General features: G+C 38.2%; 1 protein-coding gene across 1 annotated transcript; it reads right to left on the reverse strand.

Moving 5' to 3' along the window:
- Positions 1-19595: 19595 nt before the first annotated feature.
- OPRM1 (opioid receptor mu 1) lies at positions 19596-58238 on the reverse strand. The gene is made up of 4 exons (XM_065931084.1): positions 57768-58238; positions 24649-25001; positions 23278-23798; positions 19596-19640 (listed from the first exon to the last, which is right to left on the reverse strand). The coding sequence occupies exons 1-4, from the start codon at positions 58058-58060 to the stop codon at positions 19596-19598; spliced, it is 1212 nt and encodes a 403-aa protein (XP_065787156.1). The 5' UTR covers positions 58061-58238.
- Positions 58239-144179: the final 85941 nt, after the last annotated feature.

Genomic DNA, 144179 nt, shown 5'->3' on the forward strand with positions numbered 1-144179 from the left:
TTGTTTCTAAATGAGAAACCAGCCAGTTAGAAAGCAATTAGCAAGATCGCTTCAAGATCTTTAGGATCAATAAGAAAAGTAACCAAATTGGTCTCCCAGTTTCCTACTGATTGGTATGTAATTGATTATGATCAGATTTAGTGTGCTCCTGGACAAAGAAGGATTTCATAATAAAAGTGAAAAAGGAGTCATGTAATCAGGGTGAACACCTTCCACCCCCGGTAGTAAATGGATTGAGTTTATTAAAATAAACAAAATCATTGGTCAGTTTTTCACATCAACCCGTTATTTCACTGTTGTTATTTTGCCCTGGTCCATTCAGAAGTTATATGATTGGTTTGCAGACAAGCAAGTGGATCCACATGCCAGGTTCTCCTATTTGCAATATTGAGTTTATAAATCTTGAAAATACAGTCATTTGAACCTAATTTATATAGATGCAGTCCCTCGCATGGAAAGTACCCAGCTGGTAGGAGGTCTATTGGTTTTCTCCATTCCCTTGAGAAATAAGGGCCATGAATTTCCATAAAGCAAATGAGTTTTGAATTAATGCAGCAGTGATCAGTAGCAGCTTCCCACTGAGTCAGAGGGCCAGGTGAGCCTGGGAGCAGATGGGAACAAATTGTCTCAGCCAGAGAGAGTAGCAGAAAGACTTTGTTAGTTTTTCTGAATGGACCCCTGTGGAGGCTGGAGCAGAAATCAGGCTTCCCACTTGCAGAGATGCAGCTGGAGAATCATCTGATGGGTTTCCTGTGCTAGACAGGATATAGGAGATTGAATTCTGATCAGTTCTAAAATCAAAGTGATGTAGGAGAGGGGGCTGTTGTCTGGCTAAAGAATGAATGTAGGTGGCCCCACCAGGATGTGGAACTATCCGCAAAAGTGTGCCTTGGTTTTACACTTTATTCCAGTGATGCTAAACTCCTCCACTGGTCATTACAAAGAGAAACCATTCAATAGGAAGAATAGAGGCACATGAATTTGCGTGGTGACAAACATTCCAAAGAGACCCGAAAAATCTTCAACAGCAGCAACAAAAACGCACACATCATCTAGCCAACCAGCCAGCAAATAAAAACATCTGCAAGGGTCAACAAATGAGGAATAGGCATTCTGAAACACCTAACTGACCCTTTTGTTTCAAACTCACATTTTAAATGGGAACTCTTATCTTTTGGAAGTCTTTAGTTATCAGAAAGCTTAGACAATAATATGCACATGGTCAAGGCATCAGAGCAAAAGACACGTGTTAGATTTCCTGCACATGACTGTAGGGTGAAGAGCAAAGCATATTTGATTCATGACATAGCTTTGAATGATAGCAAATCATTAAAAAGTGTGATCATGAAGATGTACAGGCGAGAGCCAAATTTAGTTACTGAGAAAACCATCCCCTTTTATGAGATGTACTTATATACTTATAACCAAAGTGTTAAGAACCATTATTGCAAAACAAAAACTGAAGAGGACACACCATCTGAAAAACATAAACATATTCACACTTCCATTGAAAAATTGGAGGCTGCTTTGATGCATATTGGGCAGTTTTTACACTAACATAGGGCTGTTTGTGCTATTGCCACAAGTGCAGAGTTTTTCCTGAAACACTACTTGCACTCAAATGTGGTCGTAATAGGTCTTGCTTCTAGTCTGATGGATCCCATAGACCCTTTGAATAGATTGCTACCAGCTCTATAAAATATCTGAGTACTTTTTAGAGATAATCTCTTTGCATAAGGGTACTACTGTGGAAATTCCCCGGTGGTCCAGTGGTTAGAACTCAGTGCTTTGACTCCCAAGGTCTTGGGTTTGATCTCTGGTTGGGGAACTAAGATCCTGCAGGCTGTGCAGCATGGCCAAAAGAAAGACATGTGTCAATTTTCTAGATTCCACATATACGCGTTAATGTATGATCTTTGCTTTTCTCTTTCTGACTTACTTCACTCTGTATAATAAGCTCTAGGTTCATCTACCTCATTAGAACGGACTGACATTCATTGCATTCCTTTTTATGGCTGAGTAACATCCCATTGTATATATGTATCACATCTTGTTTATCTGAAAAAGAGGGGGTGTGTGTATACATATAGCCGATTCATTTTGCTGTACTCTAGAAACTAAAGCATTTTAAAGCAACTATACTCCAATAAAAATTAATTTAAAAAAAAGGATAACAATGCCAACTACTTTCTTTGAGGGGCAGTGAAGTGTTATGCTAATTCATTTTAGTGATTATGGTAAAAATGAATAAACTCTCTCCTTCCTGCCTTACCCCATATTGATTCTTCTTGATTCTTAACTCACTTATTCCAAATAAGTAATAAAGCCTTCCCACTGTCTCACACACAATAGCACATTTTAGGAATGTCTTAATCTACAGCTATAGAGTTTTATTTTGTCTTTACGTATCTGAGAAGCTCTTGGATGTGAATGGAAAGAGACTTGCTAAGTTTCTGGAATTTGGGAGAGAAGAAAGGAGATAATGCCTTGTACTACATACGACTGTAGAATTATTTTTTCTAGGCTTGGGCTCTGGAACATGGCGGATCTTAGAACTCTAAGCATTAGCATCCAGATGACTTTTCTATGAAATGCAAGCCTGAATTTCTCTCAAAGTTCAGAGGAAACAGTAACTCTTCCAGTTTCTCTCTAACTTTGTAGAGTTTAAGTGAAATTTCAAGTGCTGACTTCAGTGGAATTCTCTTTTGCTACAAGCTGATAGATAATGCAAAGTGAGTTGAAAAGTACCTTATCAAATTTCTATTAAATGTGTGATGGGGGAAATCCACAAAATTTTTTCTTTTCTCTGAATATGTGCCCAGGGTCTAGAATCATTTTCATGTCAGTCAAGAGATGCTGTCGAAGACTGATAGATTTAATTCAATGATTTCTGAACTCAAAATTCCTTTAAAATGCATATGCAGCTGTTCAAGGTTACTTGAAAAGTAACAGGATTCTTGTTGTTACAGGATTCATTTTCAATCACCTGCAAGCCACTTTTTGTAATCTTAATATTTTAGTGTTGATGGTCCTTATGTTTATAACCCAAGGACCCATGACACAATAGTATTGGTTGAACTAAGCTGAACTTGACTTCTTTCAGAATCACCATAGTGTTAAATAATAAGAGCTTGGATATTTGCCATACCCTGTAGCACACTAAACTTTGGGCATTTGGTTTTGCTTAATTTTGAACAGTGAGTAATGTATATACTCCCTAAAATTTTTAGTATTTTGGTCTCAGTGGAAAATAATGACTGCAGGTTGAAATTATTTTTAATTAAATTCTATTGGCTCCTGGTTGAATGTCCCAAAGTTAAGCTTTTTAATTAACTTGTCACTTTAGGCCCAAGGTCCTAATGACAATGGTCTTAAATATAATCTGGATGCTGAGTTCCATGATTATGAATCCTAAAGCATCTCACACCAGGGGACAAAAACAGTCGTTATGCATTGATGAAGGTTCATGTTTGTTCTCACCCTCTCCCTAACCCAAGCAATATGGTTCATGAGAAAAGAATTATGTTGAGAACCTAGACAATAATTTTGTTGCTTCTATAAGGGCAATAAGGGTTCTCCAAGACACCCCTTTCCTGTTGGTGTATATTCTATGAAAAGGATAGTGTTTTTACTAATGTCTAACCTCTGGAATTGCACGGAACAGGGGCATGTGTGACATGTAAAGAGGCCAAGATGCTGAGAATGGCACGCCCTATTCTCATTTTGCTCTGGTTAGAATGCTCTAAAGTTTGGAAAACCCCAAGGGATAGCATCAGCTTCTGCAGTATTCATGTCTGAAGCTGGAAGGGTCACTTGTGAGCCATCTCATCTTGGTAATTACCAGTAGACAGAGCATACGTCTGTATAAATGGATTATCTCCATTACATGAGAGATGCAGCACATATCTTTTCACTTCCATGCATCTTGAACAAAATAGTCCAACGTTTATCAAGAAGATTTTCTTTTAACTTTTGAACATATAAATACACTTGAGTTAAGGACTTTGGATACTTTGGGGGATCTTTGTGATAACTATGATCAGAGAGATTCTTTTCAGAGGTACTTTCTTTGTATCTTAGTTATATTTCCCTAATAGATTTTGAATCTGTGCTTCTGAAGTTCAACCTTTGCCTGGATCCTGAGACATAAAGTGTTGGCTGTGATAATGCTGGAAATTGAACTCTGTTAGCATCATTTTTTTTGGGGGGGGTTAATATTAAATAAGCTAAGTGTGCTTTTTTCAATAATGAAATTTGCAAGTGAATGATATCAGTTTTAGCAAGACCCGTCTCATTATTTAAGAAAATGAATATCCTGTCACCAACTCAAAGATTTTTTTTAGATGAATTTATTTTAAAACTGCCAACTGTCTATTTCAATGTTGAGAAGTATTTCAAGTGGCCAGGTTAAGAGTCCCATTCTTCTGATGGCACAGTTGAGATGTCATTCCATTACAGTAAATTCTGCTTGAGATACTTCTTGCCTTCTCAAAAGAGGTCCCTCTCAGGGTTCTGTGCCAAGGGTGATTAGAGGTGATTTCCAACAAATTCACCAAGTTACTCTAGCTCTTTTTTTTTTTTTTTCATTGATAGTGTTCATGTATAATATTCACTACACATAGGAAGCATTTGCTATGCAGTAGGTCAAGTTTTTTATAAACATTATCTGACTTGATCCTGAACACAACTCAATAAGGGTACTATTATATGCCCTACTTTTTAAGAGAAGGCTAAAGTAAAAAAGCTGAAGTCTCTTACTCAAAGCCACAAAGCCAAAAAAGTCACAGTGTGTTTTCAGACATGGCTGTAGATGAAATAGAATCCCAGACTTTTAGCCTCTCCGCTAGACCCAGTAAAAGTTTAACATCATTAGGTTGTTAGGGTGGATCTAGAATATCACAACAAAAGTTTAAAACAGATTGTGATCAGATCCCCTTCCGAGGACCCCATCCATCCAGCAGGGAGATTGGCAGTAAAGTCCTGATAACTCACTTTTGCTCCAGCCGAGTCTCATCTGCCTCTTTCTTCCTCTCTAGTGATAGGGAGAGAAGGCAGGAGCAACATAACAGTGAAGGCAGAGACCAAAGAGGAAAGACAGGTAACTACTGGTGAGAAATTCCACAGCAAGAAGTCAGACAAAGAAGCCAAACTTCCGCTTCACATTTAGAGTCTGCATTACTAGAATGCCAACCTAGGAAGACATTTCGTCCATAAGGACAGAGTGAAATACAAGAATAAAAGAAGGAACAAAGCAGAACATTACATTTTCTCTATCTTCAAATTTTATAAGAAGCTTTAGCTCATCCAGCTGGGTCTGGGCTGTTATTTCTCTCTTTGCAAAGGTAGTTCTAGCAAATTTATGATAAAAAAGAGCAGATACATGCACGTGTGCAACTGATTCACTTTGCCGTACCCCTGAAACTAACATTGTAAACCAACTGTAATGCCAATAAAAATGTTTTTAAAAAGGAACAGAAGAAATGTTTCCTTTAAAATAAAAAAAATGGTTTTGAATAAAACATATAAGAAGCCACTAATGTACTGTTTACTTTAGAATGTCTTAACTAAGAGCTGGTCATTAGACAGGAATAATGAATACTGAGAAACAGTCATGAGCAGAAAGTAGTGTCATGACATCCCTTGAGAAAACCCCTGTTATTATGGCCCATTAATAACAAGAACTTTCCTCCCCAATACACCAATATTTCATTCTCCCTTATTGGGGGTGTTTCATTTGAATTATCACTTTTACTTGTGGAAGCTCTAGTAGTGTGTATATGTGTATAATGTACAAACAACAAATGCATTTATTCACCACTCTAAAACTTTTTAAGGCCCTAATTTTAGTTATTTTGACCTGAAAATCTAAAAAATAAAAAAATAATACATATCCATACTGGGACATTATATTTGAGACATGGAGATGATTAGAGGCAAATAGAAGATTTCTTAGAAGGAAACACTAAAACACTCATCTTGTATCTTTTTTTTTTTTTTCTCATCCAAAAGATTCATGAGCCATATCCACATATGGCCACATAACTAGAGTCAATAGGATCTGAAACAGTAAATTCATTTAGTCCGATCTGTGACAGCTGTCTTTCTTAAACATTGCCCTTGGATAGCTGATGTGTATTTGTGCCTTGTTAGAGTGAAGAATGAAGACAAGTTGTAAGGTTGAGACTATTGGCAGACCGTGGATTCAGGAATATTCTTACAAGGGAAGTTGGCACCCCGTTTTCTGCTGTGTCTTCACAGAGAATTATGATGTATTTGATTCATTTAATCAATGCAGACAACAGTTCAAAGTGGAGAGCTTTTTGGCATAGACCATCTAACTCGATTGTCTGTATAGATCAAATAAAATGGGTGGGCTGCCAAACCTCTAACTGTATTTCTTGCCAAAGAAAACCTGTTAAAGAGAAGAATTGTCTTAGAGAAACTACTTAGAAGACTGACATTTTACAAAAGAAATCTTGACATTTAGCAAAGATCAAAAAGACCAGCATATTGGTGATGACATTATAGAAACATAATCTTCAGGAAAATATTCTTGGGTCATTGTTAATATATCATGTCCAAGGAACTACACAGAAGTGAAAAGTAGATCACCCATTTTTCTCCACGGTCCTTTGAGTCTTTCAAGTTTGAGATTAAGCTTACTGGACCCATATTTTCTTAAAGACTTTAAATTGTTCTGAAAACCAACAAAAAACTGCTGTCATTTTATCGTGTTGATTCAAAAGGTGTAAGCATTCTGAGAAGAGTTTAAAAAAAAGAGAGGAAGTATGATGTAACGAGAGCATTTAGTAAGAAGAAATTATGAGAAATAAAGAGTCCATTTTAGGGCTTGACTTCCTGTGAGGATAAAGTGATGAAATGAAGGTGGAAACTATATTTTAACTCTGAAGATAATTTTGAGGTTAACACCAGAGGATAAAAATGGGACAATTAATTCTCTTACAGACACGAAAAGTCTTGGATGTTCACATAAGGTGCTTTGATCAGAGGTAGCATTTAAATTACATTACTATGATGAATTTAACAAGTGATGGTTTTCCTTTGATGAGGCTGTAAATATTTGCTTGAAAACAGAATATTACGTACAGTGGGGCCATCTTCCATGATGACGTTAATGCACATACCACAGCAGGGTTCGGTCCTGTGGGGCATCTTCCTCGCGATTACGTACACAGAAACTCAGGGTGGTTCAGTTCTTTCCTCCCTAATGCCTGATTTAGCTTGGATGTCCCTCTCATGTGCAGAGCGGAGGGGCCAGGGAGGAAAGAGTTTTGATGACTTAGGGTAGGAACAGGCACCTTCCCAGGAAACCAGAGCTTTCCACGTGTTCTCGCAGTGACCTGCTTCCACATAGATGGTGGCATCTAAGCTCAAGTGAGGGTCTGAATGGTATGAGACCCAGTTAGGGTAACGGAGTGGTTTCTGCTTCCAGATTTTCTAGCTGAAAGAAGAGAAAGTGCAAAGACAGTGAATATTTCAGGTTGAGTTGCAGTATACAGTTATTGGACATCTTCTGTGTCAGAAAATACATTGAAAATCTTCATGTATACTTCCATCTGCAACTCTCAGAGTTTTTCCTAAATATCAAGGCATTATTTAATCTTTTGGGTCTTTAATACACTGATGAATAAGAATTATACACTAGTCATAAAGGAGACATGATATGATGGCTTCATGAAAAAAAAATAGTTTAACCCAAATTCTGTTTCCCTCTGTCCTTGAGCCTCTTCCCTCCTTATCTTCAAATTATTCATGATTTGATCAAAATTTCAAAAGAAAAGCCACACCTCTCTTTGTAGTACCTTTTACATTCTTTCTTTCTAGATGAAGAACTATTATTGTTCACCGAACTCACTAAATCAGTGGATTTTTTTTCCCCCTGAAGCCACTGATTTGCAGTTCAGAGATATTCCTCCCCCCCACTACCCCCACCATAAACCTAGCATATCTGCTGAACGCTAAACCGGACATTTATTCACACACAAAAATGTGGCTTGATATTTTCTAGTAAGGGAGGAGGATCACAGGCATGAAGCGAGTTTTACGATGAACAAATAGTTGTTGCTGTCATACTGGTTGCTTTCATTGAGAAAAAAAGGAGTTGTTTGTATAGTAAGTGGAAAGAGATGAGATTTTTTTCCCTTAAACTTTATTTTGGTAACTTCCACACTTCAGGAAAAGTACAAGAATTAGACTGGTATTAATACAAAGAACATTTGTGCCCCTTTTACCCAGATTCACCTACTGTTACCATTGTACCCCATTTGCTTTACCACTTGCTTCCTCTTCTTTTTTTTGCCTCCTTCAACAGACAAACAGACATACAGACAGACACATACACAGATGGACACACCATTTGATGCTAAAATTTGATCCCTAAATATTTCATGATGCATCTCCTAGGAGTAAGGAAAAGAGAGTTCACTCTGGGATCGCTGTGGGAGAAGCGGAGTCTGCCATGACCCCTGGACGCTCCTGTTCATGCTTGCTGATGGTAGGACTTAACTGATCTCAGACCCAGAACCATTTCTGCAGTGGTAGCATAGGTGATTAAGTAGGTCGAGGTGACCAAGGCGTTTATCACTGTGTGACTGCTTGCTCCTAAGAGGCTGTTTTATTGCTAATTACCAAAGGGACTGGGACGTTAGCTCTGGTTCCTCAACTGGGACCCAATCCACTGTGTGTGCAGCCACCATCTGATCCCATCGCATCACCCTTCGCAATAGCTAAAGTTTCTACTGTTCACTGTGCTGTGACCACCTAGGTATTTTTATCTACTTTTGGCACCTATGGACCTGTGGCGAGACAAGCTGCTTACTTGCTCTGTCATCTTCTCCTTTGGGGTCTTGTTACTTCTTGCCCTCTTCTAAGAGGCTGAGGTTCTTCCCCAACTGGTACAAGAAGCAGTTTGTCAAGATGGATGCTGAGTTTTTGAAGGAGAAAAGACAACGGCTCATGGAAGAGACCTGAGGATGTGAAGAAACTCCTCGGGAGCTGGTGGCAAATGTTCTGGCCCACGTGGTGCAGACAGAGGGTGTCAACGCTCCACCCCGTCCTCTGTTATTTTTCCTGTTTAGTCACTGCGATGTGTCTGACTCTTTTGTGACCCTGTGGACTGTAGACCCCAGGCTCTTCTGTCCATGGGATTTCCCAGGCAAGAATACTGGAGTGGGTTGCTATTCCTTTCTCCAGGGGGGTTTCCTGATTGCAGGAATTGGACTTGAGTGTCCTGTATGGGCAGGCAGATTCTTTACCACTGAACCGCCAGAGCCACCCTGCCCTTCTGTTGATAAACAGGAGCTGAGTGGATGGATGGTGGCTGAGCGGTGAGGGGTGAACTCTAACCAGATGCCCAAGTGGTGCCATGGCTACCATTCGGCCTCCTGTGGAGCAGGGGACTAGGAGAGCACTCTGAGCCCCCCTAGGGAGGAAAGTACAGCTACACGCAGTCTTAAGTCACAGGTAGAAACATCTAGAGGACAGTAAGTCCCTATATTGGGCACCAACCTAAAGACCCTTAATGAGAGGGAAAGGAAGCAAGACCAGGAGCATTTTGATCAACAGACAGAGCAACTTGTAGACCCATGAGGGTCTACAAAGGAGTGAGGAAAGTTATGTTCTTAGACAGTGAATGAAGCACCTAGGCTGTCAAAATCTTGAATGGACTATGACTCAAAAGTGGATTCTGGAGGCAGTAAAGAAAATATTCCTTGCACTATGACTCTCTATTATCATAAATGTAGCCCAGCACTTAATTGCGCTGCCCAGCTATTGGAGATGATATGTGCCTTATCTATGCATGCATTTTGTTGTCTGCAAGTTAATCAGATAACCTGTCAAATCTGGCAGAATACCTAAGCAGCAGGTGACACTCTGGGGCTTTTCTGAACAGATTTCTGTAAGAGGAGGCAGCCTCCGTGAGGAGTGTCCCTTGGCACCTTCCTGGGACCATCATTATCCACTTCAGCTGGGGAAGGAATAGCTCAGGCTTTGGAGCTACTGGGAGGGGAAAATGATTAATTCTCTCTTTGTCTCTAAATTCCAGGCTGCAGCCTGGCAAAGCAATCACATGGTCCACTGGACAGGGAGCAGCTCTGATAGCTAAATTGACCTCCTGCAGGGTTTATCACCCTAGTCTATGTGCTGTGAGATCAGAGGAACTCGTGTGGGTTTGGCTGGTCTTGAGTTACTTTATGATGCCTAATGTTATTAAAGGCAGCTCTTAAATGTGATAATCTTGTACATGTACAAACACACACAGATAGATGCAGCCATAGAGTCATAACTAGCTGACCTGCTTAGTTGCTAAGATATCTCTCTTGAAAACTTGCAACTCCCTGACATTTTCAAAGACCAGGCTTCTTTCCTGACTGTAATCACAGTGCTGTTATAAATTCAGTAAATTTAACATTTGACATAGATACAATATTTTAACCTACCATCAGCTTTCCATTTTTTAAAAGAACTCCTTAAACTGTTACTTTTTCCAGAAAGTCAACCAGCAAATCCCCTTGAGCTATTTTTTAGCCTACTTTGAAAAATAAAGTTTCCAAAAGCTTTTAGGTTCAAACTGAAGCTTATTTGAGGCACTTTTAATCTCTAGTGATACAAAGATTGGTACGTGCTTCCTATCCCTGGAAGGAATTTAAGAGACTGCCTTTTCCCATTTTATTAATCTCTGGGAGGAAATAGAGGTCTTGAGAGGTGAAGTGACAGGCCCAAGAATATTGCTGGAGGGAAGCCTGTTTAATATTTTTATTTTTACTCTTGGTAGCGCTCTCTTCCACTTTTATTTTCTCTTTCCCAGCCTTGATGTCACCCAAAGTTGCAGTTGAAGCCAGTACCAGACTTGGGGTATTTCTGAAGCTGATCAATGTTTCAGTCAGTCATAGATTTCAAAATCCCATTCATTACAGAATCCATAAAAACAGAGCCACCCACCCACAAGAAAACTTTGCAAGTGAATGACTCACTGGCAAAGGTTTCCATTTATGTAAGTAGTAGAGAACTCACCCCCTCTTCCAAGTTTCATTGCTAGAATCAGACACTTTGGAATGTAGAGTGTAACAAGGGGTCATGCTTTAGTAAGGGGGAGTTCAAGGAGAGGTGGAATAATCTGATATATCAAAGGTTGCTGTTTAACTGCTAAGTCAAGTCCGACTTTTTGCAACCCCTTGGACTGTAACCCGACAGGTTCTTCTGTCCATGGGCTTTCCCAGGCAAGTGTAGTGGAATGCGTTGCCATTTCCTTCTCCAGGGGATCTTCCTGACCCAGGATCAAACCTGTATCTCTTGCATTGGCAGGCTGATTCTTTACCACTGAGCCATTAATCCGGACTCAAATATGCCATTTGCTTCTTTCTGCTTTTAATATGAATTTTTGTTCAATATAATAAATTCTTTTGCAAAAGGAAGCTTTGGTGATTACCTCTTTTGTTGATCACTAGGAGTAGCTAGTCTCAAGAGCCTGAATGGGGGCAGTTAATCAAGACCAGAAATGAGTTGATTCATTGGCTAGCAAAAAAAGGTAGGAAAGTCCTGTTTGAGAGGAGGTCCCCTAGGCAGCCAGTAGCACGAGATGCCAGAGCCACACAGCTAGCGCGAGAACCAGGTTTTTTGGTTTCTGATCTTGTATTGTTTCACAAGAAAGATTGTAATTATTTAAACTTTGGTATGGTTTTCACAGTTAAATATAGATCACTCTTAAAAGAAACCTGTTTTCTAGTGGGACCTTGCTGCATAGTGCAGAGAGCTCTGCTGATTCTCTGTGAAGGCCTACATGGGTGGGGTGGGATGGGGGTGGGAAGGAGGTCCAAGGAGGCGATAAATGCATAGGCTTAGCTGATTCTGTTCATTGGTCAGCAGGAACTAATACAACATTGTAAAGCAATTATACTCCAATAAAAAAGAAACACATTTTCCTCAAAGATGTTTCATTCAAAACAAAAGAATATGTCAATTATAAGGCTTCTTACTAGCAAGGTGTAGTTTAAAGTACTGAAAACATATCCCAAAGCAATGTAGATTTCTTCCCACTTTAGGATGGTAACCAGAAAGCAGCAAACTTCAAAATGAAACAAAACAAAAGTGAAGACCCAAGCAAAAGACAATCTGTTCTATTTTCAGAGGTATAAAGTTTCATTATCTTGTTTGTATTTAGACCGTATGTTTTGAATGAGAGAGAGAATAAGAGATCGATAATCAATTTTAGAATCCTGGTTAATGCCTAGAATTATGAGACCTTGTCATTCATTATAGTAAAACGAATTTGAAACAGATTTGTGCCTAACTGGAACTAATGATCTATGGTGGGTTTTTTGAAGTGCTTAGGGAAACCATTCTGTGATTTGTTAAAGAGAAAAACAAGTATCATATATTAATACATATATGTGGAATCTAGAATCATGGTACAGATGAACCTATTTGCTGGGCAGCAATAGAGATGCAGACACAGAAAACAGACATATGAACACAGGGAGGAAAGGGGAGGTTGGGACGAATTGGGAGTTTAGGACTGAGATATATACACTACTGTGATTAAAATAGATAGCTACACGCTAGCAAAGTTATGCTTAAAATTCACCAAGTCGGGCTTCAACAGTACGTGAACTGTGAATTTCCAGATGTTCAAACTGGTTTTAGAAAAGGCAGAAGAACCAGAAATCAAATTGTCAACATCTGCTGGATCATTGAAAAAGCAAGAGAGTTCCAGAAAAACACCTACTTCTGCTTTACCGACTATGCCAAAGCCTTTGACTGTGTGGATCACAACAAACTGTGGAAAATTCTGAAAGAGATGGGAATACCAGACCACCTGTCCTGCCTCTTGAGAAATCTGTAACCAGGTCAGGAAGCAACAGTTAGAACAGGACATGGAACAACAAATAGGAAAAGGAGTATGTCAAGGCTGTATATTGTCATCCTGCTTATTTAACTTATATGCAGAGTACATCATGAGAAACGCTGGGATGGATGAAGCATAAGCTGGAATCAAAATTGCTGGGAGAAATATCAATATCCTCAGATATGCAGATGACACCACTGTTATGGCAGAAAGCAAAGACCTAAACAGCCTCTTGATGAAAGTGAAAGCAGAGAGTGAAAAAGTTGGCTTAAAAGGTCAACATTCAGAAAACTAAGATCATGGCATCTGGTCCCATCACTTCATAGCAAATAGATGGGGAAACAATGGAAACAGTGACAGACTTTACTTTTTTGGGCTCCAAAATCACTGCAGGTGGTGACTGCAGCCATGAAATTAAAAGACGCTTGCTCCTTGAAAGAAGAGTTATGACCAACCTAGACAGCATTTTAGAAAGCAGACATATTACTTTGCCAACAAAGGTCTGTATAGTCAAAGCTATGGTTTTTCCAGTAGTCATGTATGGATGTGAGAGTTGGACTATAAAGAAAGCTGAGTGCTGAAGAATTGATGCTTTTGAACCGTGGTGTTGGAGAAGATTCTTGAGAATCCCTTGGACTGCAAGGAGATCCAGCCAGTCCATCGTAAAGGAAATCAGTCCTGAATATTCATTGGAAGGACTGATGTTGAAGCTGAAATTCCAATCCTTTGGACACCTGATTCGATGAACTAACTCATTGGAAGAGACCCTGATGCTGGGGAAGATTGAAGGCAGGAGGAGAAAGGGATGACATAGGATGAGATGGTTGGATGGCATCACTGACTCGATGGACATGAGTTTGAGTAAACTCCAGGAGTTGGTGATGGACAGGGAGGCCTGATGTGCTGCAGTCCATGGGGTTGCAGAGTAGGACACAACTGAATGACTGAACTGAACTGAACTGAACTGAGTGGGAATCTGCTCTATATAGCACAGGGCGTTTAGCTTGGTGATCTGTGACAACATAGATGGGTGGGATGGGGAGTGGGTGGGAGGGGGGTCCAAGAGAGAAGGGGTCTGGGTGCATGTATAATTAATTCATTTTTTTGTACAGCAGAACCTAACACAGCATTATAATGGAAATATATCTTTGTTGGTCTCTCTGTCGTGTCCGACTCTGCGACTCCACAGACTGCAGCCCACCAGGCTTCTCTGTCCAGGCAAGAATACTGGAGTGGATTGCCATTCCCTTCTCCAGAGGACGTTCCTGACCCAGAGGTTGAACCCTGGTCTCCTGCATTGCAGGCTGATTCTTTACTCTTTGAGCTATAGGGAAGTCCCAGAATTTAAGTACCCCATGGACTATACAGTCCATCGTATTCCCCAGGCCAGAATACTGGAGTGGGTAGCCTATTCCTTCTCCAGCAGATCTTCCAGACCCAGGAATTGAACTGGGGTCTCCTGCATTGCAGGAGGATTCTTTACCAGCTGAGCTACCAGGAAAGCTCAATTAAAAAAAAACCAAAACAACTGAGACTGTATTCAGATAAGTTTGAAAAGTTTAGCTTAAAAACAAGATGAGAGTACATATACAGAACTAAATGCAACACACACACTTATACATAAACACACAATAGGGCTTTTCAGAGCCTTTAAAATGCTAATCCACACTATCAGTCCCCATGACATGTATAAGATATGCAACATTTCTGAATATTCGCCTAAAACCTATTTTCTCATAGACCACATATTAGCATTTCACTGTAATAGTTTTCTGTAAGAACTCAGTGGAACTTGTAAAAACTAAAAAGCTTATGAAAGAGCCATTTGTTCTGATTCCCAAAGTATCAAATCTTAACACTTGAATTTTTGTAGCATCCTGTTTTATGCATGCAAAATATGATGTTTGGACTTTTAAGAATGCCAGTGGTAAGGGAATCCTTGTGTCTCTAGGCTTAGAAAATTAGAGATTCCCATTCAGTTCAGTTCAGCTGTTCAGTCGTGTCCGACTCTTTGCAACCCCATGCACTGCAGCATGCCAGGCCTCCCTGTCCATCACCAACTCCCAGAGTTTACTCAAACTCATGTCCATTGAGTCGGTGATGCCATCCCACCATCTCATTCTCTGTCATTCCCTTAACCTCCTGCCTTCAATCTTCCCCGGCAGCAGGGTCTTTTCAAATGAGATCCCCATTACTGAATTTCTAATTCTCTATGCTAGTCATTAAACATCATTTGACTGCTTACTTTTACACACAGATACAAAAATACACTATGAGTACATCTAAACAAACCTATATAAAGCTCTTATGGCATTCAAACTGTCAGTATATAAATGCTATAATCTAGTTCTCAAAGCCACCACTGAGTGAAGGGGAAAACAGACTGGGAGGAGAGTAGAGTATATTAATTAAGAGGTTTATAATATCAAATTCAACTGGATTCATTCCTCAGTCACTACTTTTTACCTATGACCTTGGGCATGTTAATTCCTTAAACATTGATTTCCTCAACTGTAGAAATAACCCACACCTTATATGATTAAATAAGATACACTGGATACAAAGTGGTTAATAAATATTATTTCTAACAGTCTTATTTTAGATAAGCCTAAATTTATCCAAATGCAAATATTGTAATTCTGTTCCCTTCTTTTCTATTTTTAGCCATTTTAAACTGAAGTTAATTTACAATTTTGTGTTAGTTTCAAGTGTATCGCAAAATGTTTCAGTTATATAGGCACACACACATATTTCTTTTCCAGATTCTTTTCCATTATAGCTTATTACAGGATATTGAATATGGTTCCCTGTGCTGTATAATAGATCTTGTTATTTATCTATTTTATTTATAGTAGTGGATATGTGTTACTCCCAAACTCCTAATTTGTCTCCTGCCTCCTGCTATCCGCTTTGATAACGATACATTTGTTTTCTCTGTCTGGGAACCTGTTCCAGTTTTGTGAATACGTTCCCTTGTGGCTCAGCTGGTAATGAATCTGCCTGCAATGCAGGAAACCTGGGTTCGATCCTTGGGTTGGGAAGATCCCCTGCAGAAGGGAAAAGCTACCCACCCAGTGTTCTGGCCTGAAGAATTCCATGGACTGTATAGTCCATGGGGTCGTAAAGAGTTGGACACAACTGAGCAACTTTCACTTTCATTTGTATCATTTTTATGTAAGTGGTACATATGCTATTTGCCTTTCTCTTACTGACTTATCTCACTTAGTGTGGTCATCTCTAGGTCCATTCATGTTGTTGCAAATGGTGTTAATTTAATTCTTTTTTTGGTGACTGAGTGATATTCCACTGTATATATATACCACATCCTTATCCATTCATTTCTTAATGTACATTTAGATTACTTCCATGTTTTATGTTACTATAGATAGTGCTGCAATAAACACTGGAGTGCATGTATATCTCGAATTAGAGTTTTGTCTGGATATGTGCCCAGGAGTGGGGTTGCAGGATCATATGACAACTCTACTCTTAGTTTTTTAAAGGAAGCTCATACTGTTCTCCATAGTGGCTGTACCAGTTCACATTCTCACCAACAGTGTAGGAGGAGGGTTCCTTTTTGTCCATGCCTTCCCCAGCATTTATTGCTTGCAGACTTTGATGATCATTCTGATTTATGTGAAATAATACCTCATTGTAGTTTTACTTTGCAGTTTTCTGAATAATTAGTGATGTCGAGCATCTTTCCGTGTGCCTGTTGGCCATCTGTATATCTTCTTTGGAGAAATCTCTTTTCAGGTCAGTTATTACTAATAGCCAAATATTTTGTGGGAATAAATACATTTCCAAGTAAGCAATATTTTCTTTTCTCAGACTGTAGTCAATTTACAGAAACATAGCTGTTTCTTCTGCTACTTATGAAAGGGGGTATTCATTTTAAACATAGATGTACTTTAGTACTACATATGCATAGAGGCACAACTATATCATGCACATGTATGCTCTCTCTCTCTCTCTCACACACACACTCATAACTGGAACTGTTTTCCTTTTAAGTCAAAGAATGGCAAGTATAACCACTTTGACCCCATTCAAAAAATATGCATTAATGTAGTCAAGTGCGGTAATTTTGCAAGCTATTCTCATTTGGGGGCTTTTGTCATGGAATTGAAATACTTTTCCATCTTAAATTGGCTCTCCACAGATGTCTTGTAAAAAAAATTGAGAGCTGACTTTTGAGAATGATGTAGTTGATCTGACAAATTAGGCTTATGCTTTTAGTTTAGCTAGGGATAATACAGTTTTATAGTTAATATGAATGCAAAGTAAGTAGTTTCTTGACCTGCTACTTTGATTAAGATGTCAAGAAACTGCTTTAAAAATAGTAACCCAAGGGTTTAGGAATGGGCTCGCCATATCGATGAGGAGTTAACAGGAAGTGACATAATGTTAGCTTTACCATTGGTGTGTTACTTTCTCCTCTAAGACTCACTGATTGATATATTAGAAAGTTAAGGCTTTGTCAAAGGATACCTATATTATTTTGTTAAGCACAAGGTTCGTTTGGTGAAAAACATTGTGTCAGTCATCTTGACTGAACGGTTTACTCAAGTTAGACACACCAGTAACTGTGATAGTGTTTGGATGAAGTCATATTTTAATTCAGAGTTTTCAGTATAGTGTTTTATTCAACATTCAGATTTTTGGACCCTACCCTGACTCAGTGAACCAGGCTTTCTTCGAGTTCTCCGAAAGTTATTCTGGAGCTCATAGTAAAACTTGAAATCTTCTGCCTGAGGCCATACCCTAATATCTGAGTGCACAATGGTGTTTTGTGGGATAACAGAGGAAAGTTTTGGATTCGTATTTGAATTCTATCTAAAAAGAAATGATACAAACAGACTTATTTACAGAACAGGAAAACACTCTCAGAGAATGAACTTATGGCTGCTGAGGGGAAGGATGAAAGGAAGCGATAGTTAGGGAGTTTGGGATAGACATGTACACATTGCTATATTTAAAATGGATAACCAACAAGGACCTATTGTATAACACAGGGAACTCTGCTCAGGGTTGTGGAGCAGGCGGGATGGGAGGGGAGTTTGGGGGATAATGGATAAATGTATATGTATGGCTGAGTCCCTTTGCTGTCCACCTGAAACTTTCACAACATTGATAATACTCCAATACAAAATAAAAGTTTAGAAAATATTAGAATTCTACATGTCTGTCTGAGTTGTACCTCTTACTGATGGTTTGATATTGTATAATTATTAACCACCTTGAACATTTATTTTTTTCATGTTTACCCATTAGGGTTATTATTAGAAGCTGATATGATAAAACTACTTTTTAATTTGCATGCTATCATATGAGTAAGATACCATTATTATTAATATTATAGTTATAGTTAATATAAACTCTGAATATTAATAATAATCCAGTAGATATAATAGAATTCTCTTTTAAAATATAGTGTTATGCATTAAAAATCAATCTCTTGTCAAAACAAAAATGCATTTGAGAATGTGATTAGAGTGGAAACCACACAGGAAGGCAGGTCAGTAGTGGCTGATGTCTCAGGTCTGAGCTGGACCTGGACAGATTTGAGCAAATGAGGAAGTATTTTGAAGTCAAGTAGAATCCAATGAGGACAATAACAGGGTGATACATATACAAAGAAATTAAACTGCACTGACAGCAAATGGAAAATGAATACCTTTACCTAAGTCTACCTAACAAAGATTTAGTAAATATAAAGACATCAAGTTGAACATAAATCACACATTATGCTGGAGTAGTAGGTTGGACCTTGGAATGCACAAAAAAATATGAGCTCCCCCCCCCCCCCCCCCGCAATGAGCCAGGGCATGACCTCTTTAGGGCACTGAGTCTGGTTCTTGATTTCTTCATCACTAGCATTTATTTAAAATTAGAAGACAAGCATAAATGTAAGAAAATTTTTGAAAGGTGTAACTGGATTAGAGGACTAAGGGCTGGAGAGAAAAAAGTGAAGAATCCCTCCAGTGAATATTTTTCTCTTATCGAAGGGTAAGTATGAAATAAGTCAAGATGTCACACGATCCTTTAGCTTGTCAATCAGTTAAAAGAAAAGGATGATTCTGGCCCCTTCCATATCTCCTAAAATACCAAGAGCCTTCCAAGATCTTTCATGTATTCAGATACTGGAGGCACAAGGAAGAGTGAGGCAGATGTGGTTTGTCCTCTCAGGAAGCTGTGACTTGCCTGTCCCAGGCAGCATGAGCTACTGTAGATGGTGATCAAATGTGGCTACAATGACTTCTGTCTCTACATCCGCATCCCTTTGCAATGTGACTGCAGCTCTGAACATCAACAGGTGGAGTCTGTTTCCCATCCTTTGAATCTAGAACCTGTGATCACCATGGGAACATGCCTGGGCTAACATGAATGACAGAAGATGCGGATCCATGAGGAGCCAGCCATTCTCACTATGGCCACTAGATCAGCTGGCTGACAGCCCAACTGACTGGGGAGAACTGTCTATCTTAGCCCAGCCCATATCACTGATCAATAGAATTGTAAACTAAGTAAATGGCTTCTTTCAGCCAATAAATTTTGGAATGACTTGCTATGCAGCCAGAACTGACCAAGTTGCCCTTACCTATCTATATGACTCAAAGTTTATTCTGGGCACAGAATATATATTCAATAGGTATATTGAATTACCTTAATAACTTTCACCTCTCCACTTGACTTTGTGTTGCGTGGACATGGTCTTAGTATACAGTTGTCAGAATACAGACACCCTGGGAAGGTTTGATATTGGATCTCTGATCTGCAGAATACGAAGTTGACTAATGTGCTTGAAATGTGACGTAGATAGAATAACACATTTCTTGGAGAAAATACAGACAGAGTCAGGACATAAATATCTACAATGGTATAGATTTAAAACAGGCTGTTAAAATGTTAATATGAATCCAGCTAGCTTTGTCTTATAACATGATGGCTCATGAGTTAAAAGAAAAAAGAAAGAACAAAACCTGCCTGTCAGATACTGCATTTGTAAACTAATCAGCTATGTCCTATGTATTCTATGTGCTCAGTTGCTCAGTTGTGGCCAATTCTCCATGGCCTCATGGACTGTAGCCTGACAGGTTCCTCTGTCCATGGGATTTTCCAGGCAAGAATACTGGAGTGGATTGCCATTTCCTCCTCTAGGGGATCTTCCCGGCCAAGGGATCGAACCCATGTCTCCTGTGTCTCCTTTGGCAGGCAGATTCTGTACCACTAACCCCACATAGACACAGCCATAAAGTCTCCAATTTTTTCCTCAAATAGTTTTACCATTTTGATACATTATTGAAGGGATCATCAAAGGCTCATATATTGTTCTAGATGTATGTGGGCAGCTGCCTTGATTCTAATGATGACACATCAGTGGAGATTAGTGAAAGGGATCTTTGATTTATCTTAATTTTCAGATATGTCAGTATGTCTTTTCCCCTTTCCCCAGCAGCGGCTCTTCTCTGTCCAACTCTCCCAGCTGGGCATTTTGGGAAAGCAGCCAGCTCCAGGGCTAATGTGTTTCTGCTGTTATCTGACACTGATGCTGCTTCATAGAGGCAGCAATGAAGATAAGCCCTAATTGGATGTATTTTTAAGGCAAACCTTTTAGTTACTCAGAACAGAGCTCTCCTAATTAGCTTCCTTTTTCCTCTCTCTGGCTGTGCAAGGACCACACTGATGTGGAAACGCAGGATTTGGAGGGGGCTCAAGCACAGTGGCCAGACAGCTGGAGGACATTCATGATGAATTCAGGAAAAACTCTCCACCAGACAGGCTGGGAGCTGTATTGCCAGGAGTGCAAGGCAAGTGAAGGATGCTCAGAGGATCAAATGTGACAAGCAGCCCCGGCAGTAGTCCAGGGTATAAGGCCAACACCCACACTCCAAAGGAGAGGGAAGGAATGAGCCGGTGCTTAAGAAGAAAGAACAAATCCTTTGTAATGTCCATCGTCTTGCTCCAATGGAAATATATTTCTCCAATGTAAAATATTTGAACCATAGTTTAGGACTGAGAGTTTGAAGTTGCATTTGTTAATGTATTATCTTCACCTTAGAGAAAAACTTACTTAAATGCCTACCCTCTTGAAGTTATTCACAAGATTTCCATAGCCACTGAGAAGGAGCACTGATTAGCAAAAGAAACAGGCTTAGAGGTCTTGATGATGAAGGGAAAAAAAAAAGGAGCAGAGTAGGAAAACATTTCTTTCTGGCTTTCCTTTCGGAAATGGAATTAGAAATGAGACATAATAAGTTAATCATTTCCCTTTGGTTGGAATTGGGTCTGCCATCATTACCTCATGCTCCCTAGGGCTTGCCAGTTCCTGGGTTCATGAGCGTGATTTAATATCGAGGGTATGAGGATTAATGCCCCTATGGGCCATATTGCGTTAGTCCTGTGGTCAATTAGAAGGGTGAGCTGGGTTGGGTTGGGTTGGGTGGCGGTAGTGGGAGAAGAAAATGCAGAGACGAAGCAGCTGCATCTTGAGGGAGTCAGGCTCTCCTTCTGGCCCCTTGATTTGACTTCCGGGTGTTTTTTATGAAGCCATCTGTTCCCACGGCTGCTCCCTGATCCTAGAAACTTTATCTAAGCTTTTGACATGAGGATTTGCTTTCATAGGGAGTTTGAATTTGAGCTCTGTATTATAAAATTACATACGCTGTGATCTGGGGGATGCTGGCATCATTATTTGGAAATTTACTTGCTTACATTAATAAGTAAGTGACTGATTTACTTAACAGGTTAGAGGCCAAATTTTCGAAGCCGGAGGCTGAACAGGCACTAGTAGCTTCGAGACAGACGTTTTTCTCTTTTCTCTTTTTTTGATTTCTTGTGTGATTATACTGCTGTGTGTAAATCTGGCCTCTTCCATGCAGTACCCATCTGTACTCTTTTATGTGTAGGGATACATCTTCCAGGAAATAGTCAGTCCTCATGACATTGACCTCAAGGGGCTTGTTGACTGGGCTTCCCAGGTGGGTTGGCGGTAAAGAATCCACCTACCAATGCAGGAGACACGGGTTTGATCCCTGGGTCAGAGGGATCCCCTGGAGGAGGAAATGGAAAACTCACTCCAATATTCTTGCCTGGGAAATCCCAGGGACAGAGGAGCTTGGTGGGCTACAGTCTGTTATAAGACTAATTTAGTTTATAACTAATTTTTTATAATTAAATTTTCATATTAGTTTATAACTAATTTTTATAACTAATGCTGTTATAAAGCTAACTTGGTTCTAAGAAGTAGTAGGTTTGAGTTCAGGTATGAAAATTTACAAGTCAATGACTTAACAAAGGTGGCCATTTGACTTCCTTTTCTCCTTTTCTGTGACCCTGGGAACATCGGCCCCCATTACCACAGTGGGCAAAATGCTGACGCTTTCTCTGCAACCACAGAACCAGAGCAGGACTGGCTTTAGGGAAGTGACAGGGACTTTGCTTGGGGGCAGAGGTAGATGCCACGGAAGCACTGCGGCAGAGCTAGTGGTCACTTAATTCTACACCCCCAGCTAAATTTCCCAGCCTTCCTTGCCCTCGCTTAGGGCTTTGGGACCAGTTTGGGCCAAAGGGCTGTAGATGAAAGTCAAATGTGCTACGTCAAGGTTAAGGCAGTTAAGAGTCTGTGCGCCTTCCCCTTTCTCTCTCTCTGTCTACTCATCCCCACGCTGATCTTTGTTGTCGTCACGTTAGTCGCTTCAGTCATGTCTGACTCTTTGTGACCCCATGGACTATAGCCCGCCAGACTCTCCTGTCTGGATTTTCCAGGCAAGCATACTGGAGTGGTTGCCATTTCCTTCTCCAGGGGATCTTTCCAACCCAGGGATCAAACCCGGGTCTCCTGCATTGCAGACAGACTCTTTACTGTCTGAGTCACCAGAGAAGCCCATCAATTATAAAGCCCATCTCTTCCTGGTGGAATATCCATGAGCTGAAGGAAGGCAGTGTGTCCTCCGCTGGCCTCTGTATTCTAGTGAACAAGAAATAAAACCATTGTATTCAGCTAAAAAAAGAAGTGACAGGGATGTTGGAATGATATGCATGAAACACCTAACATTAGGAAAGATCAGAATTCTAGATTAGGATCTCTCCTTCAATGTGCTGAAGTCATTAATCTTGCATAGACGAAAAGGCTGCGGTGACACAGACTTCTAGCAGATTTATGGATTTCTAATTGGAATGTCTCTATATCTAAATGATTATGTGCAAAATACATAGAGCTCGGTTTATATAATGAAGTGTCCCTTGGCCACAATGATCATAATTTTCTCCTCTCCTCCCTCCCTCCTTGTACTGACCTCAACCCCCGGGTTACTGGTCCACTTCTAATGGATTCTAATGTTGGACTTTAAAAAGCTCTGTAATTTTTATGTCATCCCCGGTAGGTACACCCAGTCCTAAAAGCTGCATACCTGATGGTTAGTCCTATCCACCGTGTTGGCTGTGGAGGGGTGGTCTCTGGTGTTCTGACGAATTCGAGTGGAGTTTTGCTGCTCAATGGTGGAGGAAGTTGGGATACAGAACTCTCTGAAGCATCGTTTGAAGTTTTCATCCAGAAATGCATAAAGCACGGGGTTCAGGCAGCTGTTGGTATAACCTAGAGCAATGCAGAAGTGCCAGGAAACGGTCTGGAAAGTAGTTTCTGGGATTGTGATCAAGGCTTTAATGATGACGTAGATGTGAATGGGTGTCCAGCAGACAATGAACACAGCCACAACCACCAGCACCATCCTGGTGATTCTTCGCAGGTTCCTGTCCTTTTCTTTGGAGCCAGAGAGCATGCGGACACTCTTGAGGCGTAAGATCATCAGCCCATAACACACTGTAATGATGAGGATAGGCATGATGAAGGCAAAGATGAAAACACAGATTTTCAGCAGGTTTTCCCAGTACCACGCTGGGTGAGAGAATGTTAGTGTACAGTCTATGGAACCTAGAGAAAAAGAATTATAAGGAAGAATTAGCAGCAACATTTAATGCTATCATCAGGTGTTAATATTGCCATTTTGCTTTCAAATTTATAGCCTTGACCTGAGCTAACTTGTGGCTATTGATACACAAATCCGGGAAAGAAGATTTAAAGAATTCATGGGAAAAAGTTCAAATCTCTGTTGATTTTTCCAAGTATGTCATTTGGTTGTTCACTTTGATGATGCTATATATCTCTCGCCGTGAGCTCGATTCCCTAAGTTGACGTAAAAATACATCACTGCCAGACTCTATAGGAGTTTCCAGCTACTGGGTGCCTTCCCCACTCTTTTTTTTTTCTTTCTTTTTTGGCTGCCTGAGGGGCTTGTGCGATCTTAGTTTCCCTACCTAGGGTACCACAGTGAAAGTGCCAAGTCCTAAGCAATGGACCACCAGGAAGTTCCCTTAACTCTACTTTTTGATGGGCAGCTTATCATTCTGAAACGAGGTCTAAAAAGATACACTTGTCATGTAGGCAGTCACCTGACATTTTCAAATGAGCCTCCACTTAGTGTTCTTTGGGTCTAAGCTCTAATTCCTCTTTAAAGATCTGTGTTCTTATGCTGCCATTGTTTGGATGAAGTAAGTGAAGAGGAATCAGGAATGAATAGATTTTTGTTTATATTCTCTCTAAAATGTTCACTGGACTTAAAATTTTAGGGAAAAACTCCTACTTCAAAATATTGGAAAGTATTTCATGAGAAAGAATCATGAAAACTACAGTTTGCAGCACACTGGCTGCAAACTTGGCTCGTGACATCACCAACATATTTATCTGTATACTCGCCAGCCCCCAGGCCCACAGCATCACTCACCTTGCCGGTACTTTGTCGTTGCCATGAACATGACAGGCAGACCAATGGCTGAAGAGAGGATCCAGTTGCAGATGTTGATGATCTTGGCATTACGGGGGGTGCGGAAGTCCAGGGCCTTGACAGGATGGCAGACTGCGATGTAGCGATCCACGCTCATGGTGCAGAGGGTGAATATGCTGGTGAACATGTTGTAGTAGTCGATGGAGATCACAATCTTGCACAGGATGGTTCCAAACGGCCATGTTCCCATCAGGTAGTTGACGCTCTGGAAAGGCAGTGTACTGGTTGCTAGGGCGTCTGCCAGAGCAAGGTTGAAAATATAGATGTTGGTGGCAGTCTTCATCTTGGTGTACCTAGCAGATGAGGGAAAAGCAGTGGCAGAGTCAGAAAAAACCCCATCAGTGTGAAATGCAATGAAGTTTTCAGTAAAATAAAAATTGAAAACTAAAAGACAGAAACCAAACAACCCTCCCCAAACCAAAGCAAAAACAATTGCAAGGGTTAGTGGAAAGCATTTTAGATTAGATACAAAGGAACTCTTTCAGAGTACTAGATTGGCCATTTATAATCGTGTGCCTATGGGCTAAGTATACCATTTCTGTACTTATCCGTTTTGTTATCTGTAAAATGGTTATAAGAATAGCTGCCATACTGATTTGTTGGTCTTTTTTTAAAAAAATGTGCCAGGCACTGTGGTAAGTTTAATAGACTCAGGGAGCACTCAGTCAAGTATCCACACACAGGATAATAACACATTTAATTCTAAATAAGTAAGAGAAAATTTCAGATATACAGCTAAAACTGTGGAGCAATGTAATTGTGCAAGAGTGTATATATATGTGGGCTTGCCATGTGGCTCAGTGGTAAAGAATCTGCCTGCCAATGCAGGAGACATGGGTTTGATCTCTGGGTCGGGGAGATCCCCTGGAGAAGGACCTGACCATCAATCCAGTGTTCTTGCTTGCAGAATTCCATGGAAGAGGAGCCTGGTGGGCTACAGTCCATGGAGTCGGATATGACTTAGCGACTGAACAACAAAATAACCGTAGAAGTGTCATTACTGCCAGAAACACTACCCATTTTCAGATTTGGGGGCTTTTGATTTGCTTGAGAAGTTTCAAAGGATGCAAAAGGGAAAAGGTAGAGAAAGTCATTGAACTTGAGGAGGTAAACCAATTTGGCTGTAGCGTGCTTGTGTGCTAATTCACTTTAGTCATGTCTGACTCTTTGTGACCCCGTGGACTGTAGCCCGCCAGGCTTCTCTGTCTATGGGATTCTACAGGCAAGATTAATGGAGGGAGTTGCCATTTCCTTCTCCAGGGGATCTTCCCAACCCAAATCTTCTGAAGTAAAAAAACGAAAATGAAATAAAAGATATGACTTTTAAGACATTTGAGTAATTGACCTTGATGCTCAAGAAGTTTTAAGCTTTTTGATGTTGTTTATTAGCAGAAAATTCCCCCTCAAAGCAGAAAGAAAACAAAAATAAGCCAACCTCCCAAAACGTTGCTAGCTATACCATAGCACACTCAAATGCATCCGTCACCATCTCAGTCAGTAGACGTACATTCCACAGCTTATCTTTAGTAAAATGTTTTATGTTAAATAATCAGTTTCTTTACTGTCTGTTTATGACTCATCATATTTGTAACCTTTTCTTCAGGCTCATCTTAGCCCTACATGCTTATTAATGTATGATTATTTCAGTTAAAAAAGCTTTTCCTCCTCTAGAATGAGATGTTTTGTGAAACAAAATTAGCATAGGGTCTCACATCATTAAAGGAAAAGTGAATTATTTATCTATAAAAGTTATTTCACTTGGCATCTTATGGGAACAATGATGTTTAACTTTCTCCATTTATTCAGAAGCTCCTTCCTCTAAGATAGACAGTATTCTTATCTCAGTTACTCACACTTTGAATCACAGCAATGTATAAAAAGGGGTTCAGCCATTTCCAAAATATGGGAAAGAATAATAGAAGACTACATGTCTGAGAATTCCAATGGCTTCCAGTATAGCTTCAGAGGCTTCAATCTAAAGTGGTAATCTGATCAGAAAAGGGGTCATGCTGTCCTGCACACATGAGCTTTTCATTTTGTTCTGTTTTATGTGGTGGTATGAACATTGCCCCTGGAAAGTGACATGAGTGATTAGACTCACACAGCAAGCTATAGGAGTGTATACGCCAGAGTTAGCAAGCATGCCAAAGAAGGGAGCCGAAGGGAGGGTCACCTTTGCTGTTGTTTACATGGGTGGGTCTGAGTCGAACTCCTGGATGTCAACACACAATCCTTCACCCATCCTTTGGGCCTTTTGCTTCTGACTGAGTTAGATGAAGTTGGTGGCAAAGTGGACAAAACAAACTGGGAGGGATAGGTGACATATTCCCAGAGTGTCTCCCCTGGATTACAGGGCCTTCCTGACATTGATCGTTCCTGCTATAGTCACTGAATTGGGTCTTTTCCTCTGGGTAGTGGGCCAAGCTATTTTTTCCTTCCTAGTTATTCTACAGAAAATTTTCCTAGTATGTATTTTTGAAATTTTGTTCTAAGTGATCGAGTAGCTTATTTGCAACATGAATCCAAAGGAATTGCCATACAACTATTTAAAAATATATGCTCTCAGAACCTTCAATGATTGATCCAGTGGAGTGATTTTTATGGAGCTTTCAGGTGATATATTAGCGAAAGGGCATCAGGAAACCCATTTCATGGGCAGCTCACATATTCTCCTGTGCCCCATACATATCTTTTGTTTGTAAATGCCCTTCCTTGTTTGTGGCTACAATTCCTATTTATTCTCAAACCCGTTCTTCAAACTATTTCCCCCCGTTACCAAAACCTCATTGAATTTTGACCCACATGTGCTAAATGAAGCTACCCTGAGTTAACTACTTTTGCAATGAGATAGGCTTTGTAAACCTTTTGTTATTCTATTGTGTTTTTGAGTTAATTCTTGAGTGCTGATGATCCTGTCTTTGTCCAGAAACAAAAAAGACCAAGGATGCATGAAAAAAAGATGAACTTCTCTGGTGGTTCAGTGGTCAAGAATCCATCTGCCAGTGCAGGAGACAGAAGAGATGCAGGTTCCATCTCTGGGTTTGGAAAATCCCCTGAAGGAGGAAATGGCAACCATTCCAGTATACTTGCCTGTATAATCTCATGGACAGAAGAGCCTGGTGGGCTACAGTCCCTGGGATCATAAAGGGTTGCAAAGAATCAGACACTATGAGCATACACCTACCCCCACCCACATTGCAGAATCCGTCTTGTCAGTTTCGTATAGCATCACGTGCTTCACACGGCTCTCTACCGATTGTAGAGGTTCACAACAGAACCAACTGGGATGTACAGGATGTTTTTACTTTTTGGGGGGCTGATTTTCTGCCCTTTGATGTTTTTGACAAATGGAGCGTTTCTTTTCTTATACTGTTTATTTGTGAAGAAAAAAGCTATTTAACTCTGTGAGGATTCAATGAGCCCCTTTTCTATGTTCACCATTGTGCTTGGATACTTTTTCACATCTGTCATGACTTTTATATCCACTTACATCATTGACTCGATGGACATGGGTTTGGGTGGACTCCGGGAGTTGGTGATGGACAGGGAGGCCTGGCGTGCTGCGGTTCATGGGGTCACAAAGAGTCGGACACGACTGAGCGACTGAACTGAACTGAACCCTCACATAGAAAAATTCAGTTTTAATGGAGAAAAAAACCTTAGAGTGTCATCTTTTTATACTCATGATTAATTGCATAAATCCAATGAAATAAAGTCACTTGTCCTACATTTCAAGTTATTATTTAGAAGAAGAAAGTAGACATATTGAGTAACCACCTGAATCTCTCTTCTATTATCTAGACCATTCTGTTGTCTCAGGCAAATATGTGTGTGTGTGTGTGTGTGTGTGTAAGAGAGAGAGAGAGAAAGGTTGAAAACAACCAAAACCTATGATACACTCTCATCAGGCATTAACACAGAAAGAGATCGTATATTAGTTTATTATTTTCTGTTAAGTTCTCCACTAGCTTAGTGGAGAAAACAGGAGATTTCTCACTTTACTATAAAATATTCTAAAACATTTCATTTACATTTATTTCAAGTGGTCTTATGTGGTCAGTGAACAAATTTCCAATGAGTTTATATTAGCAAAAGGAGACAGGAATATTCTCAGATTTTGGAGCCCTGCAGGCAGAAAAATGACTATTGTTTGCTAATTCACCTCAGAAAAGAAGCCCAAGCTAGGTTTACAGGAAATTAAACAAAGACACACTGCCTCTTTCTGCCCCTGTATCACGAGAGAGTAGCAACCATGGGTCTTTTTGATTGAGTGGTGCTCTCTCTTCATCTACACCTACTTTTTTTTGCTGTTGTTCTCTGTATTTCTACTTTCTTCTTATTCCATGATCCATTACAATTCAAGGAAAAAATAGCCTTCAGATGGAACAGGGACAAAAATCTGCTTTCTTCAGGCAATGTATGTAGTTTATAAATAGAAAATGTGAAACAAATAACTGATCATGTTTTTATTTTTGCATTTGGTGCTAGAAAAAATCAGAGTAAAATGTGTGGCTCCTTTTAATAATTGCATAGAATTCTTAAGGCACTAGAATCTAATATATTTCTATTGTACTCTGGCTAATCTCATCATTTCATTCTCTTTTGGCTTCCAATTTGCCTGTTTTCTTTTTCATTTCTTTTATTTTATTGCATGCATTTTAAAAGGCTCTTCAAATCCTCTTGTTGGAATTGGAAACTGCGGTGGAGGATTGGGAGAGAACAGGGAGACACATCAGTGCAGAGGAAAGAAAATGAAAGCAGAGACTTCCATTATGGCCAAGAGACTCTGTTTAATAATTTTTTGCATTATGCCCTTTGAAACTGCTTATTTCCTGCTTTTTTTGTTTTTGATTTCTGAAAATTTTACTCTAGCACATTTATCTCATCAAAAGTTTATATGAAAAAACATGTTTTTCCTTGATTCCCGTATTCTGTGATAGATAACATTGATGTATTATAGAAAAATATTATGATGTTAAATCCTCTGATGTGCGTAAACCATTGTCATTGAATGAAATATTCTTATCTGTGACTTTAGGTTTTTATTTCCTGAAGTATTGATTTTATCTCTTTAGACCAAATTACTTGAAAAACAGTATTAGAACATCTACCTCAGCTTTTGCTTCATAGATAACAATGTTTTATTTTTATTCTAAAAGACTAATTTTTAAAATTTAGAAATACTTTAGCTTTCACATTTGAGAGTGCTAAGAGAAAAGGAAATTCTCTTATTTTAGAATCTGAAAGTTTTGGATATAAAAATTATCAAATGTGTTACCACTAATATCAAATTATGATATATCCCTAGGCATTTCTTTAATATTGAAGGAACAACAAAGAAAACTTCAAAGTATAATAAAACAATTATATCAATGTCAATATTAGAAAATTGCTTTTTGAAGAAGCTCAAGCATGTGCTGTAGATCATACATTTTTAGAGAGTGTGGACTATCAGTAGAATTATTATCTACTGCACTGAGTGTAACAAACATAAAATTTCTTGTGATGATATTGTGCATATAACCACTCAATGCAAGTATAATATGAAAGACAGCATGAACAGAAACATTTAAAACCATAATAGATTATCCATTCAGCATAGAATCCAGCACAAGACGGGCACCAGTAAATGAAGCTGAATACAGGAAAAGGGCTTAGGTTACTTTATTTTTTTATGGTAAGATGAAACAAATTTTTTACAGGAACCAATGGCTTTTGAAGTAAAAGTGACCATGGAATAATTTCTTTTGCCTTGCCATTCGGTTGTCAAATTGAGAACTTTGGTCACAGAAAGTCATGGAACGACGAGAAGTGAGGTCTGAGAGAGGCTTTGAGGATCACATCGTTCGGTCACCTTCTTTTATGGTGGAAGAAACTAAATATAGAGAGATGTACAAATGTTTGAGACCTTTTCTCTGCCCTGCCCTAGGCTCCATTTAAAACTGAAATTACCTTCTGTGCAGTAACTGCATTGCGTGCCTTGTGTATTTCTGGATGTGCATTGCTCATATACTCAGCCACCATGCAGTTAAAGCAAGGTAGGCACGCAAAGGTTTTTAATCTTCTTTTCAAAGATGCCCATGCTGGGAGTACACTGGGAATTTTGAGATATTTTCTCATTATATTGAATGTGGTAGCAGAACCATATTTTTTAAGGAGAACCAAGTTTGCTCCTTTTCCTTTTTTTACTCTCTTACAATCCATGATTTAAACCTATCAATTCCATGTAGTTGACTTACAACCTCTCTCTCAAGATCCATCACTACATTTCCAGGTTTTTTTCGGGACATCTGTAATCTGCTCTAGGCTTCTCAAGTGCAATGATTCTCAAAGTGTGCTTATTCTTTCTTACACACCACAAACACCTTGACCATCACCATCATCACAATCAGTAATAGCAAAATAACCAATGACATCATTGAAGAAGATGTAACGAATGGTGAGTTGAGATAATTAGAAAGGGAAAAGCTAATTATATTTTTAGAAATAGAGAGTAAAGGAGGAAGGGTGAAATAGAACTCCCAAATTACAGCATGCAAGAATGGATAGAGAGTAATATCATTATTTAACAGAGAAGGAGAAGAAGAAAAGGAGATTTGGTTTTGATAAAGAGTTCAATTTTGAGTGTATTATATTGTGTAGCAAAAGAAACATAACTATTATACCTGAATATATGTTTGCAGCTCAGCTGGGAAATTTATTTATAAGTCATCAAGTTCTAGATGGTATTTCCAATCATGCAAGTGGATGAAATTGCCTTTCTGTATGATGAAAAATGTGAAGAATGTTGAAGGCAGAGAACAAGTTTCATAAAAGGCCAGAAAAGAAGAGAGGGAGAGAAGGAGAGAGGATATGAAGAGGTTATATAATGATACAATACTTCAGGATGTGAATGAGAAAGAAATGAATTTTTAAAATGTCAGAGCCAGACGAGATCGGGCGCGTTCAGGGTGGTATGGCCGTAAGGATGGCTGCTATCCAAAAGTCTGCAAGCAATAAATGCTGGAGAGGGTGTGGAGAAAAGGGAACCCTCTTACACTTTGGTGGGAATGCAAACTAGTACAGCCACTATGGAAAGCAGTGTGGAGATTTCTATATGACCCAGAAATACCACTTCTGGGCATACACACTGAGGAATCCAGATCTGAAAGAGACACGTGCACCCCAATGTTCATCGCAGCACTGTTTATAATAGCCAGGACATGGAAGCAACCTAGATGCCCATCAGCAGATGAATGGATAAGGAAGCTGTGGCACATATACACCATGGAATATTACTCAGCCATTAAAAAGAATTCATTTGAATCAGTTCTAATGAGATGGATGAAACTGGAGCCCATTATACAGAGTGAAGTAAGCCAGAAAGATAAAGAACATTACAGCATACTAACACATGTATACGGAATTTAGAAAGATGGTAACGATAACCCTATATGCAAAACAGAAAAAGAGACACAGAAGTACAGAACAGACTTTTGAACTCTGTGGGAGAACGTGAGGGTGGGATGTTTTGAAAGAACAGCATGTATATTATCTATGGTGAAACAGACCACCAGCCCAGGTGGGATGCATGAGTCAAGTGCTCGGGCCTGGTGGGCTGGGAGGACCCAGAGGAGTCGGGTGGGGAGGGAGGTGGGAGGGGGGATCGGGATGGGGAATACATGTAACTCTATGGCTGATTCATATCAATGTATGACAAAACCCACTGAAAAATAAAAAATAAAAAGTTAAAAAAAAAATAAATAAATAAAATGTCAGAGCCAGAAGCTAGTCTGTGGAAGAGTCTTCTAATCAGAGGACACACTTTTGTAAATGAGGGATTTGATTTTTTATGAATATCCAACAAAATGGCTCTTTTCTATTATTATTATATTCGATCATATAACATAAAATGCATTTATTCATAGACTATAATATTGATGTCAATTGTTTGAAATAGAATTTATCAGAATTCTTGCTTCTGAAAGAACATGTTTGTAGCAGTACCACAGCTACAAGTATGTCTATATGTGAACCCATATATTTTATATATTCTAATATATTAAATCACATTTATACCTAATTTCCTTATAAATCTTATAGCTCATATAAGAAAGAAATTTGATAGAAATTTCCACAAATTTAACAGTATTAAAAATTACAATTTCAATATAAACTTGTAGAATGGGAAGACATTTTTATATAGTCTTAATAAAAATAAATTTTGATCAACGAAGCTAGAGAAAAATTAAATTATTTTTCTACTTTCCTATAGAAAGTGATAAGGCAAAATTGTTGTCAAAAGGCTTTAAAATATCTACCAATCTGTGAATGATATATAATGTGTCATTATCATTTTAATTAAAATTTTAATGATTACTCTATAGGTTGAAAATAATTTAATGTATTCCTTGATGAGTTATATTGCCTTTTGTATTAATTTGTTTTTACTTTTTGCCCATTTTTGGATCATGTTTTAGTTAGCAATTAAAATGGATACTGTAAATATTTCTTCTCAGGCTGCTAGTGTTTAATTTTATTCATCATGGTTTTGTGTTTCTTAAAACTGTCAAATTTAATTCCTTTATGGTGTGTGTATGTATGTGTTTTGAATCTATTTTTCAAAGACTTTTCTTATTATGTGGTTGCTGAAACATTTTTGAAATTTCCTTTTAATAATTTAGAAATATAGATTTTCTTCAGAATGTATTTTTGATTTTTTAAAAAAATGTGGTGCTTGCATATTGTAAAAATAAAAAATATAGGAAAACACAAAGGAAAAAAAATGGAATGCTATAATCCAGAGATATAATTTTGGCTAATGTCCTTCTAAATTTCTTCTTATACACGAGAAGAGTAACATTCATTTATACCGGCTACTGGCTTGGCATTGCACTAAGCAAATTTATAACATTGAGGGGAGAGGCACTTTATTGTCCCCATTTTACAGATGAGCAAACTAAGCCTCAGAGATCGGATACTTTACTCAAAGTTATAAAGCCCGTAAGTGATAGAACTGGAGTTACCCTGGGTCTGTTCACTCATCCATGCTGCCTCCCTCTAACACACAGAGGAATCCCTCAGGTAGAATTTGAGTCCTGCAGCTCTTCCAAGCCCAGCACATAGGAGACACTAAAAAATGCTTATTTTTATTTGGTTATCTAAAAAACGTATTTGATCCATATCAAAAAACCAGCTGAACAGAACTTTATCCTTGGGATGAAAAATGACAATTCCTCTTCTCCCATCACATTTCTATTGTTCATGTGTTCATTTTCAGCATTTGTAACTTGCCTCTGAATTTATAATTTGAGAGTAAAGTCATCAGTAGCCCTTAGCACTACTGATCTCTCTGTTTCATCATTTACTCTTTTCAAAAGGAGTAACTTACCCAGTTTATGTGTTTAGGATAAAGAGTTGGTTATGTACAGCTCTGCCACTTTTCCTATCTCTTTCTGAAATTCAGCTGCTAAAAGGGAACATGTTACATTCCACTGATCCAGGCTCCAAATTGTAAAGGGGCTGGTCCCCACATGGGGAGGTTGCCAGTGGGCCAGGCCTGCGGGATACTGTATTTCATTCTGGGTTTATACTTAAGAAGCCATTATTATTGCATAACTACGTCACATCAGCTAAGTATTTTTCAGTAATAGAGTTGACTTTTTTCTTTGCTGATTCATCTTGTACTATCTCTCAGTTGGTTCAAACAGCAGAGAAAATAGGAGTGACATTTAATAGGACTGTTTAAACATTCATATTGCCTACCGGGAACTTATCTATAATTTTCAAAAATTGATTTCATTGATTTATTGATTTTTAACTTGTATTCTTTAAAAAAAAAAGAAGAAAGATTTCTGAAAGGTGTTCTGGAGTAGAGGGGCCAAAAGTAAAATCTTGTGCCTGTTCTCAGTCATCTTAAAAATGAAAGATTATTTTGTATTGAGTATTTAATACAGGCAAATCTTGTAATATTTATGAACTTGAGAATACATTTCAACCTTTTGCAAAGCTTGCACATGAAATCTTCGTGCTATGTGATATATGTGTGGATTTTATTATGATTACCTGTATTGTTGTTTTTCTGTAAGTTTGTGGAGTATAGCAAACAGACTCAATCTGTATTCTGCAATGTGTCTGTCTGAACGACAGGATCAATTTCCCTGACCCTAAAGCCCACATCTATACAATTTCTTTAAATTTGAAATTCCCGTTTATCTCATGTTTTTAAAGTATTCCCCACTCCATGAGAACAAATCAAAAATAAATTATACCTCCCCAGCCCATATCATCTTATCATTCCCTCACTGATCACCATTTTTCCCCCTCTTCAACTGCAGAAGGAAAAGAGTGGATGACATGTGAAAGTAGTGAGACTGAATGATAGAAAGAAAAGAAGCCACCGACAGCTTTCAGGAAGCAAGTCTAGTTACTGACACCTGGGTTGTGATATTTCTTTGTGGAACACAATTCTATAGAATATCAACCTCAGAGGAGACCTCTTCTTGATTGATTGTGATGCAATAAGACAAAAACAGGTGGATCCTGTAATCATGCCTGGTAAGAGATAAAACCAAAATCACCCAGAACCATAAAAAAGGCAGACATCTCCCTTTCCTGGTTAGCATTAATTGACAATTGCTTATTAGTCAGTGATAACTCTAGCCCTACTCTGTTAATTCTGCCTCCTATATTAAAAAAATCTTTGATGCCCATGTATCAAACTCCTCTTGCTCTGAGACAGCATCTTATCTAGACAGAGCTCTGCTTTCTTGAATCCTCTTCTAAATCACCAAACAAAAATTAAAATCCCTGTGATTTTGCTGCAGCAAAACTAATAAGTCTAATATCATTTGCCTCTAGGTATATTCCCAGGGGCTTTTGGCTGGTAAGCATTGATAGTCGAGTGTGCTAGCATCAGGAGGGATCAGCAGCAGCAGGCCAGCAGCAGTCAGCAATTGGGGGAAGTCTTAGGAATCTTCCAGTGACGTCCATGGATGGGCTACAGGGCATGGTAGCTACAACAGCTGCCTGCACCCTTGCGATCTTGGCAAATATATTTACCCAGTGTCTTCTGTAGCAGGCAGAATCCATTCCTGGTGGACCTAGGGGCTTTGAAAGCTTACATTGGATACTATCTCACCTTTTTTTTCAGTGTTCCTCCCCTCTCTCAGAGCCTACGATCATGCCCTGCTTCCTTAGCTGCATCCTCAGGGTGCTCCAGGTTAAGTCCTCTCACCTGTGATGCATTGCATCTCTACAAGGACTGTTCAATGTGCCCAAGTAGGTCTAGATGTGCCCAAAGCAAAGACCTACTTGCCCAATTGTAGTCATCTGGTTTATATTTATCAGGTTTATTTTCAATATCTTTCAGAGATATTTTGAACTTTAAAATGATTTATCATTTAAATCATTCCCTGGGGCTTCCCTGGAGGACAAGTGGTTAAGACTTTGCCTTGCAATGCATGATCCTTGATTGGGGACCTAAGATCCCACATTTCTTAAGGTCAAAAATTCAAAACGTAGAACAGAAGCAATACATAACAAATTCAATGAAGACTTTAAAAATGGTCCACTCAGGAAAAAAAAAAGTAAAATGACTATCTGATGTTCTTTTAATTAAAATCTTAAGTGTTAGGAGCTTAAGAAACAAAAATCTTACCTTTCAAGGTAAGACTATAGTTTTGTGGCAATTCTCCAGTCATACCAATTGTTTACTTAATCTTAAGAGCAAGGCCAACCCTATTTAAACACTGCATCTACACAAGAGCGAGTAACTAAAACTACCTTGATTTTGTTAATTTTCCCCAAAATTGACTTCTTAATCACGTTAGGAGTAAGACACTCCAGCATAGCATAGAAGAAAGAATATTGGATTTGGAAGTAGGATACACAGGTCTGAGGGGCTTCCCAGGTAGCTTAGCTGGTAAAGAATCCACCTGCAATGCAGGAGACCCTGGTTCAACTCCTGGGCCAGGAAGATCCCCTGGAGAAAGGATGGGCTACCCACTCCAGTATTCTTGGGCTTTCCTGGAGGCTCAGATGGTAAAGAATCTGCCTGCAGTGTGGGAGACCTGGGTTTGATCCCTGGGTTGGGAAGATCTCCTGGAGGAGGGCTTGGCAACCCACTCCAGTATTCTTGCCTGGAGAATCCCATGGGTGGAGGAGCCTGGAGGGCTGCAGTCCACGGGATCGCAAAAAGTCAGACACGACTGAATGACTAAATACAGCACAGCAGACAGGTCTGAGCACCATGTCCTGTGATCTGGGGGAAGAGCTGAGCTTCAGTTCTCACAACTGTAAAAAGATGATAATATCACCACTAAAAATTACCATTCAAACAAATTAAATTATGATGGTTTCAGGTGTTATTTTTTGAGTATTATAATTATAGGTGGTATTTACTGAATGATTACTCTGGGTTAGGTATTTCTGTAAGCAGTTAACTTGAATTTTCTTAATCTTTGTAACAGATGTATAAGGTGCACATTATCACTTTTTTTGTCGATGAATAAACCAACTTTTGTGAAAGTTAAATAACTCTCAGGAATAACTGTGGCAGAGGCAGATTTAAATCCATATCTGTTACAGTTTGTGCTCTTTGTTATATTACACTGCACAGTATGTACCATGTGATATAAGCTTTCTATGTGAGAAATAATAACTTTTATAAAGTACAGTAAGTCTTACAAACACTTATATATACCTTTGTGTAAATTGATGCTCACAAAACTCTTACTAGTACCTAAAACAACTATGATTATTACCTTTACTTTTTAAAATGAAATTTCTTTTTAAAAAATGTTAATTTAATTGTATCTTTTAAAAAAACTTTGGCCACACCGTGTGGCATGTGGAATCCTAGTCCCCTGACCAGGGATCAGATCCAGGCCCCCTGCGTTGGAAGTGTGGAGTCCTAACCACTGGACCGCCAGGGAAGTCCTTATCCTTGTTTTAAAGGGAACTGAACTTTAGAACAGTTGTCAAGGACAAAAAAAGGCTTGACATCATACACTTGAAATATTTGGGTGCTTGTTGCTATGCAAGTAAAATGCCTGGATGGTTTGAATTTTTTTTACTGGGAGTGTGAGTATGTGTCCTGTAGATAGAACCCTTCATTGCATTTAATATTAGCACAACATGTTGGAGAGAATTATACATTAGAATACTGTGTAGGAAGTTGAAATAAGAACGTTCTCATTGCTCCTGAGTTTTGCACCAGAGATTTAATTAAGATCCGTGAAGACTCAATTTAAAATTCCATTTGTCAGAACTGTTGATGAGCATTCCCTGTTTATCCCCTTTAATGTGTTATAGCACCTGCTGATATCTAAATATTTTGGCATTCAATTAATTTCTGCAACAGTAACTGTCCAGAATCTTTTAGGACCAATTGAAGGAAATATGAAGGTAATGCAATTAGTGCCTGGAGATCTTGGTTTATGTAAAATAGTGTATTTATAATAACTGTTTTCCACCCAAGAAGTATATAATCCTTTATAATTTAACTATCATGCTGACCTGGGATTTTTATAGGAAACAAAAAACAATGTGCTGAGATCTTTTAGAAAGTATTTTCAGGCAGAGAGATTTTTGGTATTTTTCCTTCCCCTATGGAGATTTCAACAGTACTTGTTAGCAGAAAATATGATTCATGAATAGACTAGTTATTTGGCAAAGCAAATAAGCCCCATTAATTTTTAAAATTTGAAAATTTAGGCTTGTGGTGCAACAAGGGCTATTAAATCAATATAGAATTATCTTTCAACTTGGACTAAAATCACTTGGCACTAACATTTTTAGTCACAGATTAATGTATTTTAATATAGGGAAACTGCAAACATGATCTTGAATTATCTTTGATGAAAAAGCTCTTTAATGCAATATTTTATCACTTTTCAGGATTATCTATTACTTTTGAAATTTTCTCCTTTTATTTATTTTCTGTAGTTTTCCTTATACTGTTGTAAATCCATTTTTTTTTTTAGAATCTGAGAAATAAAGAAAGTAAAATACAAATCACGTTTAATAGGTAAAGACATACTTTGGTGACATTTCATGTTTAACACTATTATGATCAAAGTTATATATTTCACATTTCTTCTAGCTTAATACTTATATTGGACTTTATGTATGAAATAGAATATCAAGCATTATAGCGTGTTTTTAATTTTCATAACTACATTTATATTTTCAAAATAGCTTTTTTTCATCATAAAACCCTCTAAGTTTCAACATCGAGTCAAACAAGCATTTACTTAACAGCTTTTTATTTTTGCCAAATACTGTGCTGGGCAGTGGTTCTCAACTGAAACAAGTGTTGGAGGGGCATTCAGCATGGTGAGAGACGAAAAACCAGTATTTTCCAAACAGTGTGTGAGGTTTTATGGCATGGTAGCTGATGATGCGGCAATGTTGAAAGAAGTATCTCCCCTATATTCAGGCTTCAAGAAAGTTACCATTATTCAACATTTGTTTCATCACATGTAGAGTGCCCAGGGAAGTATTACATTTGCTTCTGGAGTCACATGCCTGGCTCAGGCTGCCAAGGATTTTGATTCTGATTGCGGCAGGAAGGGGTTAGTAGAAGACTGACTGTAAATAAGTCTGTCCATTGTTTGGTTTTCAGAAATAAATGTAAATCTAGTTGTCTTCCAATTAGTCTGTTTCCTAGAAACAATTACAACCCGGTGTTAAATGCATTTAATTTAGAGATTTTACTACCATTTTGGGCTTCCCAGGTGGCTATAGTGATAAAGAACCTCCTTGCCAATGCAGCAGATATAAGAGACACAGGTCTGATCCCTGGGTTGGGAAGATCCCCTGGAGAAGGGCATGGTAACTCACTCCGGTATTCTTGCCTGGAGAATCCCATGGACAGAGGAGCCTGGTGGGCTCCGGTCCATAGGGTCCAGAGTCTGACATGCCTGAAGAGACTTAGCACGTATGCATTATCATTTCAGTTGTTCAGCTACCCAGTCGTGTCCAATTCTTTGCGACCCCATGGACTGGAGCATGTCAGGCTTTTCTGTCCATCACCATCTCCCAGAGCTCGTTCAAACTCATGTCCATTGAGTCAGTGATGCTATCCAACCATTTAGTCCTCTGTCATCCCCTTCTCTTCCTGCCTTCAATATTTCCCAGCATCAGGGTCTCTAATGAGTCAGCCCTTCACATCAGATGACCAAAATATTGGAGCTTCAGCTTCAGCATCAGCCCTTCCAATGAATATTCAGGATTGATTTCCTTTAGAATTGACTGGTTTGATCTCCTTGCAGTTCAAGGGACTCTCAAGAGTCTTCTCCAACATCACAGTTCGAAAGCATCAATTCTTTGGCTCTCAACCTTCTTTATAGTCCAACTCTCACATCCATACATGACGACTGGAAAAACCAAAGCTTTGAATAGACAGACCTTTTTGGCTAAGTAATGTCTCTACTTTTTTAATATGCTGTCTAGGTTGGTCATAGGTTTTCTTCCAAGGAGCAAGTGTCTTTAAATTTCATGGCTATAGTCACCATTTACAGTGAGTTTGGAGTTCAAGAAAATAGTCTGCCATTGTTTTCATTGTTTCCCCATCTATTTACCATGAAGTAACGGGACCAGATGCCATGATCTTAGTTTTTTGAATGTTAAGTTTTAAGCCAGATTTTTCACTGTCCTCTTCACATTTATCGACAGGCTGTTTAGTTCCTCTTCACTTTCTGCCACAAGGGTGGTGTCATCTGCTATCTGAGGTTATTGATATTTCTCCCAGCAATCTTGATTCCAGCTTGTGCTTCATCCAGCCTGGCACTCCACATGATGTACCCTGCATATAAGTTAAATAAGCAGGGTGACAATATACAGCCTTGACATACTCTTTTCCCAATTTGGAACCAGAACATTTTTCCATGTCCAGTTCTAACTGTTGCTTCTTGTCCTGCATATAGGTTTCTCAGGAGGTGGGTAAGGTGGTCTGCTATTCCCATCTCTTTAAGAGTTTGGGAATGATTGGTTTGTTATGATCGACACAAAGACTTTAGCATAGCCTTTGAAGCAGAACTAGATGTCCTTCTTGAATTTTCTTGCCTTTTCTATCATCCAACAAATGCTGGCAATTTGATCACTGCTTCCTCTGCCTTTTCCAAATCCAGCTTGAACATTTGGATGTTCTCAGTTCATGTACTGCTGAAGCCTAGCTTGGAGAATTTTGAGCATTACTTTGCTAGTGTGTGAGATGAGCGCAATTGTGCAGTAGTTTGAACATTCTTTGGCATTGCCCTTCTTTGGGATTGGAAGGACAGGATTCCAGTCCTGTGGCCACTGCTGAGTTTTCCAAACTTGCTGGCATATTTCATTTTGCAGATAGTAGATACTTATGCTTTTTACCGGTTTATTTTCTGCTCTATGAAGTGGGACTTCCGATTCTTGGCCTAAACTTTGTGCTTTTAAATATCTGTGAAATGGTAGGTCCATAGCAGAGGTCAGAAAAGTCCCTTTAGTCACTTAGGGTGACCTCTCACATGACACAACACCAAGATGAATCCATGGCTGATTCATGTCAATGTATGGCAAAAACCACTACAATTAAAAAAAAAAAAAGATGGATCTGAGTTTCTCAGTCTCACGTTATCTTGTGACTTCTCTTCTTCCACGTCCTGGGAAGAGCCTCACTGCCATTGTTCTAATATCATAGCTACTGTCGTCTCCTTTCTTCTCCTGGGGAGCCATATATCCATTGGTTTTTCATGGAGAAAAAGAAACTTGTCCATTGAGGATTCCTCTCAAAATGTTTGTCAGAGTTCAGTCCATCCTATTGATAGAAGAAGCAAAATTCCATGCCCTGGTCCTCTCCCTGGATAATTCATGTTCTTCAATCTGCTTCTAAAGCGTGGAAGGTGAAAGGAAGTAGAGTGGAGTCTATGGGAAGACTTTGGTTGTAGAAGTGGAATAGAATAGGATTCCACATCTTTTCATAAGGACCTGAGAAGCAAAGAAAGACTTAAAGGCGAGAGCCATGTGTGAGAGGGAGGCTTGTCAGTACTTCGACATCTGTTTACCTTATTTAGGCTCTCTGGAGTGAATACTGACGTGCTTGGTTACTTTCACTTGGCAGTAATTCCAGTTGACTTGCCCCTAGCCTGTCCGTCTGGTGTTTTGCTCAGTAGAGAGACAGAGGAATGGACTAAGATGCTTTTCTTTGAATTTAATTAGGCAGATGATTTAGCAGGGTCTTTCAGTCAAAGTGTATCTTTTCTTCCCAATTGAGTCTTCTCAAATTCTTCCAGAATTAATTCTTCCAGATTCAATTTTTCTCAGTCTCTCTTATCTCTCAATAACCCCTCCCCCATTTGGATTCCTGGGGATGGTGAAGTTGGAGAAGGAAAAGGCCAGGACTCCACAGACCCAGGTTCTCGTCTCAACCTGAATATGGAAACTCTTTTTGCTCCCCAATTAAACAAAAACTGCACATGTTATAAGAATTTCACTTTGTAAAATTACAAGTTTCTTTTGGCTATTAACACTCAGAGAAACAATGTTCTACAAGTTCTTATTTTGGCAAACCAGAAATGGGACACTGAAACACAGAGGGCTGAAATAAGCATGGCATTAACATAACAGTATAATCAGTATAATTCAATGTACTGAAACATTTCAGCTCCATTATGTCCTATTACCCTTTGTTACTGTGTTAAATTCAGGGGTAGGAGAATGTTTAAAAAAAAAAAAAGATACTCTCATTCTCCAGGAGCTTACAATTTTGCAATTTTGTAAATTTCGGGTTTTTTTTTAAATGTAAAAAGGGATCACCGAAGTAAAGGAAAACATGAGAATGGCCTGGCGTTTGGCTGAATAATAGATTCAAAAAGCCTTGTTTGATCTGTCACTCACAGTACTGAGATTGGCATCCCGGCTGTCTCCTGATCAGTTTGTTGATGTGAATTGTTAGCATATGCTGCTCACAGCATAAAATGATGCTTCCAGGGATCAAGGGAAAGAGTACCTCTGTATCACAACCGAGTTTTTGTAGTTAGAAGTTCCACAAACAATTAATGGATTTTATTATTATTATTATTATTTTTCAGGTTGAAGGGCAGACTCAATCAGAGACCTGAATCCAGTTATTCCAGAGACAGAAGCTCAATCCAAAATGTCACAGCTTAATACGAAGGAAAAACTCCAGATTTTGACCTCTCAAAAGTCAAGTTTCCTATTTACTTTATTCTCATTTCAGTGGGGGCACAGCCAATCAATAAAGAAAAAGTCATGAAGAGGTTATCAATTAGGGAACATTCTGGCAAGTATGATAGGTAAGGTAGGATAATAGGCTAGTCAGTCATCCTAGTGAGACTTCAAAAATTAGCTCAATGAAACTAAACCTAACAGTTTTGAAAGACCTTAAGTTTTTCAGGGCCATATATGTCTTGTTTCAGATCTTAGTATTGAACTTCCCTGGTAGCTCAGACGGTAAAGCTCAGATCTTAGTATTATCATTAATTAACTGGCAAATTTGGGCTTATTACTCAAATTTTCTGAGATCTGCTCTCTTCATTTGTAAAACTTGAAAGATATCAGTATCTTCCTTAAATGGTTGGTGTAAAGATGAAAAAATTTCAATAGTATGTTTAAAGATTATTGATATGGAGGCTAATGTATACTGTAACTTTCAACAAATGTTAGCTAAAGTGATGTAGATGACGATGCCTCTTATGGGTTTCAAATTTAATGAAGCAGATACTATGTGCTCTGATAAGACAGAGGTTAAATGTTTATACTTATACAAGTGTTAATTTTGCTCTGCTTGTATTAATTTTTTAGAATGTTTTCTCATGTGTGCTAAAGGTAACTGATGCATCAAAGCCTAGATTTTTCTAAAATCACAGCCATTTTCCTTGACTCCCCCAATGATGTGATATGTTTAACTTCACATCTTCATCTGTCTTGACTAGAATGTTGACCAGAATATATTATTTTCAAATATCAACTTAACTTCAAACAGCTGTGTGGGCAGAATATCTCAGCTACATCAAAGCATGAATTCTATTATTGTTCCAGGAGACTAAATTTTCTGATAAAGGACATATATCTTTTTGTAAAATATGTTTTAAAAAGCAGTTAAAGTAAGGATGTGCGGAAGGTCATGTTAATTCATTCATTCATATGCTCTTATTTTTGAGTTTCTAAAGTTTTGAGAAAATAGTACTCTTGTGGAAGTTATCATTGGTTTGGTTTATATGTCTTAATATATGCTTTGTGGCATTGACTCATGTACCAGTGCCTTTCATGGAAATGTGACACATTTATTTAAAGACTGAAAACTTCTGTTTACTTTCAGAGTAATGATCCTTTTTCAAAAGATGACATCAATTTCTCCAGTTCTACAAAATGGATAGCAATTTTAAAGAACGGAAGATTTGAGCTTGACTTCTAACTTGAGCTCTCTGCTGCCTGCGTTTCTAAAAATGACAGGGTGTTCAGAAATAAAACAGACATTGTTTCAATGCAGGGACACACTGATGAATGTCTTCCAACAATGGCTCTTGAGATTTTCTTCCTGTGAGTCCCATTCATTCCAGACTCCACTCTGCCTTTGCATTATCCTTCATACTTGTGGAATGTTTGTAATATCTGCTTTGAGAAATACTTATAAATCCTAGTCAATGGGGTTCTCTATTTCACTGTTCTGTGAAAATTAACCAAGGCCCGCTCCACTCACTTTTATCTTGTCTCTGAAACATAAATAATATGTTTAATGAAATTTGGAAAATTAAATAAAGACTTAAATCAAAAAATATCCCATTGCTTGACTTGGTAATGGAGGAAGGTAAACTACCATAATTGCAATAAACCTTGGGAAGAGTGTTTGTCAGATAGTATGATTGAAGAACCCTGGGTCAGTTACCATAGTCCTACCCTTGACATTTATCAGCTGGTGAAATGGTTTAATATTCTTCTTGACTAGACTGTACTTTTAGAGATAGGTAGAACCTCATCTGAGCTTCCCTGATGGCTCAGTACTAAAGTATTCACCTGCCAATTCAGGAGACATAGGTTTGATCCCTGGGTTGGGACCAAACCCAGGAGGAGGCAACCATCCCAGTATCTTTGCCTGAAAAATCCCATGAACAGAGGAGCCTGGCAGGCTACAGACCATGAGTTGTAAAGAGTCGGACATGGCTGAGCAACTGAGCATGAGAACTCAGTCTATTTTTCTCAATTTTGGAGCTTCTAAGTGGGTGCTCTGTAAGCAGTGTTCAACAAATGAGAGCTTTAAATTCATCTTCTTTAGCATTAGTTTGGTTTACAATGTCTTTCCCTGTCTGTACTCATATTTTTTATATGTTTTGTTTATTTTTCAATGTAGTTAAATAAGCTTTCTTTTGTCATCAGAAGGAAAGACTGTTTGAAGGATCTCAGTATTGCCTGCTTTTAGTAGGACCTCTTATCTTAGTGGCCTTGGATCACCAACATCACCAGAAGCATGCTCATATTCAATTTCATTCAACCCATGTGGTTTCCTCTTTAGAACTGATGTGGACTGAGTAAGTATGAAATTATAATGTTTATAATAATTTCCCTTGTTCTTTTTGGCGGGCACAATCAGGGTCTGATAGGTCACACTGCCAGCAGCATTTTTCAATTAGCATTTAATACTCCCCCACAAAATGCTCAACCTTTCGCTGGCACTGAACCCAGTGTTTCAGTGAAAAATTGCTCAGAAGCAAAGGGCTTTTCTTTCATTGATCTCCTTGTTTCCCTACAGTTTCTGTACTTGGAATACTCTCAGCTTTCAGGGACACTGTAGATCTCAAAGATGTTATTTTCTACTTTGTGCTTGCTTTATTTGTAGTGTTTACTGCTCTGATTTTAAACATTGACAGGCATTGCCTTGCAAGTCCTGGAAAAATCCATTATGAAGGTGTTAGGAACAGACATTCACACAGACTCACTGTACCATCATTAATGCATTCTCCATGAAGAGTTCCATCCTTTTCACCTATTTTACTGTGATTAGTGAGTCAGACTCTAACAGAAGCCAGGACTTTTCACAAAGATGTTATTTTAAATTTCTAAATTTTCAAAGCTTGTATTCAGAGGACATCACTATTATAAGTTATTTTTTTCTAATTCAAGTAAACTATTTTGCTGAGTAAAAAGGAGTTTCATCATATGAAGTTTGTGTTTAGACTTAGATTCTGCCTTAGACACTTTGACCATAATACCAGTTTAAGTGTGAAACATCTAAGTTAAAAATAGCTATTTTTCCCCAAAATAATTGTTTTTTTTTCCCCAAAATAATTGTCTTTTTTCTCTATCAAACTTTTTATATAATATAGAGAGGGTAATTAATAGGGAGCTGAGTAAATTGTGGTTCAATGTCCTTAGAATTCTGTCCTTAGAATTATGTTCATCATCTTAGTGCCAACAAAATGAAATTGGAGTGATCCAGGGCATTGGAATGAATCAAAGAATAATAACAGGGACCCCATGCAACACCTTGCCTTGCCTCTGCAGAAATCGTGATTCCAAAAGGCCAAGCTGTATTTCAAAGTGTAATAATACAATTGATTTATGAGAAGGCAAGAATACTGAGTGAATATTGAGATCTTGCATGCCGATGAAGTGAACCCAGTGGGAGGGAAGAGAAGAAATTCCCAGAGGGAGGGAAAATGAAAGTGAAAGTCGCTCAGTCCTGTCTGACTCTTTGCAACCCCATGGACTATATAGTCCACGAAATTCTCCTGGCCAGAATACTGGAGTGGGTTGCCATGCGCTCTTCCAGGGGATCTTCCCAACTCAGGATCGAGCCCAGGTCTCCCACATTGCAGGCAGATTCTTTTACCAACTGAGCCACCAGTGAAGCAAATAGCTAAATTCCTTACTCTTACATAGCACTTTTAGAATTTACAGCATATTTCCATATATCTTATCTAATTTGGACCTAAACTCCAAGTGACGTTGAATGTGATTACCATTCTTTTGGTTAGCACTGTGTCCATGCTAGAACACCTACTATTAATGGAACTGACTGGTCAATTTCAGGGAACTTTTTAAGACATCCTGGGCTTTTGAAGTTCAGGGATGTAGTTTAATTTACTATTTATTCTATAAACAGCTTCTTAACATTCAGAGAAATTAAACATATGGACAGATCTCTTAAACCTCCTTGCCCAGCAGGACTGTCTTCTCCTCCATGAAATAGAGGTACAGATCTGTGCGCCTCAATCTTGACTGTACACTAGACTCATTAGACTCACCAGGGAAGCTTTTAGATCTATTGATGCCCAGGAGCTATGCCTGGAGTGTCTACTTTCATTAGTCTTAGGTGGAAACAGGTTTTCTTTCTTTTTAAAAGGCTTCCCGGGTGATTCTAGATTTCCCTGCTGGTCCAGTGGTTGGGAATCCACCTGCCAAAGCAGGGAACGTGGTTCGATTTTCAGTTAGGGATAAAAGATCCCACATGCCACGGGGCAACTAAGCCTGTGAGCCACAACTACTGAAGCCTGTGCACCCTCAAACCAGGGCTCTGTGATGAGAGAAACCGCCACAGTGAGAAGCCCGTGCCCAGCAAGGAAGAGTAACCCCAGCTCTCTGTAACTAGAGAAAGCCTGCGTGCAGCTTCAAAGACCCAGTGCAGCCAAAATACATACATACATACATAAATAAAATCATTAAAAAAAAATAATCCTTCGCAGGTGATTCTAACATGCAATCAATATTGAGGACCAAGATCTGAGAGATTTTCTTGGTGTCTAAGTGTTGCAAGGGTTTCTGCAATACCTCGGATGCTCCATGAGTTAACTCGAAGGAGACTCAAATTTGAGTATTCATTTTATCCTGCCTGGGTTTCTCGCTAGAATTTAGCTCCAAAAATCTCACGGAAGACATTCTGGGAACTGTAGCATTCTTCAGCTAGACTATCTTACTCATCCAGTTGGATCGCTCCCTAACTCGGCTCTCCTTGCGGACTTGTACCTGGTGGCCACCCAGCTGATCTAAAGAATTCATGTACATTCCAGAAAGTTTTCTCTGAGCACAAATGATCAAAGAAGCAGTCATTTGAATACAGATGGGGACTGAATTAAAGATGTGAAATCAGACAAGGAAGAGATTCCAGGGTATTTTAGGAAATGACTGAGCAAAACCAAGGGCTGGAAGCCAGAAGATTGCAAATACCGCAGGACACCTAGGCTGCTCCTAGTCCTCTTTATTCGGCTGGACAGTCTAAGTTTTAAAACACAGCCAATAACCATTTTCAAAACAACTTTTGAAAACCACTAAAAACAAATTTAAAAAAAATGATCAAGTTGTGTAAGTCAAAAGAAGAGGAAAAAATTCCAAGTGATGAGCTTTTGTGCTTCAAAGTGCCTACATAGAGGTGGAGGGAGATGAAGCTGCCAGTCACCACCTGGGTGCATGGGGGTGGATGTGCGTGTAGGTACAGGTGTCTTTGAGGACAGATTTCATATTTGCTAAGCAGCTAATGTGAATTTACAGGTGATGGTTTCAATTTTTCCTGAAAGCTTCAAATGACTGAAGATGAAAATACTGTGAGAAGGCCTAGAAAATTGCACTGATTTAAGATAACCACAAAGCATATCTAGTAGATGAAAATTTTTTAGAACCACTATTTTCTAAGCACTTACTCGCTAATCCCTGGTAATGGTGGTAATAATGGTAAGAGTGGTAATAATGGTAAGAGTGGTAATGAATATTGTAGATTGTCTGGATCAGATGAAGACTAGGAGTTGAAGATGGCCACTGGGGTGACATGGAGATGGTCCTCTGTGATTACTTTTTTGACCCAACTTCAACATCTGTTTCAGAAAAGCAGTATCCTCTGTCATAAAAAAGTGGTATTCTCTTTCCAAAAAATCTATGAGCGCTTTTCAGATTTGTATGTATCAGGCTTCCCTGATAGCTCAGTTGGTAAAGAATCTGCCTGCAATGCAGGAGACCCTGGTTTGATTCCCGGGTGGGAAGATCCTCTGGAGAAGGGATAGGCTAGCCACTCCAGTATTCTTGGGCTTCCCTTTGGCTCAGCTGATTTGTATGAAACTTCATTTTGTACTGATATTTCTTCTTCTTATAAAACACTGCAAGTTGGTACTAGATATTTTAACAAAATACTTTGTTTCCATCTAGTAAATAACAAAATGCGATCAAATTTGCCAAAGAAGAAGATATGCTCTTTTTATGACCATGGCAAGACAATGAATTCTACTCAGTACACCTGTACCAGAGTTTGGCAAATCACAGCTTGTGGGCCAAATTTGTCAGCTAAGCATGGTTTTCTGTCAGAATGGTTTTACATTTGTAATTTGCATTTTGATTTTTTTATAAGTATAATAATTAGCTTGGCTGTTTTTAATCTGAGGATGCTATAAGGAAGTAGATTGGTAACACTTATTATGGAATAATTTGCATTATAGAATGAAGTAAGCCAAAAGAAAGGTTTGTATTATTTTGTACTGAAAGAAGAATCATTTCATTCTTGCAAAATGAGTCAACAAAAGAACATATGGCACGATTATTTTCTGATAATCAAATGTATGGATTTTCATAAAATTCAAAATATTATATTCATAAAATTCATAAAATAGTAGGTAAAATTATTAAATATGCTATTAGAAAGTAAATTCTTTTTTGTTATTAATGAGAACTATTTTAGACGTCAAATCTTTCCATGTCTGCCTTCTACATCTATTTTAGTTAGAATAACAAAAGCCAAAAATAAGTTTATAGGTAGTTTTATATTTTTAAGTGGTTGAGAAAAATAATATTTTGAGGCATGCAAAAATTATATGGAAATTCACATTTCTGTGTCTACATAAAGTTTTATTGGAACACAGTCATGACCATCTATTTTCATTTTGTCTATGGCTACTTTTGGGCTACTGTGACAGACTGGAATAATTGTGACAGAGGCCATGTGGCAACAGTGCCCAATATATTTACTTTCTGGCCCTTGACAGTGAACATTTTTAACCCCTGGTCTAGACTGTGAGGCCATCCCTCTTCATCTGATGGGTGTCAGCTGTGTGCACATGTAAATGTAGTAAAATAAGGTGAATTCTTAGCTTGGAATCATTTAAATTCAAACTTTACATTGACTTACGAAAACATCTTGGTATAAAATAGATTTTTTAGATTCCAGAATTGCCTCCCTACTTCACTGGTGCATTCTCAGCCTTCTCAGAGTGGAAGAACCAGGCTAATTCACACATCTGGAACCATTAAATTATAGGCAGTTTAGCTTTCTATTGAAAGCTAGGGTAAGAATTTTGTGGCTGAAAAATTACTCCAAACTTTGTTGAATATAAATATCAAGTACACTATATAGAAAGCAATGAACAAGGGCCTACTATATAACATAGGGAACTCAACTCAATATTCTGTAATACCTACATGGAAAAGAAACAGAAAAAAGCATAGAAATAGGTATGTGTACTGTGTGCTAAGTTGCTTCAGTTGTGTCTGACTCTGTGACCCCATGGACTGTAGCCCATCAGACTCCTCTGTCTACGGGATTCTCCAGGCAAGAATATTGGAGTGGATCGTCATGCCCTCCTCCAGGGGATCTTCCCAACCCAAGGATCGAACTCACATCTCATGTCTGCTGCACTGGCAGGCTAGTTCTTTCCTGCTAGCACCACCTGGGTAGCCCAGATATAGGTATGTGTTTGCTGTACTTGGTCGCTCAGTCGTGTCCAACCCATTGCAACCCTATGGACTGTAGCCCGCCAGGCTCCTCTGTCCGTGGGGATTCTCCAGGCAAGAATCCTGGAGTGGGTTGTCATGCCTTCCTCCAGGGGATCTTCCCAACCCAGGGATTGAATCCAGGTCTTCCGCATTGCAGGTGGACTCTTTACCTCCTGAGGCACCATCAAAGTCCAGATGTAAGTATACGTATAACTAAATCACTTGGTTGTACATGTGAAAGTAGCAGGTCATTGATAAATCAACTCTACTCCAATATAAAATAAAAAATTAAAAAAAAATGGCCCCAGATGTAGTGCTGAAGCGCTCTGCAGTGTCCTAAACACAAGAGGACTGTGAGGCGCCTAACAGAGAGTAGACATCTTAGATAAGTTTCATGCAGATGTCATAGAGGTGCTGGTCATGAGTTCAGAGCCCATGAGTCAACAATATATATTAAATAAGATGCCTTTTAACAGGAACACACATAACAGAATATTATGTATTGACTAGCTGATGAAAATGTAACTGTATGTTCACAAGATCCTCCCCCTATATTTCCTCTAAAAGCAAAGCTTCAGTCTCCTCTAATTCAGTAGGTAAAGTGAATTCATAGGGGGGAAAAAAAACTACCATGAAAAATGAGAATTGATTATAGTAACTTTTAATTTTTTCACTCTTTAAAATTTTACTTTCTGTAGGTAAGTTATAAGACTAACAATCTATTTCCCATTCAAAGTTTGTGGGCTCGTGTGTAGACATATATGTGTTTTATTTGAATTTATTATTTGCTGATATCAATCCATTGGTACAGGTCAGTTTTCATAACTCAAGTCATAAAGGCTAAATATGCATGAACAAGGCAATGAATTGAGGGAATTGTCTGAATTAAGCTTTACATCTGAATAATCTGAGGCATAGCTGCTGTGCTGAAAACTGAATTACATTTTAAAGATATGCAGTCCTGTTATTCAAGTCTGAAATGTTGAACTTTTTGACCAACAGAGAGATCTACAACTGTAGATCAAATTTTCAAGGATTAGCATCAGATATTTTGAAAAATTTATGAGAAAATGCACAGATTTTTCACAATAGTAGCATTTATTATGAATTACACTTCAGGGAAATTGGTGGTAAGAGTACTTTGAGGAGGCTTCAAAGTGGAATGGATTTAAGTTGGGACTTGATGAAGAAGAAGAATTTTGATAGAAGAAAGAAGTATTAAGACCATGAAGGAAAATAGAAAACATAAAGAAAAGGTATAAAAGAAATTTATATGTAGCACTTTTGAAAACAGTGAGTGGATGGTTTAATTTATTCCACATTAAATTATACTAATACTTGTTAGTGCATTTTAATGATTATTATTTGAATCACTTCAGCACACCTACTTATATCCAGCTGATAAACTAATACATGATTGAATTGAAAAAGCAAATTTACTTGAAAATATCCTTGCCTGGACAGAAACTGATGTCCAGAATAGAATGATCTCCTTCTCATTTAATAGACTCCATTGCATGTTTCATCCTGTGTGATAGCCCTACCTGCCCTCCCCATTGGCTTACAAAGATTCACTTGGTTAGGCTTGGTAGAATCTCTCTGATAAGCTTTACAATGCAACATCCAGAAGGTGATTAATTCCTGAAGACAAATATTAAAATGATTTCTGAATGAATTAAAGAGAAAATGAAAGAGAGAAAAAGAGATAGAGAGAGATCAGAATTTAAGCTGAATCTAAGAAGTCTGGGTCCAGGTCAGAATCTTCTGTGTGATCTTTGAGACTCAACCACAGGCAGTCACAAAGCCTCTACCTGCCAGGCTTCATGGGGGAAAGCATCCTTCCTACCACTACTTAGTAGACAATCTCCAGGGAGTTGTGGGCAAGGAATTGTGCCCCTCCCCCACCTTTACACCTTGGGTGTGTATGCATCCTTAGCCCAACCACCTCCATCTGGAGACCTTCAGGAAAGGCTTTAAGACACTTTGCTTAATGGATAGGGAGTAGGCAACAGCCATGGGCAGTATTCAGCATAATTCTTGAGGTCAGGGAGCCCTTGGTGCTTTTGGTGAGACTCTTTCCAGGTGTCTCTCTGGAGACCTTCGTATCAGGGGTCCTTGAAGAAATTCTTCCTACTCTGACTCTGTGCTTTCCCACTTCTACCCCATCCTTTCGTGTTAGTCCTGGCCCCTAGGTCCATAAAACGGGAGTATCCTTTGGTTCGGGGCTCCTTGTGCAGTGAGATGATGACCTCCTCTTTTCCCCTTCTCCACATCTGTGCTCATACACGCAACCTGGTGCCTTTCTGTGGGGAAAATGCAACACTGAGGATAACATCTTTCCTGCTTAACCTTTTGCTTATTCTCTCCCTGTGAGTGAGGAAAGGCTTGAAAATGACTTTCAGTATCGTTCATTCTTAATCAGCCACTATAACATCTGGCAACTCAGCATTTTCTTTCTCTGACAGATCCATTTGAGCTCATTTAGAATCCAAGGAAGTGAGATGGAATGCAAAATTATTTAATGTTGTAGATAACTAGCTTTCTTCCTCCAGATAGTAGAGGTGGAAAAACTGTGGAGAAACAGTCCTTGAAGTCACCATAGAAAATGTTAGTACTACTAGTTACCAATTAGACTAGATGCTAGTCTAGGTAACCCATTTGGCAGAAGAGGACTATTATGCACTGAGAGTTTGAGGCTGAACCATTATTGGCACTTCTCTTCCACGCTACTCTTCCACTCTGGATTTATTTCTTGGTTCAAGGACTCTTAGACTGAGGTACTGGTGGGGAAGGAAATAAGGTGGCCTGAAGCAAAAGCGAATGGGTAAAGAAAGGAGTTGCTATAACAAGATCATTAAATGATGTTTCTTGTATATGATGCTTCTTGTGTCTGTTGTTTCACTTCACTTTCAAGGGCCCTGACATTTGCTCGAGCTTACCTGTTATGAGTATTCTTACAGTTATTACACAACAAGGGATCAGTGGAAAAAGAGACAGTAGTTTGTGTCTTCAGCAAACCTTCACTTTCTTTACATATCAGAGATCCTACTGCTACCAACACTCTGACCTCAAGTATGCTGAATACTATCCATGGCTGTTGCCTACTCTATATCCATCAAACAAAATGTACTAAAACCTTTCCTGAATCCTGAGGCAGAAAAAAATTAAAAGGAAAAGCTTGGTTTATAAACTGTCTTGGTAGCTCTGACTGGGGTTGTGTAGAATTTTTCTTAAGAATTTCTAATTGTCAAGAACAATTAGAGTAGTAAAACAATTAGTGTAGTAAACTTACACTCAATGAGTCTATAAAGCTCTATTTATTAATCAGAATTTACATTGTAGCCAGTTATAAAATAACAGAAATGATGAGCTTTGCAGTGCTTGAGATAAGAGCTTGGGTGAAGGTAAGTCACTTTGGAAAGAGATTTCAGGGAACTGAGGTGGGAGGAAGGTTGAGTACTGAAGAACTGATGCTCTCAAACTGTGGTGCTGGAGAAGACTCTTGAAAGTCCCTTGGACTCCAAGGAGATCAAAGTAGTCAATCCTAAAGGAAATCAACCCTGAATATTCATTAGAATGATTGATGCTGAAGCTCCAATACTTTGGCCACCTGATGGGGAGAGCCAACTCATTGGAAAAGACCCTGATGCTGGGAAAGATTGAGGGCAGGAGAGGAAGAGGGTGACAGGATGGTTGGATGGCGTCACGAAGTCAATGGACATGACTTTGAATAAACTCCAGGAAATAGTGAAAGACAGGAAAGCCTGGTGTGCTGCAGTCCATGGGTCGCAAATAATTAGACATGACTTAGCTACTGAACAAAGAACAGCAAAGGTAGGAAAGAAGAAAAATGAAACAGAAAAGGAGGAAAAGCTAGCATATGGCTTGAAATGGTCATAATGTGGACCAGACCTTCCAATGTGCCTTGTGTTCTGTGCAGAACTGTGCATTATTTTGATTGATTTTTTTCTTTAAAAGATTCTTGACAATAATACACTACTATCCCAGTTTAAACAATGGCCACATTCAGCCTGGATGAGAGAGGAGTTTGGGGAAGAAAGGATACATGTATATGTATGGCTGAATCCCTTCGCCGTTCACCTATCACAATATTATTAATCAGCTATATCCCAATAGAAAATAAAATATTTAAATTAAAAAAAAAGGAAATTAAAAAACCCCAACAAGTGGAAGATGTCAGCATTCTCCAGAGAAGACCACCTGAGCCCAGATTTAAGGAACCAGAAACGCACACCAGGAGACCACCTGAGACCAGATTCAAGGAGTATAGGTCCTTACACACACTAAACTTATCAGCAATCTGACCTTTGAACTATTGCTATAAAACTCATCAAATCCTCCTATGTTGGACTGCACAGTTTCTGGGGCAGAAGCCCACTCTGTCCCCCTTTGCCTGGCAAAACAATAAAACTATGCTTTTCTACTTCCAAAAAAAAAAAAATGATTGCCATATTTTGTAATATTTTATCACCAAATTTTTCCAGAATATTTGTTGTGATTTTTATAATATAGTTATCCCACAAGTAATTTTTTTCTTTAAGGCCAAAAAGCCTTTTAGATAATGAATAGTTATAACATTCTATTATCTAATATCTGGATTTTAAAACTTTAGATATATGACATTATCTCTTTTTCTCCCTTATGTTTCTTAGAACAACACTGTAAGAATGATACTTGTTATATTATTTAATAATGTTGTTGATGAAGGTATGATGATGATAGAGTGAAGACACAGGAGAGAAAATAACTAATCAAGGCATCTATAGTATCTTTGTTGTTATTTTGCTGCCATTGTCATTGGAGCCTCATGGTTTAATCAATGTAATAAGACATTCTAATAAATGTTATGTTTATTTGGTTAGAAAATCCTAGCTACTTAATGATTCAAAAGTATTTGTTGAATTTTGAATAATAGCAAGAAGTATTTTATCTCAGTACTTTAATAGATGCAGCATTATATTAATCTTTTTAACAGAGGCAATAATATCTGTGAATTGTTCACTTTATAGTTAAATAACCATAGCATAGAGATAGTCTAGTTAAATATTCTCAGCTTAATAGATATAGTTCCTTCACTCCCTAGAAGCTTTTCTCATTACTTCATTGGTTACTGAACTATTTTTCTGTTTCACAGTTGTATTCCCAGACAATTACCTGACCTTGGAATTAAACACCTGACTTTCATAGGTGGGTGTTTGAGGTGCCTTTTCAAATAGTACTGTATTTTGGTTGAAACTTTAAGCACAGAAAAATAAAGGATAATATCATGTTCTTAGTAAGAGACAAGGTCAGCATCCTTTTCCAAGTCATCAAAAGTTCAGAGGTAATACCTTTAAAACAAAATCACCCAACTAGTAATATCTTCAGCACTAGAATAAAGCTAATCTGTTTATTCCACAGCCAGTTGTTGCTCTATTGGCTATCTGCTTTATAGAAAAGCATAAGCCAGAGAGGAGAAAAATGAGGACGGAAAATACCAAGAGAAGCAATAAAAGCATAAATGATTATGTTTTAGACGACAGCATTTCAAGATGGTTTTATGATTTTTCTTCATTCTTCATTCTCCAGGATTACAGACATAAGTTTGGATTAATTTATTATTTCCACATTGCTCTGTCAAACTTGTAGTTGAATTAACTCAAATCATGAGCCACTCTGATAAACAGAAAATTACATTGGCTAAGAGCAATTCCATGGTATTGAACTAATGAACTTATCTGTCCTTGGAGAAATCATTTATATTTTCTGTGCCACATTTTACTCACCTAGCCTAGAAAACCTTTAGGTTCCCTTATGGCCCTATAAGCTTATGATTCCATGAATTTTCTTAGGAGAAATGAGAAATTTTCCCTTCATGGGGCAGGAATGTAGTTGCTATTTTTATTATCATAAATGTAAAATAAGGCAGTTTTTATATTTGATAGGAAGCTTTGTATTGAATTATATAAAGTAAATGTTTAAAGATAAATTCTTCCATTGATTCTCTTCCTGCATTTTTCCTTTTGTTGTTATCTTTCTTTGCAATAGATGGTGCTCTTTACTCAGAGAAACTACTTATATGATTCCTCATCAAAAGATCAAGAAAATTAGCTTTAATCTTTAACAATCATTAATTTTAAAAATTTATAAAAAATTTTAAAAAATCAGACCTAAAAGTAGAAAGAATTGATTAGAAATAACTTGTAGCACCTTGATAATGAAAGCATAATGGAAAAAATGATTGCCAAGTGATTTAAGAGCTCCACTGAAACCTGCAGTACTTGCTGAATAGATGAAGCCAATTTTGCAGCTAAACATGGAAGTACCATGGAACCCCCAGTAGAAAGAACATCCTAAATCAGGAGCCATTTTAAAGTGTTAAAATAATTATCTACTTCTCAAAAGTTAAAATATAGTATTCCATATCAACATGTAGGATTTGAATAGGCACATCAACGCTAACACAATCTACTTCAATCTCAGCTAATATTGAACTTGTACACTCTTTGCCAAATGAATCTGGAACATCTGGACAAATAGAAACTGGGCCACAGGCTCTTCTGAAATCATCTCATTAGATGAAGACACTTTTTGATTTTTCTGGAGTAACCATTATAACTTCCTATGTAATAGTTTATCCTCCAGAATTATGCTGTTTTTGGTCACTTCTAACTTGTTTCAACTTTGGGGGGCATCGAAAAACAGTCATGTCCTGCAGTTCCAGACCACCTGACCTATTCCTGATTCAGTTTGTGACTCCCCTAGCAAATCTGTAGCTGCAACTGCAAACTGGTCTAGGCAACACAGCCATCATATTACAGCAAAACAGCGCTATTTACTGTGGCAAGACACCAGAGAAACTTCCTCTATGAGTGAGGAAGAGGAGGGTGCAGTGATGGTGCAGCAAATGCACTGGAATCAGCAGGAACAGGGAAGTCGCCAAAGTCCATCTCTGAAAAGAAGAGAGAAGGAAATCTGCCCCTCCACCCCCAATTAAGGATAAAATAACTAGAATTTCTCTTCTATTTTCCACAAATTATTGTTTCCACAGCTCCTTTGGAAGGGACTATGGGACACCGTGCTTAAGAGCCCAGAGCTCTGTTGGCTCAGCATAAGCAAGCTGCAAGATTGAGTGTTTTTCTGTTTGTTTTTGTCTTGCCAGAGCTTTAGAGCTTTTACCAAAACAACTTCTCTGTTTCTGAAATTTTGGATTCTTTGTTTATTAACGGAGGGAAGAATAGAAAAGTAGGCTTTTGTACTCAAGTAGCAACCACTCTGTCTACTTTCACCTCTACATTCTCCCCTGTTTTACCTCCTTTTTTCTCATCCTCCCCGCCCCCCACCCCCTTTATGCCTCGATTAGCCACCGAAATCCGGAGCCCTCTGGCCTTCCTTACCTGACGATCACATACATGACCAGGAAGTTTCCGAAGAGCCCCACCACGCACACGATGGAGTAGAGGGCCATGATGATGACGGCCGTGATCATGGAAGGGCTGCCGGCCGACGGGCACAGGATGTCGCTCCCGCCCAGCTCGGTGCGGTTCGGACCGCATGGGTCGGACAGGTTGCCTTCTAAGTGGGAGAAGTTGACCCAGGAGCTGGGACTAGGTGCTGGGGAGCAACTCGAAGGGTGTGTGAAGGGATCGGTGCAGTTGCTGGCGTTCCTGGGGACGGCGCCGCTGTCCATGGTGCTGACCGCCGGCAGGGACCACGTAGGGAGGAACGGCGAGCACCCTGACTTTTCGGGTTCCACGCGCGAGCCGCTTCGTCTCGCTGCTGCCACAGCTCCTGTTATTTCTTACAGCGACCAACCCCGGCGGAGCCAGAGAGGAGCGTCAGGCAGGCGAGAGCCAAGCATCTGACATTATCCTCTGCTTGTAGCCCCCTCCCACCTTAGAGGCACAGACAGGGCTCCAGCCGCACACCGCCGGGGGGAAGGAGGGGAGGGCTGTGCGGGATCCGGAGGCTGGAGCCGAGGGAGGAGAAAGAAGTGGATTTTGCGCAAAGCGATCCAACGACTCGGTTTCCCCGAGTTGCACTCCTCTGTGCAAACACCTCTAAGGACAGGCAGGACCAGGAAGGGAGTTGGAGAGAAGGGGTTGTGAGTGAGACAAAAGGAGAGTTTTTGGCGGATGCAAAGCGTAAGGAAGGGGGCTGACCTCACATTTTCCAGTGCCATTTTCTCAGTGTACCATGACAGAAGAGACACTGGTCTGACGCCACCCTGACATCCCAGACCCCAGCGCTCTTCTATCCCTGCTGCCTAAGCAATCACATGGGGCAGGGTACATACAATCCTCTTCTGTAGCCCTGCTTGCCTCAGACTTCTGTCTGCAGAAAAAGTCACCGTGTCTCATTACTAAAAGAGAATTTCCAACCCTTCAACTCTGCCTGGAACAAGAGTGATTCCTTCTGTGGAAAAGAGATGAGAAACAAACTTTTAGAGAGGATATGTATTCCCTTTACTTCATATTCCCTTATTTCTCCTGTAGTAGAAGCTTTATTTGCATCTTATTTCTAGCTTGCTGACAAAGAGACACAGGGAGTTATGGTTTCCAGAAAAGTCAAAGAAAGACAAGGGTGACATTCCATATATAAATCTCATAGGTTTGGGGTTATTAATTATTGGTTTTATCTCCAGCCTTCCTATATGTACTTCTCAGTAGAAGATTGTGAAAACCAGGTATTTGCATTATTTCAGTGTATTCTAGTGTAGACATTCCAGGAAAAACTACATAGACATCTGGAACTGGAATGGCTCATACAAGGTTGAGGATTATTGATATGCTTTAAAATTTGATAATTCACTTTTAAATCCATAAATGTTTCTACTTTATTCATAAATTTTATTTTGTTTGCTTTGTTTTTTGGTAATGTTAACACAAATTCTGAAGTAATTCTTATTTCTATTCATGGGTATATTTGTCTGCATATGTATCTTTTAACTACTAACACTATCATTAAAGATCCCCAGTTGATTGTAGAAAGCTATATCCTTGGTGAACAGGGATCAGGGTGAGGTAGGGAGCTTGGAAAGAACATTCAATTCCGATATTATTTTTATCACTTGCCTTGAAAACATAACACTGGTAAGCTACACTAATCATAGATGATTTTGCCAATGTTCAGTATTATTTTTACCTTTTTTATGTTGAAGGATATAATTTCAACAGTAAAATGTTATACAGATCTCCTACAGAATAATAAAAATGTTTCACCACATATTCTTCTATGAACTAATATATTAATTCACCCGTATTCAGCTGAAATCTGTTTGCCATTATTCAGCCTCTTGAGGACACACAGAACCAGTCTAAACTTACGTATGTTAAAGACAAATAAGCAAAGTATAATAAGTCCTTGCCTTAAAGTCAGATCCTCTTGTGAACCTTAGATTTGTAACTTAGACTTTTTAGCTGTAGGAATTTAGATGTGTTTCTTTACCTGACTGAATGACAGCATTCTTATCAGTGGAAAAAAATGGATAATATCTCATATGACTTTTACCAGGATTAAATGAAATACATAATGCAATTGAGTGATTTAATAAATAAGTCATTGTGATTATACTTCATATATTTGAAAATAACTGAGTAGTCTCTTCTGCAAATTAAACATTACCTTCCTTAGACTGGGTCTTAAAAGATGTAGCTTTGAATTCTTTCAGGAAATTGGCCTCTTTTCTAGTCACATTATAGTTTGTAGATCTGCTCTTAAAACAGTGTTCTAAGGATAGCCTGACCAATCAACACTGAACAATATTATAAACTTCCCTTTTTTACCATCACAGGTTTTGGAAGGTCCATTCGTTTTTATTTTTGAAGTTGCATTACTCTTTTGTCTCCTTCTAGGTCTAGTATTGGCAAAATTTCTTAAACATGATCCAAGTTAGTTCAACAAATATTTGATGATCTACCTTGAACCAAGTACTGGAATTTAAAAAGATAGGTATACTTATTTTTGACCACAGAAGCTTACCTCTTATCCTTGGTGAGTCATATTTTTCCTGTTGTATAAATTAATAACAGTTTTAGAAGGATAAAAGTGCAACACTGTAGATTCTTTTATTTTAAAATTATATTTAATTAGAGTTGGTTCATAATTCAAATCTAAGAAGATCCTTTAAAGTGATGATTCTATCATCTTTTTTATGCATGCTTCCTATTTTGTATACCTATTTACTCTCCCAGCTTTATATAGATTCCTCAAGACATGCTCAATCACTGCATAGTAGAATGTTTCTCTTTGGCTTTGTCTGTGTGCAAAAGACATACATATATATATATATATATGTGTGTGTGTGTGTGTGTGTGTGTGTGTATATGCACACATGTTATTTCTATATGAGAAATATTTATCTTTTGTTGATATTTCTTCTTAGCCTACATTTTCTATTTAAAGAAAGAAAAATTTATCATATCACTCAAGATTTGCCATTACTATAAAACCCATATCATACATTTTTTCATGAAAATATTTACTTCAAAGCAACACATTCAGTATTAGCTAAGCTATATCATAGACAAATACTAAATGTTCCCTCTTCCTTGAATTTCAAATATATATTAGTTTTAGTTATTCATTGGCTTCCCTGACAGTTCAGTTGGTAAAGAATTCACCTGCAATGCAGGAGACCCTGGTTCAATTCCTGAGTCTGGAAGATCCCCTGGAGAAGGGATAGGCTACCTACCCTGAGGTAGCCACAAGAGAGGCTACCTCAGGCCTCTCTTGTGGCTCAGCTGGTAAAGAATCCATCTATACTGAAGGAGACCTGGATTTGACCCCTGGGTTGGGAAGATGCCATGGAGAGGGGAAAGGCTACCCCCTCCAGTATTCTGGCCTGGAGAATTTCATGGGCTGTATAATCCATGGGATCACAAAGAGTCAGAAATGACTGAGCAACTTTCACTTTAGTTGTTAATACAATTGTCATCATCCCACACTTGTTTTAATATCTTGATCGTGATTTTTTTGAAGCATGGATGCTAATGAAACACATGATTAATAACTATTAATAAGAAATACAGATGTTTTTTAAGAAATCTCCACACTGTTTTCCATAGTGGCTGTACTAGTTTGCATTCCCACCAACAGTGTAAGAGGGTTCCCTTTTCTCCACACCCTCTCCAGCATTTATTGCTTGTAGACTTTTGGATAGCAGCCATCCTGACTGGCGTGTAATGGTACCTCATTGTGGTTTTGATTTGCATTTCTCTGATGATGAGTGATGTTGAGCATCTTTTCATGTGTTTGTTAGCCATCTGTATGTCTTCTTTGGAGAAATGTCTGTTTAGTTCTTTGGCCCATTTTTTGATTGGGTCGTTTATTTTTCTGGAATTGAGCTTCAGGAGTTGCTTGTATATTTTTGAGATTAATCCTTTGTCTGTTTCCTCATTTGTTATTATTTTCTCCCAATCTGAGGGCTGTCTTTTCACCTTACTTATAGTTTCCTTTGTTGTGCAAAAGCTTTTAATTTTCATTAAGTCCCATTTGTTTATTTTTGCTTTTATTTCCAATATTCTGGGAGGTGGGTCATAGAAGATCTTGCTGTGATTCATGTCGGAGAGTGTTTTGCCTATGTTCTCCTCTAGGAGTTTTATAGTTTCTGGTCTTACATTTAGATCTTTAATCCATTTTGAGTTTATTTTTGTGTATGGTGTTAGGAAGTGTTCTAGTTTCATTCTTTTACAAGTGGTTAACCAGTTTTCCCAGCACCACTTGTCAAAGAGATTGTCTTTTTTCCATTGTATATCCTTGCCTCCTTTGTCAAAGATAAGCTGTCCATAGGTTCGTGGATTTATCTCTGGGCTTTCTATTCTGTTCCATTGATCTATATTTCTGTCTTTGTGCCAGTACCATACTGTCTTGATGACTGTGGCTTTGTAGTAGAGTCTGAAGTCAGGCAGGTTGATTCCTCCAGTTCCATTCTTCTTTCTCAAGATTACTTTGGCTATTCGAGGTTTTTTGTATTTCCATACAAATTGTGAAATTATTTGTTCTAATTCTGTGAAAAATACCGTTGGTAGCTTGATAGGGATTGCATTGAATCTATAGATTGCTTTGGGTAGAATAGCCATTTTGACAATATTGATTCTTCCAATCCATGAACACGGTATGTTTCTCCAACTGTTTGTGTCCTCTTTGATTTCTTTCATCAGTGTTTTATAGTTTTCTATGTATAGGTCTTTTGTTTCTTTAGGTAGATATACTCCTAAGTATTTTATTCTTTTTGTTGCAATGGTGAATGGTATTGTTTCCTTAATTTCTCTTTCTGTTTTTTCATTGTTAGTGTATAGGAATGCAAGGGATTTCTGTGTGTTAATTTTATATCCTGCAACTTTACTATATTCATTAATTAGCTCTAGTAATTTTCTGGTAGAGTCTTTACCACTTCTGGGCATACACACTGAGGAATCCAGATCTGAAAGAGACACGTGCACCCCAATGTTCATCGCAGCACTGTTTATAATAGCCAGGACATGGAAGCAACCTAGATGCCCATCAGCAGATGAATGGATAAGGAAGCTGTGGTACATATACACCATGGAATATTACTCAGCCGTTAAAAAGAATTCATTTGAATCAGTTCTAATGAGATGGATGAAACTGGAGCCCATTATACAGAGTGAAGTAAGTCAGAAAGATAAAGAACATTACAGTATACTAACACATATATACGGAATTTAGATAGATGGTGGCGATAACCCTATATGCAAAACAGAAAAAGAGACACAGAAATACAGAACAGACTTTTGAACTCTGGGGGAGAACGTGAGGGTGGGATGTTTTGAAAGAACAGCATGTATATTATCTATGGTGAAACGGGCCACCAGCCCAGGTGGGATACATGAGTCAGGTGCTCGGGCCTGGTGCACTGGGAGGACCCTGAGGAGTCGGGTGGAGAGGGAGGTGGGAGGGGGGATCGGGATGGGGAATACATGTAACTATATGGCTGATTCATGTCAATGTATGACAAAACCCACTGAAATGTTGTAAAGTGATTGGCCTCCAACTAATAAAATAATATTAAAAAAAAAAAAAAAAAGAAATACAGATGTAAATACTGCACATGAAACTATTATAGTGTTTTGAAGTTCAAGTGAAAAAGGACATTCAAGGTTACAATAGAAGAACATTTTATGTATTTGTTTACAGATTTTTTGTTATTTAGTATCAAAACTAATGAGATTCTAAATGCATTTTATTACAGTATTATTCTTTTTTTTTTTTTTTTTTTTTTTTAAGTTTAACAAGTGTATTTATTCTGACTTACACAGGACATTTAAGGAATGACTTTCCACATATGACCTCTCGCCTCTCATCCCAACATAACCTACCCCATTGCCCCAGATCAGACAAGGGAGAGCGAAAAGACACGGAAACCAATTACTGGCCACAAATATAAAACTGGGCTTGTCACATCAAAAAAGTGAAATGGTACCATAAATGGTATTATTTGGTATACTTTTAAAACTGCTTTTAAAGAATTTGATGTATTACTAGAAAAAGATTTAGATACTGTCTTGACGCATGAAGTATTAGATTACCTTCTGCAGGAAGAAGTGTTCTGACAAAGGAGTAGTTAGGTTGCTCATCAAACCACCCCAATAAATAAATGAGTAAAGAAACGAACCACAAGATTATATCTTTGAGGTCCTAGAAATAATCCACTTACCTAACTGCAATGAAAGAGAGGTACTTTAAATGCAAATACATCAGTACCTCCAAAGAAAACTGGGAAAACACAGTGGAGAAGTAACTGTCAATTGAACTAAGGAGGGCCACAGTGTCCTTGACTAAATACAGACTGCCAGTGACCTCATTTTCTATGTATGGATGAGAAACTGAAACAGGCATCAAATTATGCCAGGCATAAGGCCCAAGGCAATCAGAGAAAACACATTATCTACCTATTACACAAAGATGTCCACTAAGTTTACACTGGAAAAAACAAACAAAAAAACCTCAGCATTTAAATAGGAGAATATACAGCAAGGGAAATTATGCATGTTCATACAATCACAAATTATGCTGCTATTTAAAACCACAGTTAAATACTTTAAGTGGTATGGGGAAAATACCTGTGTGTTCTGTGAAACATATATACATATATATGTATATATATATCTCCTTAATAATGTAAAAAAAAAAAAAGAGGCAGGAGATATCTAAAATATTAAAGGGGTTTTTCTTCACAGTAGCTTTAGAGGTAATTTACATTTCCCCCAATTTTTTTTAACATGTAACCAAACTTTGGGGGCTTCCCAGGTGGCACAGTGGTGAAGAATCCACCTACCAATGCAGGAAATGCAAGAGATTGGGTCAATCCCTGGGTCAGGAAGATCACCTGGAGAAAGAAATGGCAACCCACTTCGGCATTCTCCCCCGGAAAATCCCATGGACAGAGGAGCCCGGTGGGCTAGAGTCCATGGGTTCGCAAAGAGTGGAACACGGCTGAGCCCACAAGCAAACCGAACATTAAATGGCATATGTTACTTTAATAATTCGAAAACAGAAATGTTGTTTTGAGATTAGTCCATGAGGACAGCACAGACTGAAGGTGGAAAAAAGTCTCTCACCTACGGTTACTTAGAAACTCATTCTGGGATCACCTTTTCTGTCTGTCGGTACTTTGGAAAGTGAAACATGCAATGGCCACTTCTGTTATTACTGAGGGCAAGTTCTCCCCGGGGATGTCTCTTCCATCACTTGTGGGTAGCACCATGTACAACATTCACTTAAAAAACATCCCCATACCTCCTGGAGACCTTTTTAAAATTGGGGTGGGCTGGAGTTCATTTCTCTACTAGTAGACAACGGGAATATTTATTAAGCTACTTTTCTGGGGCTTCTCTCTCTTTTTCCATTTTGTGATGTTAGTAATTTGAAACCCTCTTATACCATGGAAACCTAACTAAAGGTTTCACAAGTAAGAAAGGGGGCTGGGTGAAACATTCCTGTCACACATCTTACTCTAGTAATTAACAATTCATATGCAAAACTCTTCGCTCACAGATAACTTGGGTCTTTCATGTATCATATTGGTCCCAACCAAATTGATTGATTCACTCAGGGTTATCTGAAATAACCTGCAATAACAAGCAATCACTTGGGTGTCAAACTGCCTGGCACTGAGCAGAACACATTTCTTCCTCAGTGAGACCATCTTCATCTTTTTTCTCTTTCAAATCTCCACAGCAAAGCCGTCCTTAACATTTTCAGTGTCATGGCATATGTGTGTGCTAAGTCACTTCAGTCATGTCTTTGCGACCTCATGAACGGTAGCCCTCCAGGCTCCTCTGTCCATGGGATTCTCCAGGCAAGAACACAGGAGGGGGTGGCTGTAACTCTCCTCCAGCGGATCTTCCCCACCCAGGAATCAAACCCGTGTCTCTTAGGGTTCCAGCATTAGCAGGAGGGTTCTTTTTTTTTTTTTATTTTTTTTTTTTAATATTATTTTATTAGTTGGAGGCCAATCACTTTACAACATTTCAGTGGGTTTTGTCATACATTGACATGAATCAGCCATATAGTTACATGTATTCCCCATCCCGATCCCCCCTCCCACCTCCCTCCCCACCCGACTCCTCAGGGTCCTCCCAGTGCACCAGGCCCGAGCACCTGACTCATGTATCCCACCTGGGCTGGTGGTCCGTTTCACCACAGATAATATACATGCTGTTCTTTCAAAACATCCCACCCTCACGTTCTCCCCCAGAGTTCAAAAGTCTGTTCTGTATTTCTGTGTCTCTTTTTCTGTTTTGCATATAGGGTTATCGCCACCATCTATCTAAATTCCGTATATATGTGTTAGTATACTGTAATGTTCTTTATCTTTCTGACTTACTTCACTCTGTATAATGGGCTCCAGTTTCATCCATCTCATTAGAACTGATTCAAATGAATTCTTTTTAACGGCTGAGTAATATTCCATGGTGTATATGTACCACAGCTTCCTTATCCATTCATCTGCTGATGGGCATCTAGGTTGCTTCCATGTCCTGGCTATTATAAACAGTGCTGCGATGAACATTGGGGTGCACGTGTCTCTTTCAGATCTGGATTCCTCAGTGTGTATGCCCAGAAGTGGTATTGCTGGGTCATATGGCAGTTCTATTTCCAGTTTTTTAAGAAATCTCCACACTGTTTTCCATAGTGGCTGTACTAGTTTGCATTCCCACCAACAGTGTAAGAGGGTTCCCTTTTCTCCACACCCTCTCCAGCATTTATTGCTTGTAGACTTTTGGATAGCAGCCATCCTGACTGGCGTGTAATGGTACCTCATTGTGGTTTTGATTTGCATTTCTCTGATGATGAGTGATGTTGAGCATCTTTTCATGTGTTTGTTAGCCATCTGTATGTCTTCTTTGGAGAAATGTCTGTTTAGTTCTTTGGCCCATTTTTTGATTGGGTCGTTTATTTTTCTGGAATTGAGCTTCAGGAGTTGCTTGTATATTTTTGAGATTAATCCTTTGTCTGTTTCCTCATTTGTTATTATTTTCTCCCAATCTGAGGGCTGTCTTTTCACCTTACTTATAGTTTCCTTTGTTGTGCAAAAGCTTTTAATTTTCATTAAGTCCCATTTGTTTATTTTTGCTTTTATTTCCAATATTCTGGGAGGTGGGTCATAGAAGATCTTGCTGTGATTCATGTCGGAGAGTGTTTTGCCTATGTTCTCCTCTAGGAGTTTTATAGTTTCTGGTCTTACATTTAGATCTTTAATCCATTTTGAGTTTATTTTTGTGTATGGTGTTAGGAAGTGTTCTAGTTTCATTCTTTTACAAGTGGTTAACCAGTTTTCCCAGCACCACTTGTCAAAGAGATTGTCTTTTTTCCATTGTATATCCTTGCCTCCTTTGTCAAAGATAAGCTGTCCATAGGTTCGTGGATTTATCTCTGGGCTTTCTATTCTGTTCCATTGATCTATATTTCTGTCTTTGTGCCAGTACCATACTGTCTTGATGACTGTGGCTTTGTAGTAGAGTCTGAAGTCAGGCAGGTTGATTCCTCCAGTTCCATTCTTCTTTCTCAAGATTACTTTGGCTATTCGAGGTTTTTTGTATTTCCATACAAATTGTGAAATTATTTGTTCTAATTCTGTGAAAAATACCGTTGGTAGCTTGATAGGGATTGCATTGAATCTATAGATTGCTTTGGGTAGAATAGCCATTTTGACAATATTGATTCTTCCAATCCATGAACACGGTATGTTTCTCCAACTGTTTGTGTCCTCTTTGATTTCTTTCATCAGTGTTTTATAGTTTTCTATGTATAGGTCTTTTGTTTCTTTAGGTAGATATACTCCTAAGTATTTTATTCTTTTTGTTGCAATGGTGAATGGTATTGTTTCCTTAATTTCTCTTTCTGTTTTTTCATTGTTAGTGTATAGGAATGCAAGGGATTTCTGTGTGTTAATTTTATATCCTGCAACTTTACTATATTCATTAATTAGCTCTAGTAATTTTCTGGTAGAGTCTTTAGGGTTTTCTATGTAGAGGATCATGTCATCTGCAAACAGCGAGAGTTTCACTTCTTCTTTTCCTATCTGGATTCCTTTTATGTCTTTTTCTGCTCTGATTGCTGTGGCCAAAACTTCCAACACTATGTTGAATAGTAGTGGTGAGAGTGGGCATCCTTGTCTTGTTCCTGATTTCAGAGGAAATGCTTTCAATTTTTCACCATTGAGGGTGATGCTTGCTGTGGGTTTGTCATATATAGCTTTTATTATGTTGAGGTATGTTCCTTCTATTCCTGCTTTCTGGAGAGTTTTAATCATAAATGAGTGTTGAATTTTGTCAAAGGCTTTCTCTGCATCTATTGAGATAATCATATGTTTTTTATCTTTCAATTTGTTAATGTGGTGTATTACGTTGATCGATTTGCGGATATTAAAGAATCCTTGCATTCCTGGGATAAAGCCCACTTGGTCATGGTGTATGATTTTTTTAATATGTTGTTGGATTCTGTTTGCTAGAATTTTGTTAAGGATTTTTGCATCTATGTTCATCAGTGATATTGGCCTGTAGTTTTCTTTTTTTGTGGCATCTTTGTCTGGTTTTGGAATTAGGGTGATGGTGGCCTCATAGAATGAGTTTGGAAGTTTACCTTCTTCTGCAATTTTCTGGAAGAGTTTGAGTAAGATAGGTGTTAGCTCTTCTCTAAATTTTTGGTAGAATTCAGCTGTGAAGCCATCTGGTCCTGGGCTTTTGTTTGCTGGAAGATTTCTGATTACAGTTTCGATTTCCTTGCTTGTGATGGCTCTGTTAAGATCTTCTATTTCTTCCTGGTTCAGTTTTGGAAAGTTATACTTTTCTAAGAATTTGTCCATTTCATCCAAGTTGTCCATTTTATTGGCATAGAGCTGCTGGTAGTAGTCTCTTATGATCCTTTGTATTTCAGTGTTGTCTGTTGTGATCTCACCCTTTTCATTTCTTATTTTGTTAATTTGGTTCTTCTCTCTTTGTTTCTTAATGAGTCTTGCTAATGGTTTGTCAATTTTGTTTATTTTTTCAAAAAACCAGCTTTTAGCTTTGTTGATTTTTGCTATGGTCTCTTTAGTTTCTTTTGCATTTATTTCTGCCCTAATTTTTAAGATTTCTTTCCTTCTGCTAACCCTGGGGTTCTTCATTTCTTCCTTCTCTAATTGTTTTAGGTGTAGAGTTAGGTTATTTATTTGGCTTTTTTCTTGTTTCTTGATGTGTGCCTGTAATGCTATGAACCTTCCCCTTAGCACTGCTTTTACAGTGTCCCATAGGTTTTGGGTTGTTGTGTTTTCATTTTCATTTATTTCTATACATACTTTGATTTCTTTTTTGATTTCTTCTATGATTTGTTGGTTATTCAGAAGCGTGTTATTTAGCCTCCATATGTTGGAATTTTTAACAATTTTTTTCCTGTAATTGAGATCTAATCTTACTGCACTGTGGTCAGAAAAGATGACTGGAATGATTTCAATTTTTTTGAATTTTCCAAGACCAGATTTATGGCCCAGGATGTGATCTATTCTGGAGAAGGTTCCGTGTGCACTTGAGAAAAAGGTGAAGTTGATTGTTTTGGGGTGAAATGTCCTATAGATATCAATTAGGTCTAGCTGGTCCATTGTATCATTTAAGGTTTGTGTTTCCTTGTTGATTTTCTGTTTAGTTGATCTATCCATGGTTGTGAGTGGGGTATTAAAGTCTCCCACTATTATTGTGTTACTATTAATTTCCTCTTTCATACTCGTTAGTGTTTGCCGTACATATTGCGGTGCTCCTATGTTGGGTGCATATATATTTATAATTGTTATATCTTCTTCTTGGATTGATCCTTTGATCATTATGTAGTGACCTTCTTTGTCTCTTTTCACATCCTTTATTTGAAAGTCTATTTTATCTGATATGAGTATTGCGACTCCTGCTTTCTTTTGGTCTCCGTTTGCGTGAAATATTTTTTTCCAGCCCTTCACTTTGAGTCTGTATGTGTCCCTTGTTTTGAGGTGGGTCTCTTGTAGACAGCATATATAGGGGTCTTGTTTTTGTATCCATTCAGCCAATCTTTGTCTTTTGGTTGGGGCATTCAACCCATTTACATTTAAGGTAATTATTGATAGGTGTGGTCCCGTTGTCATTTACTTTGTTATTTTGGGTTCACGTTTATACAACCTTTCTGCATTTCCTGTCTAGAGAAGATCCTTTAGCATTTGTTGAAGAGCTGGTTTGGTGGTGCTGAATTCTCTCAGCTTTTGCTTGTCTGTAAAGCTTTTGAATTCTCCTTCATATCTGAATGAGATCCTTGCTGGGTACAGTAATCTAGGTTGTAGGTTATTCTCTTTCATTACTTTCAGTATGTCCTGCCATTCCCTTCTGGCCTGGAGGGTTTCTATTGATAGATCAGCTGTTATCCTTATAGGAATCCCTTTGTGTGTTATTTGTTGTTTCTCCCTTGCTGCTTTTAGTATTTGTTCTTTGTGTTTGATCTTTGTTAATTTGATTAATATGTGTCTTGGGGTGTTTCGCCTTGGGTTTATCCTGTTTGGGACTCTCTGGGTTTCTTGGACTTGGGTGGCTATTTCCTTCCCCATTTTAGGGAAGTTTTCAGCTATTATCTCCTCGAGTATTTTCTCATGGCCTTTCTTTTTGTCTTCTTCTTCTGGAACTCCTATGATTCGAATGTTGGGGCGTTTCACATTGTCCCAGAGGTCCCTGAGGTTGTCCTCATTTCTTTTGATCCTTTTTTCTTTTTTCCTCTCTGCTTCATTTATTTCCACCATTTTATCTTCTACCTCACTTATTCTATCTTCTGTCTCCGTTATTCTACTCTTGGTTCCCTCCAGAGTGTTTTTGATCTCATTCATTGCATTATTCATTTTCAATTGACTCTTTTTTATTTCTTCTAGATCTTTATTAAACATTTCTTGCATCTTTTCAATCTTTGTCTCCAGGCTATTTATCTGTACCTCCATTTTGCTTTCAAGATTTTGGATCATTTTTATTATCATTATTCTAAATTCTTTTTCAGGTAGATTCCCTATCTCCTCCTCTTTTGTTTGACTTGGTGGGCCCTTTTCATGTTCCTTTACCTGTTGGGTATTTCTCTGCCTTTTCATCTTGTTTAGATTGCTGTGTCTGGAGTGGGCTTTCTGTATTCTGGAGGTCTGTGGTTCCTTTTTATTGTGGAGGTTTTACCCAGTGGGTGGGGTTAGACGATTGGCTTGTCAAGGTTTCCTGATTAGCGAAGCTTGCGTCAGTGTTCTGGTGTGCGGATCTTGATTTCTTCTCTTTGGATAGCAATGGAGTGCCCAGTAATGAGTTTTGAGATGGGTCTATGTGTTAGGTGTGACCTTGGGCAGTCTGTATGTTGACGTTCAGGGCAATGTTCCTGCGTTGCTGGAGAATTTGCGTGGTATGTCGTGCTCTAGAACTTATTGGCTCTTGGGTGGTGGTTGGTTTCGTTGCAGGTATGGAGGCTTTTGTAGGGTCACTTATTACTTAAAGATTCATGTAGTCAGGAGTTTTCTGGTGTTCTCAGGTTTTGGGCTTAAGTCTCCTGCTTCTGGATTTCAGTTTTATTCTTCCTATAGTCTCAGGACTTCTCCAACTATACAGCACTGATAATAAAACTTCTATGTTAATGGTGGAAAGTTTCTCCCCCGTTAGGGATACCCAGAGAGGTTCACCGAGTTACATGGAGAAGAGGAGAGGGAGGAGGGAGATAGAGATGGGCAGGAGGAGAAAGAGGGGAACTCAAGAGGAGAGAGACAGATCTACGAAGTTGTCTGATCCCAGAGTGTTCTCCGTAGCCCAGACACCCACAAAGATTCACAGAATTGGATTGGGAAGAGAAGGGGGAAGGAGGAAATAGAGGTGTTCTGAGGTAGAAAACAGAGTCAAGATTGGGAGAGAATAATCAACACACTCGTGAATAAAAATGGGAGCTGAATATTGGATTCTTAAATGTTCACAATTTATATCATATACTGAAAAACAAAAATTAAAAATCTAGAGTAGAGGTTAGACTCTTAAAAATACTATATTAAAAACAAAAACCAAAACACACAAAAGAAATTTTAGAAATATATATGAAGTTTGGTATAAAAATAGGGCTTCTCTTCTTTTTTTTTTTTTTTTTTTTTTTTCTTCCCTTTCTCTTTCTTCTGTAAGGTTATAGTGGATTGAAAATGAAAATTAAGGCGTAGTAAAAGGAGTGCTAGAGGGCTTTAAAAGAAATAAGAGAAAAAGAAAAAGAAAATAGAAGAGAAGAAAAAAGAAAAGAAAAAAAGAAGAAAAAAAAAAAGAAAAAAGAATGAGAAAAAAAATTGTTTTGCGTAATTAAAAAAAATCGTAAAAATCTATGAAAATGAAAGTTAAGGAGTAATGGGGGAGTAATAAGGAATTTTTAAAGGAAAATAAAAGAGAACCAAGAAAAAAGAAAGAAAAAAAAAATTTTTTTTTTTTTCCTTACTTAAAAAAAAAAAAAAAAAAAAAGAAAAAAGAAAAAGAAAAAATATATCTAGGAGTTTCCCTGGAGCTGTTGCGGTCAGTGTGGGTTCGGCTCAGCTTCAGATAGCTCCTCGTTCCAGCTTACACTTCTCGATATCTACAGGCCCTTCCGGTGTAGTCAGTCCGTGGTTTCTTCAGGGATTTTAATCTGTTACACCGGTCCCTTTGTTTATTTGGGTTCTGTTGCCGGTCTCTCTTCCGCGCCTAATTTCCGCCCTGACACACGGGGCGGAGGTGGATTCTTATTCAGGTAGCTAGTTCCGTCGCGCTGCGGCGAGGGGCTGTGCGGGGAGGGACCGGCGCTCCCGGGAGAGGCTTGCGCTCTTTTCTCGATCTGCGCTGCTCAGGCTCCGGGCTGCTCCGTCTGAAGCGCGCGCCACGCTGCGCGCGGCTCCAGCCCTCGGGCGATTCACAAAAGCGCGGCACACAAAGCCGGGCCCGCGCTCCGGCCCCACGCCGCCCGAGCGGCCCAGGCAGCCAGGCGCTTGACGGGCGCTCTCTCCCCGGGTGCGGCGCGTCCTCTGCCCCGCGCGGTCCCAGTCTCAGTCCCCGCCGGCGCCAGTCGGGAGCGCGCGCCCTCTGCCCTCCGTGTCCCCAGCCGCAGTTCCCGCCCGCGCCGGTCGGGCGCCCGCGCCCTCCGTCTCGCCACGACCCTCCCGGCGGGCTTCGGCCGCCCAGAATCTCGGTCCCTTTGTTCTGCGAACGGCCGGCAGTGTGTTCGGGCCGGTTAATTTTCTGTCTCTTTTGCTGTCCCACAGTTCAAGTTGGCAACTCACAAAAGCTCCCTCTGATTGTCCTCAGGGTGCTCAGGCCCGGATCCAGCCCCAAGTAATGCCGCCCGCTCCTCTCCGTTCCGTCCCCACTTGCTGGTGGCGGATGCGGGCGTCTGGGGTACTTTTCTGCTGGGAGTTGCTTTTAGGCTCTTAATCTGTGGGTTTTATTTATTGTATCCCTCCCAGTCAGATTCAAACTCTTGAGATTCCAACACTTCCCCCAGGCCCGCCAGAGCGAGGGTTTCCCGGTGTCTGGGAACGTCCTCTATTAAGTCCCTTCCCGGGACGGATCTCCGTCCTTAGCTCTTTTGTTTCGCTTTTTATCTTTTATATTTTGTCCTACCTCCTTTCGAAGACAATGGGCTGCTTTTCTGGGCGCCTGATGACCTCAGCTAGCGATCAGAAGTTGTTTTGTGAAGTTTGCTCTGCGTTCAGTTATTTTTTTGATGAATTTCTAGGAGAGAAAGTGGTCTCTCCGTCCTACTCCTCCGCCATCTTGGCTCCTCCCCCCTACAGTATTATTCTTAATCTCTGTATTGATGCATAAACATCCAGAGAAATGGAACAGATAGCTTTACTTGCATGGCAAAAATAAAACAAATAAAAATTTCACAGCTACCTTAACTTGATAACCTGAGAGAGACCTCTGAGATAGAGACATCTGGGATAAATCAGAAAACAGCTCAAAATCTAGGGTCTGCTATTTACCTCCTTAGTTAAGGAAGTGATTTTGTTACTTACTTAGAAACTTAGTAAAGTTACTAATGCTTCCTGAAACTGGATTTCCTCCTCTGGTAAATTATACACACACACACACACACACACACACACACACACACACACACACACTCAAGTTTCTCAGTTGTGTCCGACTCTTTGCGACCCCATGGACTGTAGTCTGTCAGGCTCCTCTGTGCATGGAATTCTCCAGGTAAGAATACTGTAGTGGGTAACCATTCCCTTCTCCATGGGAATCTTCCTGACCCAGGGATCAAACTCAGGTCTCCTGCATTGCAGGCAGATTCTTTACTGTCTGAGCCAGCAGGGAATCATATATATGTATATGTATGTGTGTATATATATGATATATATGTATATATATATACATGTATATGTATATATATATATATATATATGAATCCACTCCAAAGGGTTTTTTGCAGAACTGTTTGTATATGAATTTGTCCTTTGCCTTTTGGCTTTTTAGATTTTGTTATATGTGGCTTGGAGATTAGCAAGAAGAGTTATTGAAATTATTATGTAATATTTATTATCATAGAATTAATCATGAAAAGTCTGATTCTTTTAAGAGACTGAAGATGGTGTCTGTGAGTTCAACTCAATGGACTCTCAATTCATCCAAGCATCTAGTTTGAGTGATTCATAAGCCTAAATATCTTTCTTAAAATATAAAGGAATTTCAATTCTATTTGAACCTTGAGATCATGGCCATTAAGAGAACAGACACCAGCAATAATTTTATTCTCTCATACAGTTATTAACTATTGAAGCTTTTATTTCTAAGGTATTTTTAAAATTTTATCCGGTAACCTGATTTCCAACTGAGAGATTCTCCACCAGCCTCAGCTTTCTCTGCTGTACAATGGAGTACCTCTCACGGTGATGGTACAGTCCACATGCAGTTTGCTTTAACACATGCCTGATTATCTGTTAGGTATGATTGACTGCAGAATAGAATTAATGTTCTGTTACAAAAATTGAGTTCAAATCTACAGACTTGAAAATGACTTTCTGTATAAAGTCTTTCAGTTCAGTTCTAAAACATTAAAATATGTTTTATCAACAATCTAAATTCTTAAAGTGAAGTATACAAAATCATTTGCATTCTACAGAAGTTTAACTACTTTCTAACCACAACCCCTTTCTCTTCCTCCTTGACTTAGAGACAATCATTTAAAAAATGTTTTCTCCATAAATTTTTAAAATTTTCTTTTCCTTACATTTTAAAAATTATAAACAGTGTTATTTAGAAAGCTGAACATTTGAGTCCATTAAGTCCATTGAGTTTTAAGACTTCTGCTATCACAAATATTGGTGCAATAAATTTTCCTGAGGTTTTCACATTTTTTGCCAATGTGTCTTAGATAGATTCCTAAAGTTACTTCTGGATCAAAAGGCAAATGCATGCTATTTTGCTAATTATTATTAAACGTCTCTCCTTGGGAATTTTACATTTTTTGGCTCTAATAGAAATATATAAGGATGCCTGATTCTTCATTGATTTAACAACAGAACATGGTTTTAACTTTTGTGATTTTTATCATTCTAGTTGAGGAGGAATAGTATACCAGTGTAGTTTGAATTTTTATATCTCTTCTCAGTGAGATTGAACATATTTCCTTAGAGTTGGAACATTTGCCTTTAATTTTCTTTGGGTTCTCTGTTCAGTTTTCTATTCACAAAAAAAATGGGACCACTAGTCTTTTTCCTTGTTTGTTTTAGGAGCTCTTTACATATTAAGAATATTAACACATTAGTTAATATTTTCCCTTGTTTGTCATTTGTGTTTTTTATTTGCTCATGGTATCTTTTGCTATGCAAAAAGTACCTTTTATCTTCCATATTCAAGTTTATTAATATTTTCTTATATTGATTCTGGACTTTGACTAGGTAGTCACATTTTCTGATTCCAAGAGTACAGAGGAATTTAATCATATTTATTTCTAGTATAGCATGTTTTGTTTATATAATTTACCTCTTAAATTTATTCTCATTTGTAGAATAAGTAAAGGATATAATTTTAATCTTTTTTTAATTATAATTCCACTTACTAAAAAGTTTATTTTTCTTTTCAGACTTGAGATGTCACCTTTATTGTTTTCTATATTTTATGTGTATATATACGTAATTGGGTTTTTTCTTGAATGTTTTATTATGTTCCATTTATCTGTCTTTTTATGCAACACTGTTATGGGAATTCAGTGTATTTTAATAAATGATAAAACTAGTCAGTTCCCCATTTTTTTCCAGTATCTGTATTTGTTTGTCTTTTCAAATGAACTTTACAGCTTAACTTGTCAAATTCTAGAAAAGAAAAACATGATGACTTTTATTGGTGTTATTGTATTAAGTTTTTAAATTACCTCAGGGAAAACTGATCTACTTATGATGTTGATTTTTCTTATCTAATTACAGGTTATATCTTTTCATTTGTTTGCATTTACTTTTGCAACCTTTAAGGGTATTATATAGATTTCCTCAGAGAGGTGTGGATAGTCTTCTTAAAGTTTAGGCTAGATATTATTGTTATTATTATTTTGGATGCTATAAGTGTGACCTTTTTCCATTAAATCTTCTATATATACAAATCTTTTATATATACAAATGATATTGCTATTTGTATGTTAACTTTTTCACCTGCTACTTTGTTAAACTCCCTTCTTGTTCATGACAATTTTTTGGGGGGGCGGATTTCAACTCATTTTTGCACATGGTTACATATTTTAAATCATAGTAATAGGAAAATTACTTCACTTTCAAAATTCAAAACTCCAGAAAACTTCTCAGAAATGCACAGTACATAAAGGACCTTTATGCTCAATGAGCCTAGCAGTAATACATCCAAGGTCATAGCTTACAGTGAAGCCTCTGCTTAGCTGGGCTATTTTCTAAATTCAGCATAAGCAGGTTGTAAATCACTTTACCTTGGATAACCATTAAGTTTCCTTTAAGGTATTATACACATAGTTTTGTATATAGGATCCCACATGTAGCATTTATCAAATCCTCTTATTTTCTGTAAGTTCATATTTTTCCATGACTCTCAATTAATCTTTCATTTTTCATGACATTCACTAGCCTGACCAGCATTTTGTTAGTTGTAATAAACTCCTTAAATGTTAAATTATGTTTTGCCCTTTCTCATAATCTTTAAATGGCTTCTCATCTTCCTTAGAGCAAAATCAAAATTCTTTCAATGGCCTACAAAGGCCTAAAGGATCTGTGTCCCGATCACCTCCCTCCACCACCTCTGTAACCGCATATTCTAGCAGTTTCTCTCATTTTCTCTATCTTGCCTCATGGACATTTCACTTGAAATATTTCTTCTATTAATAAATGCCCCAATGGCTCATCCCGTCACCTCCTTAAGGTATCTGATCAATTAGATCAAAGAGATCAATAACCCCGTTCTTGACCACTCTTTTCAAGCAGCCTCCATACTGTTGATGCGCCCCTGGCCCCACTTTCACCCCTCCCTGTGTCTATTACTCTTGATTCTCCAGCTCTCTCTCTCAGTGAGTGGGGTCACCTACACTGTTCTTTGAGTCCAGGCGCTGTAATATGACTTGCTTTGCTAGTGAATTAGAAGTGACAATGAGCCAATTTTGAGTCTAGGTCTCAGGAAGCCTTGGCTGTCTGCACTTGCTCCTCACACGCCTTTCAACGCCTTGAGAACCTGCTAGGACTGGTCTGCTGTAGGTTGAGAAACAGATGGGTTAGAGCTGAGTTGGCTCAGTCATCTCAGCTGGGGTCAACCTTGATCATCCTGCAGCCAGCCAACCCCAGCAGAGATCAGCAAGTTGACACATGTGCAACTAACACCTATTGTTGAATGTGACAATATAGTGGTAACAGTTAACTAACAGACACAGCATTGCAACTTTATTTTTACTCCACAGCATTAAGCTTTATTTAGCACTTCTCACCATCCACACTAATATATATATATTTTACTTGGGCAGGTAGTGTTTTTGACTTTGTTGTGGCTCAGTCACCAAGTTGTGTCTGACTCTTTGCAACCCCAGGGACTGTAGCACGCCAGGCTTCCTTGTCCTTCACTATTTAATATTAATTTCATGAAGGCATAAATGAATTTTTCTGGCATAAAGTAAGTTCTCCATAAACATTTGTTATATGAATAAATTCACAAAACTTATTTTCACATTTTGCCAGCATGCATTGATTGTTTTAGGTACTTGAATGGCATTGCTAATAGAAATTTTCAAACTAGTTATTTTCTCTCACATACTTGTACTAGGGATTTAAATTAAATGTACAAAACTGTCTCTCGGTTCTCCTTAGAATTTCATGCACCATTCTTTGAAAGTATTCTGACTGCAACTGGTTGTTACTCGTTACATAAATTTCTTCAGTATTCTTATTTTCTCTGGACTTTTGACTGCCTTTAAATAGCAGGAATCAAAATGTTTAGAGTCCAAGGATAATGCCCACTTGAAAACTCTCCTCCCCTCTTTTGAAGATCTAAATGATTGGAGATATTGAGCAATAAATATTGCTAAACAAATTTACTCACATTTCAGGTATTTCTGGAAAATATTTCAAAAAGCCTATTTTTATTTTTAAACATTGTTGATGATGAGTAAGTTTAAGGAAAAAAAATTTAGTTGATTGAAATGAAATTAAAAACATAGACCCACTTTGACTAAAAATCTGATTTTGAACATATTAATAAGTTTTCAGCTTGGCTCATATGTGCTAGAATGTGCCATTATTTGCCACTTTAACTGTTTGGAAGTACAATATCCAAGAGGGGCTCTGAAAACAGATGTCATCATATATGCCATTCTGCCAACAGTGGAAGCTCTGTAAATTGTATTTCAGTCTCAATATACCCAGCAACTCAGAGGAAGGAAAGCAATGTAGCCTGTGATGTCTAAACCAAGGGTCCTCAACCTCCAGGATTTAATATCTGATGATCTGAGGTGGAGCTGATATAATAATGTAGTAATAGAAATAAAATACATGCCAAAAATGTTTGGGACTGCTGAACTATACCAAAGGTCGGTTATCTACCTACTGCTTCCATTGAGCAGTATAATTCGATAATTTATAAGGTATGGAAAATTCTTATCATGACAGCAATTAGAAGAGAAATGTTTATTTCTGTTGACTTTTACTTGCTTGAGATTATTTCAGAAGTTGGTCAAATATTCAAGCTCATCTTTAACAATCTTAACTTGCTATATTTTTATTATTTAGCCCATATTAAACCATTTACTGCATTTCATGCAAAGATGGACTAGACAAAGGACAGAAATGGTAACAGAAGCAGAAAATATTAAAAAGAGGTGGCAAGAATACACAGAAGAACTGTACAAAAAAGATCTTCATGACCCAGATAATCACGATGATGTGATCACTCACCTAGAGCCAGACATCCTGGAATGTGAAGTCAAGTGGGCCTTAGAAAGCATCACTAAGAACAAAGCTAGTGGAGGTGATGGGATTCCAGTTGAGCTGTTTCAAATACTGAAAGATGATGCTGTGAAAGTGCTGCAATCAATACGTCAGCAAATTTGGAAAACTCAGCAGTGGCCACAGGACTGGAAAAGGTCAGTTTTCATTCCAATTCCAAAGAAAGAAAATGCCAAAGAATGCTCAAACTACCACATAATTGCACTTGTCTCACACACTAATAAAGTAATGCTCAAAATTCTCCAAGCCAGGCTTCACCAAAATGTGAACCGTGAAGTTCAAGATGTTCAAACTGGTTTTAGAAAAGGCAGAGGAACCGGAGATCAAATTGCCAACATCCGCTAGATCATTGAAAAAGCAAGAGAGTTCCAGAAACACATCTATTTCTGCTTTATTGACTATCCCAAAGCTTTTGACTGTATGGATCCCAATAAACTGTGGAAAATTCTGAACAAGATGGGAACACTAGATCACCTGACCTGCCTCTTGAGAAACCTGTATGCAGGTCAGGAAGCAACAGTTAGAACTGGACATGGACCAACAGACTGGTTCCAAATAGGAAAAGGAGTACGTCAAGGCTGTATATTGTCACCATGCTTATTTAACTTATATGCAGAGTACATCATGAGAAACTCTGGGCTGGAAGAAACACAAGCTGGAATCAAGATTGCTAGGAGAAATATCAATGACTTCAGATATGCAGATGGTACCACCGTTATGGCAGAAAGTGAAGAGGAACTAAAAAGCCTCTTAATGAAAGTGAAAGGAGAGTGAAAAAGTCGGCTTAAAGTTCAATATTCAGAAAACTAAGATGATGGCATCTGGTCCCATCACTTCATGGGAAATAGACGGGGAAACAGTGGAAACAGTGTCTGACTTTATTTTTCTGGGCTCCAAAATCACTGCAGATGGTGATTGCAGTCATGAAATTAAAAGATGCTTACTATTTGGAAGGAAAGTTATGACCAACCTAGATAGCATATTAAAAAGCAGAGAAATTATTTTGCCAACAAATGTCCATCTAGTCAAGGCTATGGTTTTTCCAGTGGTCATGTGTGGATATGAGAGTTGGACTGTGAAGAAAGCTGAGCACTGAAAAATTGATGCTTTTGAATTGTGGTGTTGGAGAAGACTCTTGAGAGTCCCTTAGACTGCAAGGCGATCCAATCAGTCCATCCTAAAGGAGATCAGTCCCGGGTGTTCCTTGGAAGGACTGATGCTGAAGCTGAAACTCCAATACTTTGGCCACCTCATGCGAAGAGTTGACTCATGGAAAAGACCCTGATGCTGGGAGGGATTGGGGACAGGAGGAGAAGAGGATGACAGAGGATGAGATGGCTGGATGGCATCACTGACTCGATGGGCAAGGGTTTGGGTAGATTCCAGGAGTTGGTGATGGACAGGGAGGCCTGGTGTGCTGTGATTCATGGGGTCGCAAAGTGTTGGACACGACTGAGCGACTGAACTGAACTGAACTGAACTGAAACCATTTCCTGAAGCAATAATCATAAATAGTCAGTTCCATTGGTATTTTTGAGCAGTTCCCATCCCATAGGTGCTAAAGACAATTTTCCTCTCCTTTACCAGTATTCTTGAGATGAAGACTCCATGGCATAATGAAAAGAATTGAAGGAGATATTTAAGTTTTTCCATTTTGAAGAGCAAGTTCAATAAGCTAAATTATTTTGTTGGTAGTTGAAGTATTGCATAAATTATTTGGAAGTTTGTCTTATCTTGACTCTCAAAGTATCACTATTTTTCTTTCTTGATGAACATTTAAAAATATTTGAAGTTAAATCCCACTTCTCTGTGAACATTGTTTTGACATAATTTTAATAGCACCATCTGTAATAGTAGTCCATCTGTGAAAAAAATAAATAAATAAAAGGGCTTATTTTGTTCTCCATTCCAGTGGTTGCCAATGATTTTTCTTAAAAAGAAAAACTGTTCTAAAATAGTCTACACGTGATTGAAATGGAAACTACAGCAATTGCAAAAGTTATTGTGGTCACAATCATTTTTACTTTTTCTTCTAGCATGCAGATAATTGAAACATGGATACTATTTTAATTCAGATTGCTTTGCCTTAATTTTTGTGTGTGTGTGTGACCATGTGTGAATGCACACATACATGCACATGGGTAAACACACAGATAGTTATGAGTTAATTTATAATTATACTGGAAATGACATTTTGTGAAACTTTTCATCTGTTGAAGTTTTTCTCTCTTCTCTTTTGCCTTAATTTCATTTTTCTAAATATTTAATTCCCATAGCTAGGAGCTTTGGATTTCCCTTCATTTATCAAACTTCCAAATATAGAATAAAATTTAACCACAACCACAAGAATTATTAAGAACTATGAAATAATTTCTATAAAGTCATAACTTTGGCATAGATCTCATTGATTTTCCCTAGCCACTGCAGGAAGACATGGACATGCACACATACACGCCAGCATCATTTTATCCTCATATTGATGATTACTTTTTTTGTGTTTGCAGTCCTCACTCTTCCATTACAGGAACAAGGCAGAATGCATAATAGTCAAAAGATGAGTGTTAAGTAGCCCTTCCTCCTGTCTTTCCAGCAAATTCATTTGACATAACAAAGCAGATCAGCTTTACCTCCGTAGGACCACGCTTTCTCAGTAATGTGCCTTGTTCTGCCACAATATGAAAGAATACAAGAGTTCTGTGCTCCAACTTTCCGGGAAAGGTTTTGATGGGAGGTAAGGGCAAGTCCTTCTCCCAGAATGACATTTATTGCAGGCAACAATCCCAAGGACAAAGGGCTATGATTATATAAAAGAAAGGAGTCCTTTTCTATCATCTTAGAGCAACCAGTTCTGCCGCATCTACTCATCTGAATTCTCTTATTTGTAGGAGAACAGGGTAATTAGTGTGGGCAAAGTCATTACTGTGCAATGAATGGAGAAGCATGCTGACCCAGCTGCTTCCTCCTGTTGGCGTTCCCTTCTCCCAGTGAGTTTTAGAATGCAGACTTGGTGCAGACTTAACAATACCGTGCAAGATTGCACTTCTCCAGGCTCTGTGGAGTACTCTCCAAATGAACCTGGAAGCGTTCCCAGCTTTGGTGTTGCTGGATTTAGTCACTGTCTTTCTTTTTACATACAGAAAGGTAAACAAAGACTTATTGGATGATGGGGTAGGGAAAGCTTGAACAAAGAGCAAATAAGTAGAGAAATGATGGACCAAAGATGGTTTTGTCAGAATTTTGAAATAAAAATTCTGGTTGTCTGTGTCCAGATAAAAGATCAAAAGTGGTGTAGGGTGATTTGGTTGTGTAGCATCTTTGCTCACTAGTTGCTAAGAACACTTTGAAAAAAAGGGCTAGTGTGTTAGTTGCTCAGTTGTGTTTGACTCCTTATGATCCCATGGACTATAGCCTATCAATCTCCTTTGTTCATGTAGATGGAATTCTCTAGGCAACAATACTGGAGTGGGTTGCCATCCCCTTCTCCAGGGGATCTTCCCAATCCAGGGATCGAACCCAGATCTCCTGCACTGCAGGCAGCTTCTTTATCCGCTGAGCTACAAGGGAAGCCCAATAAAAGTGTGACCTTATCAAATAGACAAGAACTGGTCTTGTTAAGATTAGTGTATTAATGTTTGTTGCTTACTGAGGTATATGTAAACACTGTTTAAACTCATTTAATTCTCAAAACAATCCTATGAGGTAAATATTACTGTTTTTCCCATTTTATAAATGAGAAAACTGAGAGCAGGAGAAATAACTTGCCCAGATTCACAGGTTAATATGGAGTGGAACAAGGTATTGGACTCAGGCTGTCTGATTCCTATCCTACATTCCTAACCACATCCTTCTACTGGTGATCATTATGCTGTATCTTTGGAAACATTGGCTTTGGACTTGGAAAAACTGGACCTAAACCCTAGCTCTGATACTTACTGGTTGTATGTGCTTGGGTAAGATGTTTAACTTCCATGAAATATAATTTCTTCGTCTGTTAATTTAAATTATAAGGTCAGACTCACCATGTTCAGTAAGAATGAACATAATATGCCTGACATTGCTGGACAGAAACTGCTAAATTAAAAAATAGTCTCTTCCCCTAAACTGTACATGTTTTTATATTAAATAGACTTGTCTCTAAAGTTCTCTTGGAACTCAAGGCTTTGTTCATTTCATCATCTATGCTTATTTACCTACTCTTCAGCTATCCATAACTCATCCATTTGTGGGAAAAGACCTGAAGCGTTCTCATATTTGCTGGAAATATTCTGTGAGTTTGGCTCTATTTAGCAGTAAAATTGCAGAAACAGCAAATCTTGAAGCTACATTGAAGGTCAAACACTCTGTTTTTGGTCTGGTAGTACTTAGTTTATACAGTCAGAGAAAGAAAGCTTTCCATAGCTACATGTATCATATAAATTGCTTCAATTTTATAAGAATCTGTACCAAGCCCATTTCTTCTTGTTAGACAGAAAAGGTATTTTTGATTGGATAGTTGTTTTGTAAAACTGTGCTGATTCTAATAAGTCTTTGAAATACATAGGCTTGCACAAATACTGATAGAGTGGCTTTCTACATACCTGAACTGCCATGGACCCTATCACCCTTGATAATGGTAGGTAACTTTGATTGCTTTCCCTAAATTATTTGTGGGCTTCAAATTTGTATCAGGGAAAATATTCAGGATCTACATCAGTGAGAAAAGTGAGAAAGGGTATCTGTCTATCATCTATATGTTCATAAACTCCTTGCTTGACAGCATATCTCCCTATATTTAACACCCAGTTCATTGATTTTCTTCAGAAATACTTTTTCAAGTTATTTGCAACATTTTCTCTTTTTAACCTACTTCATCTAACTGTCATTTCTAATGTTTCATAAAGAAGTGTTCTTCACAAGATTGCTATTGACAATTAGATTTAATTGACACATGTCTTTCCTCAATCTACTCCCATTGTCATCCTTAAATCATTTTCCTCTCTTGGCTTTTATGATATCATTCCATTCTCTTTTCTTCTCTATCTATGATTCTCTTCTTCCATCTGAAATCGAGATGGTAGAATCCATTGGTGAATTAGCCATCTCCAGAGAAACAGAACATATCTCTGAATCTATCTCTGTATCTATCATCCAGTCCAGCGTTTCTCATGATGCACTCTGCATGTAAGTTAAATAAGCAGGATGACAAAATGCAGCCTTGACGTACTCCTTTTCCTATTTGGAACCAGTCTGTTGTTCCATGTCCAGTTCTAACTGTTGCTTCCTGACCTGCTTACAGGTTTCTCAAGGGGCAGGTCAGGTGGTCTGGTAATCCCATCTCTTGAACAATTTTCCACAGTTTGTTGTGATCCACACAGTCAGAATACTGAAGTGGTTTGCCATTCTCTTCACCAGTATTCTAAACTTAAAGGCCTGAAAAATAAACTCTTAATTTTACCTCCAATACTTTTTCTCACTTAGTCTTTTCCCGTCTCAGTTATTGACATCATTAACTTAATTGTTAAATCAGAAACTTGAGATGAAGTTAACTTAATTGTTGAGCCTCTTTTTTTCTGGGAGGGGGTGATGAAGTTAACTTAATTGTTAAATCAGAAACTTGAGATGAAGTTTATTTTTCCTTTGCCTTATCCCCAGATATCCATCCTTGAACAAACTCTCTAACATATAGTCACTCACTCTCTGAATCTCCACCATCACTACCATCTGAGGGTATTTCCCCATCTTTCTCATCTGGACTCTTGTATTAGTTCCCTACTTGATATCTTTGCTTCTAATTTTGCCTTCCTCCAATCTATTATCCATATGGAAGTTAGAGTGATCTTTCAAGAACATAAAGATTATTCTTTTTTAAAATTTTAAAACCATTTTATTGGCGTATAGCTGATTTACAAGGTTGTGTTAGTTTCAGGCATACAGAAAGTGATTCACTTACACATGTACATATATTCATTGTGTTTCAGATTCTTTTCTCACATGGGTTATCACAGAATATTGAGTAGCATTCCTTGTGCTGTACAGTAGGCCTTTGTGGGTTATCAACCTTATATATAATAGTTATATATAATATATATAATAAAATATAAGTATAACAATATAAGTTATCAACTTATAAATAATAGTGTGCATTTGTTAATCCCAAGCTCCTGATTTATCCTTCTCCCCATCACGTTTCCCCTTTGGTATCCATATTTGTTTTCTGTATCTATAAATTTGCTTCTGTTTTGTAAATAAGTTTATTTGTATCATTTTAAAAAATTAGACTTTACATTTGAGCAATATGATATTTGTCTTTGTTTGACTTACTTCACTTATTATGATAATCTTTAGGTCCATCCAGGTTGCTGCAAATGGCATGAAGTTGTTCTTTTTTATGGTGGAGTAATATTTCAGGAAGATAAAGAGGATTCTGACATTCCATGGTTTGAACACTTCAGTGACTGTTGCACTTAGGATCCTCTGTGCTGTGGCATCTGATTGTCTTCCAGCCTCATCTGGTTGTACTTTCTCCCTGCTATACTTCTGTCACGGTAGCTTTATCTCACATCCTTGAACACACCAACTTTGTCTTTCTTTTTAGAATATCTCAGTACAAACATATCTCTCTGTCAGCTTTCTTTTGTGCTATTGCTATGATTGGCTCTTTTTTTTCAGTGGGTCACTTTTTATGTTACTGTGTTAGATAGGACCTCTCTGTATTACCAGAATTGACTTTTAAAAATTCTCTAGCATAGTCACTTGTCAAATTTCTTCCATAGAAATGAATATAATTTATATTTAATATTATTTGTTTGATTACTTGTATTCTCCATGTCTTCGCTAGGTTCTATACTTCATTAGTATAGAGACTATTTGTTGTTTCGTATATTATAAACTCAGTGTTTCATAGAGTGCCTTGACATGATAGGCACTCAATAAGTATTTTCTAAATAAACATATAAGTTAAATGGAATGGAAAATTGCTTTGAGATATGGATATGAATAAACATTTCTTATAGCAGAGCAAAATAAAGAATAACTACAATTGTAGAGTTTGGGACATGGCTTATGAGCTCCCTGGGTTTACATTTATTGAAACCTCTATGAACTTCAGCCCAAGTACAATATGAAGTCCATAAAGCAGCAGTAAAAAAGGAAACACCATGAGTACTGTTCATAGTCTCTGCTTTCCCAAATGATTCCCAGTATGATTCTCGGTATTCTTCTAAATGCAGAAAAAGATGTCCACAACAAATGAGAGCTATCCAGTCACTCCTTTGATGTAGCTGATGGGAGGATTAATAGACCATAACAGTTGAGAAAATAAAAGTAGAGGGTAGACTCAGATGCCTTTAATGGGAGACATCTTCCTTATTCTCTTCGTTGTGTATGAAATAAAACATATTAAGGAAATATCAATCCCTATCATTCTTAGATTCTTAGTAATCATTCATATCTTGGACCATTAGTCACATACTTGAGCAGAATCACAGTATATTATGTCAAACTTGGATTCTTTTCCTATTTGATATCAGTATTTTGTAAATTTAAAGCCTCAATTCTGGGTTCTACTTCCAGTGGGGATGAATACCAGGGGCTTGAAATAGCCTCTGAAATAACTAAAAATACATGAAAATAGTTTTAAAGATACTGGACATCAGGCAATAAAGGACAATGAAATCTGGGAGATTTTAAACAAACAAAATGAACTTGAGCATTGCCCCAGTGTTTTGCCTGGAGAAAGCTCTGAGTCTGAGAGAGGAAACCCAGACAGAATCCAGTGGTCTACTTTGACTGAGAAGAAAGGATAGTGAGTTCATGGAGGCCAGGGGGGCCTGAGTTGACACAGAAAAGCAGCAAAGAGAGCGCTGCCCATAGAGAGAGCTGCAGAACTTCCCAATCTTTCTTTAGGTGTACATTAAGTACCTGGGCTTCCCAGGTGGCGCTAGTGGTGAAGAACCCACCTGCCTATGCAGGAGAATGAAGAGATGCAGGTTCAGTCTCTTGGTCAGGAAGGTCCCCTGCAGGAGGACATGGCGATCACTCCAGTATTCTTGCCTGGAGAATCCCATGGAGACAGGAGCCTAGGAGGGTGCAGCCCATGGAGTTGCAAAGACAGACAGGACTGAAGCGACTTAGCATGATTAAGTATATGCATGTGAAGGAACTATCTGAAACCAGAGGAAGAATAACCCGAAAACATTAGAGAAAGCAATACTTTAGCTAGGACTGAGGATCATTTCTATTCCCCTCAGCCAGAGTGGTAAACCTCTTAGTTCATAGGGCATCAAGGAAAGTACTCACCAGGCTTTCATCTCAGTGAAAGTGAAAGTGTTATTTGCTCAGTCAGACAGAGTCGTGTGTGACCCTTTGCGACCCCATGAACTATAACCCTCCAAGCTCCTCTGTCCATGGGATTCTCCAGGCAAGAATACGGGAGTGGGTAGCCATTTGCTTCTCCAGGGAATCTCTCTGACCCAGGGGTTGAATGTGGGTCTCCTGCATTTCAGGCAGATTCTTTACCGTCTTAGCCACCAGGGAAGCCCCTTCATCTCAGTAGCAGGGAAATTCATCATGGATTGAATACTGCTCTGGTCCTGCCTGACAAAGTTGAAAAGCCAGAGCCAAAATAATCATCTTGTTTTAGAGAAACTCATCTTTGTTCTAGATTAAAGGTAAAAAGTATTTGTAGAAAGCAAAAATATCCAACAATATTATGAAGTAAAATTCATAATATGGGCATACAGTAAAAAAATTACCAGGCATGCCACAGAAGCAGAAAATATGATCAATATCTAGGAGTAAAACTTAAAAATCAACTAACACAACTCTAAAATAACACACATGGCAAAATTAGTAAATGAGAATGTTGAAACAGTTATTGTGATCGTAATCCATGTGTTCAAGAAGCTGGAGGAAGATTGAGCATATTAAGTAGAGACATGAAGCAAATATATATCCTCATATCAAACTTCTTAAGATGAAAACTGTGATGTCCAAGATGATAAATACACTGGACAAGATTAACAGTAAATTAGACAGCAGAGAATTACAGAGTAATGAGAATTTTCCAAATGAAATAGATGAAAAGAATGATAAAATGAAGAACATCAGAGAGCTGTGAGAAAACTTCAGTTTAATGCATGTAAAATGGAGTCCCCAGAGGAGAAGGAAATAAATAATATAAAGAAGTATTTTAAAAATTACAGAAATAGATTAAAAGTAAAAGGAAAATATGTCATGGTAATAGTAATCAAAATAAATCTGTGGCTATATTGATATCAAAGTAGATTTCATATTCAGTATTCAGAGTATCAGCAATAAGATCATAAAAAGGGGGAGAAATTGATTAAGAGGACTTAGCAGTCCTAATTATTTATGCATTTAGTAATAGAACCTCAACATACATCAGGTAAAATCTGAAAGAACTGCAAAGAAAAAATAAAAAAATCCATAAGTCCACAGTTACATTAGAATATTTCAATATCTGCTCTCAATATTAATAGCACAAGTAGATGGAAAACCAGTTAGGTCACAGAGAACTTGAATAACACTCTCAATTATTTTGAACTAGATTACATTTATAGAATATTTCCCCAAATAAGACTGAGGTGCACAATTTTTAAACTGCACACTGAGATTAAGCAAGATGAATCATATTCTGGAACATAAAATGAGTCTCAATAAAGTTTCAAAGATTCAATTTGTAGAATGCATGTTCTCTGAGCAAAATGGAATTAAACTAGAAGCCTTAATATTAAAAAAAGAACCTCAGGAATTTTAAAGGTCTTCTAAATAACCCATAGGCCAGAGAATTCAAAAAGGAAATCAGGAAGTGTTTTGACGTGAATGAAAATGAGATACAACATATTAAAATTTGACTGATGCAGCTAAAACAGTACTTGGAGGGAAATTTATAGCACTACAGTTCTACATGAGAAAAAAAAAGTCTCAAATTGATGACCTCATTTTCCAGCTTTAAGACAATAGAGACAGAAGAGTAATCCCAAAGTAAGCAAAAGAAAGGAAATGATACGGGTCAGGGAAGAAATCAATGAAATGAAAAATAGAAAATCAATAGAGAAAATTAATAAAAATAAAGACTGATTTTTAAGAAAATAAATAAAGTTGCAGGAACATCATTTCCCTTGCTAATCCATGTACTTCAGCGTGTTTTTTGAATATTAGAATAAAGGACCTTCTTGATACTCTGCCTGATGCTCCATAAAATGCAACGCTTTCTCGTTCGGTTGGCAGGAATGGACATTGCTTTCAGCCCTGCGTGTCAGGTAACCCTTCTGGGTGGTTTTATTCCCTGACCTCTGATATTTTCCTCACACATACACAATGTTCAGCCCTATGTTGCATCCTCAAGAGGGGTCTTCAGCAGATTTAAGAGTTCTTTCTTTGTGTGTCCCTCTCTTCTTCGGAATTCTGTTTAGTAAACTCCAGTTGCCTTGCTTCACCTGGCCTCTCAGCTCCATCTCTTCTGATGCAAACGTTCTGCCTCGGTTCCCCTTCCTGTGTCAGTGGCCTAGAAACTCGCTAAGGCAGTTTTGGGGGCAGTTTTAGGGCTCACCTCATTTGCATTTCTCAGAGATCACTGTCATTGCCATTGTTCAATGATTTGAAGGCTTTTGTTTTACATATTTCGTTCTGTTTTTGATTGCTTCAGTAGTAGCATTAAGTCTCTATGGGCTTCCCCTATGGTTTAGCTGGTAAAGAACCCACCTGCCAATGCACAAGATGCAAGAGCTGCAGGTTCGATTCCTGTCTTGGGAAGATCCCCTGGAGAAGGAAATGACAACCCACTCCAGTATTCTTGCCTGGAAAATTCCATGGACAGAGGAGCCTGGTGACTACAGTCCCTGGGATCCCAGAGTTGGACGTGACTGACTATAACTCCATTTTGGGTATTAGAAGAACCTTAATATATATATATATATATATATATATATATATATATATATATATATATATTTGGATTTGTTTGTCATGTTATTTACTGCTTTCTCTTTGTACTTCTTTTCTGTGCCCTAATTTGTCTGTTTTTTAAATTTGAATTTTGCTTTTATCATTTGAATTTTTAACTGTGTCATTCCACTATCTCCTGAATTGGATTGCAATTTTTAATCCTACATTTTTAATTTTGGTGACTGGATTAACAGTGGCAGTTAAAAAAGAATTTGCAACAGAACAGTCATAAAACTTAGAATTATAATCATTATAAATCCATGGTTTTCTTCAGAAAAAGGAAACAACATAGTTACTTGGGATTAATTTTATACTCCAAGGCAACAATCTGCAGAGTGCTTTAGATATTCAATATTAGATTATAACCAGAAGATACTAAAACAAATATTGAAATCAGCCAATGTAGCATTGGGAGAGTGTTCAGAATAGAAGGATATTATTGGTCTTTTAAATTTTAACAGTTTGTATTTGCTGTTGCTTAAATATTGCAGCCAACTAAATTTGATACAGAAATAATTTAAGGCAACGAATGATCTATAATAAGTTGTCAGTGTTCTCTATTCAAAGACCACTGGACATATGGTTGAAAAAGTTGGGTTTATTGTTTGTTTCTGCAAAAGAAAATGCATACCATTGAGAACTCTGAGTCATCTCAGGAGAAGAGTTTTAGAAATAATTTTTTAAAGGGCTTAGGTCTACCATTTTTAATAGGACTGAGGAAGCAGGCTTTGTTCTGAATTGGATGCTGTTAGAGTGTGGGAGTAATTCTATCCTAATAAATCTTATCTAAAAAGAGGAAAGACTACACTGAGGCTAAATTGTAGTCATTTCTATCAGCCAAGGTAAGGGGATATTTAGATTTTTGTGGTTTGGGTAATGTTAATATCTTTGTTTGTATTCAGACATGATTATGGTCTTGCCCTTGTTTTGATCCATTAGAGTCACAGTTGGCCTTGTGTGACACTGACGTTCTCTGAAAATAACATTTCAGAAGAGTACCAAACAAACCTAGCGTATTGAAAAGTGGAGGCATCACTTTGCTGACAAAGATCCATAGAGTCAAAGCTATGGCTTTTCCAATAGTCATGTATAGATGCGAGAGTTTGACCATAAAGAAGGCTGAGCTTTGAAGAATTGGTCATTTTGAATTATGGTGCAGGAGAAGACTCTTGAGAGTCCCTTGGACTGCAAGGAGATCAAACCAGTCAATCCTAAAGGAAATCAACCCTGAATGTGCTTTAAAGGGACTGATGTTGAAGCTGAGGTTCCAACAGTTTGGCCACCTAATGCAAAGACAGTCTCATTAGGAAACACTCTGATGCTGGGAAAGATTAAAGGCAAGAGGAGAAGGGGAAAACAGAGGATGACATGGTTGGATAGCATCACTGACTCAATGGACATGAGTTTGAGCAAACTGCAGGAGGGTTAAGGACAGGGAGGTCTGGTGTGCTGCAGGCCATGGGGTTGCAGAGTTGGACAGGACTTAGTGACTGAACAACGACAAAAAAGAGAGAACCAAGGCCTATGAACGCCAGATGGGCTCCTGGCTGTCAGGGACTGTTTCTCTGTCTCTAGATAAATGGAGACTTTGTATGAGAAATCAGTCAAAGAAACATAAAATGATAGGAAAGTCTGTGAAAGCTGAAAGAATGCACAGTATGCAAAATGTGCACTGTTGTATGTGTTAGGGGTCTCCAGAGAAACAGAACAAATAAGATGTGTATAGAAGGGTATGTATGTATATATATATATTTCCCAAATATAGATTTTGTTTAAGAAAAAAAAGTTAATGTTTGCATTTCATTTTATTTACAAGTTCTTCTGTTTTAGCTGGTTTAAATGCTCAACATAATTTTCTTGTCTTTGGGTTCTTAACTTTTTTTATGCTATCAATTATTATAGAACATAAAGCTACAATTCCCAGTATGCCCTGGTCCCAGGATTCTTTGTTCTCTACTATCTCGCTTGTAGAGACCACATCTCAGCATAGTTTGTGTCATCCTTTGCTTGCTCTCTTTCTGCGAGGATTGCCCTTCTCTGTGTAGCTGTGTATAAATGATTACACCAGGTGGTTTATTTAAAAATTTTACTATGTTTTGTTTCCTCCAATATCTCCAAACTATTATCATTTCAACATGCAATCAATGTAATGTTTTGAGATATTTAACTTTGCTTTCATACTAAGTATTTGAAATTCAGTATTTTGTCAGAACTCTCCACCATGACCCATCCACCTTGGGTGGCCCTACACAGCATGGCTCATAGTTTCATTGAATTAGGTCATGGTGGAGAGTTCTGACAAAATGTGGTCCACTGGAGAAAGGAATGGCAAACCACTTCAGAATTCTTGCCTTGAGAACCCATGAAGAGTATGAAAAGGCAAAAAGTTAGGACACTGAATGATGAACTCCCCAGGTCGGTAGGTGCCCAATATGCTAATGGAGATCAGTGGAGAAATAACTCCAGAAGAAATGAAGAGATGGAGCCAAAGCAAAAATAGCACCCAGTTGTGGATATGACTGGTGATGGAAGCAAGGTCTGATACTCTAAATAGCAATACTGCATAGGAACCTGGAATGTTAGGTCCATGAATCAAGGAAAATTGGAAGTGGTCAAATAGGACATGGCAAGAGTGAACATTGACATTTTAGGCATCAGTGAACTAAAATGGATTGGAATGGGTGAACTTAACTCAGATGATCATTATATCTACTACTGTGGTCAAGAATCCCTTAGAAGAAATGGAGTAGCCATCATGGTCAACAAAAGATTCTGAAATGCAGTACTTGGATGCTATCTCAAAAATGACAGAATGATCTCGGTCCATTTCCAAGGCAAACCATTCAATATCACGGTAATCCAAGTCTATACCCTGACCAGTAATGCTGAGAAGTTGAAGTTGAACGGTTCTATGAAGACCTAAAAGACCTTTTAGAATTAACACCCAAAATAGATGTCCTTTTCATTATAGCGGACTGGAATGCAAAAGTAGGAAGTCAAGAAACAACTGGAGTAACTGGCAATTTAGGTCTTGGAGTACTGAATGAAGCAGGGCAAAGGCTAAAAGAATTTTGCCAAGAGAATGCACTGGTCATAGCAAACATCCTCTTCCAACAATAAAAGAGAAGACCCTACATGTGGACATCACCAGATAGTCAACATTGAAATCAGATTGATTATATTCTTTGCAGCCAAAGATGGATAAGCTCTATACAGTCAGCAAAAACAAAACTGGGAGCTGACTATGGCTCAGATCATGAACTCCTTATTGCCAAATTCAGGTTTAAATTGAAGAAAGTGGGGAAACCCACTAGACCATTCAGGTGACCTAAATCAAATCCCTTATGACTATACAGTGGAAGTGACAAATAGATTTTTTTTTTTTTACAAATAGTTTTAAGGGACTAACTCTGATAGACAGAGTGCCTGATGAACTATGGATGGAGGTTCATGACATTATACAGGAGACAGGGATCAAGACCATCCCCACGGAAAAGAAATGCAAAAAAAGCAAAATGGCTGTCTGAGGAGGTCTTACAAATAGCTGCAAAAAGAAGAGAAGTGAAAAGTAAAGGAGAAAAGCAAAGATATACCCATTTGAATGCAGAGTTCCAAAGAATAGCAAGGAGAGACAAGAAAGCCTTTCTCAGTGATTAATGCAAAGAAATAGAAGAAAACAACAGAATGGGAAAGACTAGAGGTCTCTTCAAGAAAATTAGAGATAGCAGGGGAATATTTCATGCAAAGATGGGGACAATAAAGGACAGAAATGGTATGAACCTAACAGAAGCAGAAGATATTAAGAAGAGGTGGCAAGAATACACAGAAGAACTGTACAAAGAAGATCTTCATGACCCAGATAATCACCATGGTGTGATCACTCACCTAGAGCCTGACATCCTGGAATGTGAAATCAAGTGGGCCTTAGGAAGCATCACTATGAACAAAGCTAGTGGAGGTGATGGAATTCCAGTTGAGCTACTTCAAATCCTAAAAGATAATGCTGTGAAAGTGCTGTAGTCAGTATGCCAACAAATTTGGAAAACTCAGCAGTGGTCACAGGACTGGAAAACATGTTTCCTTTCCAATCCCAAAGAAAGGCAATGCCAGAGAATGCTCAAACTATGGCACAATTGCACTCATCTCACATGCTAGCAAAGTAATGCTCAAAATTCTCCAAGCCAGGCTTCAACAGAATATGAACCATGAACTTCCATGTGTTCAAGCTGGTTTTAGAAAAGGCAGAGGAACCAGAGATCAAATTGTCAACATCTGCTGGATCACTGAAAAAGTAAGAGAGTTCCAGAAAGACATCTATTTCCGCTTTATTGACTATGCCAAAGTCTTTGACTGTGTGGATCCCAATAAACTGTGGAAAATTCTGAAAGAGTGGGAATACCAGACGAGCTGACCTGTCTCTTGAGAAATCTGTATGCAGGTCAGGAAGCAACAGTTAGGACTGGACATGGAACAACATACTGCTACCAAACAGGAAAAGGAGTACATCAAGGCTGTATATTGTCACCCTGCTTATTTAACTTATATGCAGAGTACGTCATTAGAAACGCTGGGCTGGAAGAAGCACAAGCTGGAATTAAGATTGCTGGGAGAAATATCAATAACGTCAGATATGCAGATGGCACCACCCTTATGGTAGAAAGTGAAGAAGAACTAAAGAGCCTCTTGATGAAAGTGAAAGAGAAGAGTGAAAAAGTTGACTTAAAGCTCAACAATCAGAAAACTAAGATCATGGCATCTGGTCCCATCACTTCATGACAAATAATGGGGAAAGAGTGGAAACAGTGAGAGACTTTATTTTTGAGGGCTCCAAAATCACTGCAGATGGTGACTGCAGCCATGAAATTAAAAGATGCTTATTCTTTGGAAGAGAAGTTATGACCAACCTAGACAGCATATTAAAGAACAGAGACATTGCTTTGCCAACAAAGGTTCATCTTGTCAAGGCTATGGTTTTTCCAGTAGTTATGTATGGATGTGAGAGTTGGACTATAAAGAAAGCTGAGTGCCGAAGAATTGATGCTTTTGAACTGTGGTGTTGGAGAAGACTCTTGAGAGTCCCTTAGATTGCAAAGAGATCCAACCAGTCCATCCTAAAGGAAATCAGTCTTGCATATTCATTGGAAGGACTGATGCTGAAGCTGAAACTCCAATTCTTTGGACACCTGATGCGAAGAGCTGATTCATTTGAAAAACCCTGATGCTGGAACAGACTGAAGGCAGGAGGAGAAGGGGACGACAGAGAATGAGATGGTTGGATGGCATCACTGTCTCAATGGACATGAGTTTGGGTAATATCTGGGAGTTGGTGATGGACAGGGAGGCCTGGCATGCTGCAGTCCATGGGGTCACAAAGAGCCAGGCACGACTGAGTGACTGAACTGAACTGAAGTATTTTGTACTTAGAGCACATTTCAGTTTGGAATAGCTACATTTTAAGAGGTCCCTAGCCACATGTGTATAGCAGCTACTGTATTATTAGTTAGCTATAGAACAGAAAAACAGGTCTAAACTATTATGTTGTGAAGGGAGGGACCTTGTCTATTTTGTTTACTGCTTTGTACAGAACCTGACATGCAGTATGTACTGAATAAATAAAAATAAGAAATATTTATAATTAATAATTAATAATGATTTTAAGGATTGGTCGAGATACTTATGGAGGCTGGTGAATCCAAAATCTGTAGGGAGATGTTGGCAAGCTGGAGACCCAGGAAGAAGCAATGCTGTTGCTCAAGTTTGAAGAGCATGTACAAGCAGAATTCGTTCTTGCTCAGGGGAGGTCAAATTTTCCTTCTATTCAGTCCTTCAACTGATTGAATGAGGCCCACCCACATTATAGAGGACAATCTGCTTTACTCAGCGTCCTCTGATTCATAACCATCTCAGAATAATCAGAATCAGAATAGGGTTTGACCACAAAACTGTGCATGGTGTCCCAGCCCAGATGACACAAAATTAATCATTACAACCATGAAGTGTTTTATACTTGCAAAAAAAGGATCATAAGCTGCTACATGTTTCACAAAGTTCAATAACTAGTTCTTCTGTAGAAGCACAATTCTTTCTGCTATTGAGACCAGGGGTACTTTTCCTTGCTGTTTCTCGTAAAATGGATAGACAATTCCCATGAATCTCCATGGACCGAGACATCTACGAGTGTACTGATTTGAAAATATGCCCCACTCTGTTCTTGTAACTTCCACTTATATTTAGATACATCCCCACCTGCCTTGAGGTTGACATTCTCTGGAGAGGTTGCTCTGGTTGTCTGTGAATCAGCATGACTTGTTAGATTTCTGAAGCTAATGATAAAAATACATGGACCGTTCTCTCTCACATTTAATGTTGAACACCATGAGCATGATGTTGACTTGCAGAATGAGGCAAAGTTGGAAGTTTATTCTGTACCTAGACTTCACCAGTGTGAGCCAGATTGATAACATATTGCAAATATTTAGATAAAGTAAGTTGTTGAGAAATTATCCAAAAGGTATATACTCTGAAGTACATACTTCAAGGTATGTACATTCAAAGTCCCTCTAATCTTTGTAGGGAACAGCTTTTCCAATAACAGTTGGGAAGCATCAGTTCTAGGGTATAGTATGAGAAGCAGCCTATGCCTGAGACTAGTAATAATTTGACACCTTCCTATAAGAGGTAATGAACTTTTAACGTCTTTCACACATCCACTTTTATTTTTCATATTTTGCATTATGGCTAAATTTCTTGTGTTGTTCTTACATTACTATATATTTTTTTCTCATTTTTTAAGCTGGACTTCAAATTCCTTTTGGAGAGTCCATCTTTAATTTGGAGCTTCCCTGGCAGCTCAGGTGGTAAAAAAATCTGCTTGCAATGCAGGAGACCCAGGTTTGATCCCGGGGAAAGATTCCCTGGAGTAGGAAATAGTAACCGTCTCCAGTATTCTTGCCTGGAGAATCTCATGGACAGAGGAACCTGGTGGGCTACAGTCCATTAGGTTGCAAAGAGTCAGACAGGACTGAGCGAATAACACTTCCCCTTCACTTTTCATCTTTTGCTTATTTGATAGTGGTGGCACCAGTTACAAAAGCATTGCATCAACAGGGGTTGCCTAGCACTTAAGGATATTGCTGAATGTGCAAAAGAAAGAAAGCTGGTGTGAATGTATGGATAAATTAATGAACACCCAAATCAGGATAACTCCAACTCATCCAGGGATTGAACCTGGGTCTCCCACATTGCAGACAGATTCTTTACCATCTGAACCACCAAGGAAGCCCTCAACTCACTCCAGCACATGGTAAAAAGAGTAGCTCAGTGAAGACTATAATTGTGCCCATGTGTCTCTGGTTATTGTCTGTAATAAAGAACATAAAATGCCAAGGAGAACCTTGCAATACAATTTTTATCCACTAACTGAATTGAGGAGATAAGCTAGCACTGCAAGTATAAATTAATGCAGTTTATCTGTTCTTTTCTGATAGTCTGCTATCTCAGAGTTTCTCCTAACTGAATTTTATTATGAGAAAGTCACCAGAATACTGAGCAAGTAATTAGAGTAGTTGAGTTTGTGTTCTGGCCCTACCACTTACTATGTCTTCAACATTAGACAAGTCACTACAGGTTCTTAAATTGAAAACGAGGAAAATAATTCTCACTTTGCCTGGTAGTGCAGTGTTCAGGAAATGTGCTAAATGTGATGGCCTTTAGAAACAACAAAACCCTAGAAGGCAATAGAAATGATGTTCTTTGAGAATCTTGGTTCTACAGGGACAATGCTAAGTTCTTCTCCACTTTGCCTTTACCTACGCCTTTACTTTGTCTAGATGTGTATTTCAGAAACTAAAAACATAAGATGAATTTAACATGGAAGAAGCCATTGTGCAGATAATTTAGAACACTGGTACACTTGTGTTTGGCATTTCCAGTAAGTGGCAGTAAACTACATTAGAGAGGTACCCAGGAGCAAGGTGATGGAGAATCAGGTAGACCATGTGAAGGACTTTGAAATCTATTGTGAGAGTATGGAAACTTTTTGCAGCATTGAGAGCAGAGATACAGGATATGATTTGTCTTTTAAAAGGATCACTTTGGAGAATGTGGAAGGTAGTCTGCAAAGATGGCTCAGAATGGGCCACATGTCTCAGAATTTCCACTCTTGTGTAGTCCTCTCCCACCATAATGAATATGGCCCGGCCCTTGACTCATGTTGACCAATAAAATGTACAGAAGTGATGCTGTACAGCTCTAGGTCTAGTTTTAAGAGGGTTGTCACTTACTTTGGGAGCTTTCCTTACCATGTAATTAGCTTGATTACCAGACTGAAGAGATCACATCAAGAAGATGTTGGGCAGGGAGAAATCTCCCTCTCCACCCCTCTTGAGTTTTTGTGGCTAGACTAATAATAACATTGACACAAACCAGGTGAATAAGAGAGAAACAGATATTAATTCATGCATATGGATGCCCCATAGAAATGAAACCGAGGAAGTGGCCAAAGAAGGCAGTTTTTAGGCAAAGAAGGAATATTTTTCTGAAGAATCGAGAGGATAGCAAAACTTAGGTTTTAGGTGCCCGATTAGTGAAGAATTTAAACAGAGTTTAGCTTGGGGTAGTAAAAGAAAGAAGAAGCAAGGTTCACTTATACAGGTTTTTTAGCCTGAATTTCCCATCTTTGGCTTAGGGTGCCCTTCTACTTCTAGGTACAGGATACTTATTTCCTGCTTTCAGGGAGGCAGAAAGGAGGGTCAGGGTGTCCGTCTTGTGTTGGTCATTTCTTAAAAAACTATAGCTCCCCAGCAATCCCACTTCTGGGCATACACACCGAGGAAACCAGATCTGAAAGAGACACGTGCACCCCAATGTTCATCGCAGCACTGTTTATAATAGCCAGGACATGGAAGCAACCTAGATGCCCATCAGCAGACAAATAGATAAGGAAGCTGCAGTACATATACACCATGGAATATTACTCAGCCTTTAAAAAGAATTCATTTGAATCAGTTCTAATGAGATGGATGAAACTGGAGCCCATTATACAGAGTGAAGTAAGCCAGAAAGATAAAGACCAATACAGTATACTAACGCATATATATGGAATTTAGAAAGATGGTAATGATAACCCTATATGCAAAACAGAAAAAGAGACACAGATGTACAGAACAGACTTTTGGACTCTGTGGGAGAAGGCAAGGGTGGGATGTTTCGAGAGAACAGCATTGAAACATGTATATTATCTATAGTGAAACAGATCACCAGCCCAGGTGGGATGCATGAGACAAGTGCTCGGGCCTGGTGGGCTGGGAAGACCCAGAGGAATCGGGTGGAGAGGGAGGTGGGAGGGGGATTGGGATGGGGAATACGTGCAACTCCATGGCTGATTCATGTCAATGTATGACAAAACCGACTACAATATTGTAAAGTAATTAGCCCCCAACTAATAAAAATAAATGAAAGAAAAAAAAAAAAACTATAGCTCAGAATAATCAGTATGCCATGGAGGCACATTTCAGGGCAGCCTTCTCTGGGCCTCAACAAGGACAAACCCTGAGACCCACTGGAGAAAGAGAAAAGACCAGATGAAAGCCACAGAGAAGCAGCAGGGTAATGTGATTTGTCTCCACCAGAGCCAAAAAAGAAAAAGGTCACAATTTATTTTTGAGCCATAACTTCCTTATGTCAGGCCAGAGCTGTATGAAAGCAGTCTTATTAGTCAGAATAGTAAGTATTGATACATCATGAAACACATACTGATACAAAGAATATATTTATAGAAGGTAGATTTCTGGGGCTAGTTCAGAAATGCTCTAAGTGCTCTGATGTTAAATAAAACCCTCTGTCCTATTTCCAATTGTCGTTTTCTGCACCGGCATGTATTTGCAATTTTAGATCAAATGTAGGACTTATGACTTGGGAATTAAAAAAAAAAATCTGGCTTTGAGTTACTGGTTCGTCTAATGGAATGAGCAGCCAGAGCATTCGGAAGTGATAATGGGCAGACGATTTCGACATGTTCTTTCCTTCTCGGGTTCCCCTGGGGGATAAATATTTCATTCTGTGGATGAAGCCTTTGACACAATGGTGAGAACACCCAGGATATTCTCAGCCCTGTGTTTCTAGAGAAACTTCTTAGTCCAACCTAACTGAACTTTTGGAAATGGGACTGGTGGATGTCCACAGGCTGGGGTTAAACTCAGAGCAAAAGTTATTCAGGTATGTAATTGTTATGTCCGATGTCCGAATCCCCGAGCGGGAAGAGAGAAGGCTTCCAAGACAATGCAACTGGCAAAAAGGGGAAGTTTATTACTTACTGGAGCCAGGGCTTTCCGCAACCAATGCAGTGGTGCGGGTCAGAGAGCCCCGAGCCCAAGCTGTTATATAAATTTATAGGGTGAGCACAAGCAGTTGGTATTTGGTTTAAGCCGATTGGTTACAAGTTTGCAAAGCAATTTCATTGGTCAAAACTTTCGCGCGGGCGGGACTTTCCCTGGGGTTTCCGCCCCGTTTCTAATTCCCTAATTTGCAAGCAGCGGTCAGTGTTAAGCGAATGCTGATTGGTCCTAATTGGCAAACAACGGTCAGTGTTAAGCGAAAACTACTCCTAATCTAAGCTGCCTACCATGGCGTTACTTCTGCTTGCCTCACAGTGATAAGTTGGTGTGGTCGGTCCTGGACAGGCACCAGTTATTGGGAGGATAGCTGAAAGAATGTGTTCTTACCCTAGAGGGAAGCCCCGAGTGGGTGTCTGAGGATGCCTGTCTTGTTAAGATGGAATAGAATAGGAGAGGAATATCCTGGGTTCTCAATATAAATACTGGGGATTGGAATCATAACTATAGCTGAATGAAACAATGGTGAAGATTCCTGCTTTGCATTTCCTCGTCTGTGAAACAAAACCACATGATATTAACTTGCCTTTCCATTTTCTTAGAATGCTTCACCTTTCTCCTGAAATATAGGATTGGTGGACTTTGGGGTATTTTTCTGATCTATTGATGCTTCACATGGATGAGGACCTCGGGTACCATATAACAGTAACAGTAAACTTCTCATGGTGAGGAGAGTTCTTCCAGGATGTTTAGAGATCAGGAGACAGAGGAAGAAGATACTCAAAATGAACAACCTCATACAGAGTCAAGGCAGTATTTGTCAGAAGGAGAAAGTATTTCTTCTCTTTTCTCTTTCTATTCAGAAGACATGAGGCATCTGGCTCTAATTCCATTTTGTCTGCCACAGGACATAAAGAAAGATTTGGAAAAGTAAAGCAGTCTAATATACATAAAACCATAAGGGGCTTCCCTGGTGGTTCAGAATGGTACAGAAATCTGTGTGCAGTACAGGAGACTCAGGTTTGATCCCTGGGGGAAGATTCCCTGGAGTAGAAAATGGCAACCCACTCCAGTATTCTTGCCTGGAGAATTCCATGGACAGAGGAGCCTGGCGGGCTACAGTCCATGGGGCTGCAAACAGTCTGACATGACTGAGTGGCTAACACTTTATAAGGGCCACAAGTACTAAATGGTGATGCTGGCAAATGTAAGAAGTCTCACTTGAGGTGCTTAGAGAAGCGATATCTGGGGACACAGACATTAAAAGAATTTCAATCTGGGAGGTAGTGGGAAAAAAAAATCTTTATAGGGAAAACAAAATACCAATAACAACAAATTTGCTTCTAGGGAAAAAAAATACCATTTTTAGATGGTTGAATAAGTCTGGTCTTAAAATATTCCTCTGTCTCCCAAAAATAGCTAAATGAGGGACAAATAGTAGAAAACAAAGCAAAAATATGGAAACAGTGGGCCTATGGGCAATTAGGTACAAACAATAGGGCTCTTTTGGGGGTTTCTGTAGAGAGAATTGTACATAGCTTTTGATGCTTCGCCTGGAGTTCTGGGATGAGTCCTGGAAGGCAGCAGAATGGACATGACTTCCCACTTTAGAGCTTGGTCTCTGTGACTAACAGCATCAAAGGAACAGCAAGAGGACTCAGTCATTCCTGTCCTAAGGCCATAGAGTTCAAGATCCTACAGAGAAGGAAGGCCTCTTCCAGCTGCATTGGCAGGAAGCATGCCTCATTGTGTATTACAGGCACGTTGCAGCTCCGCTTCTGGGATGATTGGACAAAGATAATACATCTCGTCTAAGGGGACCCAACAACTGGAAAAATGGCTATCAGTGAAAACAAATGGAACGTTTGGCATATGAGAGTATATTGGCAAAGACCCTGAGGCTAGGGAAGATGGAGGGCAGGTGGAGAAGGGGGCTACGGAGGTTGGAATGATTGGATGGCATTACTGACTCAATGGACGTGAGTTTGAGCAAGCTCTGGGAGGTAGTGAAGGACAGGGAAGCCTGGTGTGCTGCAGTCCATGGGTCGCAAAGAGCCCAGCGTAGTGACTGAACAACAAACATTTTTAGGAGCCACCCCCACCTCCTCCACCCTAGCATTTAAAAGATTTTTCTGAAGTTAGAACCTACGCTTATCTAAATAAATCCATTCAGTAGATGAACTAACAGAATATATTGTCACTGTTGAGACCACAATTAAAAGTCTTTGAGGTCAGAGAGCATAAATTATCTCAAAGCCAAAATAAAGAAAAGGAGATAATAATTATGAGGGGAAAAATTGAAACATTTGCTTTATAGATCCAGGAAACTATTTTTGGAATAATTGTGGAAAGAAAGACAAAGACAGATGAAAATATGTTACTTAAAAAAAAATCTTAGCTGAAGATAAAGTTGCATTTGTAGACTGAAAAGAGTTTATCAAATTCCTGGTAGGAAGATGAAAAATGAACTGTTCCAAACATATTCTGATGTTTATTAACTCTAAGGATACAGAAAAATCTTTATAAAAGTCAAAAGAGAAAAAGTTTTCTGCGAAGGAAAAAAATAGTTTGACAGTTGATTATTCATTTGTAACACTAGGGACTAAGTCAGTTTTAAACCATCTCCTGAGAGAAAAGAATTTTGACTCCAGAAATTATAGAACCGTCAGTATAGAAGAATTCAGACAAACTCTGTTAGACTAAAAATCCTTGGAAGAGAAAAGACAATGTAATTGTGGATGGAATGTTCAAATAAATAGTGACATAAAAATGAACAAGCAAAAAACACCAGAAAAATAAATAGAAAGATGTGAAAAAAGAATCAAATAAAATTTCTGGAAATAGAAAATGCTGAAATAATTCAAAGACGTTTGCACAGAATAAATGTGCTCAAAGGTATTGCTTTTTTTTTGTTGCTGTTCAGTTGCTCAGACATGTTTGACTCTTGGCCACCCCATGGACTGCAGATCACCAGGCTTCCTTGTCCTTCACTGTCTCCTGGAGTTTGCTCAAATTAATGTCCATTGACTCAAAGGCATTACTGAGGTAATTAACTAGAATGCATCCCAGGGAGATAAGTAGATGGAAAAATGCGAGAAAGTTTAAGATATAGGGATTTAAAAGAAATGAGAAAATTTAACCTATTTAAGTGGACTTCCAGAAAAAGAGCATAGAAAAATGTATGTAAAAAGAACTGTTTGATGAAATAATCTCTGAGTATTTGATAGATTAAAGAAATGAACCCACAGATTTCCAAGAGAGCAAAACTCCCATCAGTGTGGAAAAACACAATGAAATTTACACTTATCTAAATTTTTGATGAAACTGCAGGAAATAAAAGATAAGGAGAAAAGTCTTAAAAGCCATCAGAGAAAAAGCAAGTCACCCACATGTAATAAAGTCTGGACAGTTGGTAGATTTCCCAACAGGAAAACAAAATTTAGCTAGAGATCAGTAGTTTGCTGAAGTTCAGAGAAACAATATCTGACAACCTAGCTTTATGAACCCAACAAAACTGATTTTAAATAACAAAGAAGAAACAAAAACTTTTTCAAATAAACAAAAATTTGGTTCACCACAAAATACATTTCATTAGATAGAGTAACTCTAGGTTAGGATCCAGTTCAAATTCATCTTAAATCTCTGTGGCTGAAAACATTAAAAATTTATTTCTTAATCACACAAATTTTGCTGTGCTTCAAGAGTTTTCCAGGGTAGTTCTTTCCAAAGGTTTTACTTAGGAATTTATATACAACACCTTCTGACTCCATGTTGGCCCAGAACTTGCACATGTGAGGGAATAGAAAGAGCTTTTCATTTCCTTAGCAAAGAAGTATTAAAGGACTCTCCTAATTGCAAAGGGACCCTGTGGTATCAGAGAAAGGAATGACATTGCTGAATGTTAGTAATATCTACCAGCAAGAGAGACTAAATTAAATTAGAAAGGATGAATCTGCAGAAGTAGAAAAATTATTTTGGAAGGAACTTCTGATGTAAGAAAGAATGGTGTGCAAAGAAATACATTAAAAAATTAGTAACAATGATGACATCTAACTTATTAGGACCAATATGAGAGCACTAGAATGTGGAACAACAGTCACATGTAAGGTGGGGGAGATTGATCTACACTTAAGAAGTCCAAGTTCCTGTAGTGTTTTCGAGGGTTAAAAAAATACAATTTGGACAATGTTAAGCTTAGTAGGTACAATAATCAACTGTATATGTTCTCATTATATAAGAGAGTAAAATTGTATATGAGAAACAAAGAAGAAAATGCAATAGAGAAAAAAACAGAGAAAAAAGGAGAGGAAGAAATAGCAAAAATAGCTAAATACATTATAGCAGTAGTGAGTTAAAGTAAGTTATTAATTATATTAATAATCCGTGAATTAGCTTGTTGATTAAAAAATGATGTGAATTTGAATAAAATGAAACACAATAAGTTTAAAAAAATTAGCTATATGTGGTTTATAAGAGACACTCTAAAACTTAAGAACACATGTATGCTAAGCTGCTTCAGTATGTCCGACTCTTTGTGACCCCGTGGACTGTAGCTTGCCAGGCTCCTCTGTCCATGGGATTCTCCAGGCAAGAATACTGGAGTGGGTTGCCACTTCCTTCTCCAGGAAGGACATGGGTGGAGTTTAAAGATATAGAAAATTTGTACAAGAACTATCCAAAAGAAAGCTAAGATATCTATGCTGCTATGAGAGAAAAATAGACATTAAGAAAAAACACATTATTAAAGACAAAAGGGATAGTAATTAAGGATAAAAAACTCAGTGCACTAAAATGACAGAGTAATTCTAATACAGAATGTGTCAAATAAAATAGTCTTGAAAGCAAGAATTTGGAGACCTATTGGGAGATACTGACAAATTTGCTATCATACTGGATTTTGACAGTTTTCTCAATTATTGAGAAGCTAAGAAAATGAAACATTTAGAAAACAGGTCTAAGATTTGAAAAGCACAGTTATAAAACTAGACCTGGCTATTAGAGAACGCACAATCTTCTAAATATACCCAGGACCTTTATAGAAATTGATCCTGTACAAACCTTAAAGTCTGTCTCAGTAAATGACTTTGAAACATACAATATTCCTTGACTATAGTGTAATTATATTAAAACAGAATAAGAACAATAACAACAAAAGGCAATCAAATGTACACACACACCCACACCCACACCCACACACACACACACGTTATGTTATGGGTCTTTCTCCACAGCTTAGTGGTAAAGAATCTGCCTGCCAATGCAGGAGACACCTGCAATAAACATGGGTTTAATCCCTGGATTGGGAAGATCCTCTGGAGAAGGAAATAGCAGTCCACTGCAGTAGTCCTGCCTGGGATATCCCATGGACAGAGGAGACTGGTGGGCTACATTCCATGGGGTTGCAAAGAATTGACAAGACTTAGCGACTAATCAACAACAGAACAGCTATCCATGTATGTTCTCTATATATACATATTTACATACATTTATAAACTTGAGTGAAAGAACAAAAGGAACACAAGGCAGACATTTAAAAAGAATCAAAATTCTACCTAGCAAAATAGTGAAATGTAAGAAAAGCACTATTTAAAGGGAAATTGACAGTTTAAAAAATTTTGTATTAGGAGAAAAGAAAGACTGAAAATGAATGAACTAAGCAGTCAACCTAAGAAATTAGAAAAAGAACAGAACTACTCTCAGTTGTGTGATGAATAAGGCTGAAGATTTAATGTATAACACAGTGACTATAGTTGATGACACTGTGTTATACAAATGCAATGTGTTAACAGAGTAGAACTTCATACACACACACACACACACACACACACACACACAAACAGAACGGAAATTATAAAAAGTGAAAGAAGGATATAAAAAGATAATGGTAGGAACTTAATAAAACTAGAAACCAAAGATTATACAGTCTCAACAAAACCTAAAGTTGGCTCTTTTGGAAAAAATGGACAATCTTTGTAGAGTTTTAGCAAGAAAACTGCTAGGCAAAATAGAGTAAGATAAGGGAGATAAAACGGGCATAAATGTAATTTACTGTAATTTATTAAAAAGAAATAGCATGAATACTTCTACAACTTTCATAAAACTGATGTTATAGTTAAAAATTTTCTCCCAAAGTGAACACTTGCACCAGATGGGCTTACAGGCTGACTCTAATAAATTCTTGAGGAACAGAGTATTATAATCTTATAAAAACTATTCTAAACAGCAGAATAAGAGAAATGATCTCCTAACTCATTATTTGAATCCAATAGAAACTTGATTTTCACATCAGACAAAATTACTGACCGATCTAACTCAACTAGATACAAATTCCTCAGCAAGATGTTAGCAACTAAAATCACAAACAAATTGAATTTATCCTAGGGAGACATAAGTCTCTAGAAATATCTTTTACTATATTACCATAATTGTAAGGGATTTATTTGAGGGGTTTCCCTGGTGGCTCAGATGGTAAAGCATATACCTGCAATGCGGGAGAACTGGGTTCGATCCCGGGTCAGGAAGATCCCCTGGAGAAGGAAATGGCAACCCACCCCAGCACTCTTGCCTGGAAAATTCCATGGGTGGAAGGGCCTGGTAGGCTGCAGTCCATGGGATTGCAAAGAGTCGGACATGACTGAGCGACTTCACTTTCTTTTGATTTAGGTCATATCTGAATGGTCTGGGGGTTTCCCTACTTTCTTCAATTTGAGTCTGAATTTGGCAATAAGGAGTTCATGATCTGAGCCACAGTCAACTCCCGGTCTTGTTTTTGCTGACTATATAGAACTTCTCCATCTTTGGCTGCAAAGAACATTATCAATCTGATTTTGGTGTTGACCATCTGGTGATGTCCACGTGTAGGGTCTGCTCTTGTGTTGTTGGAAGAGGGTGTTTGCTATGACCAGTGTGTTCTCTTGGCAAAACTCTATGAGCCTTTGCCCTGCTTCATTCTGTGCTCCAAGGCCTAATTTGCCAGTTATTCCAGGTGATTCTTGACTTCCTACTTTTGCATTCCAGTCTCCTATAATGAAAAGGACATCTATTTTGGGTGTTAATTCTGAAAGGTCTTGTTGGTCTTCACAGAATCGTTCAACTTCAGCTTCTTCAACATTACTGGTTGAAGCTTAGACTTGGATTACTGTGATATTGAATGGTTTGCCTTGGAATCGATCATGCTGTCATTTTTGAGATTGCATCCAAGTACTGCATTTTTGAATCTTCTGTTGACTATGATGGCTACTCCATTTCTTCTAAGGGATTTTTGCCCACAGTAGTAGATATAATGGTCATCTGAGTTACGTTCACCCATTCCAGACCATTTTAGTTCGCTGATTCCTAAAATGTTGACATTCACTCTTGCCATCTCATTTGACCATTTCCAGTTTGCCTTGAATCATGGAACTAACATTCCAGGTTGCTATGCAATATTACACTTTACAGCTTAGGCCCTTGCTTCCATCACCAGTCACATCCCAAACTAGATGTTGCTTTTGCTTTGGCTCCATCTCTTCATTATTTCTGGAGTTATTTCTCCACTGATCTCCAGTAGCATACTGGGCACCTACTGACCTGGGGAGTTCATCTTTCAGTGTCCTAACTTTTTGCCTTTTCATACTGTTCATGGGGTTCTCAAGGCAAGAATACTGAAGTGTTTGTCATTCCCTTCTCCAGTGGACCACATTTTGTCAGAACTCTCCATCATGACCCGTCCATCTTGGGTGGCCCTACACAGTATGGCTCATACCTTCATTGAGTTAAACAAAGCTGTGGTCCATGTGGTCAGATTGGTTAGTTTTCTGTGGCTGTGGTTTTCAGTCTGTCTGCCCTCTGATGGAGAAGGATAAGAGGCTTATGAAAGCTTCCTGATGGGAGAGATTGACTGAGGGGGAAACTAGGTCTTGTTCTGATGGGCTGGGTCATGCTCAGTAAATCTTTAATCCAATTCTGTTAATAGGTGGAGCTGTGTTCCCTCCCTGCTATTTCAGTCAGTTCAGTTCAGTTCAGTTGCTCAGTTGTGGCCAACTCTTTCTAACCCCATGGACTGCAGCACGCCAGGCTTCCCTGTCCATCAACAACTCCCAGAGTTTACTCAAACTCATCTCCATTGAGCCAGTGATGCCATCCAACCATCTCATCCTCTGTCGTCCCCTTCTCCTCCTGCCTTCAATCTTTCCCAGCATTAGGGTCTTTTCAGATGAGTCAGTTCTTTGCATCAGGTGGCCAAAGTATTGGAGTTTCAGCTTCAGCATCAGTCCTTCCAATGAATATTCAGGACTGATTTCCTTTAGGATGGACTGGTTGGATCTCTTTGCAGTCCAAAGGACTCTCAAGAATCTTCTCAATGCCACAGTTCAAAAGCATCAATTCTTTGGTGCTCAGCTTTCTTTATAGTCCAACTCTCACATCCATAAATGACCACTGGAAAAGCCACAGCTTTGACTAGATGGACCTTTGTTGGCAAAGTAATGTCTCTGCTTTTTAATATGCTGTCTAGGTTGGTCATAACTTTTTTCCAAAGCAGTGTCTTTTTATTTCATGGCTGCAGTCACCATGTGCAGTGATTTTGGAGCCCAAAAAATTAAAGTCTGCCACTGTTTCTACTGTTTCTCCATCTATTTGCCATGAAGTGATGGGACCGGATGCCATGATCTTTGTTTTCTATATATTGAGCTTTAGGTCAATTTTTTCATTCTCCTCTTTCACTTTCATCAAGAGGCTCTTTAGTTCTTCTTCACTTTCTGCCATAAGTGTGGTGTCATCTGCATATTTACCTGGCACCAAACTATGGTGGAGGTAATGAAGATAATGGCAACCTCCTTCAGAAGATCCCATGCAAACATTGGTACATTCAATGCCCCAAATCCTGCAGCAGGCCACCACTGACCCATGTTTCCACTGGAGACTCCTGGACACTCCCAGGCAAGTCTGGGTCAGTCTCTTGTGGGGTCACTGCTCCTTTTTCCTGGATCCTGGTCTCACAAATTTCTTTTGTGCCCTCCACACTTGATCTTAGCCAAAAACCTGAGAAGCGATTCTTTTGTGCCCTCCAAGAATCTATTTCCCAGTCCCATGTAAGTTCTGGCAGCTCTATGGTGGGGTTAACGGCGACCTCCTCTAAGAGGGCTTAAGCTGTACCATGGTAAATAGATGGGGAAACAGTGGAAACACTGCCAAACTTTATTTTTTGGGCTCCAAAATCACTGCATATGGTGACTGCAGCCATGAAATTAAGACACTTATTCCTTGGAAGAAAAGTTATGACCAACCTAGACAGCATTTTAAAAAGCAGAGGCATTACTTTGCCAACAAAGGTCCATCTAGTCAAAGCTGTGGCTTTTCCAGTAGTCATTTATGGATGTGAGAGTTGGACTATAAAGAAAGCTGAGTGATGAAAAATTGATGATTTTGAACTGTGGTGTTGGAGAAGACTCTTGAGAGTCCCTTGGACTGCAAGGATATCCAACCAGTCCATCCTAAAGGAAATCAGTCCTGAATATTCATTGGAAGAACTGATGCTGAAGCTGAAACTTCAATATTTTGGCCACCTGATGCAAAGAACTGACTCATCTGAAAAGACCCTAATGCTGGGAAAGATTGAAGGCAGGAGGAGAAGGGGACAATAGAGGATGAGATGGTTGGATGGCATCACTGACTCAATGGAGATAAGCATGAGTAAACTCTGGGAGTTGTTGATGGACAGGGAAGCCTGGCGTGCTGCAGTCAATGGGGTCACAGAGTTGGACACGACTGAGTGACTGAACTGAACTGAACTGAACTGACATTAACATATCAAAAAGGAAAAGATGTATGGTCATACTGATACACATAAGAAAAGCATTTGATGAAATTCAACATCTACTTATAATTATCAAAATAGAAAATAGGACTTCCTTTACTTGATGAATGATCTCTAACATAAACCAAAAGCAAGCATTCTTAATGACTTAACAATTGTAAAATTTGTTTTATTTCAGGAATAAGACAAAATTACTGTTACTACTGTAAGACCAGAAAATATTACAAAATTAAGGTATGAAGATTTAAAAGGAAGAAATAAAAATGTACTTCTAGATATTCTATTATTTCCATGTAAAACATAAAGTGTATACCCAGAAACCATTATAAGAAATAGGAGTTCATTAGCATAGCTGAATCTAATGCCAATATATTAAAAATCACTTCATTTCTAGGCATCAGCAAATAAATTTGAAAGTAAATTAGTATGCCATTTAAAACTAACATAAAAGTTACCTACATTTAAGTATAACAAGGATATACAAATCTTATATTAAAAAAGTAAACATTTTCTGGCACTCTGTCAAGAAAATAAATGGAGAAAAATATTATACTATTAGTCTATAAGATGTTGATGCTCCCCAAATTGATCAGTCATTTGAATATAATTGAAATAAAAATTTCAATAGGAATTAAATGTGTATGTGTGTGTTTGTCTGTGTGTGAATGTGTGTGAATTTAGCAAGGTATTTAAGATGATAGTTGGAAAATTGCCCTACCAACCTTTATATAGATATGATAGTTAAATTTGTGTAGCATTGAACTTAGGAAAGACAAACTGATAAACATATAAACAGAGATATGAGAAGTGGAATTGTAGAATAGGAAAAATTTCATTGACTACGTTGTGAAAATAGATTAGAAATGGGAAAAATTCAAACTGGACCTCATATCACACACAAGAATTGATTTTAGGTAGATTAAAACATTAAGTGTGAAAAGCAAAATAAAAATAGAGGAAATGAAGGCTGAACCTGTATGACTTTTGAGCAAAAATTTTAAAAAATTATATTAATAAACAAAACAATTGAAAAATTTCCCCAAATTAAGATTAAGCACTCAGTTCATTAAAAGACACTAGAAAAAGTGGAAAACAAGTTATAAAGACAGAGAAGACATTTGAACATTTTTCTGATCAAAATTCAATAAAGATTAATTTACTCATAGACAATTAAAGAATATGACAATATTCATTAAAAGAAAATTGAAACAATAGATAAACAGAATCAACAAATAAAATCTCTCAAAGAATTGTTTGGTAAAAGAGAAAGTCTATATTTGAAAAATAAATATAGTGAAAAGAATACATACCTGAACCTACATACCTAAAAAAAAAAGACTACATATCTGTTATATAGATGGAAGAAAATAGTTTTAAGTAAATAAGAAAGGTGAAAAGTAAAAAAATTAAGAATGCAACATTGAAATGTAGAAAAAATAAAATAAATTTAAAGAAAAGAAGTAAGAATCAAATATGAATAAAAGAAAAAAATAATGAAATGAAAATGAAAATCATTGAAAATAAGATATAATTGTTGGTTTTTAGGGAATGAAACAAGACCATAAGATTGCCATAATTGTTAGCAAAACCAATAAAGTATAAGAGAGGAGAATTTGACAGTAAAGAATAAAAAAAAAAAGATGAGGAAATAACAAAAACTACAAAGGAAATTTACGGATGCAAAAGAGATGCCAATATGATGCAGTTTAATTTGATGAAATACATTTTCTACAAGAATATATACTGACCAAATGCCCCCAAAAGAGAGGAAATAACAGTACGAAGTGTTGTTTATCCTGTGCCAAGCACAGTTCTGAGAGCTTTACAGACCTTAATTCTTTTAATTTTCACAACAACCATATGAGGTAAGAATTATCATTATTTTTTTTTATCATCCCTATTCTTCAATGAAGAAATAGAGGCACAGAAAGATAAATGCTTTGCCTAAGGTAGGAAGTAATGAAACCAGTATTCTAACTGTGGGCTTCTGGCATCAGAGTTCATGATTCAAGCATTTACTACATCTCTTCTAAGAAAACATGAGCAAGCCAAATGCCACAGAGGAAATAGAAATTGCTTTCAAAATATTGCTTACAGAAAAGAGCATCAGGCTAAAGAGAGGCAAAGAGAATTCTATTTTGCTTTGAATGATCTAATGAGTATTATTTGACCAGTTCTAAAGAAGATAAACAAAGTATTTCCAATTTATTATATGAAACAAACATAACCTTGATCTTGTATATTATGTGTGTGTATTCAGTTGTGTCTGACTGAGACTTCTTGGACTGTAGCCCATCAGGTTCCTCTGTCCATGGGATTTCCCAGGCAAGAATACAGAAGAGGGTTGTCATTTCCTTCTCCGGGGGATCTTCTGAGCCAAGGATCGAACCCAGGTCTCCTGTGTTTCCTCCATTGGTAGGCAGTTTCTTTACCACTTAGTCACCTGGGAAGCCCAACCTTGATTTTAATGCTCACAAAATATAGCACAAAAAAGTAGCTCAAGCTCACGTATGTAGACTGATAGAAATAGTCTTAAGTTAACAGATTCTAAGCAAACAGAATTGAACAGCACATTAACAGTGCAATAAACTGCCTTTTATTCCAGTTATATAACAAAGGTTCAACACTAGGAAATCTAGTGATATAATTCACCAATGAATACATGCATTAGTAATTTTACATATCCAGAAATGCTGAAAGTAATATAGGTAATTATTCATTTGGACATTTTACTTGTTAAACAATGAGGAAATTAATTTACCCATACTGTGTGTAATAATAGTCCATATGCAATAGCCTTAGTCGTGATACTCAAGGCAATGTTCTCCTCAAAAGAACTGATATAGAAGTCAGAGAAATTAAGTCAAATATTGTAAAAAAAATGAAAACAATGTGATAGTACTTCGCACTCATAAAAATGGCCATAAACAGACAAACAATATAAAATCTGGGTAGATATGTGATGGAATTAGAACTCTCATATATTGTTCTGTGAGCTTTCCTGGGGGCTCAGTGGTAAAATAATTCACCTGCAATGTAGGAGATAGATGTAGCCCCCAGTTTGGGAAGATCCCTTGGAGAAGGAAATGGCAACCTACTCCAGTATTCTTGCCTGGGAAATCCCATGGACAGAGGAGTCTGGTGGGCTACAGTCCATGAGGCCACAAAAGAGTTGCATATGACTTAGCAACTAAACAATACTGCTCTTTGGAGTGTAAATTGGGACAACCACTTTGAAAACTGGTTTTGCAATATCTGCTAATACTAAATATGTACACAACCCTTGAGCCACGAATTTTATATATACTTATGGATGTAGGTAATATAGTGAAAGCACACACACAATATAGGTTGCATAAAGATATTCAAGAAAAATAAGTTTATATATCCACTTGAAGATGTGTACAAAAATCTTTGCATAATATGTAATAGCTTATTGATAATAGTCCCAAACTGGAAACAACCTAAAAGCTTATTAGCAGTAGAATGGATAAACACATTAAGATATATTTATATGTAGCTGCATAGATACTAAATATAACTCCTGCCACCCAAAACAACATGGATGAATCTCACTGTCATAATGATGATTGAACAAAACTAGACAAAAAGAGTATGAAATGTATGATTCTATTTGTATGAAGTTGAGTAAACAAAACCATCTGGCTATGGAACAGTTCCTATATGGTATATGTGGTGGAGGAGTGGGTTTTGCCTGGGAAAAGAAACAATGGGTTTACACATGTATAAGCATTCATAAACATCATCAAACTGTACACTCAAAATTTGCATTCTTTATGTATATTTGATCTCAATAAAACCTTAACAAATAAGGTTTAAAGAATAAAATGTGCAAAATGAATAAATATAAAGGCAAAGTTCAGGGTCTTTGAATGTTTGTATGTGTTACTCACTCAGCCATGTTTGACTCTGCAGCCTCATGGACTGTATTCTGACTGTCCATGAAATTCTCCAGGCAAGAATACTGGAAAGTGAAAGTGAAGTCTCTCGGTACTGTCCGACTCTTTGCGACCCCACGGACTGTAGCCTACCAGGCTCCTCCATCTATGGGATTTTCCAGGCAAGAATACTGGAGAGGGTTGCCCTTTCCTTCTCCAGGAAATCTTCCCAAACCAGGGATTGCACCCGGGTCTCCCGCATTGTAGGCAGACGCTTTACCGTCTGAGCCACCAGGGAAGCCTGGGGATTGGGGGGCGGGGTGGTTGCCATTTCCTTCTCCAGCGGATCTTACGGACCTGGGGATCTATCCTGAGTCTCCTGCATTGAAAGTGGATTCTTTACCTTTTGAGCCACCAGGGAAGTTGATCTCAATAAAACCTTTAAAAATAAAATGTGCAAAAACCATACATATAAAGGGAAAATTTGCAGTCTTTTGAATACAACACAAAGATTTCTGTTATACATAGCATCAGGGACAAACTTAACAGATATGCACAGACTTGGAGATGATCTTGGCACAATACACCACTAAAAGGGATTAAAATCTTAAGTATGCAAGCAAGTACTTCAATTTAGAAAAAATAAAACAGGAAAACTGCTAATTAGCCAAGCAAGGAGGTACTAGATAAATTGCGTTTGGAGAAAGAAACATGAAAAGCTAAAAGATTGTGAAGATTGTTTGATCTCACTAGTGAGGAAAAATTTTAAAGTTAAAAAACAAAACAAAACAGTGAAATGCCAACCTTTACCATCAAAAGTAAGGTGGGATGTCAGCTTGGAGAACTGAATCTCTCCCCACTTCTGAAATAGAAATAGGTCAACTATTCACCAATTTGCATTGAGTGCATTTGTGTGTGTACCTGTGTCGTAACTCATCAACTCTATTTCTTGAGAAGTCATCTTGAGAAAAGTTATTCTACACATACACAAAGAAATTTGCATCATTGCTGATAAAATCAAAGAGTGGGAAACAATCTAAATGTCTACTCACAGGGATTGGATAGGTAAACTGTGGTATCGCCAATGATGGAATACTAAACCACAGTGAAAAGGAAGCTACTGTGTCTGCAGGTACAGGATGGAGACTCACAAGAATATTTTGAATGAAAATTTTGAAGTAACATAAAGAGTTGAATAGGGACTTCCCTGGTGGCCCAGTGGTTAAGAGTCCGCACTTTCACTGAAGCGGGCAGGGGTTCAATCCCCGGTCAGGGAACTAAGACCCCACATGCCATGTGGCAAAGCCAAAAAATAAAAAGTTAAAAAAAATTGTTGAATAAACCCAAGCCATTTGGTAAATTGTATTTACATTATTTATGGTGACAAGGTGGGTTAGGATGAAGATGAGGTGCTATTAGAGATGATACAAGGGGATAATGGTGAAGAAAATTAAGGCAGATGCACATAAATATAAAAATAATAAAAAAAAAAGCAAGTATGATAGTGTGCCATAAACCACAGCTGATTGCCCACACTCTATGAACTTGAAGTCCAAAAGAATAAAATAGCCTCCCGGAAAATACAACAAAGTAACAAGTCATTTCCTCTTTTCTTTACGTTGCAATTTATGCAGCTAAATCATATCAAAAATGAACAAACTGGACTAGGCAAGAATGGTATCAGAATAATATTTCTTGTAACACATTTTCCTGCAGGATCTTGTTGAAGCTCTATCTATGCTTAACTTATGAGTATTTTCTTAGTTTTGGGGTATTGGACTGAAATTAAAATGTTGCTACATCTGCTTCAGTTAGAAAGATAAAGTCATTTGGATTCTCTGATTTCTAAAGTGCCTAAAGGAAATGAATATTCATTGCAGGGACTGATGCTGAACCTGATGGGCACCTGAGAAGAGGCAACTCATTAGGAAAGATCCTGATGCTGGGAATGATTGAGGGCAGGAGGAGAAGGGGGCGACAGAGGATGCCATGGTTTGATGGCATCACCAACTTGATGGACATGAGTTTGAGCAAGCTCCAGGAGATGGTGGAGGACAGGGAGGCCTGGCATGCTGCAGTCCATGGGGTCACAAAGACTCAGACATTACTTAGTAACTGAACAACAACAGTAGGTGTCAGAAAAGTTCACTAGATTTATTTTTACTAATCTAAATTTGCTATTATATAGTTCCAATAAAGTAATTATGGATTTTAAGGAAATCTACAGTTACCCATGAAATCAGATGATTGCTTTTTGGCAGGAAAGCTATGACAAACCTAGACAGTGTGTTGGAAACCAGAGACATTACTCTGCTGACAAAGGTCTGTATAGTCAAGGCTATGGTCTTCCCAGTGGTCACATACAGTTGTGAGAGCTGAACCACAAAGAAGGCATAGCACTGAAGAATTAATGCCTTCGAACTGTGCTGGGGAAGACTTCTGAGAGTTCCTTGGACAATAAGGAGATTAAATCAGTCAATCTTAATGGAAATCAACCCTGAATACTCATTGGAAGTACTGATGTTGAAGCTGAAGTTCCAGTATTTTGGTCATCTGAAAAGTCCCTGATGCTGGGAAAGACTGAGGGCAGAAGTGGAAGAGGGTGTCAGAGAATGAGATGGCTGGACGGCATCACCGATGCAATGGACATGAGCTTGGGCAAACTTCAGGTGATGGTGAGGGACAGGGAGGCCTGATATGCTGCCTTCCATGGGGTTGCAAGGAGTTGGGCACGACTTTGTGACTGAACAGCAACAACAACAGTAATACTCCTTTCAGTAGAGTTTAAGCAATCATATTAACTAGTCAAATCTTGATAAGACATTTGAGAATGTGCTTGAATAATAGTTCTCAGAAAGCCATTGCTTTAAGTGATCTGTGATTTCCTCAGTATAGATGTGGCTTATTTATTGTTACAAGAGAATAGGGAAATGGTATTGTTAAAATAACATACCTAGTCAAGTTCTAATTTAACAAATAACCAATTCTGGCAACTAAAATTCTACTTGCCTCACCCTGAAAAAAAAAAAGCACAATTTTATTGTTATAATTAATGCCATGCTCAAACACTGAAAATTTTAAAGTTTTCTCCAAACTACAACTTTAACCATCACCATTTTCATGGTGTCATTCTGAGATATTAAACTAGTAGGCATCTAGTCTCCTCAGTTCATTTTGTTCATCAAGGAAGATCCAGAATAATGATGTGTTACAAAAGGACATTAAAAATTTTTTTAGTGCAAACCTGCAGATGTTTACCATCTGCAGATCAAATACAGGATCATTATTATCAACACAACATATCTATTCTTTTCATCTGTGCCATTTTTGTTTTGCCTTGAGACAAATCAATGCACATCTCTAGAATGTGGAGTGCCAATTATGGAGCCAGATGCCCTGGTTTCAAACCCTAACTCCTCACTTAGCAATCTGTGTCACTACATAAGTCATTTGATCTTTCTGTGCCTCAGATTCCTTGTGTGTTAAACTGAGTGAATGTCATTGTGACCTCCTGTTTCAGTCTAGTTAATTGGTGCCCAAGACATGCTGAAAAGAGTCGTAAAGTCCAACCATATGGAGCTCAGCCAAACATATCTTATTGCCTGTGGCCTCTGCTTTTGCACGATGCTCCCGCAGAGCCTCTTGGAGCAGGCAGGTGAGACACTCAAGTTTGCTGCAGTTTATGAGCAACATCTGGCACTAATGACTTCATTATCAAACACTGCCAGCATGCACCACCTTGACAGGTTCATTAGTGGCCAGCTTCAGAGTATGTTGCTGCCCATCAGGATCCAGGGGTCTGTGAGCTGCTAGCAGGAGTGGTGCCTTGGGAGTCCAAGCATTAATGCATGTTGTCGGTGCGCTGTATCAAGCTAGACAGGGGCTCTTGTTGTTTCATAGTCATCAAGTTGTGTCCAAATCTTTGAGACTCCATGGACCTCAGAATGCCAGGTTTCTCTGTCCTTCACCATCTCCTGGAGTTTGCTCAAACTCAAGTCCATTGAGTCAATGATGCCATACAAGCATCTTGTCCTCTGTCGTCCCCTTCTCCTCCTGTCTTCAATCTTTCCCAGCATCAGGGTCTTGTCTAATAAGTCAGCTCTATGCATCAGGTGGCCAAAGGACTGGAGTTTCCACTTCAACATCGGTCCTTCCAATGAATATTCAGTATCGATTTCCTTTAGGATAGACTGGTTGGGTCTCCTTGCAGTCCAAGGGACTCTGAAGAGTTGTTTCCAACACCACAGTTCAAAAGCATCAATTCTTCAGTGCTCAGCTTTCTTTATATTCAACGCTCACATCCATACATGACTACTGGAAAAACCATAGCCTTGACCAGAGGGACTTCTGTTGGCAAAGTAATGTCTCTGCTTTTTAATATGCTGTCTAGGTTGGACAAAACTTTCCTTCCAAGGAGTAAGTGTCTTTTCATTTCACGGCTGCAATCATCATCTGCAGTGATTTTGTAGCCCAGAAAAATAAAGTCAGCCACTGTTTCCACTGTTTCCCCATCTATTTGTCATGAAGTGATGGGACCAGATCCATGATCTTAGTTTTCTGAATGTTGAACTTTAAGCCAACTTCTTCACTCTCCTCTTCCACCTTTATCAAGAGGCTCTTTAGTTCCTCTTCACTTTCTGCCATAAGGGTGGTGTCATCTGCATATCTGAGGTTATTGATATTTCTCCAGGCAATCATGATTCCAGCTTGTACTTCTTCCAGCCCAGCGTTTCTCAGGATGTACTCTGCATATAAGTTAAATAAGCATGGTGACAATATACAGCCTTGACGTACTCCTTTTCCTATTTGGAACCAGTCTGTTGGTCCAGGTCCAGTTCCAACTGTTGCTTCCTGACCTGCATACAGGTTTCTCAAAAGACAGGTCAGGTGGTCTAGTGTTCCCATATCGTTCAGAATTTTCCACAGTTTATTGTGATCCATACAGTCAAAATCTTTGGCATAATCAATATAGCAGAAATAGATGTCTTTCTGGAACTCTTGCTTTTTTGATGATCCAGCAGATGTTGGCAATTTGATCTCTGGTTCCTCTGCCTTTTCTAAAACCAGCTTGAACATCTGGAAGTTCATGGTTCATGTATTGCTGAAACCTCCTTGGAGAATTTTGAGCATTACTTTACTAGGGTGTAGATAAGGGCAGTTGTGTGTTAGTTTGAGCATTCTTTGGCATTGCCTTTCTTTGGGATTGGAATGAAAACTGACCTTTTCCAGTTCTTTGGCCACTGCTGAGTTTTCCAAATTTGCTGGCATACTGACTACAGCACTTTCACAGCATCATCTTTTAGGACTTGAAATAGCTCAACTGGAATTCCATCACCTCCACTAGCTTTGTTCATAGTGATGCTTCCTAAGGCCCACTTGACTTCACATTCCAGGATGTCTGGTTCTAGGTGAGTGATCACACCATCATGATTATCTGGGTCCTGAAGACTTTTTCTATACAGTTCTGTGTATTCTTGCCTCCTCTTCTTAATATCTTCTGCTTCTGTTAGGTCCATACCATTTCTGTTCTTTAGTGAGCTCATCTTTGCATGAAATGTTCCATTGCTGTTGCTGCTGCTGCGAAGTCGCTTCAATCGGGTCCAACTCTGTGCTACCCCATAGATGGCAGCCTACCAGGCTCCCCTGTTCCTGGGATTCTCCAGGCAAGAATACTGGAGTGGGTTGCCATTTTCTTCTCCAATGCAGGAAAGTGAGAAGTGAAAGTGAAGTTGCTCAATCATGTCCAACCTCTTTGCAATCCCATAGACTGTAACCTACCAGGCTCCTCTGTCCATGGGATTTTCCAGGCAAGAGTACTGGAGTGGGTTGCCATTGCCTTCTCCAATGTTCCCTTGATATCTCTAATTTTGTTGAAGAGATCTCTTGTCTTTCCCATTCTATTGTTTTCCTCTATTTCTTTGCATTAATCGCTGAGGAAGGCCTTCTTATCTCTTCTTGCTATTCTTAGGAACTCTGCATTCAAATGGGTATATCTTTCCTTTTCTCCTTTGCTTTTTGCTTCTCTTGTTTTCACAGCTATTTGTAAGGCCTCCTCAGACTGCCACTTTGCCTTTTTGCACTTCTTTTTCTTGGGGATCGTCTTGATCCTTGTCTCATGTACAATGTCATGAACCTCCATCCATAGTTCATCAGGCACTCTATCAGATCTAGCCCCTTAAATCTATTTCTCACTTCCACAGTATAATCATAAGGGATTTGATTTAGGTCATACCTGAATGGTCTAGTGGTTTTTCCCACTTTCTTCAATTTAAGCCTGAATTTGGTGCATGATCTGAGCCACAGTCAGCTTTTAGTCTTGTTTTTGCTGACTGTATAGAGCTTCTCCATATTTGACTGCAGAGAATATAATCAGTCTTATTTCGGTGTTGGTCATCTGGTCATGTCCATGTGTAGAGTCTTCTCTTGTGTTGTTGGAAAAGGGTGTTTGCTATGACCAATGCGTTCTCTTGGCAAAACTCTTTTAGCCTTTGACCTGCTGCATTTTGTACTCCAAGGCCAAATTTGCCTATTACGCCAGGTGTTTCTTGATCTCCTATTTTTGCATTCCAGTCCCCTGGGATGAAAAGGACATCTTTTTTGGGTGTTAGTTCTAAAAGGTCTTGTAGATTCATAGAACCATTCAACTTCAGCTTCTCAGCATTACTGGTCGTGACATAGACTTGGATTACTGTGATATTGAATGGTTTGCCTTGGAAATGAACAGAGATCATTCTGTCATTTTGGACATTGGATCCAAGCACTGCATTTCAGACTCTCTTGTTGACTGTGATGACTACTCCATTTCTTCTAAGGGATTCCTGCCCCCAGTAATTGTATAATGGTCATCTAAGTTACATTCACCCATTCCAGTCCATCTTAGTTCACTGATTCCTAGAATGTCAACCTTCACCCTTGCCATTTCCTGTCAGTCACTTCAGTCATGTCCAACTCTTCCCAACCCCATGAACTGTAGCCCACCAGGCTCCTCTCTGTCCCCAAATTCAATGGTGTGCAGCAAATCTAAACATCTATGTGTGAATTCATTGACCACAGGGGGCTATTTATTCCCTCAGCATTAGTCCAGCTTTTCCTGACAAACTCAACCAAAATATGAAATTCTTAAAAAAAGTGTTTGAAAAATAAAGTGAGGCTTGTCCAGGCTGTAAATATTATTAAAATAAAATAAAGCTAGAAAAAGATAAATGACCAAGTAAAATTATGGGCAAGTGCCTTGAACAGAAATGGAGGTACACAAATGTTCAATAAATATATAAAACGGTGATTACAGAAATTTAAGTTAAAACAGAGTGACCCTCCACACATACAGAATGGCTGAATTCAACACATTGACAATCATGTGTTAACAAAGATATGAAGCAATGGAAACTCTGGAAGAAGTATAAATTAGAACAATCACTTTGCAAAACTGTGTCATTATTTACTCAATTTGAATGTAATTAGTCCCAGTGATTAGCTATTCCATGGCTAGGTATCAACTAAATATAAACGTAACAGAGCCAAAACCTGAAAATAAGAATAGATAATTAAAATAGTGATGCATTTAGATAGTGGTATACTATTCATCAATAAAGGTAAACAAATTGCAATGGATAAAGATCAGAAACTTAATACTGGCTAAAAAGAGCCACAAATACAGAAGAAGACATACTGTATTTTTCCTTTTCATAAATTTCAAAACTTTCAAAGTAACTATGATGTTAGCAGTCAGGATCTTGTTGTATGTGAGGAGGGAGAGGTAGTGATTGTGAGGAAGTGCAAGGGGCCTTTTCGGTTGCATACAATATATTTTCGAGTTGTGGTTACAGGGTGTTCATCTTGTAATAAATCACTGAGATGAATATTTGTTTTGAACACATTTTTTGTGTTTGTTATACTTAAATAGATTTAAGTGGAATATTATTAAGGCAAAATCTCTTTCTGATAAATGTGCATGTACACAAAGAAACAGCCTTGGAGTGTATATTTTGAACAAATTTTGTTGTATGGTAAAATTATAGATGATTTTATATTCTTCATTGTTTTTTATTTTACATGTTTTTTATACTTTTTTTTTCATTTTTAAAGAAAACTATTAAAAAAAATAGAAACAAATACTTCAATTTTGTGTCAGGCAACAAAACTGCCTTTAAAAATTTCTTAAACTTTAATATCTCCTTTTACTTGTTCTTCTTTTCCAGAAGAATTACATTAATATACTATTTAATTTTAAAAATTTTTTATTTTAATATACTATTTTAAAAATGGATATCTGCATTTCTATTTTATTTAACTACTATGGTTTTAACAATAGTTTTTTTTTTAAGTTTTAGTATATCTTCAGTAATTTTATTTTGAATTTACTTTAAAAATAGAAGACTTGGCTGGGAACTATCTTTATTAGTCTCTATTAGAAAGTACATTCTAAGCTATTAAGAGCAATACTAATGAACTTTTAAAACATAAAATATTTCATATTCTGAAGCTTTTGCTTTTTAGAAAATCTCCCACAATCTATGCCACAGGACAATTGTGTTAAATGCATATAAATGCGCATAAAAGCATAATAAAGTTTTGTATCCCCTCTCCATTAGTTAAGAGCTTCCCAGTTGCACAAGTGATAAAGAGTCTTCCTGCCAATACAAGAGACACAAGAGACACGAGTTAGATCCCTTGGTTGGGAAGATCCCCTGAAGAAGGAAATGGCAACTCACTTCAGTATTTTTGCCTGGAAAAGTTCATGGACAGAGGAGTCTGGTGGGCTACAGTCAATAGGGTAGCAAAGAGTCACACACGATCTAGCACACACATACTACATTACATTAGTGTGAATGTGTGTGTGTGTGTCTATATGCATGCATGTGTGAACTTCGTTATTTCTGTTGCCTTAGGACAAACTTTTGTTATAGAAGGCTATAACTAAAGTAGTATTTTCCAAAATATATTTTGTGGGGTGCAAATATTAATCTCCGTGATATGAACTGAAAACATTTCCTTTAAAATCAGGAACAAGACAAGGGTGCCCATTCTCCTCTCATCACTATTATTCAGCATAGTTTGGGAAGTCCTAGCCACAGCAATCAGAGAAGAATAAGGAATAAAAGGAATCCAGATTGGATAAGAAGAACTAAAGCTCTCACTATTTGCAGATAACACGATTCTTTACATAGAAAACCTTAAAGATGCCACCAGAAAATTACTAGTGCTAAGCAATGAATGTAGTAAAGTTGCAAGATACAGAATTATTGCACAGAAATCCCTTGCACTCCTATACATTAACAATGAAAATTCAGACAGAAAAATTAAGGACACAATGCCGTTTGGCATTGCAACAAAAAGAATAAAATATTTAGGAATAATTTTACCTGAAGAGACAAAACACCCAAATGCAGAAAACGATGAGACACTGATGAAAGAAATTAAGACAACACATACAGATGGAGAGACATACCATGTTCTTGTATTGGAGAAGTCAATACTGTGAAAATGACTACACTATCAAAGCAATCTATAGATTCAATGCAATCCCTATGAAACTATTGATGGTATTTTTCACAGAACTAGAACAAATAATTGTATGAAAACACAAAATACCCTGGATAGCCAAAGAAATCTTGAGAAAGGAGAATGAAGCTGGAGGTATCAGTCTTCTTGACTTCAGACTATACTACAAAGCTACACTTACCAAGACAGTGTGGGACAAAAACAGAAATATGGACCAATGGAACAAAGTAGAAAGCCTGGAGGCAAATCCATGCACCTAAGGGCACCTTATCTTTGACAAAGGAGGCAAAAATATGCAATGGAGAAAAGACAGTCTCTTCAATAAGTGGTGCTGGGAAAATTGGGCAGTTATGTGTAAAAGAATGAAATTAGAACACTTCCTAACACCACACACAAAAATAAACTCAAAATGGATTAAAGATCTAAATGTAAGACCAGAAACTATAAAACTCTTAGAAGAAAGCATAAGTGGGACAGTCTTTGACATAAATAACAGACAGATCCTCTATGACCCACCTTCTAGATTAATGGAAATAAAAACAAAAATAAGCAAATGAGACCTAACTAAACTTAAGATCTTTTGCACAATGAAGAAAACTGTAAACAAAGTAAAAAGACAACTCTGAGAATGGGAGGAAATAATAGCAAATGAAATAACTGGCAAAGGATTAATCTCCAACTTATACAAATAGCTCACACAGCTCAATACCAGAAAAACATGCAATCCAATCAAAAAGGAGGCAGAAGACCTAAACAGACTTCTCCAAAGAAGACATACAGATGGCTAATAAACACATGAAAAGATGCTCAACATCGTTCATTATTAGAGAAATGCATACCAAAACTACAATGAGGTATCATCTCACACCAGTCAGAATGGCCATCATCAAAAAGTCTACAAATAATAAATGCTGGAGAAGATGTGGAGAAAAGGGAACCCTCTTGCACTGTTGGTGGGAATGCAAATTTATACAGCCACTATGGAGAGCAGTATGGAGATTCCTTAAATAACTAGGAATAAAACTACCTTATGACCCAGCAATCCCACTACTAGACATATACCCTCAGGAAGCCATAACTGAAAAAGACACATGTACCCCAATGTTCATTGTAGCACTATTTACAATAGCTAGGACATGGAAGCAACCTAGATGTGCATTAACATGAATGGATAAAGAAGTTGTGGTGTATATAAACAATGAAATGTTTTTTACTCAGCAATAAGAAGGAATGCATTTGAGTCAGTTGTAATGATGTGGATGCACCTAGAGCCTATTATACAGAATGAAGTAAGTCAGAAAGAGAAAGAAAAATATTGTATATTAATGCATATATATGGAATCAAGAAAGACTGTACTAAGGATCCCATTTGCAGAGCAGCAAAGGGGATGTAGACATAAAGAACAGACTTTTGGTCACAGTTGGGGATGGAGAGGAGCCCACTATTAATATATTTGCTTTATCTCATTTGTTCTCACACTTCCAGAGTCCACATCACCTCCCTTGTGCTGTCTCTCCTTGCCTGGTGAACACTGTACCCTCAGAGTCCACATAACCTTTTTCAGTAGTGGTCTATTATCTAAGAGGTGACTTTCCTCCTTTCTTCTACCCCATTACAATTTCCATTTTCTGGGTACAGCTGTTAGGAGAAAATCATTTTCACAATTCCACACAATGAGAGAGAGCACAGATTGATGCATTCCCCTCCTTTAGAATCCTAGTTGTTTTTTGTTTTGTTTTTGGAAACAATGAGACTTCTAAGTATAGAAGGAGAGTCTTTTGCTAGGAAAGAACATAGGGAGATATAGTTTTCTAGATCCACATATCATGCCATGTAGGAGTGATGACCTCCCATCTTGTGTGCATTCTGCACTGGACTCTCCTTGGTCCCAATGGCTTTGGTTTGGACAGTGGGACCCAATTCCAGCAGGTATATTTCCACCTCCAGTGGCACTCCCTAATTCAAAGACTGGAGACTATGGTGCTAAACTTGTTTGGGACAAACTTGGAAGTCAAAGATGGTTTTTGCCCTTTAACATAGTTGAAAAGATATAAAAAAAAGAATAATATTCTGTGGTATATAAAAATGTAATGAAGCTTAGACTTTAGTGTCCACAAATAAAGAGTACTGGAACACAGCCACTGTCATTTGTCTACCTGTTGCCTGTGGTTGCTTTCATAAGAGTTGTAACACAGTCAATATTTTGCTAAATAAATAATGTTTTTCTTAATTAGTAATGTTATTTTAAGCCTAAGATACTTGCAATTGGCCTTTTACAGACAGTGTTTGCCAACCTTAACTTATGAAGACAGGAAAACACTCACATGGTACTGTGGAAGCAAATCACTACTTCCTGATCTAGAATAACTTTGTAGGTGTGAGAGTGCTGAGTCGTGTCTGACTCTTTGTGAACCCGTGGACTGTAGCCCACAAGGCTCCTCTGTCCATGAGATTTTTCAGGCAAGAATACTGGAGTGGCTTGCCATTTCTTACTCCAGCAGATCAGCTCAACTCAGGGATCGAATTGCATTTCTTTCATCTCCTGCACTGGCAGGTGGTTCTTTACTGCTAGTGCCACTGGGGAGGCCCTCAGAATAACATGAAGTGCCTCTACATTCACACTAAATAATAAGTCATTCAGGAAACATTATTTTTAAATTTTCTTTTTGAGGTCTTAAGATTTTATACTTTAAACAGCTGAAGTAATACTTGCCTTTAATAACGAATCAAAGTATGGAGATTCTATTAGGAAAAAAATAAAATCTTTTAACCAAATCTGCAAAATCTCTCTACCAGGAATAAAAAATTGGAACAGTTTGACATATGTGCTCACAAATTGCTGTATGATTAATCAAACAGAAACAAGCATTCACGGAGTATGGGTACTATGTTGTGTATATGTGTAAGATCCATACTTTATATAGCAATCTGCAACTTGGACAGTTGCAGATAGAGTTTACATAGCCCATTGCTTTCAGTAATTCTTAGTAGCTTATAGTTTGAATACACCATAATTTATACAGCCATTCACTTTTGGACATCCATGCATTGTACTTTCAATCTTCTGACTCAGCTGCAGCAAACAATGCTTCATACAAATCCTTGAGTAATGGAGTTTTTATTTCTGTAAGACAAATTCCTGAATGTAGAAATGTTGTATCAAAAAATTCATATAATTAAAAAAACTTCTTTTCTTTTTATTAATACGAAGAAGGTAAACACCCCTTTAATAATATTTTAAAAATTAAGTACGTTTTGTAATATCCTGCTTTTTAAATGAAAAGTCCATATTTTAGAGAGGAGAAAAATCCTTTTATATTAATTTATAGATTTAGTGCCCTTCTTTGACTTATTTCAGGTTATCTGTTTCGATTTCAATGTCAGTCAGTTGATTCTGTTTTTTCAATTTCAATATTTTTGTTATCACTTTCTTGATTTAATACTTTCATTCTTTTACTTATTTTTCTGAGACACAATTTTAATTGTGTTACTTGTACAGAATAAATAGCTTGCTTTGGTTTATTCAACCAGGTGTGAATCTTTAATAGGTTACTTAACCTTCCACTTAAAATTTCTGATAACACTGAAATAACAAGTAAATATTTAAAAATCTTATTTTCTGCTTAGGATGTTTCCTAGACTCTATACTTCCTCACAGACCTTCGTTTTTATCTGTTTTCTTTTATGTAGAATAGGGTGAACATGGCTGTTTTCAAGGTTTCTAATTTATTTTTACTTCTTCCAGTGAGAATCTTTATAACACTTAACCCTTTATCTCGTTGTATAACCACTGTGAGTGCCTCTACTAATGTCTTATTTTGTAAGATAAGAACATAAACATAATTCTACTACATCTGCCTTCTTCCTTTTAAAGATTTGCTGTTGTTTAGTTGCTAAGTTGAGTTTGACCCTTTGAGACCCCATGGACTGTAGCCCACCAGGCTCCTCTGTCCATGGGACTTCCAGGCAAGAGTACTGGAGTGGGTTGCCATTACCTTCTACAGGGATCTTCTGACCCAAGGATCGAATCCATGTCTCTTGAGTCTCCTGCATTGGCAGGTGCAGTCTTTACTACTTGAGTCATTGGGGAAACCCAAAGGAAGCCTTAGTATATTCTAAAGAACGTACATTGCAAGTAAAGTTTTTCTGTTGCATTGTGATAAATTTAGGAATCGATCACATCACTTTAGCACAAGAAATCCCAGTAGTTTGAAACCTAATAAAATTAGTTCTAAATAATGCATTCATTTTTTTCTGTGATTGCTGCTTTACAGAGAACATTACCTATTTGGGTTATTATTTAAAAGTAACCTTTTAAAATAAAAGTAACCTTTGCATTGGTAAAACAACATATTTTTTTGTAAGGTAAGACTCATAATGTTCAGTTCTTTGGAAGAAATACTAATAATACTCATTTATATTGTCCAGTTTCCAAATGTTTCTACATTAGCAATGGACTATAAAAAGTGAGTCTTCATCTGTCATTTCAGTTAGGTTGAGAAGGAACAACCAGCCTGGGAAGTGTTTGTGCCAGGTTATACATGAATGTGTATTTTTTTAGACTGAAAGCTTTTTGTATATTAACAAAAGTAATTAAAAATAAAAGGCACACATTGCTTTTTAGAAATATAATAATCGATTCTAATGCTTAGTTATTTAAATTGCTATTTTAATGTAGTATTACATGGAGACCAGGTAATTATGATTAGGATTGTATTGTTTTTTTTTCTTTTTTTTTATTAGTTGGAGGCTAATTACTTCACAATATTTCAGTGGGTTTTGTCATACATTGACATGAATCAGCCATAGAGTTACACGTATTCCCCATCCCGATCCCCCCTCCCACCTCCCTCTCCACCCGATTCCTCTGGGTCTTCCCAGCCCACCAGGCCCGAGCACTTGTCTCATGCATCCCACTTGGGCTGGTAATCTGTTTCACTATAGATAATATACACGCTGTTCTTTCGAAACATCCCACCCCCACCCTCTCCCACAGAGTTCAAAAGTCTGTTCTGTACTTCTGTGTCTCTTTTTCTGTTTTGCATATAGGGTTATCATTACCATCTTTCTAAATTCCATATATATGTGTTAGTATGCTGTAATGTTCTTTATCTTTCTGGCTTACTTCACTCTGTATAATGGGCTCCAGTTTCATCCATCTCATTAGAACTGATTCAAATGAATTCTTTTTAATGGCTGAGTAATATTCCATGGTGTAGATGTACCACAGCTTCCTTATCCATTCGTCTGCTGATGGGCATCTAGGTTGCTTCCATGTCCTGGCTATTATAAACAGTGCTGAGATGAACATTGGGGTGCACACGTCTCTTTCAGATCTGCTTTCCTCAGTGTGTATGCCCAGAAGTGGTATTGCTGGGTCATATGGCAGTTCTATTTCCAGTTTTTTAAGAAATCTCCACACTGTTTTCCATAGTGGCTGTACTAGTTTGCATTCCCACCAACAGTGTAAGAGGGTTCCCTTTTCTCCACACCCTCTCCAGCATTTATTGCTTGTAGACTTTTGAATAGCAGACATCCTGACTGGCGTGTAATTGTACCTCATTGTGGTTTTGATTTGCTTTTCTCTGATAATGAGTGATGTTGAGCATCTTTTCATGTGTTTGTTAGCCATCTGTATGTCTTCTTTGGAGAAATGTCTGTTTAGTTCTTTGACCCATTTTTTGATTGGGTCATTTATTTTTCTGGAATTGAGCTTCAGGAGTTGCTTGTATATTTTTGAGATTAATCCTTTGTCTGTTACTTCATTTGCTATTATTTTCTCCCAATCTGAGGGCTATCTTTTCACCTTACTTATAGTTTCCTTTGTAGTGCAAAAGCTTTTAAGTTTCATTAGGTCACATTTGTTTATTTTTGCTTGTATTTCCAATATTCTGGGATGTGGGTCATAGAGGATCTTGCTGTGATTTATGTCGGAGAGTGTTTTGCCTATGTTCTCCTCTAGGAGTTTTATAGTTTCTGGTCTTACATTTAGATCTTTAATCCATTTTGAGTTTATTTTTTTGTATGGTGTTAGAAAGTGTTCTAGTTTCATTCTTTTACATGTGGTTGACCAGTTTTCCCAGCACCACTTGTTAAAGAGGTTGTGTTTTTTCCATTGTATATCCTTGCCTCCTAAGGTGTCCATAGGTTCGTGGATTTATCTCTGGGCTTTCTACTCTGTTCCATTGATCTATATTTCTGTCTTTGTGCCAGTACCATACTCTCTTGATGACTGTGGCTTTGTAGTAGAGTCTGAAGTCAGGCAGGTTGATTCCTCCAGTTCCATTCTTTTTTCTCAAGATTACTTTGGCTGTTCAAGGTTTTCTGTATTTCCATACAGATTGAGAAATTATTTGTTCTAGTTCTGTGAAAAATACCGTTGGTAGCTTGATAGGGATTGCATTGAATCTATAGATTGCTTTGGGTAGAATAGCCATTTTGACAATATTGATTCTTCCAATCCATGAACACGGTATGTTTCTCCATCTGTTTGTGTCCTCTTTGATTTCTTTCATCAGTGTTTTATAGTTTTCTATGTATAGGTCTTTTGTTTCTTTAGGTAGATTATACTCCTAAGTATTTTATTCTTTTTGTTGCAATGGTGAATGGTATTGTTTCCTTAATTTCTCTCTCTGTTTTTTCATTGTTAGTATGTAGGAATGCAAGGGATTTCTGTGTGTTAATTTTATATCCTGCAACTTTACTATATTCATTGATTAGCTCTAGTAATTTTCTGGAAGAGTCTTTAGGGTTTTCTATGTAGAGGATCATGTCATCCGCAAACAGCGAGAATTTCACTTCTTCTTTTCCTATCTGGATTCCTCTTACTTCTTTTTCTGCTCTGATTGCTGTGGCCAAAACTTCCAACACTATGTTGAATAGTAGTGGTGAGAGTGGGCATCCTTGTCTTGTTCCTGATTTCAGGGGAAATGCTTTCAATTTTTCACCATTGAGGGTGATGCTTGCTGTGGGTTTGTCATATATAGCTTTTATTATGTTGAGATATGTTCCTTCTATTCCTGCTTTCTGGAGAGTTTTAATCATAAATGAGTGTTGAATTTTGTCAAAGGCTTTCTCTGCATCTATTGAGATAATCATATGGTTTTTATCTTTCAATTCGTTAATGTGGTGTATTACATTGATTGATTTGTGGATACTAAGAATCCTTGCATTCCTGGGATAAAGCCCACTTGGTCATGGTGTATGATTTTTTTAATATGTTGTTGGATTCTGTTTGCTAGAATTTTGTTAAGGATTTTTGCATCTATGTTCATCAGTGATATTGGCTTGCAGTTTTCTTTTTGTGGCATCTTTGTCTGGTTTTGGAATTAAGGTGATGGTGGCCTCATAGAATGAGTTTGGAAGTTTACCTTCATCTGCAATTTTCTGGAAGAGTTTGAGTAAGATAGGTGTTAGCTCTTCTCTAAATTTTTGGTAGAATACAGCTGTGAAGCCACCTGGTCCTGGGCTTTTGTTTGCTGGAAGATTTTTGATTACAGTTTTGATTTCTTTGCTTGTGATGGGTCTGTTAAGATCTTCTATTTCTTCCTGGTTCAGTTTTGGAAAGTTATACTTTTCTAAGAATTTGTCCATTTCATCCTAGTTGTTCATTTTATTGGCATAGAGCTGCTGGTAGTAGTCTCTTATGATCCTTTGGATTTCAGTGTTGTCTGTTGTGATCTCACCCTTTTCATTTCTTATTTTGTTATTTGGTTCTTCTCTCTTTGTTTCTTAATGAGTCTTGCTAATGGTTTTTCAATTTTGTTTATTTTTTAAAAAAAACCAACTTTTAGCTTTGTTGATTTTTGCTATGGTCTCTTTAGTTTCTTTTGCATTTATTTCTGCCCTAATTTTTAAGATTTCTTTCCTCCTGCTAACCCTGGGGTTCTTCATTTCTTCCTTCTCTAATTGCTTTAGGTGTAGAGTTAGGTTATTTATTTGGCTTTTTTCATGTTTCTTGATGTAAGCCTGTAATGCTATGAACCTTCCCCTTAGCACTGCTTTTACAGTGTCCCATAGGTTTTGGGTTGTTGTGTTTTCATTTTCATTCATTTCTATACATATTTTGATTTCTTTTTTGATTTCTTCTATGATTTGTTGGTTATTCAGAAGCGTGTTATTTAGCCTCCATATGTTTGAATTTTTAACAATTTTTTTTCCTGTAATTGAGATCTAATCTTACTGCACTGTGGTCAGAAAAGATGACTGGAATGATTTCAATTTTTTTGAATTTTCCAAGACCAGATTTATGGCCCATCCTATGGCCCATAGGATGTGATCTATTCTGAAGAAGGTTTCGTGTGCACTTGAGAAAAAGGTGAAGTTGATTGTTTTGGGGTGAAATGTCCTATAGATATCAATTAGGTCTAGCTGGTCCATTGTGTCATTTAACGTTTGTGTTTCCTTGTTAATTTTCTGTTTAGTTGATCTATCCATAGTTGTGAGTGGGGTATTAAAGTCTCCCACTATTATTGTGTTACTATTAATTTCCTCTTTCATACTCATTAGCGTTACCGTACATATTGCGGTGCTCCTATGTTGGGTGCATATATATTTATAATTGTTATGTCTTCTTGGATTGATCCTTTGATCATTATGTAGTGTCCTTCTTTGTCACTTTTCACATCCTTTATTTGAAAGTCCATTTTATCTGATATGAGTATTGCGACTCCTGCTTTCTTTTGGTCTCCATTTGCGTGAAATATTTTTTTCCAGCCCTTCACTTTTAGTCTGTATGTGTCTCTTGTTTTGAGGTGGGCCTCTTGTAGACAGCATATATAGGGGTCTTGTTTTTGTATCCATTCAGCCAATCTTTGTCTTTTGGTTGGGGTATTCAACCCATTTACATTTAAGGTAATTATTGATAGGTGTGGTCCCGTTGCCATTTACTTTGATGTTTTGGGTTCACGTTTATATAACCTTTCTGCATTTCCTGTCTAGAGAAGATCCTTTAGCATTTGTTGAAGAGCTGGTTTGGTGGTACTGAATTCTCTCAGCTTTTGCTTGTCTGTAAAGCTTTTGAATTCTCCTTCATATCTGAATGAGATCATTGCTGGGTACAGTAATCGAGGTTGTAGTTTATTCTCTATCATTACTTTAAGTATGTCCTGCCATTTCCTTCTGGCCTGGAGGGTTTCTATTAATAGATCAGCTGTTATCCTTATGGGAATCCCTTTGTGTGTTATTTGTTGTTTCTCCCTTGCTGCTTTTAATATTTGTTCTTTGTGTTTGATATTTGTTAATTTGATTAATATGTGTCTTGGGGTGTTTCAACTTGGGTTTATCCTGTTTGGGACTCTCTGGGTTTCTTGGACTTGGGTGGCTATTTCCTTCCCCATTTTAGGGAAGTTTTCAGCTATTATCTCCTCGAGTATTTTCTCATGGCCTTTCTTTTTGTCTTCTTCTTCTGGGACTCCTATGATTCGAATGTTGGGGTGTTTCACATTGTCCTAGAGGTCCCTGAGGTTGTCGTCATTTCTTTTGATTCTTTTTTCTTTTTTCCTCTCTGCTTCATTTATTTCTATCACTTTTTCTTCTACCTCACTTATCCTATCTTCTGTCTCTGTTATTCTACTCTTGGTTCCCTCCAGAGTGTTTTTTATCTCATTCATTGCATTATTCATTTTTAATTGACTCTTTTTTATTTTTTCTAGGTCTTTATTAAACATTTCTTGCATCTTCTCAATCTTTGTCTCCAGGCTATTTATCTGTAGCTCCATTTTGTTTTCAAGATTTTGGATCTTTTTTATTATCATTATTCTAAATTCTTTTTCAGGTAGATTCCCTATCTCCTCCTGTTTTGTTTGACTTGGTGGGCATTTTTCATGTTCCTTTACCTGTTGGGTATTTCTCCGCCTTTTCATCTTGTTTAGATTGCTGTGTCTGGAGTGGGCTTTCTGTATTCTGGAGGTCTGTGGTTCCTTTTTATTGTGGAGGTTTTACCCAGTGGGTGGGTTTGGACGATTGACTTGTCAAGGTTTCCTGGTTAGGGAAGCTTGCGTTGGTGTTCTGGTGCATGGAACTTGATTTCTTCTCTCTGGAGAGCAATGGAGTGCCCATTAATGAATTTTGAGATGAGTCTATGTGTTAGGTGTGACCTTGGGCAGCCTGTATGTTGACATTCAGGGCTATGTTCCTGTGTTGCTGGAGAATTTGCATGGTATGTCTTGCTCTACAACTTATTGGCTCTTGGGTGGTGGTTGGTTTCAGTGTAGGTATGGAGGCTTTTGGGCGGTCTCTTATTACTTAAAGTTCCATGTATTCAGGAGTTTTCTGGTGTTCTCAGGTTTTGGACTTAAGTCTCCTGCCTCTGGATTTAGTTTTATTCTTCCAGTAGTCTCAGGACTTCTCCAACTATACAGCACTGATAATAAAACTTCTAGGTTAATGGCAAAAAGATTCTCCCCCGTTAGGGCCACCCAGAGAGGTTCACAGAGTTACTTGAAGAAGAGGAGAGGGAGGAGGGAGATAGAGATGAGCAGGATTAGAAAAAGGGGGACTCAAGAGGAGAGAGACAGATCTATGCAGTTGTCTGTTCCCAGATTGTTCTCCGTAGCCCAGACACCCACAAAGATTCACAGAATTGGATTGGGAAGAGAAGGGGAAAGGAGGAAATAGAGGTGTTCTGAGGTAGAAAATGGAGAGTCAAGATTGGGAGAGAATAATCAACACACTCCTGAATAAAAATGGGAACTGAATATTGGATTCTTAAATGTTCACAATTTATATCATATACTGAAAAACAAAAATTAAAAATCTAGAGTAGAGGTTAGACTCTTAAAAATACTATATTAAAAACAAAAACCAAAACACACAAAAAAATTTTAGAAATATATATGAAGTTCGGTTTAAAAATAAGGCTTCTCTCTTTTTTTTTTTTTTTGTAAGGTTATAGTGTAATGAAAATGAAAATTAAGGAGTAGTAGAGGAGTAATAGAGGACTTTAAAAAGAAATAAGAGAAAAAGCCAAATAGAAAATAGACGAGAAAAAGGAAAAAAAAGAAGCAAAAAAAAAAAAAAAAAAGAAAAGAAAAAAAAAGAAAAGATTTTTTCCTAATTAAAAAAATCATAAAAATCTATGAAAATGAAAGTTAAGGAGTAATGGGGAAGTAATAGGGAATTTTAAAAGAAAATAAAAGAGAAAAAAGAAAAAATTTTTTTTGTTTTTCTTACTTAAAAAAAAAAAAAAGTAAAAATATATCTAGGAATTTCCCTTGAGCTGTTGCGGTCAGTGTGGGTTTGGCTCAGTTTCAGATAGCTCCTTGTTCCAGCTTACACTTCTCGATATCTACAGGCCCCTTCCGGTGTAGTCAGTGTTTTCTACAGGGATTTTAATCTGTTGCACTGGTCCCTTCTGAAGCGGTTCCCTTTGTTTATTTGGCTTCTGTTTGCCGGTCTCTTCAGAGCCTAAGTTCCGCCCTGACACAGGCGGGCGGAGGTGGACTCTTATTCAGATAGCTAGTTCCGTCGCGCTGCGGGGAGGGGCCGGCGCCGCGGGGAGGGAGGGGCAGGCGCCGCGGGGAGGGAGGGGCCGGCGCCGCGGGGGAGGGGCCAGCGCTGCTTTCTCCGTCTGCACTGCTCGGGCTCCCGGCTGCTCTGTATGGAGCGTGCCCTGCACTGCTCGTGGTTTCAGCCCTCAGGTGTTCCACAAAAGCACGGAATAAAAAGCTGTGCCTGCTTTTTATGCCTTCCCCGTCAGAGCGGTTCAGGCAGCCAGGCGCTTGTCGGGCGCTCTCTCCCTGGGTGTGGCGCGCCTTCGGCCCTGCGCGATCCCAGCCTCAGTTTCCGCCGCGCCAGTCGGGTGCGTGCGCCTTCTGCCCTCCGCGTCCCCAGCCCCAGTCCCTGCCCGCGCCAGTCGGGTGCGTGTGCCCTGTGTCTTGCCCGACCCTCCCGGCAGATGTCGACCATCCAGAATCTCGGGAGGTCTTTTACTAGAAGGTGGAGGCCTGTTTGCAGTGCGGTAGGGGATGCGGTCCTTGGGGCGGAGCCTGCCCCCTTCCCCTCCCCCCTGCCTCCTGCCTCCGGCGGGGCTGGGCCGGTCCGCAGCCTGCGAGCTCTTCTCAGGACTTTCTCGGTCCCTTTGTTCTGCGAACGGCCGGCAGTGTGTTCGGGCCGGTTAATTTTCTCTCTCTCATTTGCTGTCCCACAGTTCAAGCTGGGAACTCACAAAAGCTCCCTCCGATTGTCCTCAGGGCACTCAGGCCCGGACCCTGCCCCAAGCAATGCCGCCCGTTGCTCTCCGTTCCGCCCCCACTTGCTGGTGGCGGATGCGGGCGTCTGGGGTACTTTTCTGCTGGGAGTTGCTTTTAGGCTCGTAATCTGTGGGTTTTATTTATTGTTCCCCTCCCAGTCAGGTTGCCCTCCGAGATTCAAATACTTCCCCCAGGCCCGCCAGTGCGAGGGTTTCCTGGTGTCTGGAAACTTCATCTATTAAGACTCGCTTCCCGGGAGGGATCTCCATCCTTAGCTCTTTTGTCTCTCTTTTTATCTTTTATATTTTGTCCTACCTCCTTTCGAACACAATGGGTTGCTTTTCTGGGCGCCTGATGACCTCAGCTAGCGATCAGAAGTTGTTTTGTGAAGTTTGCTCTGCGTTCAGTTATTCTTCTGATGAATTTGTAGGAGAGAAAGTGGTCTCTCTGTCCTATTCCTCCGCCATTTTGGCTCCTCTAGAATTGTATTGTTATAAAATTATTGTCATTCAGTCTAGATGTCTAGTTGGATCTTTTTTATGATGGCAGTTTGGAAATTTCTCTTCTTAACAGGTAGCCTTAATGCATCATTAAGGTATGTTGTAATTTCTTTAAACATAGAAATATTTACATTTGTTTGTTTTTGGATATATATATATATATATATATATATATATATATATATATATATACTAATATTCAAACCTGTTTCCTGAGTTTGATTAATGAAACACTCAATAAAAATCTCAAGCATAAAGAGGATATGTTGATATCCAATTTCATCTGGGCCCTGGATTTCTTGAATGAGGGGCTTCCCAGGTGGCGCTAGTGTTGAAGAACCCACCTGCCAATGCAGGAGAACTAAGAGATGATGGTTTGATACCTGGGTCAGAAAGATCCCCTGGATGAGGGCATGGCAACCCACTCCAGTATTCTTGCCTGGAAAACCCCATGGACAGAGAAGTCTGGCAGGCTATAGTCCATAAGGTCACAAAGAATCGGACATGGCTCTTGAAAGAATACGGTGATTTTGAATAGCAAAGCAATCAAGTATTTGCCCAAAATTGTTTCCAAGTTTGGGCATCAAGATTTCCAATTGCCAGAGATAACTGTATGGGATTGTTTTACACAAGGCTAAGTGACATCAGTGGTAATGATTCTGCCTGCAGTGTAGGAGCCACAGGAGTCATAGTTTCAATCACTGGGTCAAAAGATCTGCTGGAGAAGGAAATGGCAACCCACTTCAGTATTCTTGCATGGAAAATCCCATGGACAGAGGAGCCTGGTATGCTACAGTCCATAGGGTACAAAGACTCCAACACAACTGAAGTGAATGAGCACACAAGTGACATCAGAGGTTTTGGCGTGATTATGACAGAAGTTGACACTCAGAAAATTAAACTTCATAGGAATATCAGAGATTTACTTTATGAACCAATTATCAAAGTAGGAAAACTCACACCACTTCAAGATTTACAGTGAAATGAAGTTTCCATTTAAGGAAAGCCAGGCTCATGAGCATTCATTGAATATTCATTGGAAGGACTGATGCTGAAGCTGAAGCTCCAATACTTTGGCCATCTGATGTGAAGAACTGACTCATGAGAAAAGACCCTGATGCTGGGAAAGATTGAAGGCAGGAGGAGACGGGGATGACAGAGGATGAGATGGTTGGATGTCATCACTGACTCAATGGACATGAGTTTGAGCAAACTCTGGGAGATGGTGAAGGACAAGGAAGGCTGGCGTGCTGCAGTCCATGGGGTGAGAAAGAGTCAGACATAACTGAGAGTCTGAACAACAAATTCTTATGAGAAAAGGAGTCACATTTCCTAAGAATACATAGAATTCTAATTCACAGTTTCTTTTAGTGTTAACTACTAAAATGAATAAAATGAATAAAAATTCATGATCAAGGAAATGTTTCTAGCAGTTTTCAATCATTGGTCTGGTTCATTTTATGGATTAAATTAGAGCTTTAAAATAGCTTGCTCCAGCTATCTATCTATTAAGCATCTACCTTTCTCTCTAGTATCAATCTATCTATATAAGTGATGAACAGTTTAGACTGCACTCCTATTAGATGATAAAGGATAAGACAAACTCTGCTGCTCATTCTCCAGTTGCTAGTTGTTATTATTATTTCATAGTGAATTATATTTAAAGCTCTCTTGAATTCCGCTTTGAGTCCTTCTTCATGTAATATGACAATTTCTAAAGAAAGACAAGCAAGTGTTTTTATGTAAATCTATGGGATATGATTATTTTGTCTCATTTGCCAACCTTTATTTGAGAAGTAATTCATTCTTGTCCATAACCACTTTACATCAGCAAAACATCAGATAATACAGTGGTGAAATTACCTCATTTAAATATAAAGCATCTAGTATTCATGGAAATAAATTACAGTGAAACTTCTTTAAAGGTAAATAAAATTTAGGAATTATAGAACTTTGAATTACATGATCATAAAAATAAGTATAATTTTATCTAGTTTCTTATACATAGAATCAGAATTTATTTTTGCTGGGTAATGATCTCTCAGAGATAAAGTTAAATAAACATAAAAATGAAAAAGTAGTAAGAATAAGCAAAGAAAAACTAATTCAACATTTCTGGCCACATGGATCTTGCTAATGTAGGTTTAGGTGCTTTCAAAGAGTTTACTTTCTTGAGTTGGTTTGCATTATTTCTTTCGACTCATAATCTAGTTTAGTCTATATTTGACTTATTGTTTTTAGAACATAATGTAGTGTACACAGTAATAAAGTTCTACAGTTAAAATTAAGAATGCTTTAAGTTTAATCGTACATATACGGTGGCTTTGAACAAATTCAGAAAACATCATGAATTGATGGTGTGGCTGTATTTTCTAGTTTACCTGAGAAAGGCAATATCATGTTAGTATTAACATTATAATATTAATATGGATATTATATTGATCTGAATATCTTTTAGGCCTGACCCAGCAATGTACTCATGAGGAATGCTGTATAATACAATGTGAAATATAATTAGGGGCTGTCATATAAAATACAGGATGCCAAATATTGCATGGAATACACACATATGAATGAACTATTTGTTGTTCATCTGAAATTAATGTTTGACGAGGCCTCTTATATTTTGATTTGCTAAATCTGATAACTCTGTGCATAACACCAATGCTAAAGTGGTTTCTTCAGAGAAAAATTGCTAAACCTGGTTCCAGGTACATGATGAATGCTTGATAGATGTTATTAAGTAGAAATTAATGATCAAGTTTTAGTGTCCTTATACAGCTATCTTTTTTCATTCTATATATGACATATCTAATTCTTAAGCCTGTTTCTGGCAGCCTAACTAACTGTTTGAAGCTTTCAGTCAACTAAGAATTGTTGGGTGCTTTTTCATTTGCTATCACATTATATTCCAAAGAATAGCCAGGAGAGATAAGAAAGCCTTCCTCAGAGATCAATGCAAAGAAATAGAAGAAAACAATAGAATGGGAAAGAATAGAGATCTCTTCAAGAAAATTAGAGATACCAAGGGAACACTTCATGCAAAGATGGGCTCAATAAAAGACAGAAATGGTAGGGACCTAAGAGAACCGTTAGGAAGAGGTGGCAAGAATACACAGAAGAACTGTACAAAAAAGATCTTCACGACCCAGATAATCACAAAGGTGTGATCACTCACCAGACATTCTGGAATGTGAAGTCAAGTGGACCTTAGGAAGTGTCACTATGAACAAAGCTAGTGGAGGTGATGGAATTCCAGTTGAGCTATTTCAAATAGTGAAGGATGATGCTGTGAAAGTGCTGCAACAATATGCCAGCAAATTTGGAAAACTCAGCAGTGGTCACAGAACTGGAAAATGTCAGTTTTCATTCCAATCCCAAAGAAAGGCAATGCCAAGGAATGCTCAAACTACTGCACAATTGCACTCATCTTACATGCTAGTGAAGTAATGTTCAAAATTCTCCAAGCCAGGCTTCAGCAATATGTGAACCGTGAACTTCCAGATGTTCAAGCTGGTTTTAGAAAAGGCAGAGGAACCAGAGATCAAATTGCCAACATCCGCTGGATCATCAAAAAAGCAAGAGAGTTCCAGAAAGACGTCTATTTCTGCTTTATTGACTATGCCAAAGCCTTAGACTGTGTGGATCCCAATAAACTGTGGAAAATTCTGAAAGAGATGGGAATACCAGACCACCTGACCTGTCTTTTGAGAAACCTGTATGCAGGTCAGGAAGCAACAGTTAGAACTGGACATGGAACAGCAGACTGGTTCCAAATAGGAAAAGGAGTACGTCAAGGCTGTATATTGTCACCCTGCTTATTTAACTTCTATGCAGAGTACATCATGAGAAACGCTGGACTGGAAGAAGCACAAGCTGGAATCAAGATTGCCTGGAGAAATATCAATAACCTCAGATATGCAGATGGCACTACCCCTATGGCAGAAAGTGAAGCAGAACAAAAGAGTCTCTTGATGAAGGTGAAAGAGGAGAGTGAAGAAGCTGGCTTAAAGCTCAACATTCAGAAAACTAAGATCATGGCATCTGGTCCCACCACTTCATGGCAAATAGATGGGGAAACAGTGGAAACAGTGGCTGACTTTATTTTTCTGGGCTCCAAAATCACTGCAGATGGTGATTGCAGCCATGAAATTAAAAGACGCCTACTGATTGGAAGGAAAGTTATGACCAACCTAGACAGCATATTAAAAAGCAGAGACATTACTTTGCCAATAAAGGCCTGTCTAGTGAAGGCTATGGTTTTTCCAGTAGTCATGTATGGATGTGAGAGTTGGACTATAAAGAAAGCTGAGCGCCGAAGTATTGATACTTTTAACTGGGGTGTTGGAGAAAACTCTTGAGGGTACCTTGGACTGGAAGGATATCCAACCAGTTCATCATAAAGGATATCACTTTTGAATATTCATTGGAAGGACTGATGCTGAAGCTGAGACTCTAATACTTTGGCTACCTGATGCGAAGAGCTGACCATCTGAAAAGCCCCTGATGCTGGGAAAGATTGAGGGCAGGAGGAGAAGGGGAGGAAAGAGGATGAGATAGTTGGATGGCATCACCGACTCAATGGATGTGAGTTTGGGCCGACTCCAGGAGTTGGTGATGGACAGGGAGGCCTGGCGTGCTGTGGTTCATGGAGTTGCAAAGAGTCAGATGTGACCGACTGAACTGAACTGAACCACATTATCGCACAAAGATAAATTGCAAAGAAAATCTTAACAGTATTTCTAATTTATCAACTCTTCTGAGTGGGCCTCCCAGGTGGTGCTAGTGGTAAAGAACCCAACTGCCAATGCAGGAGAGGTAAGAGACATGGGTTTAGTCCCTGGGAGGGACTGGAGCATCCCTTGGAGAAGGGCATGACAACTGACTCCAGTATTCTTGTTTGGAAATTCCATAGACAGAGGAGCCTGGTGAGCTAAGTTCATTGGGTCCTAGAGTCGAACATGACCAAAGTGGCTGAGCACACATAGCAAGTCTTCTCGTTATGAGAAGGGAACTTGAAGAGAGAGAACTTAAAGAAGAAAGATCCCTGATCTTGAAGAGATCTAATCCATATAACTGGAGAAGGAAATGGCACCCACTCCAATATTCTTGCCTGGGCAATCCCATGGATGGAGGAGCCTGGTGGGCTACAGTCCATGGGGTTGCAAAGGGTCGGACATGACTGAGAAAATAAACAACAAAACAAGATAGTCTTTGTAGCAGCTCTCTGCAAATTTCCCTGTTGAGACCTTAAATTGGAATTTCAGCTTTGTAAGGAAAACCACTCTAAGAATATTTATTTAAATCTTTTATATCATGCTCTTATTACTGCAATGTACACCACACGGTCTTTCATCACAGATGTGGACACATTCAGCCTCAGGAAACCCTAACCACTGGAGGATCAGCCTAGTCTACCAGCTGCCAACTCTGACCATTTACGTCCCCCCTTAAACTTGGGTCCTAACTTCCATTTCTGTGACCTTCACTCTTTCATGTTAATTCCTGTAATAATTGAAACCATCAAGTCCTCTTGACTTTTCTCTCCAGCATGAATACTCTGAACTCATCCAAGAATTCTGTGTGACTTGGTTTCCAGGCCCACCACCCATATGTTTGCTCTTCAGGTTGCTGTAGCTTCTGTAAATGTGCTCTAAAGATGGAATATAATTATTCAGGTTAGTCTCATCAGTACACAGTAAATATGATATATTCTTCATGTCTGGAAATTATGCATTTATTATAGGATTATATTTGGTTTTTGATTATTCTCATCATATTTTTGGAACATATTTATTTTAATGTAGGAAAAAATAAACTGAATTGCAGGTTTCATGTAAGCTACTGCTAAGTCAAAACAGTTCAAAACTGGAGTTTAAATAGTTGTTCTATTTGGGTGTGAATACAGTCCTATATAATTACATCAATTAAACTCAAGCATGTTAGACATTTGTCAATTATTTCAGCCTTGAAAACTTCTTTTTTGATATGAATCATTTTCTTCAACTGATTCACACTTGTCATTTCTCTTCATCAGCATATTTGATAAATATTTTATTTATACTTTATTTTATTCCAAGCCTACATCAGTGACGTGAAAACCACAACAATTTAGCATTTCAATTACTCATTCATTCATCAAATATTTATCTAGCTTTTACTATGCACCAGGCTTGGTCATACACCAGAGAATATCAGAAATGGACAAAATGGACTTGAGTTTGAAGAACAGAAAGATTATCTCTAGGCAGAATTTGGAGCAGGATTATTTCTGGCAAAATGATCAGCAAGAACAAAAGACTTAAAGGCAGAAAATGCTGGTCTTGGAGTGGAGATCTATGTCATTCTCAAATGCAATAATGAAGGTGTTTTGTAACAACAGTTCTTATGGAATACTTCTTAAGACAAATCACCAACAGAAATGCAATTCTGATGTTCAACTAGATGACCATTCATAAATTTCATTTCTATTAGGTGAGATAGGAGAGTGTCTTTACAAATCCATCTGTACTCATACAACTGCATCTTGACTTCTGTGCATGATTTATCTTGGACAGTAGCTTCCATGTTGGCTGGTTCTCATCAAACTCATAGTAAAAAAGCTTGTATTGTGGTTTTGATGGATATGTATTTATTTTTTATTTATTATTGAAGTATAGTTGATTTGCAATATTGTGTCAGTTTCAGGTGTATAACAAAGTGATTCAATTTTACGTGTATGTATATTCTTTTGCAGATTCTTTTCCCATATAGGTTATCACAAAATATTGAGTACAGTCCCCTGTGCTATACAGAAGGTCCTGTTTATCTATTTCATATGTAGTAGTATGAATACATTACTTCCAAACTCCCCATTTATCCCTTCCCCCATCTTTCCTCTTCAGAAAATTTGTTTTCTATATCTGTGAGACTTTCTATTTTGTAAATAAGCTCATTTGTATTATATTTTTAGATTCCACATATAAGGGATACCATATAACATTTGTCTTTCTGGGTCTGTCTTACTTCACAAAGTATGATAATGTCTAGGTCTATCCATGTTGCTACAAATGGCATTATTTCATTCTTTTTTATGGCTGAGTAGTATTCCAGTGTGTGTGTGTGTGTATGTGTTAAATCTTCTTTATCCAGTCTCTGTCAATGGACATTTAGGTTACTTCCATGTGTTGGCTACTGTAAATAGTGCTGCAATGAACACTGAGGCACATGCATCTTTTCGAATTGTGGTTTTCTCTGGATATATACCCAGGAGTGAGATTGCAGGATTATGTGGTAGCTGGTTTGAAAGGATAGCTCATGTTAATGCCCCTATTACTTTCACTTTACTTAGGATTCAGGCATGGTTTTGTGGGTTTGAAAGCATGGGATTCTTTGGTATCTGGCTCATCAGACTGAGGTGCAATTTTTTTTTGTAATTTATCAGTTGAAACATTGTAATGTCTTTACTTCTTGCTCTTATTCCCAGAATATCTGGTGCTGGTGTAAGGCACTTATTTTAATATAATTTTAAAATGTTGTATGTATTCATTATAAAAATATTAAAAAATAAAATGAAAAAAATTACTTATAAAATCACCATCAGAGATATCTATAGTTATCATTTTGATGTATTTTAAAAAGTGGATTGTGGTATAATCACCTTCCATTTGCTTAACGTATTTTCTAAGTATATTTATAAGTTGTGAAATGCACCTCTGTATTATGGCATTA

The sequence above is a fragment of the Muntiacus reevesi genome, chromosome 3 (assembly GCF_963930625.1).
Source record: "Muntiacus reevesi chromosome 3, mMunRee1.1, whole genome shotgun sequence".
Classification (NCBI taxonomy): domain Eukaryota; kingdom Metazoa; phylum Chordata; class Mammalia; order Artiodactyla; family Cervidae; genus Muntiacus; species Muntiacus reevesi.

What these genes read in the sequence shown, in the direction of transcription:
- OPRM1 (XM_065931084.1), bottom strand. Translation starts at nt 58,060, where the DNA reads ATGGACAGCGGCGCCGTCCCCAGGAACGCCAGCAACTGCACCGATCCC. An exon ending in GTCATGTATGTGATCGTCAG is followed by an intron (nt 25,002 to 57,767) that starts GTAAGGAAGGCC and finishes CTCATCTGCTAG; the next exon opens with GTACACCAAGATGAAGACTG. An exon ending in TGGATAGGACTAACCATCAG is followed by an intron (nt 19,641 to 23,277) that starts GTATGCAGCTTT and finishes CGTATTCTGCAG; the next exon opens with ATCAGAGATCCAATATCAAA.